Source organism: Podarcis muralis, chromosome 16, assembly GCF_964188315.1.
Source record: "Podarcis muralis chromosome 16, rPodMur119.hap1.1, whole genome shotgun sequence".
Classification (NCBI taxonomy): Eukaryota; Metazoa; Chordata; class Lepidosauria; order Squamata; family Lacertidae; genus Podarcis; species Podarcis muralis.
The window spans coordinates 23,412,301-23,553,292 of NC_135670.1; the positions used below are offsets into that span (position 1 = coordinate 23,412,301).

The 140,992-nt window shown below is 48.8% G+C and overlaps 4 protein-coding genes across 7 annotated transcripts in view; 3 read left to right on the plus strand and 1 right to left on the minus strand.

Moving 5' to 3' along the window:
* Positions 1–249: 249 nt before the first annotated feature.
* Positions 250–13,542, plus strand: LOC114586834 (phospholipase A2, minor isoenzyme-like). Of its 3 annotated transcripts, XM_028710659.2 has the most exons (6): positions 3,469–3,843; positions 4,508–4,635; positions 11,235–11,463; positions 12,513–12,624; positions 12,829–12,947; positions 13,056–13,542. In XM_028710659.2, exons 3-6 carry the CDS (start codon positions 11,239–11,241, stop codon positions 13,224–13,226), a joined length of 627 nt encoding a protein of 208 aa, XP_028566492.2. In that variant the 5' UTR covers positions 3,469–3,843; positions 4,508–4,635; positions 11,235–11,238; the 3' UTR covers positions 13,227–13,542. The 3 variants fall into 3 exon arrangements, with proteins under 3 accessions (XP_028566494.2, XP_028566492.2, XP_028566493.2); XM_028710660.2 differs by lacking the exons at positions 3,469–3,843; positions 4,508–4,635 and adding an exon at positions 7,505–7,750; XM_028710661.2 differs by lacking the exons at positions 3,469–3,843; positions 11,235–11,463; positions 12,513–12,624; positions 12,829–12,947; positions 13,056–13,542 and adding exons at positions 250–2,320; positions 2,985–3,159; positions 6,164–6,479.
* Positions 13,543–21,356: 7,814 nt separating this feature from the next.
* THOC5 (THO complex subunit 5) lies at positions 21,357–44,665 on the plus strand. Its single transcript, XM_028709961.2, has 20 exons — positions 21,357–21,458; positions 23,084–23,198; positions 24,068–24,211; positions 24,875–24,988; positions 26,241–26,338; positions 26,757–26,903; positions 28,216–28,330; positions 29,345–29,477; positions 29,787–29,864; positions 31,142–31,182; positions 32,464–32,563; positions 33,287–33,395; positions 37,050–37,151; positions 37,239–37,335; positions 38,602–38,716; positions 40,144–40,247; positions 41,572–41,659; positions 42,233–42,348; positions 42,560–42,750; positions 44,381–44,665. Exons 2-20 carry the CDS (start codon positions 23,103–23,105, stop codon positions 44,442–44,444), a joined length of 2,052 nt encoding a protein of 683 aa, XP_028565794.1. The 5' UTR covers positions 21,357–21,458; positions 23,084–23,102; the 3' UTR covers positions 44,445–44,665.
* Positions 44,666–53,771: 9,106 nt separating this feature from the next.
* NEFH (neurofilament heavy chain) lies at positions 53,772–74,754 on the minus strand. The gene is made up of 4 exons (XM_028710704.2): positions 73,800–74,754; positions 61,904–62,103; positions 57,913–58,037; positions 53,772–56,390 (listed from the first exon to the last, which is right to left on the minus strand). Exons 1-4 carry the CDS (start codon positions 74,683–74,685, stop codon positions 54,734–54,736), a joined length of 2,868 nt encoding a protein of 955 aa, XP_028566537.2. The 5' UTR covers positions 74,686–74,754; the 3' UTR covers positions 53,772–54,733.
* A 26,320-nt stretch (positions 74,755–101,074) lies between these two features.
* The window catches only part of AP1B1 (adaptor related protein complex 1 subunit beta 1), a 55,403-nt gene continuing 15,485 nt past the window's right edge, over positions 101,075–140,992 (plus strand). For both annotated transcript variants that reach the window (XM_028709426.2, XM_028709428.2), the window contains exons 1-14: positions 101,075–101,187; positions 113,843–113,904; positions 117,063–117,168; positions 121,469–121,604; positions 124,134–124,379; positions 126,137–126,327; positions 128,664–128,885; positions 131,094–131,214; positions 131,870–131,965; positions 132,959–133,074; positions 134,230–134,395; positions 135,518–135,616; positions 136,948–137,207; positions 140,132–140,333. In XM_028709426.2, coding sequence (XP_028565259.1) covers positions 113,868–113,904; positions 117,063–117,168; positions 121,469–121,604; positions 124,134–124,379; positions 126,137–126,327; positions 128,664–128,885; positions 131,094–131,214; positions 131,870–131,965; positions 132,959–133,074; positions 134,230–134,395; positions 135,518–135,616; positions 136,948–137,207; positions 140,132–140,333 — 1,998 coding nt within the window. In that variant the 5' untranslated portion in view covers positions 101,075–101,187; positions 113,843–113,867. The remainder of the gene's footprint in view (positions 101,188–113,842; positions 113,905–117,062; positions 117,169–121,468; positions 121,605–124,133; positions 124,380–126,136; positions 126,328–128,663; positions 128,886–131,093; positions 131,215–131,869; positions 131,966–132,958; positions 133,075–134,229; positions 134,396–135,517; positions 135,617–136,947; positions 137,208–140,131; positions 140,334–140,992) is intronic.

A 140,992-nucleotide genomic window follows, 5' to 3' on the forward strand; every position in this document is an offset into this window, starting at 1 on the left:
TGAGAACCTTGTTTTGGTTTTAATCCCTCTTAATGCTGTCTGTTAGGGACGCAGGTGGCGCAGTGGGTTAAACCACAGAGCCTAGGACTTGCTGATCAGAAGGTCGGCGGTTCGAATCCCCGTGACAGGGTGAGCTCCCGTTCCTCAGTCCCTGCTCCTGCCAACCTAGCAGTTTGAAAGCACGTCAAAGTGCAAGTAGATAAATAGGTACCGCTCCGGCGGGAAGGTGAACGGCGTTTGCTTGCACTGCTCTGGTTCGCCAGAAGTGGCTTAGTCATGCTGGCCACATGACCCGGAAGCTGTACACCGGCTCCCTTGGCCAGTAAAGCGAGATGAGCGCCGCAACCCCAGAGTCGGCCATGACTGGACCTAATGGTCAGGGGTACCTTTACCTTTAACGCTGTCTGTTATGTTCTGTGACTTTTTCTACCACTGCCAGCTGCCCTACCTTATTCCTTATTTATCATTTTTCTATTGTATTTCAACCCCACCTTTTCCTCCAAGGAGCTCATGTGATTCTCCCCTTCCCCCTTTAATCCCCACAACGACCCTGGAAGGAAGGTTTAGCTTGGGAGACAATGGCTGGCTCAAAGCCATGGCCAAGTGTGGAGATTTGAACCCTGGTCTCCTAGGTCCAAGTCTGACCCTTTTAACCGCTGTGCCACGTGGGCTGTATACATTTTAGGGGGCCGAGAGGAAAGCGATTGATTGACATGTGTGTTTGTGGCAGAGGTCTGTGCTAGGAGCAGTCGGTGTGGCCCCCAGAAGGTCACACAGGAGGAAACATGGCCCTCAAGCTGGGGAAAGGTTCCCTGCCATGGGCATAATTGGGACTTGTCCTTTGAGGCCTAGAAAGGCAGGAGTGTGGGGATCCGGCCACCTGCTCATTATGTAATTTGCCCCTCAGCTGCCTCCTTTGTTTGCAAAGCTGTTGGCAATTCAGTGGAAAGTAGCAGAGCCAGGGCAAAGCCTGCAGGAAGGTTAGCGAACATAAGATCAGGTCAAGTCAATGGCCCATCTAGTCTAGCATCCTATTCTCAGCGGCCAATCAGATGCCCCAGTGGGGAGCCCAAAAGCAGGCTCAGAGCACAGCAGCACTCTGCCTGCCTGTGATTCCTAACCCCTGTGTTGCAAAGAGAACGTCAGCAATGTCTAGGCAACACGATGACCATGTACGTATGCAACAGACAAACTTTATAGAATTCCTTCAAATCACAACACGTACAAATAGTCTCAAAGTCTCTGAAAATCTTTAAATGAAGTGAGGTACCAGACTTTGTAAGATGAAAGACAAGCTGTGAAGCTTTGTGTATTCGGCAAATATGATGTCCAACACTGAACAGTGATTCCGGATATTGACTACTATTTCTTAGAATTCTTCGTCAGCGTGGTGGGAGGATATAGAATTGGTTCATAAACCCATCTTATTTCAAATGAATGTATGTAAATGGAAATATCAAATGCTGTGGAACAGTGCTCATGTAATCGTGTAGTCACTGCTGACTACATTACAAAGTCTGGTAACAAGTACAAAATGAAATCTTTAGTCTCAAAGTCTCTGAAAATCTTTAAATGAAGTGAGGTACCAGACTATGTAATGTAGTCAGCTATTTACAATAAAACTGACCACCTGCTTTGTGTGCAGAAGGCCTGATTCAGTCCTTGGCATCACCAGGAAGGATAAGGAATATCATTTGTTGAACTCTGAGCGGCTGCTGCCAGTCAGTGTAGGTAATAAAGCGTTAGATGGACCAATGGTTCAGTGGTAGAACATCTGCTTTGCACACAGAAGTTCCCAGGTCCAATCCCCAGCAACTCTCAGGTTGAAAGGATCTCAAGTTTAGCAGTCCTTGGAAAACCAACTCCCAGGAGATGTAACCAACAGTATGAACAATTTTCTCTGCAGTTGTGGGTGGCCCCATATAGCAGGCATGGGGAACCTCCAGCCCATGGGGTAACTTAAGCCCAAAAGGAGTCCCATTTTGGTCTACAGAGCTGTTACCCACCAGCACCCGACCCACAGTGCCCCAAAAGTTTAAAATAAGAACATTCTTCTGTGGGAAAGCTGATAGCTAAGCGGAGTCCCGGAAAATAAGATGGCTGGCTTTCAGGTAGCCTTGGTTTAATCACAGATCACCTGGGCAACACTTACATAAAGGTAAACACGCACAAACCTCCAGGTATCTTATCTTGAATTTTGCTGGGGACCAAGGTGAAAGCGAAGGTATAAAGAGGCCGAACGCCCTACAGGAAAACCCTTCTTGCGAGGACTTAACAGCCGACAGGATGAACCTTGCTCAGTTCCAAATCTTGGCATCAAGTAAGTTGTGGCTCTTAAGGGATGAATGGGTGTTCCTAGTGAAACAGGAAGTGGATATGCTGTGTTGGGGGCAGGGGATACATTCCTTTATTAACTGGGTTCCCTCTGAAGGATGCTTCTTGGTTAACAATTCATGGTACCTTTGGCACACCACCTCTGTTGCCTGGTGTGCTCCCTTGACCAGCACTGTCATGTGGCTTGCCAGCACTCGGGGCAGGCAAATCGCCAACACTGCAAGAGCGACCCCCTACCAGAGCCAAGCAGGGTTGCACTGAATCACCTGCCCAGCTGTGCAGAGGGGAACACAGCCGGCTGATGGAGCCCTTGGCAGGCGAAACCCCCTGACACAGAGAGGAGCACTGGGGCAGGTTGTGCTGGGGTTGCCCCTTGCCCGCCTCCCCCATCCATGGGCCTGATCTGTTCCCACCGCCCAGGGAATGCGGCACACCAAGTGAGGAGCGAGCGAGTGCTGGCTGGGTGGTCATTCAGTGAGGGGCCTTGGCATGGTCCAGCTTGGAGACCGAAGGGCAGCCTGGCCTCAGGAATGCACCCTCAGGGTGGGGTTTTACTTTCCAGCTTGCGTTTAGCAGGCAGGATTATGCTTCAGCTCTCAGAAGCCTGGGAAATGCCAACCTAACCCTAACCGAACGCCTCTTGTGGGAAGTTTATGTCTCCTTTCTAGTAGGCTCTGACACGGCCTCCATCCCTAGGAACTTGTTGCAGTTCCATAACATGATCAAATGCACCATTCCCAGCAGTGACCCACTGAAGGATTATGCAGACTATGGTTGCTACTGTGGTTTGGGGGGCAGCGGGACACCGGTCGATGAGCTGGACAAGTAAGCCAATTTATCATCTTTGCCCTCTGCCCCCCTGTCCCCAACGTGTTCCAAGGCTTTGCACCTCCTAATTTTATTAGGGTACCTGCAGGTGGTCAGTATTTTGCAGGAGGGGTTTAAGAACATACCAGAACTTCAGTTTTCTACGCTTAAAGTAGACTCTACTGCAACAAATCTACCTTTAAAAATTTGCTCTATTTGGGGCTTACGTTGCACTTAAGTTGGGAGCTGCAACTACAGCAGAATGCTGAAGCATGGTTGCTGGCAGAAGAGAGGACTTGTCAGCATATAAAACTCTGCTCAGTACTGGTTGCTCATTTTCTACCAGGCCAAGTTCATGATGTTACTCTTGTGGGAAATGCAGCCTCATATAACTAGCATGTTTAGTTCGGGTTAATGCATTAAGGGGTTAAGACCACAGAATAAGCTGTTGTTGCTAGACTTGACCAGGTCACACCCTCTCACCTCCTGTGGGCAGTTAGGAAAGTTTTTTCCTTTGCCTTCTTTCTGTTGTTTGTTCACATCTACTATGTGAAGCCTATCAGAGAAGATGTCTGAGCTTGACTGCTCCCAGCTCAGAAAGTGTGTTCAGAAACATTTGCCATATTTTGTAAACTTAGCCTTTTTACCTGCGTTTTTCTGGCTGCTGCATGGAAAAGCACATGAATTTGACCTTTGAAGTTTGTAAGTAAACTATTCTTTTAAACTTATCAAATAGTGTGGTCTCTGTTGTTCTAAAGGGATAGAAAGGGCAAGCGCTGTATACAAGTGACTTAAAAATGGGATGTTTAAAAGGTCTAACAGTGTATATTCCCGCTCTTCACTTTGCTGTGTGTTTTTGTGTTTTAAAACCTCTGCTGTGGCTCTCTTATTGGAGGGTATTCTGCCCCACATTTGGATCTAGCGATCTATCTACATACAGCAACAACTATTAGTATATAAAGCCTTTAACCTCTTGGAACCAGTTTACCTGCGAGATCATCTTACCCTGATACTGGTATGTGCCCACTTGACTGCTTCGATCTGTGGAAGTGCCACTGTTAGAGATGCCACATAATACCTGTTCTGCAGTTGTATTAACTTAATCTTTTAGTGTGGCATAGAATGTTGACATGTGTTTCAATATGGCCTTTTACCTTATCCTTGATTTGAATTGGTTTTGAATATTTGTTTTTAACTATACTTACTGATTGTTGCATTGTTTTCTTCTGGTTAAAGTGGATTGGTGTGCTTTAAATGGGTGCTGTGACATTGTCTAGAGAAATCAACAAAATCAACTAAACAAGGCAGCTCCTAAGTGTCTCCCAAGCTCATTAAATCAACTCGAATGTTTCTAATTTTCAAACAGGTGCTGCCAGATCCACGACCAATGCTATGGTGAGGCCAAGAAGCATTCCGAATGCAAATTCCTCATAGACAACCCTTACACCAAGACCTACGCCTACAGCTGTTCAGGCAGTGATGTCACCTGCAGCGGTAAATGCAGCCTCCACCCTGCTTTGGCTATGTCAGAGGGCCTAGTTCAGCTTTCTCTCCACAAGCCTCCAAATTAAATCCCCAGTGTCTTAAATCAGGGATGGACACAGTTCCTGGCCATCTCGATAATGCTGGACTCCCAGCATCTCCCCCTCCCAGCCAGTGTGGCCAATGGTCAGCAGGTGTTGGGTTGACATCTGTATGTTTACAGGGCTTTATTTTTCAGCCAGAACTTCTGGCATCTCCCAGGTGGGCGCCTTAGCCATTATAAGAGAACAAGGGAGTCGTTCATAGTAAGTTCCAGTACCTCTTTTTCTAGAAAAATAGAACTGGTTGCAGGTACTCCATCCCAGAGTTAAACAGGTGGTTTTCAGAGAAGATTGGACAAATTCATGGAGAAGGCTATCAATGGCTACTAGCCAAAGTGACTATGCTCTGCCTCCATGGTCAGAGGCAGCAATGCTTCTGAATGCTAGTTGCTGGAAGCCACAGGAGGGAAAGGGCTCTTGTGCTTGGATCCTGCCACAAGCATCTGAATGGCCATTGTGAGAACTGGATGCTGGACTATTTGGGCCTTTGGTCTGGTCAAGCAGGGCTCTTGTTAATAATAATAATAAATAATAATAATAATAATAATAATAATAATTTATTTCTTATATCCTGCCCATCTGACTGGATTTCCCCAGCCGTTCTGGGCAGTTGCCGGCAAAATATAGCATCAAACATTAAAAACTTCCTGGAACAGGGCTTCTTCCAGATGTCTACAACTCTTGTTGCTCAACTCTTGACATCTGCCAGGAGGGCATTTCACAGGGTGGGTGCGAGTACTGAGAAGGCCTCTACCTGGTTCCCTGTAACTTCACTTCTCGCAGTGAGGGAACCACCAGAAGGCCCTCTGAGCTGGACCCTGGTGCCCAGGCTGAATGATGGGGGTGGAGACGCTCCTTCAGGTATACTGGGCCATTTAGGGCTTTATAGGCCAGCACCAACACTTTGAATTGTGCTCAGAAACGTACTGGGAGCCAACGTAGGTCTTTCAGGACCGGTGTTATATGGTCTCGGCGGCCACTCCCAGTCCCCAGTCTAGCTGCCGCATTCTGGATTAATTGTAGTTTCCGAGTAACCTTCAAAGGTAGCCCCGCGTTTATGTTCTTATCTTCAGTAGTGGAGCTTGTGCGAGATCTCACTCAAGGAGAGCAAAGCAGATGCTCTATAACAGAGCTACGAACCTTCCCCTAAAAACAAATTAGGATTCTAGAATTTAGGGTTCTTAAAAAGAAAGAATCTGAATTAAATAGGAAGCTGCCTAATACTGCGTGAGACCTTTGGTCCATGTAGTCCAGTGTTGTCTGCACTGACTGGCAGTGGCTCTCCAGGATTTTAGGCAGGGCGTCTCTTGCACCCCTACCTGGAGATGCCAGGAATTGAACCTGGGACCTTCTGCATGCAAGGCAGGTGCCCTTCCACTTGGCTAAGGCCCGTCTCCCAAGAAGTCACCCAGTTCATGCTTGGCCTTTTCCTGCTTCAGATGACAATGATGAGTGTGCGGCGTTCGTCTGCGAGTGCGACCGTAGTGCGGCCATCTGCTTTGCAGGGGCTCCATACCAAGAGGAATATAAACAGCTGGACACGAGCAAACACTGCAAGTGATGTTTGTGCTACAAGCCATCCAAGGCCCTCGCTGCCGCTTCTCACGCATGCTGATCCTTTGGGGGACAACTGGAGAGATTCAGACAAGGTCAATAAAGCCGTTGTGTGTTTTCTACAGCAAAGGGATTGCTTCCTGAGTCACGAATAAAATAAAAGCAGGCATCTAAAACTGTGTTTTATTATCCCCCGCCCCCTGCTGTATTTGCAAATATTCAGCTTGACACAGATGTCATGGTTTCAACACACTCCGCCTGGCATCCTTGGAAAGTGGCCACTTTATATCCTGGCAAATTGTGGACAATCAGGAGTTCATCTGATGGGGAAGAAATTTGATTCATTTCCCCAACATGCATAACGGTGAAACGATATGGGAGCCGAACACAGATGTCCTTTGGAAATTTGCCCTTCTCCAAATTTCGCAGTGCAGTTCACCAGCCCAGTAATTCGCAGAAATAAAATAAAAATTCAAGCATAAAAATGATAACCACATGCAATAAGGCATTATAGTCATACCTTGGTTTTCAAAGTGACCGTTCCGGTTAAGAACTATTTTTGGAAGCCGAACGTCCAATGGGGCTTCCACGGCTTCCAATTGGCTGCAGGAGATTCCTGTAGCTAATCAGAAGCTGCGTCTTGGTTTCCGAATGTTTTGGAAGTCGAACAGACTTCCAGAATGGATTCCGTTCGACTTCCAAGGTACAGTTGTATATTGTGGGAAATGGCTTTGCCAAAAATGTATATTAGGCAAAAATAGCATTAAAAATTAGAATATTAGGAGAAATTCCCTGTAAAATGCTGGCAAATTTTCATGAGGACTTTAAAAGCAATGCTAAGTTGACAGAGCATTTGCCTTGCATGTAGAAGGCCCTAGTTTCAATCTCCAGGCAGGACTAGGAGAGACACCTATCTAAAACCCTGGAGAGTTGCTGCCAGTCAGTGTAGACACTGCTGACCTAGATGGACCCAATGTTCTGGTTCAGTAGAAGGCAGTTGCCTTATAATATTTGCAAACCCCAGTAAGTTGGTCGGTGTGAGAACAGGATGCCGGACTAGATGGGTCAAAGTGCAACAGTGCTCTCCCGGCTTGTTATTCCAACAACTGGTACTCAAAAGCGTTTACAGTGAAGATAGAACATAACCATCAAGGCTAGCAGCCATTGATAGCTGGTGCTGGGAATGATGATTGGCTGCTTTTGATCTGTGATGCCACAATTGCACAGCTGGAGGCAACAATTGGGACACGTAAGGGATTGGCTCATCTGCCTCTGATGTCACAATTCCTCCTGAGGCTGGGAGCTATAGGGCATCAGAGCAGAATGTGTTGCCTTGCAAAGCTGCTCTCTACCAGCCACCTCAGAGTCAAAACTGCACCTCCTTTCCTGGCTAGCTGGCCCCAAGCATCAGCTACTTGGCTACTGCAGGTCTATAAAAGCCTTTGGGAATAAGTAACACCTGCCAAATAGAGGTACCACTTTAGTTAGTCGTTTGCCTTAGCGGAGTCACTGCATCCGCTGTAAGGTTTTGTCTGTAATCCTGCACACACTTTGTGGGGAGTAACTCCCATTGAACACAGAGGAAGTTACGACTGAGTCTTTGCCTCTTAAGAATATAAGAAGAGCCTGCTGGATTGGGCTAATGACCCACCTAATGTCCAACCAGTTGTTAGGAGGAGCCTCAGCCAATGAGAGGCATGGGCAACTAATTCTGGTTTTTCCCCTCACCTCCCTCCCTGCTGGGTTCTCAAAGGAGCAACACCAGGGGTCAGCAAACTTTTTCAGTCATGGGCCAGTCCACTGTCCCTCAGACCATTTGGTGGGCTGGACAATATTTTTTTTTGGGGGGGGGGGGAATAAACGAATTCCTGTGCCCCACAAATAACCCAGAGATGCATTTTAAATAAAAGGACACATTCTACTCATGTAAAAACACACTGATTCCCAGACCGTCCGCAGGTAGGATTTAGAAGGCAATTGGGCCGCATCTGGCCCCCGGGCCTTAGGTTGCCTACCCCTGAGCAACACTAACGCCACCTTCACACCATGCATTTAAAACGCTGTGATGACATTTTAAACAGTCATGGCTTCCCCCCAAAGAATTCTGGGAGCTGTAGTTTGCTAATGGTACTAAGAGTTGTTAGAAGTCCCCTTTTCCCTTCACAGAGCTACAGTTCTGTGGTTTAGCAACCAATCCCTCTTCACAGGGAACTCTGTGAATTGTAGATATGGTAGGGGAATGGGGGGGTCTCCTAATAACTCTCAGCACTCTTAACAAACTACAGCTCCCACAATTTTGGGGGGGAGGGGGGGAGCAGTTTTGCTAATTTAAAATGGCATCGTAATGTTTTAAATGCATGGTCTAAATGTGACCAGAGTTCTCTGCTATTACTAAGCAAACTTTTGCTAGCAAGAAACTTATCAACGTTTCTTACATAAGTTCTGTTGCATATTTTCAGCAGTATATAACAGACAGTAATACTAGCCTCAGTCCAATAGTTATAACTATAAAGCATTTTGCAATGACACCCATTTTCCTGAACTCGGCTGACCGAAAATTCCTACTTACCCTGCAACTCCACTGCATGTTATATAGAAAGAGCTTATTTCTTGCTATCCTTTCCAGCATGGCAAATTTGTAGTCGTATATTTCGCTCAATAACTAGGGACTTAGATAACATCGTAATATAATTTCCAGAGCATTTTCCCTGTATTTTTTGCTGGCGCTAACATTTTTAAACTAACTCTTCCACTTTCCCTTCCAGTCTTTCTTATCAATCTGTGCATTCGCCGTTTCACATTCGTTCTGATTGAGGTTGCAATCAAAAACCAGAAATGGGAAAAACGACCCCATGACAAATACGTGATTGCATTTAATGTGCCTAGACAGCTGTGAAAGGCCCTGTTCCAGTTTGCAACTGCTGCACACGCGGAGGGCCTTTTAATTCTTCCACGTAGGCCATAGTCGTGATGAACCCCCCGCCCCCACCCCTGCAAAACCTCAAAGCATAAGAATCCAAGAAGAGACTGATTACTGGATCAGCCCAATGGCCCATTTTGCCCAGCATGCCCCAATGTGAAATCCACAAGCAGAACCTACGCACGACAGCACTCTCCCCTCCAGTGGTTTCCAGGAACTGGCATTCAGAATCATACTGCCTCAATGGACAGAGACAGAGCCCCCTCCTCCGCCCAAAAAACCCCAAGAAGCTCCACTCCACCTGCCCCTCTACTGCTGTTATTTTTCTTCTAGATACGGTTGTCGTGGCATTCTACTCAATATTGATCCAGAGCAGATTCCAATGTCTAGTTAGCAGAGTAACAACTTAAACACATTGCAGGATTCCCCAAAAATAGATCAGAGGGGATTGTATTTCATCCAGCAGAGCTTTACTGCTACTGAAGGCAAATGAGCATAATGGTCACAAATCCAATGCGTTCAGGACTGGCACTGTCCATAAGAAATCCAGTTGCGGCAGACTTAAACTTACAAGAACTTATAATAAGTCTAAACCTTAATACTAAGCATACAGAACACCACACCAGAAGGAAAAGAGAGAAAGTTAAGACCCAGGGTCCTTCTGGCCTACTATTATAGTCAAACAATCCACTGGGTCTTCTGCTTTTTTCATTGAACTTTATGAGACTTCCATTGAAATCTACAATTTGACACAATGAATATTATACCTTATTTATTCAAAAGTACAGCCGGCTACATCTTGTGTGCTTATTGAATCTATTATTATTATAGTCAGCATGATCTTCACAGAAAGCGATAACAATCAGTTTAAACCAGCTGTACTCAGCTTCTCTGAAGGAATAACCCAGGCTTCCTCAACCTCGGCCCTCCAGATGTTTTTGGCCTACAACTCCCATGATCCTTAGCTAGCAGGACCAGTGGTCAGGGATGATGGGAACTGTAGTCTCAAAACATCTGGAGGGCCGAGGTTGAGGAAGCCTGGAATAACCCAAACATCACGAACCTTCTGCTTGCTGCTTTTCACACAGAGAAGCTTCCAGAACCCTCTTGAATTAATTAGAATAGGAAAGATCTCTACACATCAGACCCATACTTTCTGTACTAAGAAATGCAAACTGACAATGGTAGCCTGTGGGACACAGCTCACCGCTTAGAAATATACTTTGCCCCTTCTGTGACCCCTGCACACCCCACAAAATTCATTTCTGGTGCTGCCATTGACTGTCTCCAACCACAGAGGCAGAACATAGCCATGGGTTGCCTTCCCCTCCATTAATTTTTGTCTAATTTCCCCTTTAAAGCAATCCAAGTTGGTGACCGTCTCCACATCTTCAAGAATGCACACAAATAGGTATACAGTATATGTAAACAGCCTTGAGACTGGGAAATGATATATAATGAATTGAAAAATGTTTAAAATAACATTTGCAAAAAAACAAGCAAACCCAGAAGCTTTCCTTTTTGGAGATTATAGGAACAGAACTACACAAACTGTATAGAATGTTATTTGCCCAAAAATGGAAAGAAGAAGTCCCAGAGAAAGAGGAATGGATACAAAAACTTATGGAATATGTGGAGATGGCAAAACTTACCTGAAAAATAAGAACTCAAGATAACAAACTTTTTATAAAAGAATGGAAATGGTTTATTTAATATTTGCAAATAAAATGTAAACAGATCAGAACGTTGGATTATTGTAATAACCTGCAGTTACATAAGAGTATATATTTCAAGTACATGAGCAAATGAGTAAATTAAGTTAATTTGGAATATGCAGAAAATATATTTAAAAAATGAAGGAACCGCAGAAAGAGGGGGAAGGAACTCGACTTTTGAAACGTTAAAATGATTGTAAAATTATTGAAATGTATAAAACTGAAAATCATGAAAAAGAGACTGCGGAAGGCGATTACTAAAATAATAAATTACTAAATTACTAAAATAATTAAAATCAAGAACTTCTTTACCTTCTCCAGGGATATGATGGAGACCTTGGGTGAATTTGACAACGAATCCCCGCTCTACGTCTCTTTCTGCAAGCGGATTTCCCCAGAGGACTTTGAGAAGCAATCTCTGACGTACACCCAGAAATCCCTGCAGGACCTTTATGCCAAAATGGAGCAGAACCCAGGAATCTGCGAGTCGATTGTGCGCAAGAGGAAGCAGCTGGAGAGTGAGGAGGCGGGTATGGCGTCCTACTTGAAGGTAAAGCTGGGGGCACCTCGAGATGTCTGGAAAAGAGGGTCGAAAGAAAAAAAGAGGCAAGCCTCAAAATGGAAGTTTTCTGCATTTTGAGGCTTGCCTCTTTTGTGCCTCGTTTGTATTTAGAGCTTCTCTTTCTCTCTTCATAGTAAACCGGCTGCTTCCAGACATGGATGATTCAGCACAGTGGAGGCTAAACCCCAGTTTAGGGTCTTGAGATGCCTCACCTGAGCCCAACACATTGTGCCAGTCGAGTGTTTCACAGCAGCATTTTGCATCAAATGAAGTCTCTCTCAGAGTGCCACCCCATCCCAATAATCCACTTGAGGGGGTTGCTAATATATACAACAAAAATTGAGTATTCCGTTCTTAGCCCTGCATCTAATCCCCACACAAACCCACCAGGCTGGGCAACCCCCCCTGACAGCAGGTGATTGACAGGGGGGGTTGTCCAACTCACCTGTCCCGGCTGGCCTACGGAGGCGGCAGTATCCCAGTACGTTTCCGAGCACAATTCAAAGTGTTGGTGCTGACCTTTAAAGCCCTAAACGGCCTCTGTCCTGTATACCTGAAGGAGCGTCTCCATCCCCATCGTTCAGCCCGGACACTGAGGTCCAGCTCCAAGGGCCTTCCGGCAGTTCCCTCATTGCGAGAAGTGAGGTTACAGGGAACCAGGCAGAGGGCCTTCTCGGTAGTGGCACCCGCCCTGTGGAATGCCCTCCCTTCAGATGTCAAGGAAATAAGCAGCTACCTGTATCTTATCTGCAGCCCTGTTTAGGGAAGTTTTAAATATTTACTGCTGTATTGTTTTTAACACTCGATTGGGAGCTGCCCAGAGTGGCTGGGGATACTCAGCCAGATGGGCGGGGTATGTATGTATGTATGTATGTATGTATGTATGTATGAATGAATAAATGAATGAATGAATGAATGAATGAATAAATAAATAAATAAATAAATAAATAATTGTAGTGGTGACAGGTCAGGATAAGTTTCTCCAGCCCTGTCATGGTGCCCAGCCTCTCTTCTCCCAGCCAACCCTTCTCTTCCAGGCCAAGATCTCTTCACTATTCAAACACAGCAACTCAATGGAAATGGAGGAGATTCAAGAAGAGGTGGAACAGCTGAAACGGGAGATGCAGAAGGCCAGCAACTACGCTTTTGGTTGGTCCTGCCTTCCTCTAGGTAGAAGGGCTGGGAAGGGGCTACTTCTGGACTTTGCTCCAGCCAGGAGAGGCTGTAGACATGCCATGCCTCTGAAGACGTGGTTCCTTCCTTTCCGAGGAATCCTGGGTTCTGGAGCTTATCCGTCGCAGGACAACAACTCCCGGCACCCGTAACAAACTACTTTTTTTTACTCCTTTTCAGCGGCCAAGAGGGCATCACAGTTGGAGAGACGGGCAAGGAAGACCATGCCAGGCCAAGCCAGGCTTCCGGAGCAGGTTGTTGCAGCCATGCCCAAAGTCTTTGGTCCTTACCCAAAGCAGGTTTGTGCCAAGATGCTTTGCCTGCCCCCACCCCCAGTTGGAAATCAACAAATCTGTCCATTTTGGTGGACTGGGCGTAACAAGCCTTCCCTCTCCATACCCAAACAGGCAGAGAGATCGACGGGTTCTCTGAACACGGACTTGAAGCAGCCCCAGGTTGGCATATCACCAGTCAATCAAAAGAGGTGGGAGCTGATTGAAGGGCAAGGTGGACAGGGAGGGGGGGTCTCAAAGTGGCAAGTTCATCCCACAATGCATGGGTGGGATAGAGAATGTTAAGAAGGTAGTCAAGCCGTGTTTCCCAAAATTGGGTCTCCACCTGTTTTTGAACTACAATTCCCATCATCCCTGAAGGCTGGTCCTGCTAGCTAGGGATGATGGGAATTGTAGCCCAAAAAGACCCAAATGTAGGAAACATTGTGTAAAGTGGGTTTTGGGATTTTGTTTTATTATAGAAACTTTTACAGGCCTCATGCGGTAAAACATGAAGCATTCGTTGAGGCAGAGCATAGCCATTGTGGCTAGTAACCTCCTCCAGCCCTCTTTTAAAATCATCCAAGTTGGTGGCCATCACCAACTTTTTTTTAATGTTGTGAACCACCCTGTGATCCTCAGACGAAGATCTACAACTCAACAACAAGTGCAAATGAGACTGGTCTTTGACCGGCGCTTGGAGGCAGTGGTGGGCTGGATGCAGCGGTGGCTGATGTCAATGGGGACTGGTAGGGCAGAAAGCAGGGAGCCCAACAGTAGGTGGCGCCAGAGCCAATGAAAGGCAGAGCCAACTAGTTTGAGTTTTGTCCCCATCACCCACCCTGCTTAGTTATATGAGGGCAACACTGAGACTGAGGAGGAGGAGAAAGCTGAATGGACACTCCTAACACCTCCTGTGCTGGTCCCGGGGGAAAGGTTACTGTTACCGTAGTCAAAGTTCAGTCCTGAGTCACTAGCCTGGAGATAATCCACAAAGTGCGAGGTGAGGTCCGAAACAGGGAGCCGGGCGGGGACAGGAACACTCAAAGATCAGAAGCAGGAAGCCGGGCGGGGAACAGGAACACTGGAGGAACAGGACTGGATGCTGGCCGAAACAGCTCTTCAATGACGACGTTGCTCCCGCAACCTGGGACCGGGCTGACTGGCCTTTATCTTCTCTAAGGCCAGGGGCGGTCCCGGTCCCCAGGAGCCCCGCCTCTCCTGGCCTTAAGGCGAGCGCTCCTCCTGGGAGAAACCAGTTCCCTTCGCCTCTCTGCCCTAAGCCTCTGCAGTTCAGGAGAGGCTGAAGGGTTACTGGGCCCCGGGGGAGACTCACCTGTAGGCACTGAGTCCTCAACCACCTCTGGGGCCAGAATGGATTCACCTGGTGCCTGCTCTTGAGGAACTGGCACAGGTGCAGGCTCCTCAGAATCCAGGCCTTGCCCCAGTTCAGCCGGCCCTGGAGGCGGGGACTCCTGTGCCGGCTGGGATTCCTCCGGTTCACTCTCAGAATCGGAATCCCAGGCCATCACACCTCCCCTGGTAGTTAAGGAGGAAGGCAGGCAGGTGGGGGTTGGAAGAGAGTAGGCTGAGGTTGGAGGGGCAGCACCCTATTCACCCTACAAGTGGACAATGGAAGTATGAGAGGTAGTAAATGTGACAAAATTAAGCACAGTGGTACCTCAGGTTAAGTAATTCGTTCCAGAGGTCCATTCTTAACCTGAAACCGTTCTTGACCTGAAGCACCATTTTAGCTAATGGGGCCTCCTGCTGCCACCACGACACCGGAGCACAATTTCTGTTCTCATCCTGAAGCAAAGTTCTTAACCCGAGGTAATATTTCTGGGTTAGCGGAGTCTGTAACCTGAAGCATATGTAACCCGAGGTACCACTGTAATCTTAATCCAGTCAAGGGAGTAATGCAGGACTTTATTCATTGAAAAAAGAATGGAATTTATTTATTATGTTCTAGCTGCTATGCGCCCATGTTCCTTGGGAATTCGAAGAAACAAACAAACAAAAAATCTGTGCAGTTTTGATACCGGTGGTTAAAATCAGTGTAGTATTAAAAGGTTCAGTCCACCATCTTGATTCAAAACAGTGTCCAGTTGGATTCAAACAGGGATGAAAACCTTGATTTTAGGAATCACTATGCAAAATTTGATGATGATATTTTAAGATATCCAGATGAATAGCAAGCAAACGACTTCCTGGGTGTAGCAAAATGCAAGAAAATATCCAGCTGTATACACTGGGAGATCAAATGTTTTATTCAGACAGGCGTTTTGCCCCTAAAAGGGCTTGATCTGGCTGTTGTAAGTATGACGAAGTTTGTTCAGCCCCAACTATTTTACCTGCGTATGGCTCTGTATACACCATGCACAACACCCACAAGAACTGTGGGAACTGTAGTTTGTTTAGGAAACTTTGGGTTATTGTTCTATAACGGGGGAAAGACAGTTCACAGGATACTTTGGGGGTAATTAATATGTTTTAAATGTGCTTGTGTGGGTGATGGTCAGCCACCTTGAGCACCATTCGGTGGGAAAGGTGAGACATAACACAATAGCGAACCATTTCCTTTCTTCGTTTTTAGCAGTACAGTCGACCTGCATCCCATTTTGCTGAGCCCCGGGGGCTGCCGTTCCTCATTCCTGGTTAGCAACACCTTCAGCAGGGCGAAACCCTCCACTTTTCCAAGGTAGAGTTTCTCTTTCGAGGTTGTCCACACATTCCTGGTCCTCGCTCCGCCGGTGCAAGGAGGTGGGCAGAAAGAGCTGGCCTGTGTGGCGTCTCTGAGGAAAATCCCATGGCCTTGAGCCAGGCCCTAAATGTTCCCGTCTCAAGTTGAGCAACGGGAAAGACTTTTCCAGACCCAGTGAGAAGGGAAAAGAGGCATGGCATTTATTGTTTTTCTGGCGTGTCATGGCTCCCCCCTTTCCTTGCACGGGTCCTGGGAATTGTAGTCTTTCTGGGAGGGCTCCCAGTGATAAGTCACAAGATCCCTTTGCAATACTTGCAACTCCCATAATTGTATGTATGCTACAGTTTGTAAGGCCTCGTTTGCACTGTACATTTAAACTGGAATATTATTATATTACCATATTTTTCTGTCTACAAAATGCCCCCATGTACAAGACCCCCCCCCCTATTTTGGGGGAGTCAATTTTAAGAAAATGAGGGGAGGTGGCCCAAAGTGGTTGAGCTTCTCCCCCACGCAGCTGCGGGCAGGAAACACTCCCTAGATCGTTTCCCATGCACAGTGGCATTAGGGGAAGTTGCGCTCCCGCCAGCCGGCTGGCAGATTCTCTCCCTCCTGGTCTTTCGTTCAGGAACTTCAAAAGCTTTCTTCAGCCTGAACATCACAGCGACTGATGCCAACTGACACCGGCACACTTAGAGATCCACAGAGTCTTTGCAGCTCATGCATGACGGACCTCAGCAACTCAGCATTTTGGCTAATCTACTTTATTTACATATAAACACACACGGAACACTCAACATGGCTCCCTCTCTCTCTAGCATCAGACAGCAAAGAGAAAAAGAACAAAGGACAATAGTCCCACTTCACGGAACACAGTAACACAAACATCCTGTCTCCGTCACTTCCCACTCTGTGGAATCAAAACATACACTGTCATGTGTAAGACAAAAACCCCATGACTGCAATCACGGAGCAGGAATTCTAATGAGGCTCAGCAACCTGAACGGACAGCAGCTCCCATGATTCCTTGGGGGGAGCCATGACTGTGTGGTGTCAGTGGGGTCTACGATGGCAGCGCAGACGCGCCACCGTCATGAGATATTAGGGATTCCTCACAGGGGCGGTTTCTCTTTCTCTTCCAGGACTGTTGACAACGGTCCGACTGATTCTATCCAAAGCGCCAGCCCAGCCAGCACATCCTCAGTTCTGAACGCACCTTTGCTGGCCCAGCCGAGAGTCAGAAAAGAAGACACACAGGATAACGAAAACCCGGGCCCCGGTTCCCACCCTACGGGGGCCTAGATGTCTCTTGGTGTAGCAGAAGATGCTAAGCAAATGAAAGTTCAGTGCATGATCCTTACCCGTGTGGTGGTTCTGATGTTGTATCACCTCCGGAGGAGGGAGGGGGAGACAAAATGGCTAACCAAGGTTGCATCCCATTTAAAACACTGCTATACTACTTTGACAGGTACGCGGGTGGCGCTGTGGGTTAAACCACAGAGCCTAGGCCTTGCCGATCGGAAGGTTGGCAGTTCGAATCCCTGCGACGGGGTGAGCTCCCGTTGCTCGGTCCTTGCTCCTGCCAACCCAGCAGTTCGAAAGCATGCCAGTGCAAGTAGATAAATAGGTACCACTCCAGCGGGAAGGTAAACGAGGTTTCCGTGTGCTGCTCTGGTTCACCAGAAGCGGCTTAGTCATGCTGGCCACATAACCCGGAAGCTGTACACCGGCTCCCTCAGCCAATAAAGCGAGATGAGTGCCGCAACCCCAGAGTCGGTCACGACTGGACCTAATGGTCAGGGGTCCCTTTACCTTTACCTATACTACTTTGACAGCCATTGAAGATGTTGGGGACCATAATTTGTTAAGGGTGCGGGGAACTGTAGCGCTGTGTGGGGTGGATGGGCAGATCTGTCCATTTTGGCTCCTTTCTCACTTTCCCAGTCTTTGGTTGTCTCCAGCTTTCGGCATTCAGGCCACAATACCAAATGAACCACATAAACTGGATCAGGTTTTTTAAAGCCGTAACTCACCAGAACTCAGTTCCGGCACTTCTCAGGTGGGCTCTGTAGCCGTTATAAGAGAACAAGGGGGGTGTTCATGGTGAGTTCCAACACCTCTTTTTCTATAAAAAAGACTGTAATACTGAATGTGACCAACAGAAGGTGTTTATCTCCTTTTTCGTAAATACTTTTTTATTAATTTTTCAGTTTTATTTTCACAAATAAAAACAGTAATTTACTTACATTTCTACCAATCTAAATTTATAGAAACGCCTTTTCACAAACCTTCTCTTTAAGATTCTTAAATCTTAAATCTCTGGACTTCCCTCCGTACCCTCTTCTGGTTCCTTATTTTAACCAAGTTCTTCTACATTTCCATACTTATACTTTTCCAATTATTATTTCCCTCAATTTTATCTAATTTTCTGCTAGTTGCAAGCGTTTACTTAAAATCCTGCTAATGTTTCAACTTGTTTACAGTATTTTTGCACATAGACAATAAACGATTTGTATTTGTACAAACAGAAGGTGTTTCTGAAACATTATCCACCCCAACTCCTAATACGGCAAACTCTTTTTTTAATTTAGGAGTTTTTAAAAAGTAGTTTCTCATTGCTTTTGCAATAAGGATGAAACTTAAGCAGTCCTGCCTAGACCTGTGAAAATACACAGTTCTTTTCAACCTGGCCTTGTCTAATGGTACAGCTGGATCTGAATACAGTGGTACCTCGGGTTAAGAACTTAATTCGTTCTGGAGGTCTGTTCTTAACCTGAAGCACCGCTTTTGCTAATGGGGCCTCCTGCTGCCGCCGCGCCGCCAGAGCACGATTTCTGTTCTCATCCTGAAGCAAAGTCTTAACCTGAAGCACTATTTCTGGGTTAGTGGAGTGTGTAACCTGAAGCGTATGTAACCTGAAGCGTCTGTAACCTGAGGTACCACTGTAATGTGTGTGTTGTCTACATGAAATCTGTTAAATGGAACTGAATACAGCCTCCTGATTCTATCAGATTTCAGTTTAAAAACAAAAGCAGTACCCAAGTTTCTAGTCCTTATAGATCTGAAGGAGAAAATAAACTAAAAAAAAAAAAAAGTTTCTCAAGGGAGTGTATCATTTATCTGGGTTTGATAGAAACTTGTAACGCACCAAATCCCTCTCCTGAAGATTCCTTATCTATTATTATTATTTTGAGAAAACAACAACTACAGAATTGATTTGTCTACAGCGGAACATACCACTACAGCTGGAGTGGGGAACCTGTGGCCCTGCAGACTCCCATCTGACCATTGTCATACCTTCCAACATATCTCCGATGAAAATAGGGAAGTCCCATTCTGTAATGATAATTTTACTATTTATACCCCACACAGATTACTGGGTTGCCCCAGCCACTCTGGACAGCTTCCAGCATATATAAAAACATTAACCTTTTTTTTTAAAAAAACTTCCCAATACAGGATTGCCTTCAGATGGCTCAAGGGTCAGATAACTCCATACCCACCAACATTTCCGCAATGAAAATAGGCACATCCTAAGAAAAAGTGGGACATTCCGGGATTAAATCAGAAACCAGAACGCCTTCTCTAAATCAGGGAAGTCCCTGGAAAATAGGGACACTTGGGGGGTATGCATTCAGTGGCAGAGCATATGCCCGTGCTGCTGAGGGCGGGCGCACTCCCGAGGGGCACGGAGGGTGCCCTCCCACGTGCCACAGTTCAGCGTAGGTGTCAGGTGTGCGTGCAGGAGCCAGGCCCTGTGACCAATAGGACTTTGCAGGACTGGGGCCTTCCTAAGTTTGTTCTGAAGAGGCAAGGCGCAGCCTCACAGGTGAGGCCAACTCACAGCACCTGGTGGCAAGAGCCAGGAAGGGATATAAGGTCAGCATTTCCCTTTGGCTCTCTGCCGCAGCAACACGCTTCCTGCCTTGCTGTGTTTGGCTTCTTGCTTCCTGATCCTTGAACCTCAGCTTCTTGACTCCCTGCTTCTTGATCCTCTGACCCTTGACTTCTTGACTCTCTGCTTCTTGATCCTCGGACCCCTGACTTCGTGACTCCTTGCTTCCCGACCCTCGGACCCTCGGCTTCTTGACTCCCGGCTCTCTGACCCTCGGACTCTTGGATTCCCGACTCCTGGCTTCTGGACCCCGTTCCTGCTCCCACCCCGCCATCTTGCCCCCGCTCCTGACGTCCCCAGCCGGGACTTTGATCGCCCGTGAACCGGACCATGACAGTAGGAGAGGGACGGGGAAACTGCTCCTCATTCTCCTCCTGCTCTCCATAGCTGGGTCAGACGTGACCTGGTGATGGAGCTGCTGCGGCCAGGTGTGCCTCGCCATGGCTGAGGAGGGCTGCTCTCTGCCGCCCGGTCAGAAGAGCTGCTGCTGCTGCCGGGTGCAAGGTGTGCCACCCACTCGCCTGCCATTTTGTCACACACACCCCTCAGTCATGACACCCGGGTCCCACTCACTGCACCCCCCCTTCCTACGCCTCTGTCTGCATTTTCCACGATGACTGCTGAGGCTGATGGGTGCTGGGACTCCAGCAACATCTGCAGCGTCACAGGTTTCCCATCTGTTAAGTTGTGGGTGAGCATATCAGACAACACAGTGATTCTTCAAACAGCTCTTGTTTATTCACAGGCCAGAACAGAACTGAACTGAAGGGTTCAGCCAGCCTGCTTTTATAGAGCTCCACTACAACGCAACAGTAACCACTTTCTGTAACTATCCAATCACTGAACATCACTTTTGATCCCTTATTTGCCAGTCTGGGCCAGTGCACTGTGATATGAGCACACATACACACATGCCTGGTGCAGGGTGCTGGGGTGCCAACTTGAATAAAATATTGTGGGGGGCCCAGGTAATCCCCGCCCTGTGTAATCGATCACATGATGCAGTGCACACACACCATTTGAATGGGAATGCCCATCAACTTTGTGGGGGCCTGGTCCCCTCAAATATTTTATTGTGGGGGCCAAAGCTCCCACAGGAGTTGGTCTGAAATATACTCATCCAACTCAGTACATAACATGGTCCCTATCCAGCAGGGCTGGATTTAGGTTTGATGAGGCCCTAAGCTACTGAAGGTAATGGGGCTGTTTATATGCCCAGCTGTCCTTTGTCAACAACAAATTGTTGCTGATTTTTGTGTTGAATATATGCTATATGGTAATTTATGGATCTAATAGGTATCAAAAGTCATTTGCACATAACAGTCCATGCAGAATGTAGGCCCCCTATATATAGAAATGAGCAAACCAGTGATATTTTAGGGAGCAGGCTAGCAGGCGGGGCCCATTACTTACACCATAGGAGCCTACACAACACAAAACACTGGTGCTGTATGTAGCTTTCATTTTATTTGTTTTTTATCTTATATTTTGGAAATGTACATCCAGGTTTTATGTCCTTTAAATTTTGGGACGCCCTAAGCTATAGCTTGTTTAGCTTATAAGCAAATCCGGCACTGGGCAGCGGGGTGGTAAGATTGTTATATAAGGCAGAGAGACTTCAATCCATAACAGTAATGCTTATTATTAAATAATTATACAACAGGAAAAATATAAACGTGAAATAAAAAAATATTATTTTTCAAGAAGCGGGGGCAGGAGAGGAAAAGCGGGGATGGAGTAAAAACAGCAGAAGAAGCTGCTCCCTCCTTTACGGTAAGCATCCGCGAGGCGCCACTAGGGGGCGGAAGAGAGGGGGGGCGAAACAAACCTGTGCCGACGCTCTAGTCCTTTCGCCGGCGGCCGGCTTGCTTTGCCCGCGCTTCCGGTTCGGTGCTTCCGGTTGGGCTTTGAGGCTTTGTGGAAGAAGGAGGATCAATCGGTGAGAGCCGGATGGCGGGAGGGGGGAGGGGAGGGCGCGTGACCGTCGGTAAACGGCTCCCCTCTTTCTTCCCTTCTGCCCTCCGAGGGTGGGGTTGCCGCTGCTAATACCCCCCCCTCCAAAATCAGATCAGGAGGCGGGGAGGGCGAGGAGAACTCGGGGGTGGGGGTGGCTTTTAGCCCCGGGAGGTATTCGTTCTCTAGGCAAGGGGTCAGCCTCTTGGTACTTGTCGCTGCTGCAGGTGAGAGCCCCTCTGAGCATGTGCAGACATCTTTCCAAGGGCCTCTAAGCATTATTCTCTTATAGTGAACAAGAATGGGGAGGGAAGAGGGTCATTACAGTGGTACCTCGGGTTACAGACGCTTCAGGTTAAAGACGCTTCAGGTTACAGACTCCGCTAACCCAGAAATAGCACCTCAGGTTAAGAACTTTGCTTCAGGATGAGAACAGAAATCATGCAGTGGCAGCACGGCGGCAGCGGGAGGCCCCATTAGCTAAAGTGGTGCTTCAGGTTAAGAACAGTTTTAGGTTAAGAACAGACCTCCAGCATGAATTAAGTTCTTAACCTGAGGTACCACTGTATTATTGTTGTCAATTGCTGTTATTTAATGAATATAAGGGACGCGGGTGGCGCTGTGGGTTAAACCACAGAGCCTAGGACTTGCCGATCAGAAGGTCTGCGGTTTGAATTCCTGCGACGGGGTGAGCTCCTGTTGCTCGGTCCCAGCTCCTGCCCACTTAGCAGTTCGAAAGCATGAAGTACAAGTAGATAAGTAGGTACTGTTCCGGTGGGAAGGTAAATGGTGTTTCTGTGTGCTGCTCTGGTTCACCAGAAGCGGCTTAGTCATCCTGGCCACATGACCCGGAAGCTGCCAGTGAAGCGAGATGAGCGCCGCAACCCCAGATTCAATCACGACTGGACCTAATGGTCAGGGGTCCCTTTAACTTTACCTATTCTGCTTTTCTCCCTAGCTGTGGGGGTTCAAGCTGGCTAACAATTTTTTTTTTAACTTATTATGAAATACAAACTAATTGTATTTTAAAAGTTGCCATTGTGGTTGAAAGGTAATGAGGCCTGGGATCCCTCTTGACTTCCGGATTTTGTTTTATTGATCAAATTTCTTTATCGTCCTCCCTTCCTCCTAAAGGAGTCCAAAGAGTTAAGTGCAACAGAGGGTGTTTATTGTATACAAAAAAAAAAAGCTTTGAATTTGGTGCATGTAGCAACTGGGATAAAAAGCCCCACTTTAGATGGCTTGTTGGATGAGGAAATTCTTCAGTAGGTGCCAAAAAGAAAACAGGGGAGGCACCAGGGGTGGGAATTCGAAAGGATAGGGACCACCATGCTGAAGACCTGGTTCCTAGATTATATGGTGTTGATCTCCTGTTATGATGTTATATGCAGAATGACCTTTCTTGCAGTCACCTCTCTTTCAGCATATTTTTTATGCCCAGGGGTAAATCTGAATGGTTCTGGGTGATTTAAAATAATAAAGGAATCGTCCTTTGGTAGTCACAGGCACACTTTCCACATTGCCTTGGAGAATGATTGATATGAAAGTAGATTTTACTTGAGTCTGTGTGAGATTAACTGATCCCCCTGCCCCCTTTTCATGGGTTTTCAGATTCTCATGTTTTAAGAAAATGTCGTCAGACTCCAGTAAGAAACGGAAGCCGAAGGTCATCCGGACAGATGGAGGCCCATCGGAAGGCAAGAGGGGCCGGCCAGACACTGATCAGGTAGTTTCATTGTAACAGAGTTACTTGTGGGCTTCTTAGATGCTGTTTTGAAAACCAGAGCGGTTTGGAGGTATCTCTGTAAAAGATGCTCTAGACTAGCCCTTGGGGTTACTGTATTTTAACTGCCAGGTTTTGACTAGTAACTGATTATGTCCTGGTGAACTCAAAGTGTGGCCATTTACTGTAAAGTGTGTCAGGAATAAAAGGGGGAGGGAGTCTCAGAGCAAGCCTGCCCAATTTGTGACCCACAGAGCCTTAACACAGCCCACCAACCACGCATAGGAATCTGCCTGGGGTTCAGTCAAGCCCCCTGGTTTTGCTGCCTGCCAAAATGGGCAGACGTTTCCAGACATAGAGAATTATATCTTCAACAAATTCCATTCTCGGAGTGTAGCAGGCTTGTGTGCTGCAGGTTTGTGGGTATAATTTAACATTTTTAACTGCTTCAAAATTAATATAACTCCCAAGTACCATCTGAAGGAGCCTTTTAGTGACTAGGATGCTGTGATGCCCCTAGTGTAGCACTACCTCTCCTGTCTTTGAAAACAGATTCTCACAGGGGGTGCTGAGAAATGCTTAGCCAGTGTTCTCACCTGGAGCTTTTGCTCTTAGGCTGTGGAAGGCTGTACTCAAACTTAAACTTACTTTCTCCTTGAGCTTTAATGCGGCAAGGTCTCAGAAACAAGATAAACTGGAAGGGTGATGATGGAGTTTGCAGTGCCAGGATCATTTTTGCCTACCTTTATATTCTGCTTCCAAGAGTGACCAGAGATGCTACAGAGAGCCCTTTGTATAATATGCCATCCCTTCCCTTCTGAAGAGAAGAGAACTTCCAAGAGTCTAGCTTCCCTCTCTGTTTCCATTTGCAGGATGCCAAATATTACAGTGAAGAGGCTGAGATGGACCTGCGGGACCCCAACAAAGATTACGAACTTTACAAAGAGACCTGCCAGGACCTCCAGAGGCTTATGGCAGAAATCCAGGAGCTGAAGAGCAAAGGCAACAAAGACAGTGTAAGGCAGGGGTGGGGAACCATGTACCCCCCCGACCTATCTGTGTGGCCCTTAGGCTCTCCCCAACCATGCACACACTCCACTAGTCTTGTTTCAGGTGTTTTTGCCTGGCTGGGATGTCTCCTTCAACTCTGAAATTGACTTTTGCGTGCCTGCATGGCAGGTAGAGAGAGGAGTGTGTGGGTGTGAGCAGAAAAAGGCTTAATGTACAAGGGTAAAACTACATTAGCCACCCCACTCACATTTGCCTGTAACCCTGCCAACTATGGGCATGTGGCCCCGGGAAGGGAATCCAACCCTCTGGCTAAAAAATATTTTTCCCACCCCTGTCAAGGTATTCTATGTGACCGGGGGCTGGGGGGTGTAGATAAACCCTAGCAAAATTTAGATATTTGAAAGAGGAAAGAATAAGCCTGGCAGATTTAGGGGGCAAGGGAGTTAGGTACACAGTTGGGTCCTGGGCGGTGGTCTGAAGGCACATGAGACCCCCACCTTTCTGAAGCTAGTCAGGTCTGGGGCAGTGCCTAGATGGATGAAGACTGGGAAACCTCACAGAAACCACCTTGGGTTCCATGCTGGTGTAAGGAAGGCGGGATATAAAGGTAAGAAAATTAAGGACCGTCCTAATCAGTTTCCTCTTTCCCCCCCTTCTCTTCCTTTCAGGCTTCCGAGATTGAGGAGCGTCGCATCCAGAGCTGCGTCCACTTCATGACCCTGAAGAAACTCAACCGTTTGGCTCACATCCGGTTAAAGAAGGGAAGGGATCAAACCCACGAGGTACGGTTGAGTCCAGAGAACCAGGGAAGGGTTACAGGATCTTGGATGGTCGGATCATTAGGTTCAGCATCACCAAAGCTTCCTCCACATCTTGAAACTCTATCCCTCGTTGGACATGTACAGTGGTACCTTGGGTTAAGTACTTAATTCGTTCCAGAGGTCTGTTCTTAACCTGAAACTGTTCTTAACCTGAAGCACCACTTTAGCTAATGGGGCCTCCTTCTGCCGCCACGCCACCAGAGCACGATTTCTGTTCTTATCCTGAAGCAAAGTTCTTAACCTGAAGCACTATTTCTGGGTTAGCAGAGTCTGTAACCTGAAGCGTATGTAACCTGTAGTGTATGTAACCCGAGGTACCACTGTACTCTCATATATGGCAGTTCTAGGGAAGATTTTTCAGACCCACCTTATTTTTGTGATTGTCAGTTGTTTTAAACTGGTTTGAATATTGTGTTTTAATGTTGCAACCCACTCTTGGACCTGAGGGTGAATGGCAGGGAATTAATAATAATAATAATAATAATAATAATAATAGAACCTATATGTTACAAGATGGTAAGCCCAACCCTTTCACTCCTACTTGTGTGTTAGGCTGAACATTCAAATCCAAGTGAGGAGGACATAGATAGGAGAATACCCATTATTTTGGACTGATGGAGCTAACTTATTTTCTTTAAAAAGAAGTGAGATTGTACTGGTATTGATATGCAACACTGTTTTCCGACAACATGGCTTTCTGTGTTTTCTTAAAACACACTTCCCCATGGGGTAAAATGAAATTTGTTTTGTATGCTTTGCATATGTAAATCAGGGATGGGTGACATCAGACTCGGGGCCAAATGTAGCCCTTCAGGACTCTCCCCAGGCCACGTACCCTCCTGAGCTTTGCCTCTCCCAGACCTTACTTCCCTCCCCTGAGTGATGGGATGGAATGTGTCCTCAAGCTCTGATCATGCCTCTTGTATGCCTGGATGGAGGACAGAGAAAGGTGTGTTGAGTATGTGTGTAGAAACCAGCCTACTATACAAAATAAAATTTGCATTTGTTGCTCCGCCCACCTTTGCATCTGGCCCTGCCCACCACTGGCAGGTGGCCTCTGGAAGGTTGCCCACATGAGAATATGGACCTCTGTTCAGTTTCACTAACTTGCCACTTTTTTGAGATTGCATCATCAGCCGTGTGTCTCAGTCACACCAACTTGATTTTTCACTTCCTTGCCTTGTAATGATTTTGCTCTGTGCTCTGTTAACAGGCAAAGCAGAAAGTGGATGCTTATCACCTACAGCTCCAAAATCTGCTGTACGAAGTCATGCACCTGCAGAAGGAGATCACAAAATGCCTGGAATTTAAGTAAGCAGCTTAAATAATAGGATGTGACTGGAGGGTGGAGAGGCCCCCAAAAGTTAGCCAGTAGACTAATGAGGCTTCAAACCTTGTGCCAATTTTGTTTTGTCTGTACTTTTTTTCACCTCAAGTGCTGTTGGCCATCCTTTTTGTCAAAGATGCAGCCTCCAAGTTCTTCCAGCATCTCATTATTACAAGCCTGGCCATTTGCAAAAAAAAGCTGTTTAGAAGTTTGAACTGTAAGTTAGCCTTATCTAGTTGGTCTGCACAACTTTGATAAGCCCATTCCAAAGCCCAGCTTGAGAGCTGTCACTGAACTGCAGCTAGCTCAGTCTTGCGGTCCTTGGGCTACACGTGACCTTGGATATAGAGGAAGGTCCCTCCTCCCCCCTTATTTATCTTTCTCTTGGTCCCCTTCCTTCAGGTCCAAGCATGAGGAGATTGAGCTGGTGAGCGTGGAGGAGTTTTACAAGGAGGCCCCTGCAGAAATCAGCAAGCCGGAGATTACGCTTGCCGATCCCCACCAGCAGACGCTCTCCCGCCTCGACTGGGAGCTGGAGCAGCGCAAGCGGTGAGTAGCATAGCCCAGCAGCTGCTAGGTGGCTTTGAGCAAGCTTACGGTTCTCCGCCCTTTCCTTCCACTCTGCAGTATTGGTCCTTCTAATAGTGAACTCAGGCGGTGAGAGCCAACAGGGATTGCAGCCCGAACGGGGCTAATGAAAGCAAGAAGCAAATAATAATAATAATAATAATAATAATAATAATAATAATAATAATAACAACTTTTTATTTGTTTATACCCCTCCCATCTGGCCAGCAGAATAATAACAATAATAAAGTGATAAAACATCAAACATTAAAAACTTCCCTAAACAGGGCTGCCTTCAGATGTCTTCTAAAAGTCAGATAATTGTTTCTTTCCTTGACATCTGATGGGAGGGCGTTCCACAGGGCGGGCACCACTACTGAGAAGGCCCTCTGTCTGGTTCCCTGTAACCTCACTTCTCGGAGGGAGGGAACTGCCAGAAGGCCCTTGGAGCTGGACCTCAGTGTCCGGGCTGAACAATGGGGGTGGAGATGCTGCTTCAGGTATACTGGGCCGAGGCCGTTTAGGACTTAAAAAGTCAGCACCAACACTCTGAATTGTGCTCAAAAATGTACTGGGAGCCAGTGAAGATCCTTTAGGACCAGTGTTATATGGTCTTGGCAGCTGCTCCTGGTCACCAGTCTAGCTTCTGTATTCTGGATTAGTCGTAGTTTCCGGGTCCCCTTCAAAGGTCGCCCCATATAGAGCACATTGCAGTAGTCTAAGCGGGAGCTAACCAGAGCATGCACCGCTCTGGCAAGACAGTCTGCGATGTTGGCATGCTTGCAGGGGCAGGGGACCCTGCATTTTAAAGACTGCCAGAAAATGAACAGACCTGGAAATCTAGAAGAGTGGTCCCACAGTGTTCCAAGTTTATAAATATTACGAGAGGAGGACTTGAGGAAGAAGGGCTGAAATGTCAGTGGTAGAGCTTCTGCTCTGCATGCAGATGAGCCTAGGGTCAGTTCCCCAGCATCTCCAGGTAGGGCTGTGAGAGCCGTTTGCATGAAACCCTGGAGCGCCCCCTGCCAGATAGACAATTTCAGTTTCTGTTGATAGTTCAAGCACCCTGAATGCGGAACGCCCCAGGTTCAGTCCTCCAGGTAGAGATCCCATCCTGAAATTCTGGAAAGCCACTGCCAGTCAGTGTAGACAATACTGAACTAGATGAACCGTTGATCTGAGTCACTATAAGGCAGCTTCCTGTGTTCCCAGACTTTGTGTGTGTCCCCTTTCTCCCTCCTCTACTTTCTCTGGAAACATCGGTTGTTAGTAACTGTTAATCTCTTGCATGCAGGCTGGCAGAGAAGTACAAAGAAAGTCTGGCAAACAAAGAGAAGATCCTGAAAGAGATAGAAGTGAAGAAGGAATACCTCAGTAACCTCCAGCCTCGGCTCAACAGCATCATGCAGGTATGCTGTGGGTCAGGCTTTTAAAAAGAATTGCTTTAGGAGTTCTCAGCAGGAGAATAAGAAACCCGCAAACCCTTTGGTGCAGCATGGGAGATGGCCTTCAATACAGAACCAAACCATCAATTACAGGGCTGGTGCGGGATGTTGCTGGACTACATCTCCCATCATTCTCAACTATTGGCCATGCTTGGCTGGGGGGTTGGAGTCCTGCAGCCTCGGGAGGCCCACAGATTCCCATCCCTGCTGCGGAGAAAGAAAACCTGAATATATATGAGCAGTTTTCAGTAAGAAGAGATTCTAGGTGGGACTTTTATCACAAGCCCCATTGACTGTCAAAGACCGTTGCCTTTCGCTCTCCTTCAGTATGCTGGTTATTTTATTACTACTGCAATTACTATTATTATTTATAACAGGGTTGGCTAAGCTGCAGGCCTCCCGAGGTTGTTGGAGCCACCAGACATTTCACACGCCAGTGGTGGGTGGGGCCAAAGCAAAAATGGGTGGGGCAACGTGTATTTCCCTCCCTTTGTACAGAAGCTCAGTTTCTGCACATCCCGCTCTGTTCTCCACCCAGGCAAGAAAGAGGCGTGATCAGAGTTCAAGGACACTGCCCAGCCAGGCCAGAAATACTTGAGGAGGGTTCAAGACAAGGGCCCATGAGGGGTGCGGACTGGGGTAGAGTCCCAAGGCCCAGATAGAGTCCTGGAGGAAGGGCGCCCTGAACGTGCAGTTCCCCACTCCTAGGATAAAAGAACTAGAGCAGCTTCAAGAGGTGTCAGGGGCTACATCAAATGAGACAGGGGGCCACATGCGGCCCCTGGGTGACAGGTTCCTGCCCCCTGTGCATCAAAACATAATATACCTAACAATGAAAGGGCACATACTGACAACGTAGCGTAATAAAAACAGCATCTTTGGGGGCATTTTGGTGCCAACCTGTTCTCATGGGTCACTGCCCAAACCACAGAATTATAACCCCCCTTTTTCCCCCCTGTCGGTCCTCTTTCCTACCAGGCTTCACTCCCTGTCCAGGAGTACCTTTCCATGCCTTTTGACCAGGTTCACAAGCAGTATGAGACGGCCAGGCATCTCCCGCCACCCCTCTATGTGCTCTTTGTCCAAGCCAGTGCCTACGGCCAGGCCTGTGGTAAGTTATTATTTCAAGGTAGCTGAGCTTTGAAGGGGAGCAGAGGTGTCAAATTTCACAGCTCCTTGCAGAAAGCATGACATTATCTGAAGACTGTCACATTGGTGTGTCGTCTCCCCCCCCCCCCCTTAATCTGATCCCTGGCTCCCCTGAGTCTGCAGGGTTGGGGAAGAATGAGACACAGAGAGAGAGAGAGAGAGCAGAGCTGCTCAAAACCTGCATTTGATAACCTTGTTGCTTCCGAGCTTTACGGAGTTTGTGGGAGTCATTTTTGGGGAGGTGTGGCTAATGACATCATCTCCTTCACAGACAAGAAGCTGGCTGTGGCTATCGAAGGCAACGTGGAGGAAGCCAAAGCTCTCTGCAAACCTCCAGAGGACTCTCAGGGTGAGTGAGGGTCCATAAGCTGCCTTCACTTGCTGTGAATGGCTCTTCAGCTGAGCATGTCCTTTGCTTCCATAAGGTTCCAGCTTCAGGAGCTCCAGCGAAAGGATTCCCACTTACCTGGGCTGGGAAATGTCCTGGAGAGCAGCAGCCAGTTGGCATAGACCAGCCTTCTTTGGCTTGGCACACTCTAGGACTACAACTCCCTTCCCATTTGCCATGCTGGCTGGGTCTGACAGAAGTTGTTCTGCCCCAAACTGGTGCCCTCCGAAAGTTGCTAGCCTGCAACTCCCATCAACCCTCGCCAGCATCACCCGAGGATCAAGGCTGACGGGGAGTCATAGCCTGACAAGGGCTGCAAAATATGGGTGGCCCATTGGCAGCTTGCATGTTAAAACTGAGCTCAAAGCTAACCAAAACTGTTAAACTTGTAAAGAGGGAATTAGGAGATTCTGTCCTGCAGTGTTAACATGTCTATGCTGGATGTTGTATGGGGTGCCCTGGCTGCAGTTGGATAAGCATGCTCCATAACTGGGGAGGCATTGCTGCTTCGTTGTTGGAGCATAAGAGAAGCCCTGGTGGGTCAAAGGCCCACCAAGTCCAACATCCTATCTTCACAGTAGCCAAACAGCTGCCCCAGCGTGAAGCCCACAAAGTGGACCTATGTGCAGCAACGGTTATTCAGAGGCATACTTCCTCTGTTGGCAGAGGTGAAATATAGCCATCATGGTTTGTGGTTGTCGACAGCCTCTTTCTCCGTGCATTTATTATTCTTATTAAATTTCTATATCACCCTTGATCCGAAGGTCATGGTGGTCTACAATATAAAAAAGCAAAATTGCATGCTATAATAACAAACAAAGGACACAGGTTGTTTAATCAGCCAAAGGCCTGGGAGAATGTTTTGCCTGGTGCCTAAAGATATGTAACAAAAGTACCAGGCAAGCCGCCCTGGGGAGGGCATTCTATAAGCTGAGAGCCACCACAGAAAAGGCCCGTTCTCATGTGCTGCCCCCTGGGCCTCTCGTGGAGGAGGCACACGAAGGAGGACCTCGGGTGGTGATTACAGGGTCTGTGTTGGTTCATAAGGGGAGAGGCGGTCCTTTCTTTTAAAGCCATCCAAGTTGGACGCCATCACTAAAGGATCTGTTGCACTTGTGTCCTACTTGTTTGCTTTCCACAGGCATCTGGTTGGGCACTGTGAGAACAGAATGCTAGGTTAAATAGGTCTTTGTCCTGATGCAGCCAGGCTCTTAGCATTCATTTATTTGGATTCACAGATGATGAGAGTGACTCGGATGCCGAGGAGGAACAGACCACGGTAAGAGCTCCACCTTCCCACTGCGCTATGAAATTGCAGGGAGGGGAGGGATGTTGTGGGGCGATGTCTCCTTCTGCCTTGAAACCGGTATGCCTTGTGCCATTAGACCTGTTCTTTCACGTCTAATGTGCCTTGTCATTCACCCACCCCTCCCCCATTAAAAACAAGTGAAGGGCCTTTCCTGTGTGCATTCCCATGTAACGAAGTGAGGAGAAACAGACATACTGGGACTTGGTGATGCACTTACAAACAGACCATCTCCTTCGGTCACCTGCATTATCATTTCCTTTTGGCTCTCCCTGGCCTCCTCACTTGGGAGGGGCTGCAGGAAGAGGCATAGCTCAGTGGTAGAGCATCTACTTTGCCTGCAGAAGGTCTCACATTCTATCCCCAGCCTCTCCAGGTAAGGCTAGGAAAAGACTCCCTGTCTGAAAACCTGGAGAACCACAGATAATACTGAGCTTAATGGGCCGATGGTCTGACTTTGTATACTCAAGAGCTGCAGTTCAGTGGTGGAGCATCTGACTTGCATACAGAAGGTCGCTAGTTCAATTCCCGGAATCTCCAGGTAGGGGCGTGAGAGAGCCCTACCTAAAACCGCAGACAACCACTGCCAGTCCATGTAGATGATAATGAGCTAGATCAGAGGTCAGCAACCTTTTTCAGCCCTGGGCCGGTCCACCGTCCGTGGGGTGGGCCGGACTATTTTTTTTTTTTTTTTTGAGGGGGGGAATGAACGAATTCCTATGCCCCACAAATAACCCAGAGATGCATTTTAAATAAAAGCACACATTCTACTCATGTAAAAACACACTGATTCCCGGACCATCCGCGGGCCGGATTGGGAAGGCAATTGGACCGCATCCGGCCCCCGGGCCTTAGGTTGCCTACCCCTGAGCTAGATGGACCTGATGGTCTGACTCTGTATGAGGTGACTTCCTTTGTTCCTCGTGAGCACTTCCTTTCCTCCATGGTGTTGGATTTAGAATTTTGAAACAGGGCTTATTCAGAATGGGGCAACAGCCCCTTCGAAAGGAAAATGGAAAGATTGGGGTTTACCAATGACCACCCTAGTGGTGGGGATGGGTGGCTGGCTGCGCTTGTCCCTCCCTGCTGCCCATCTCACGCTTGCACTTCAGAGCACATGGGCAGGACAGGTAGCAGCAGCCCAGGGTGCAACAGGTGTGCAAAGCCCCAGCAAACGAAGTGTAGACTTGTGGTGGAAGCTTGTTGGGAGAGAGGAGGCAGGAATGTGTTGTGATTCTCCCTTCCCCACTCTAGAAGCGTCGCCGCCCAACCTTAGGGGTGCAGCTGGATGACAAGCGGAAGGAAATGCTCAAGAGGCACCCACTGTCCGTCACTGTCGACCTGAAATGCAAAGGTACGTGAGAGAGCAAAGCAGCTCATTTGTTGGTGCCCCTAAACTGGGGCTCTGTCCCTTCTCTGGAAGTTAGGGATGCATTAATATGTCAATTTCCATATCAGTTGGTTGCTCCTTTTTCCGGTCTTAGGGTAGTCCCCGACATCTCAGCAGCTTGTGATTTTTTTGATCACACACAACACACTTTCACCAAAAAATTGTAATCGTTTTCCTGCGCCTTTCTCCTAATATTCAAGCAACTTTGCCTTAGAGGAAGTTTTGCATGTTACTTTCACTAAAACATGGCTTTCTAATTCACGCTTTCCTCCCATGCATTTTTGTACACATTTCTTTGGTTGGAGAACGGCAAGCGAGAAGCGTTATCTGAGTTCAAGGACATATTGACAGCCAGGCAAAAGAACGCTCAAGGAGGGTATGAAGTAGGGCCAGGGAGGGGCATTGCATGTGGAGAAGGGGTGTGGCTTAGGAGAGGGAGACCCCGAGGGCCAGACAGGTAGAGAGTCCTGGTGGGCCATATTCAGCCCACAAGCCTGAGGTTCTCCATGTATTATAGCTAGTGAGTTCCAACAGGTAAGGGAGCAGTTCACTGACCCCCAATCTCTCCCAGTGGTTTAAACACAACGGGAAGTTGTTGCTCTCTCCTTTCTCTCTCTCTGCACCTTCCCTGCTCGACAAATTGCCTTCTCCCTTCCTAAACCCCTGGCATTGGCCGTGTCATTGCAGATGGCAGCCTCCTCCTCCTCACCTTCTACTATCTGATGAACCTCAACGTCATGACGACGAAAGCCAAGGTGACGGCAGCTGCGGAGATGTCCATGCCCATCAGTGCCGGGTGAGCTTCGCAGGGGTTGGCGAAGGGACAGGCTGTCGCTGATGGATCCCAGGTGCCAAGGGTAGCATCAGCTGGGAAATTATTTCATGGGGTGTTGGCAAGCTGTTGTGGCTGCTGTTGTGGCTTCTGGCAGAATTCTACTTTGCCCGGTGGGGGGTTGTTGTTTTTTAACCCCCAAAGAAAAAGGAGAGATTCCAGTGCTGTCTTTCTGAGACGTGGAAAGTTTGTGAGTGTTTTCTGCATACCCTTTTCCTGCAGCACCTGGCAAAGAGGTACCTCATTTGGGGACTTGAGAAGCAATGTTAACCTGACTTAGGTTGTTGGTCCATCTTGCTCACGGGTGGGCAGACAGTCGGCAATTTGGATCTACTAGAACCCCAAGATCTGCCAACCAGAGCCAGGTAGAAAAGGTGGCTGTGTTCTCCCTTCACTGTTGGGGGCAGTATGCTGGGGATCACTACGCAGCTCCTACCTGCGGGGTTCCCAGAAGAGGCATCTGGTTGGCCACTGTGAGAACAGGAGCCCCTTTGGCCTGATCAAGCAGCCAGTCACTTCCTGTGTTCTTTGCAGGACAGAGAACTTCTGAGCCTAGGGATTTGTTTTCCTTATGAGAATTGAATTAAGCCAACACGAAGGAAGACTTGCAAATCTCTCCCTCACTTTACTTTTAAGTCCCCAGACCTTAAAGGGAGAGAGGGGCAAAAGCTTTTGCAAGCCTCCTTCCCCTTCCTGCCCCCCTTTTTTACATGCACACACACAGATTTCCCCTTCCAGATTGGGCCGAAACCATGGAACTCGCTGCTAGAGGAGGCAGCGATGACCACAAACCTAGATGTCTTTAAAACAGGATTAGGCAAATTCATGGAGGAGAGGGCTATCCATGGCAACCAATCACATTGGCCGTGTTCTGCCTCCTCCCTTGAAGGCATAATTGCTTCTGTTAGAAACCACAGGAGGAGAGAGTGCTCTTGTGCTTCGAATCCTGTTTGCAGGTTTCCCACAGGTATCTGGTGGGCCACTGTGAGAACAGCAGACTCTTATGTACTTATGGGATTTTGACATGGTGTGGGCTGCTCCCACCTGTCACATTTGGCCCCGCGTGGCAGATACAGCTTTGGCCTGTGGAGTGAAAAGGGTTCTGCATCCCTGTTCTGTGCTCACTATATAGGTTACAATGCAGAAGCATCAACAGACTCACATCTCTTGCTCTACGCAGGCAAAACCATTTGTTAACCTTGGGTCTTGTTAAATGGTCAACTATATAGAAGGCAGCACCTTGAAACAAGCAGGCACAGTTGCTGTCCTGCATTTGGAGTCGGTTAGCATACACAAGTGTGAATTTTAATAGTGCTACAATTTGAAGAATTATTATGGAGTAACAGAGAACAGGATTTGTCAGCTGCTGTTCTCAAATACTGAAGATCTGAGTCTTCTGATCTGTGTAACGGAGCGGTGAGCCTCCCATTAAACCACAATCAGCCAGAACCCCAGGCCTAAAAATTCCCCAACCTGAACTTTCCCATCTAACTGGGCTTTCTCCTTACACTGCAATATGTTGTTTGGGGCAGTGCAAAAGATGGGCACTGCCATCGAGTTGCACCAGGGGGCGCTGTGGGCACACAAGTTTGCAGAGTCACTTGCATGTCGCTTGTAGTCGTTGCAGTTATACATCCCCTCTCGGGCCTCGTTTGCCCCTAAAGAGCGGAGAGACTTTAGCAGAAAAGACAAGATCTGTCTCTGATCTCTTAATTTATCTTGGCAGCGAGACAGGGAGGAGCCTGATGAGAGAGAAGCATTCCTATGGGTCAGATAGCAAGGAAAAAACCAACAAACGGACCTATGTGTCTCTGGTGCTCTATTGAGTTGGTGAGGATAAATTAGGGGCTGATCGCATCTCGTCTCCCTGTCTCATTTAATTACTCTCTAGCAGACTAATCGCTTCCTCTCCCTGTGCATGGTCGCTGAGTCTCTCTCTCTACTGAGACTGCTCCCTCCTATTCCTCTCTCTTCCCTCTTCTGTTCTGTGAGTTGCCTTGCCTCAGGGAGTGGAGCTTTTATTCCCTTTGGAGTTGTGTGTGTGTTGGGGTGTGCGTGGAAATCTGGCTTGGAAGCACAGCTGTCAAAATAGGCTTGGGAGAAGCAGCTTGCTCTTTCCCTGCTTCACACGTGTCTAACATTGTTGATGTCGTTTAGTCGTGTCCGATTCTTCGTGACCCCATGGACCAGAGCAAGCCAGGCACCCCTGTCTTCCACTGCCTCCTGCAGTTTGGTCAAACTCATGTTGGTAGCTTCAAGAACACTGTCCAACCATCTCGTCCTCTGTCGTCCCCTTCTCCTTGTGCCCTCAATCTTTTCCCAACATCAGGGTCTTTTCCAGGGAGTCTTCTCTTCTCAAGAGGTGGCCAAAGTATTGGTGCCTCAGCTTCACGATCTGTCCTTCCAGTGAGCGCTCAGGGCTGATTTCCTTAAGAATTTATAGGTTTGATCTTCTTGCTGTCCATGGGACTCTCAAAAGTCTCCTCCAGCACCATAATTCAAAAGCATCAATTCGTTAAAGCTGAGACGTTTGGCAGAGCATCACTTAAACCTTTGTTTATTGCACGCACACGCACACTCCCAATTAAGGCAGTTTTAACAGTGGGAAAAGAGGAGGTGGTGTTGGGGGGTATATATGCGCCAGTGCAATTATTCATCCTTGGGCGCTTCTGCTGTTCATGCCCGGTGGCAGCCTTCAGTAACCTGACTTCCTGCTTGGCTAACTACCCTAATTCTTAAAGTCACTGATAACCACGAATGCTGTGATCCGATTGTGCTCCTGCCTAAAAACGAGGTTCTCGGTCGCCCTCATCATCTGTGTTTAATGTGACTTTTAAGTCTAATCTGCTGCTGATCAGAGAACCTGTTTACTTCTGTCGGCAGCATTTGAGAGAAAGGGTGGGAGCTGTGGGGACTGCCTGCATTCAACTCTAAACAGGGAGGGGGAAGATTTATATGATCTGAAGAGAATCCAGAGTATGCCTGCATACAACTCTAGAGTCATCACTGCGAGATGACAGTCTGTGGCCCATTTAGAAAGGGGGACAGCGCAGACGACGGGAATGGATGCAAAATGGAGTTTCAAAAGATCTGAGTGACATCAGAATGTTCCAGTGGGTGAGGGGAGGAGAACACAGACACACACAACAGAGGTCCCTGCAGATCTCCTGCGGAATTCCCATGGCAACGGAGCAGAAGTAAACTTGCACAGAATCTTAGAGTCGTTCATACAGGGAGATTTTTCTTTGGCAGATCTGACTTAGATAGAAATGAAACACAGTCGCACAAAAGCCCATCTAGTCCAGCATCCTGTTCTCACAGTGGCCTCCCCCTCCTGTGGTTCCCGGAACCTGGTATTCAGAAGTATTGCTGCCTCTGACCATGGAGGCAGAGCCTACTCATAGTGGTTAGTAGTGATCAATCGCCTTGCCCCTCCTCCTTGAATTTGCCCAATCCTCTTTTAACACCACCTAAGGTTGGCGGCTGTTGCTTCCTCCTGCGGGAGCGAGTTCCGTAGTTCAACTCTGCTGTGTGAAGAATGACTTTTTCCTATCTTTGCTGGATCTTCCGACAAAGAAGATCCTGAATTTCACATTGCTTGTTCCTATTTCTTTCTAGAGACTTGCTGTGCCCCGACACCCTCCTGAGCTGCCTGTATCCTGGAGATCACGGAAAGAGGACTCCAAACCCCGCCAACCAGTTCCAGTTTGATAAAGTCGGGTAAGCTGGTAATGGACAGAGGTGCTTGCCTTGTAGGCCTCTCCTTCATGGCTTCTCACCTGCGCCTTCCCTCCTTGTGTCTTCCAGGATCGTGTCCCTGAGCGACTACGTTGCAGAACTGGGACACCCTTACCTGTGGGTGCAGAAGTTGGGGGGCCTCCATTTCCCCAAGGATCAGCCCCAGGTAGGTGCAGAGCTGCCTTTGAACAACGGGGAAGACGTTAGGCAGTCTCGATAGGCAGCCTTTACCGGCGCTGCTGGACCTGGCTCTCCAAATTGCAAATGGAGCGAGCGTTTGCTTGCGGGCAGGTGAATGAAGATGCACTGAGGGGTTTACGGGGGACATGGCTACTAGCTGCGATGGCTGCACTCTGCCTCTACAGCTGGAGGCAGTAATGTTTCCAGTTGCTGGAAACAGCAAGGAGGGGAGAGGGCTCTTTTGCCCGGATCCTGCTTACGGGCTTCCTATTGGGGCATCTGTTTGGCCACGGTGAGAGCAGGACGCATGGGCGGAGCCAGGATTTATTTTAGGTGGATCAGGTTTTATGTTGGGGGGCAAAACTGAGTTATCTGAGACGCAATTGGTCAGTTAAGTATTTTTATTTATTTACTTGTTTTAGGGGGAGCAGCTGCACCCCCCTGCCTATGCCCATGGCAGGGTGCCTGACTAGATGGGCCATTGGTCTGATCCAGCATGGCTCCTCTTACGGAAGTGTGTGTTGTGTGGGTATAGATAGTCGGTGTGGGTGTGTAGATGTGAAAGTTTGTGCATGTTTAGGTGGTTCCAAACCATGAGAGCAGAGTCCCAGGGCAGTGGAAGGAGGACTCAGCAAGTATCCTTAGGATAGCTCAGCTGATTAGAGCATGGTGCTGATGACACCAAGGTTGCAGGTTTGATCCCCATATGGGACAGCTGCATATTCATTCCTGCATTTCCAGGGACTGGGCTAGATCATGGGTAGGCAAACTAAGGCCCAAGGGCCGGATCTGGCCCAATCGCCCTCTAAATCCGGCCTGCAGACGGTCCGGGAATCAGCATGTTTTTACATGAGTAGAATGTGTCCTTTTATTTAAAATGCATCTTGGTTATTTGTGGGGCGTAGGAATCCATTCCTTCCCCCCCCCTTCAAAATATAGTCCAGCCCCCCACAAGGTCTGAGGGACAGTGGACTGGCCCCCTGCTGGAAAAGTTTGCTGACCCCTGGGCTAGATGATTGCTTCTATGACTTTATCCAGCATTCTCTTGTCTGTCAGCATAAGGATGAGTTTTAATGTTGTGCACAGAGGAATCTGGATAATTATCGGGGCCTCGGCTTTTTTATCTCTGATGAGGCTGTGCAAGGAAACAGGTTGCAACTGCGAGAGAATCCAATCTGGTCAAGCCACCCCAGTTTCCTGGCTCTTCAGTGTTGTGGAGGTAACACCACTTTTGCCTTTATCCCATTTGCAGAATCCTGTGATTGCCGATAACTCACTGAGCGCTAGCCACATGGAGAGGACGATGAAATTGCTCAAGATGAGGCTGGAGTCCCGCCTTGCTCTACACAAGCAGTTTGCTTCCCTTGGTAAATCCCAGCTGCCCTGCTGCTTCCCCCAGTAGTGACACTCTGGATTCCACCAATCACACACACTCTGAGCATCAGATGCCCCCCACCCTCAGGCCTGGGAATCATTTCAGCCCCAACTTACAAAGTGAGGTGGAATGGTCCTTCATACTACAAACAAATAATCCCTGCACAAGAAAATCCTAGCATGTCAGGAAGATGTAGCTAGAGTCCCATTTCCTCTGACACTGCTAGTTTTCTAGGTGCAGGGATTTTTATTTTGTATGGAGAATCACATCATGGGAGCCCCCTACCTGTAATCTGAGGTGGCAGCCTCCCAGATGCAAATCTGCCACCTCTAGGCCTAACTACATCTAACTTAAAAAGCATTTTTGCTTGCTTAGAAGCAGCTAAATTGCTTCATTTAGGAACAGGCAGCTGTGGGAGCCCCATGGCAGTGGTATGGGCAGTGGGGGAATTTTAAGTAATTATTCTCCCCATGCCTGTTTCCTTGACAAAAATCACCCCCTGGAAGCTTTGGGGGGAAACATTAACAAAAGCTTTGAGAGGCAATTTTTGGCAGGGAGATGGTTCATCCAGATTGCACCCCCTCCACACACATTCTCCCCGCTGACTTTCTCAAAAATTGTAAAGTTTTGAAGCTACAATAGAAGGGGAAAGGAAACACAATCAACTTCATAGACAGTTAAAATATCCCACTGATCTTGACTTGAACATATAAATTAATATACACAGTCCATGTGTCCAAATAGGTGTCCCAGGTGTGATTGACAATTATCAGCTATACATTGAAACGTAGCCAGGACAATGGAATCTTCAGAGCACTGAGTAGTATGGGGCGAACACTGAACCTCTCTAAAGAAAAAGGTCTAAAAGTGGGTGGCTAGCCCAAGGTCCAGATCGGGCTCACCAAGCTACAGGAATTGACTGGCCAGTTCCCACAGTCCTATCTCCTTTGTGGGATCAGACCACGTTCTCCCTAACCCAGCATTCTTGGCAAGAGTCCTAGCAACCAACAGATATTCAGTGGCTCACTGGGAATTGGCCGAGGGATCCTTGGGTCCACTGCAGTACATCTTCACTGATTGGGACAATCTCGGCCAAACACTGCCTTTGCAGCTTCCAAGCACCTCTCTGTTTTTTCCACTTCCATCTCCAATGGAGCAAGCTTTGTGCTAATTTATCACTCATCAGCATGTTGGTCCTATCACCAGCTGTTACCTGTCAGAACTCTTTTGAGCCTTCAGAGGTTTAGAACCTTTTTTGCTTAACCATATATGACAGGAACCTAAAGCCACAATTGTTCAGCGGCCAGATTTGCCCTTTGAGCTGCCACTTCTGAACATAACACGTTGACCTTGCTAGGGAAAGGGGACTCTCTTTGATCATATTTATGTTGCCCTTTTCCCCCCTGTCTTGGGCTTCAGAGCATGGCATTCTGCCGGTCTCCAGCGAGTGCCAGCATCTCTTTCCGGCAAAGATTGTGTCGCGGTTGGTGAAGTGGACAGCGCTCACGTACGAGGATTACCTGGTAAGTGGAGTCTTGTGAGAAAGAACTGGCCTGCTAAACCAGCCTTCCCCAATCTGGTGCCCACCAGCTGTTCTGGACTATCTGGGACTTGATTGGGAGCTGAGGCCAAGCACAGCTGTGCTGGCTGGGGTGTAGTCCAAAACCACTGGGCGGGGAAAGGCTGCCCTGAAATACTTGATTTGAGGTGGGAGGGAGGGGATCAAAAAAGCCCATTTAATGTTGTTTGAATGTTACATCTGAAATTGCTTCCTGCTTTGCTTGAAAATCATATATGTGTGCATGCTGCTTAAGAATAGCCATGTAGAGGAAGAGCCAATTACAGCTTTGCTCAGTTTGGTTGGTATTGTATCTATTACAGTGGTACCTCGGGTTATATACGCTTCAGGTTACAGACGCTTTAGGTTACAGACTCCACTAACCCAGAAATAGTACCTCGGGTTAAGAAGTTTGCTTCAGGATGAGAACAGAAATTGTGCTCTGGTGGTGTGGTGGCAGCAGGAGGCCCCATTAGCTAAAGTGGTGCTTCAGGTTAAGAACAGTTTCAGGTTAAGAACGGACCTCTGGAACGAATTAAGTACGTAACTAGAGGTACCACTGTATTGTTATCATTATGTCAGGGACTGGACTGAGAGTAATGGGGGAGACCGCCTCCTCCTCCTGCAATTCCCAGAGAAGAGGGAGACAGTATAGGTTTACAACAGTGGTTTGCAGAAGGTCACAGATCAGAGGCTGTAGAGAGGAGAAGCAGGGAATATTGGAAGAGGAGCAGGAAGAAGAAGCAGCACCAGAAGAGAGACAGCTGACAGACTCGGTGTCTTTAGAAAGCATTCCAGACCACCACCCCTCTCCCCGAACCTGGCAGGCATTGAGAGTAGGAGAACAGAAAGCTCAGAGGCACAGATCAGCCAGTGTAGGGATGGCATATAATAGCAGAGACGGTGGGGGTGGGACTTTACTCGGAGCAACGCCATTATCCGAGAGACGGCATTTGTGCATCTCTCTCTGAATATTGAATAAAATACCTTGGTAAGAGCTTCTTGTCTTTCCATTACTGGCAGCCTGACATGAGGGAGGGGGATCGGATTCCCTGAAGCCTGACAGATTATTACTATTTTAATGAAGCAATAAGTTTTTGGAAGTGGAATGCTTAGTCTTGCTTTTCCATCGCACACCGCTCGCCTAAGCTGCCCGTTTTCTGCACTTTGTGTCGATCTGAGTGTGTCTGATCTGCGCTTGTGTTATAAAGAGACTCTGTTGTGTGTTGACAGTGTCCCTATCTCTGTAGACCCAGCTCATCGCCCGCTTCTCGCTCTTCCCACTGCAGGAGCTGTCCTACACAAAAGATGTCGTCGAGGCCGGTTTGGCCGAGGACACACACCTGTACTACATGGCCCTGATTGAAAGAGGAACAGGTGGGTGATTCTCTTTCTCCTGTGTTTCCCCACCGCAAGCAGGCTTGAGAAGAAGGCATGGCTGTCATGCAGAGGTGGGGACCATAAGAGTCACAAGAGCCCTACTGGGTCAGGGCAGCAGCTCATCTAGTTCACCATCATCCTGTTCTCAATAGCAGCCAACCAGATTGCCTGCGGGAAACCCACAAGCAGGATTTGAGCACGAGACCCCTATCCCCTCCTGTGGTTTCTTGTAGCTGGTATTCAGAAACGTAATTGCCTCCAGCCGCAGGGGCAGAGCATATCCACAATGGCTGTGCTCTGTCTCCATGGTTGGAGGCAGTAATACTTCAGATTAACAGTTGGTGGAAGCCACTGTTTTCATTCTGGGGGCCGCATTCCCTTGTGTGCAGTTTTCCAGGGGCCGCTTGGTGATCGAGGCCAAGAGAACGACGAGTAAAGCTGTGGGTTACCTTCGTTCAGTGGCCAGGTTCATTGTGCATGCCTTCATTTTTTGTGTGTTTACTCATAAACCAAGAGGGGCTAGAAATTTTGACCATTCCATGATGACATTCCCTTCCCTTCTGTGATTAGCTAAGCTGCAGGCAGCGGTGGTGCTGAACCCAGGCTACTCCTCCATGCCTCCCATCTTCAGCCTGTGCCTGAACTGGAAAGGGGAGAAGACCAACAGCAACGACGACAACATCCGGGTACGGTGCTTGGCCCAAACCCAGGGAAGAGGACTCTCAACCAGGCCCACCAATTCCCATCAGCCCCAGCTTGCGTGGTCAATGATCAGGGATGATGGGAGTTCCATCTGGGGAGTCACAGGTTCCCTGTCCCTCATACAGGATATGGCTGGGCAATCTCCGAGGGACCCCTTTTCAACTCCTTCTCTCTCCCTTCTCTGGTTCCCTGCAGGCCATGGAGAGCGAGGTCTCTGTTTACTACAAAGAGCTGTACGGTCCCAAGCCAGGCTACCAGCTTCTGACCAACCAGCTGCAGCGCTTGTGTGTCGTCCTGGATGTCTACCTTGAGACGGAGACCCACGACAACAGTGTGGAGGGGCCCAAGGAGTTTCCGCAGGAGAAAATGTGTCTGCGCCTCGTCAGGTAAGGAGCAGGGCATGTGGGTGTCTCATTGTCCAACTTGGGGGAATCTGCTTCCTCCCCCATGGCAGTAAATAAGAAGATCAAATGAAAGGAAGTCTTACCAGTTAGATGTTTTAATAATCACAGTGAGAGAGAAAAGAACATGTCTCCTAGAAATGACGGTGCTCCCAATTAAGGCTCACTCCCCCCCCCTTCTGTCCCTATTAATCTACGTGACTCCTATGTCTTGTAATCTGAGCTTGTACCCTCTGTGCTTTGTGTTCTAACACTTTCTAAGCTCTCCATGTCTTTGGACAAGGGGGGTGCATGCTGTCCAGAGACTGAGAATCTGTTAATTCTCTCTCTCCCAGTGTTTCTTCTCCTAGCTGTTCCTCATCCAGTATTTCCAAGCTTCTGCCTTCTGAACTATGCCCCTCTGCAAACCCATGTCCCAAATCTATATTGTCCTCCTGCTCCTGGGGAGATTCAGGGGAACGGGGTGACTCCCACCATTCTTCCTCAGTGCAGCCCTCCTCAGCACAGTCCCTGACACTCGTACTGTGGCACATCTAAAGCAGAGTAGCCAGACCCGGGGGGCAGGTTGTGCACTTTCAGAAGATGCCCAGGTTTTGGCCAGTCTCCAGGTGAAAGAACCTCTGTAGCTGCGAGTGAGCAACTTAATGCCTGAAACACTGAAGAGCTGCTGCCAGTCAGTGTAGACACTATTGAGGTAGATTGGCAGCTTCCATACAAGATGGCTTCATTGTGCACCTTGTGCAGAAAGCTGTGGTTTTCTTTTAACTGGCTGTGACCTACATGGGGCTTTGTTTTTCTCTCTATCCCCTCCCCACCAATCAAAAATTTTGGCACACCTTGTTCCTGCTGTCTCTTCCTTCCCTCACCGCCCTTTATCTTTTCCCGCCTTGTACAGCTATGAGCCTTGCTTGGCACTTCTACTCATGCTTCTAGAGGGCTCATTCTTGCCTCTTCCTATTCCAGCGGGGAGGAAGAGTGAGCGCTATCTCTAGCAGGAAGCTGTTCATTCCCCTGGATTTTGGCGCTTTCATCTCGTCTCCAGTGCCTTCTGGGAGCTGTCTCCCGTTTTTCATCTCCTGCCATGGCGCTTTCTGATTTTTGCACCCACAACATTTGGTGGCATTGCGACTGGGGTTCTGCCCGCCTCCTCTCAAGCTCCTCTGTGCTTTAACAAAGGCAGTCGAAAGGAGCGAGGAAGGGCATGCTGTGAGACAGCCAGAGGCCGCAGTATTTTTGTTTCTTTTCACAAAGGCAGAAGTGTGCATAAATCTGCTCAAATAAAAAGGAGAATGTGGAGGTCAGGTATCTGTGGGCAGCCGGTGTGATCAATGAATGCTGCACAGTTTCCTGGTTCTGTACTGGTTGTCTGAAAGGAGACTTTCATGAGGGTTCAGGCAATCCCTAAGGTACCCTGGACCTAAGTTGTTCAGTTAAAATTCTCGATTATCTTCCTCTGTTACATCCAGCAGATCTCTACAAAGGTACTAGCGTGACTTTCTAAAAGGCCCTTTCATCACGATCCTGATATGGGATCCACAGATTTTTTGAAAGCATTTGATGAGAAGAGCTGTCCTGCAATAGCTGTTGATATTCAGGAATCTCTCTTCTTTCTTAGGGGCCCCAGTCGGATGAAGCCCTTCAAGTTCAACCATCCTCAGGGCTTCTTCAGCCATCGCTGACTCCTCTGCAGCTGGGATCCTTCCTCCAGGCAGCTCGATGCAAGGAGAAAGAGAGAAGAGAATTGTTGCTCTCTGGGATTCTTGGTTGGCACAGTTCCAGCTTCATCCTGCCGACAACTTTCACCAGAGATTTCTGCCCACCTCTGGTTTTATCCATTCCATTCTATCTGTAGCGGGGATCGTTTTAAAATATTAAATTGAGTGTGTGCTTTTACAAGTTCCATTTTGTCATACATGTGTCTCTCCTGTTGTGCAGAGAACCAAAGGTAGCTAACTGAAACAGAGGGTAAGGAATCTGTTTGACCCTGGCAACATCAGCACAGACTTTCTGGCTACACACAGAAGCAGTACCAATCAGTGGCAAAGCCCCATAAGTGGTTTAAGTACCATGTAACCTCTGCGCGGGCAAATGGGGTGTCTTGTTTTGCTACAACCGCATTATTATTATTATTATTATTATTATTATTATTATTATTATTAGAATTTATATAATGCCCTATACCCAGAGGTCTCAGGGCGGTTCACAGAAAAGATCAACATAAAAACCACAATATATATAATCAAAATAAAAACAACAACCCAATAACCACCCCGAAAAAGAGCCACATTTTTAAAAGGGCATAGGATGTCAATCAGATCAACCAAAGGCCTGGTTAAAAATGAATGTTTTTGCCTGGTGCCTAAAGGTGAATAATCAAGGCACCAGGCAAACTTCCCTGGGGAGAGCGTTCCACAGATGGGGAGCCACTGCAGAGATGGCCTGTTCTCGTGTTGCCGCCCGCTGCACCTCTCAGGGTCCGGGCAGGTTCATATGGAAAGAGGCGGTCCTTGAGGTATTGTGGTCCTGAGCAGTTTAAGACTTTATAGGTCAAAACCAGCACTTTTAATTGGGTCCGGAACCTAATTGGTAGCCAATGCAGTCGGACCAGGATTGGTGTAATGCTCAAACTGTCTTGCTCCAGTGAGCAGCCTGGCCGCCAAATTCTGTACTAGCTGAAGTTTCTGAACCGTCTTCAGAGGCAGCCCTCCGTATAATGCATTGCAGTAATCTTAACTTGAGGTTAAGGGACATGGACAACAGTAGTTAGGCTATCCTTGTCCACATTGGGGTGTAGCTGGGCCACCAGCCGAAGCTGATGGAAGGCACTCCGGGCCACTTAGGCCACCTGAGCCTCAAGCCACAGCAAGGGATCCAGGAGTAGCCCCAAGCTACGAACCTGCTCCTTCAGAGGAAGGGTAACCCCATCAAGAGCAGGCAACCTCCCACCCATCTGCTCTAGGGAACCATCCACGAACAGTGCCCCAGTTTTATCTGGATTGAGCTTCAGTTTGTTGGCTCTCATCCGGTCCATTACCCAGGCATCTGTCTTGGAAGCTGAAGCTGTCGCTTTCCTCACACCTGCATAGGAAAGGTGTCTTGTACAAAACGACTCTTGGCCCCCCATGATGCTCGGATTCTCGAAAATGGAACACAGAGCTTTGAAGCTGCCAGGATCCATGCCAGAGACTGGCTTGCACCAAGTTGCAGTTGCAACCGAGACTCAGAGCAGATAGCCTGGCTTGATTGGGGCTGAAAAGCTGGGTCCCTCCTGCAGGGAGAGATGTAATTCGGTTCGCTGAGGCCAAAACTACTGTTGGCAAGCGCAAGAAGTTCAAATCTTCCCCGGCTTCCTTTGGGTAAGCTGACGGGGCCTGGGGCAGGTTGGTCTCCGTTTCCACCTTCAGAAAACTGCCTTCCTGGCTTCATCTTTCTGCCAAGTCAGCTGGCTCCCTGCCGCCTGAACGCAAGGATGCCGAGAAGAGAGGACTGCATTGCAGCTTCCATTAGGTGCCTATTTTTAGCCTCGGCGTCTGACTTGCTTCTTTACCCGCAGAAAAGGGAGCGCTGGAGGATGGGATGTGGGCACATAGCTAGGAAGGAGGAGCTGCAGGAAATCATAAGGGGGAGAGAGCTATGGGGAAGGGCTCTGGGAGAGTGCCAGAGCCAGGCCTCCATCCACGGTCCAGATGCTGTGAAAAGGCGGGCATGTTTGCTACATTGCTGTGCTCACTTTCACTGGAAAATAAAAACAGGAATTCACCTACAGTGTCTCTCTCTTCAGCGGGGTCCTGCAGCAGTCAATATATTCCATAACTACATTCAGTATTAGTAGAGTGTTTTCTCTCTCAAAGTGCTTTTTTACAACAATCCTGCAAGGTGGGCAAATAACAGTTTCAGCAAAGGTTTTCCAGGGAGACACAAATCCCATTTCTGTCTCTCTTCCTGGTTCCCCCCATCCCGGCCCGTATCAAAGGACCTGGGAGAGAACCAGCCCTCCCTAAGCTGGTGCCCACCTGACATTTTGGATTGCAGCTCCAAAAGCCCACCCTAGACATGCTCAGATTTTTCCAGGTTGCTTCACCTTCCTGTTTGTTGACCACCTTGAAGCTGCTTGTGGTAGCCATCTTCTGTGGGTCAATGGGGACTTCTTACTCTCTGTAAGAGAGTTTAGTGATTGAGCGTGCCCTCACGAGCCAATCATCTGGCTAGGCATATGGGCCCCATAAGTTGGCATTCAACCCAACATGCCTTGGATACCCTGAACTGTCTAAACTAGATGTGGGGAACCTTTGGTTCTCCAGATGTTGCTGGAACTACAGATGTTGCCATTGGGCATGCATGCTGGGGCTAATGGAATTCATAGTTCATCAACATCTGGAAGGCCAAAGGTTCCCTGCACCTGATATAAGAGGAACTAAAGACCAAGAGGAACTAAAGAAGGGATGCAGGTGGCGCTGTGGGTTAAAGCCTCAGCACCTAGGACTTGCTGATCGAAAGGTCGGCGGTTCGAATCCCTGCGGCGGGGTGCGCTCCTGTCGTTCGGTCCCAGCGCCTGCCAACCTAGCAGTTTGAAAGCACCCCCGGGTGCAAGTAGATAAATAGGGACCGCTTACTAGTGGGAAGGTAAACGGTGTTTCCGTGTGCGGCTCTGGCTCACCAGAGCAGCGATGTCACGCTGGTCACGTGACCCGGAAGTGTCTGCGGACAGCACCGGCTCCCGGCCTATAGAGTGAGATGAGCGCACAACCCTAGAGTCTGGCAAGACTGGCCCGTACGGGCAGGGGTACCTTTACCTTTACCTTAAAGACCATGCTTACTTTGGTGCAGACTTCAGCCCCCAAGGGGTCACTGTTGGGCAAGCACACCTGTGTCAGATATGCCCTCTGGGGGTCTGGCTGTTAACAGTGGAGGATTTGCCTAAAGCTTGGAAGCAAGTAGGGCTCCTGTACACCCAAAGCATTCTCTGCTGAGGTTTCCACTGCCGCAAGGGTAGCGGTCTATTACACAGGTACAATAATTCATTTTTAGCTCAGTTTTCTCTTTGGCTCAGGGTGGTCCAGCTGTTTATACCATGTAGGCTGCAAACGTACTTCACATAGAACTCTGCACACTGCCTTAACATGCGGAGTGCAGGGAGCGAGACCAAAATCTGATACCTCCCACAGCCCTCGGACTGTCTTCCCAAAGCCAGGTTTTGAGAAGGTGGCACAAAGCTCTGGCAGGGTTCTGGAGCCTTCCCACCTCCTTCCTAAAGCTGAGAAAGTGCTAACTAGGCTTTGAGAAGGAGATAGGCCGACTCTAGGACAGGAGTCAGCAAGGTTTATCTTGTCTGGGCTGGATTGGTCCCATAGAGATCCCTCTATGGGCCAGATTGCACGCGCGCCTGCAATTTTCGGTGTCTGCGCAGACATGATTTTCAGTGTCTGCGCGTGTTCAGACGCGATTTTTGGCACCGTGGAAGTGAGTCTCCACACCACGCTGCGCCAGTTTAGCGCAGCACGCAAGTGGGCGGCTCGTGGGCTGGTCAAGCAACCTCTGAAGGCCGCTTCTGGTCCATGGGCCTTAGATTGCTGACCCCTGCTCTAGGACCCTATCAGAGCCCTCATGCCTCTTTCCATATAAACCTACATAGACTCAGGTCATCTTTCTGAGGCCCTTCTTCGTGTGCTGCCTCCAGGCCTTTTCTGCAGTGGCTCCCCATTTGGGGAACATTCTCCTCAGGAAGATTCGGCTGGCACCTTCATTATACGCCTTTAGTTGCCAGGATAAAAAGGTTCCTCTTTAACCAGGCCTTTGGCTGATTGACATCCAATGCCTTTTTTAAAAGTGGCCGGGGTGGGTGGGTTATTGTGTTGTTTTTATTTGTATTTGTATTATGTATCTTGTGTTTTTATATTGTGATTTTATGTTGTAACTGCCCGGAGACCTGCGGGTATAGGGTGGTATACAAACAACAACAACCCCCCATTCAAGAACCCTACTGAGTGACCTTGGGCTTGTCACAATCTCCCGGCCTAACCCACCTCACAGGGTTGTTGTGAGGTTTAAATGGGGAAGGGGAGGACCACAAGTCACCTTGAATTCCCTGGAGGTAAGATGGGCTAGAAATGGAAGCACTGCAGCAATCTGGCCCAAGCTACCTGTCTCCAGGCAGGCAGAGGGTGGGGCTGCCTATCATTGGCTCTGGCTGTGCCTATTTTGATCTTTCTGCTTTCTGACAGGCAGTGGCTCTCCAGGGTCTTGGGCAGAGGCTGGTCTCTCCCCATCGCCTGATCCTTTTAGCTGGAGGCTTGGACCAGGGGCCCTTCTGCACGCAAACCACCAGAGCCACTCAGTGTGATATGTTGTGTTATGAAATGACATTGGCAGAGGGCACTCAGGAACAAGGAGAACGCTTTGCATCTCTCTCTCCTGATGACTCCTATGTATATCCAATTAGCTTTCCTTTTTGATGTTTGGTCTTCAGACGCCTTTCCAATTCCTGCCGCCGCCAAGAATTGTTTTGAATTGGCCCTTGCTAATTAATGTAAAGCAACTGTGCAGATATCTTCTCTTTTTTTCCCCCTGCTGGGATTTCGTCACAAAAGTGTCATAGTCTTTTTCACCTTGGAATGGGTCTTCCATCTAGAGCAACTGAGCTCTTTTTCTCCAGGAATAAAGGGAAGGGAAATCCTTCCACTAAACCAGGGGTAAGCAATGTGGTGAGAGCCAGTGTGGTGTAGTGGTTAAGAGTGGCAGTCTCGTAATCTGGTGAACTGGGTTCGCTTCCCCGCTCCTCCACATGCAGCTGCTGGGTGACCTTGGGCTAGTCACACTTCTTTGAAGTCTCTCAGCCCCACTCACCACACAGAGTGTTTGTTGTGGGGGAGGAAGGGAAAGAAGAATGTTAGCCGCTTTGAGACTCCTTAGGGTAGTGATAAAACGGGATATCAAATCCAAACTCTTCTTCAATGTGGTGCCCACAAGATACAGCTCCTATCATCCGAGACTGAGAAGCCAAGCTGCTGTGAAGTGGTGTACACAGGAATAGATTGAATCTGGAACAGCCACCCAAAAATCTGGTGTCCACCAGAAGCTTTGAACTACATTTCCATCAGCCTCAGCCAGGCCCAGTTCTCTGTCTGCTGGGATGAGTCTGGATCTCTCTGCTTCAGAAACCCACGTTCTGCGGGCAATAAGACCTGCCTGGAAGACTTGGTGAGCAGGGCTGGTTCTAGGTAAAGGAACCCCTGACCATTAGGTCCAGTCGTGACCGACTCTGGGGTTGCGGCGCTCATCTCACTTTACTGGCCAAGGGAGCCAGCGTACATCTTCCGGGTCATGTGGCCAGCATGACTAAGCCACTTCTGGCGAACCAGAGCAGCGCACGGAAACGCCGTTTACCTTCCCGCCGGAGCGGTACCTATTTATCTACTTGCACTTTGACGTGCTTTCGAACTGCTAGGTTGGCAGGAGCTGGGACCGAGCAACGGGAGCTCACACCATCGCGGGGATTCGAACTGCCAACCTTCTGATCAGCAAGTCCTAGGCTCTGTGGTTTAACCCACAGCGCCACCCGCGTCCCTAGGGCTGAGGGCTGGCTCTACCATTAGCCAAAATGAGGCAGGTGCCTAAGGCGGCAGGTGCTGTGTTGGCTGAGTGGCCTGCTCTGACCCAATAACCTATCCTGCTGACTTCAGGAGGACACTGTCCTATTGCAATGAGATTCATCTGATCAGCCTCTGTAGGTGGAATAGGGAAACCATCTTGGCCTCCGCCTCAGATGGCCAATGTCTTGGGCCGGCATGTTTATCTGCATCCATACTGGCTACCAATTTGTTTCCAACCAATTTCAAAATGCTAGTTTTGACCATTAAAGCCCAGGGCCCCTGCCCCTAAAATGAACCTTTCTGGACACTGAAATTATCACCTGAGCTCCTTCTCAGAGGACCACCACCAAGGGGGGTCTGGAGGATGGCGACAAGAGAGAAGGGCCTTTTTCATAGGAGCTCTCTGTCCTTAGAATGCTCTTCCCAGGGAGGCCCGCCTGGCCCCAAATTTGTCATTGTTTGGATGCCAGGCAAAGACGTTTTGGTTTCCCAGTGCGGCACCGATAATAATTTGATGTTCTTTGTCCTGTGTTTTTAATATGTTTATATATAGCTATTGCTGTGCTTCACTCTCATTGTAATTCACTTCTTTTGTAATTCACTCGTTGTAATTCACTTCCCAACTTTTTGTAGTTGGGAAGCAATACAGAAATCCAAGAAACCTAATGTATGGGTGGAAAAAGGTCTATCAGCATGCAGAGCCAAAGGGGCAGGCAGGCAACCGGACAAAGACCTGTGCAAAGTCTCGCCCCTCCACGTAGACACTTGTCTGGCTTTTATTACTGCACTGGTAAATACAGCTTGAATTCTGCAATCTGAGGTGCATCTCATAACTGCTTTTGGAAACCCCCAGCAAAGCTGATTCAAGTACACGAAGGATCAGTGTAACATACACACCCCACCCCTTGTGTGATTATCCCTGTATTTGGGGCTGGGAGGAGAATGAAACAAACAAAAGCTTTGCTGTTTTGTGAATGGGATTTAATCACATACCAGCAAATTCACAGTACGCAATTGTTATGTAATGAGTTGAATAGGATTCAGAATGCAGCAGTCTGATTGGTCCTAGAACAATAGGATTCAGAATGCAGCAGTCCGATTGGTCCTAGAACAATAGGATCCAGAATTCAGCAGTCTGATTGGTCCACAGGAGCCACCCAATCCAGCTCCAGTTGGAAGTGAATCCGCAGCCTGATTGGCCTACAGGAGAATCCCAGAATTAGCCAATCACGTGGGGCCCATTGTTTAAATAATGTATATAAAGCAGACATTCTGGGGGAACTTCCATTCCTCCTCACCACTATGGGCTGAATAAAGAGCATGAAATCCACTCTCGACTCTGAGTATATTTAAGCAATTAAGTGGGCTTGATGCTCTTGTACAACAAGATCTCTCCCTCCCCTCCCAAAGAAGCCGGACTTTTCGCAGCATAGAAAGTTGACGGGAATATGCACTGGGAAGTGTGTGCTCGACGTCATGTCCCTGCAGACAAATAGGAACAAAGGCTCAATTGTCTGCAGGTGTCATATAACTCTGCAAGCTGCAGATCAGGACAATTACTCAATCAGTGAGACGTCTTAGAGTGAACGCAGGCAGCTTGCATGCTTGTAGGATCTAGGACAGCCCTGAGCTAGGTGCAAAAGAAGGGTGCGGGTTGCAGTGCCAAATCGAAAATACTGCTGCAAAGTGGGAAAGCCACTTGGGTATAGGCTGGACTTGTAGCAGAAGCACAGCTGGGGCCAAACCAAAGGCGGAAAGGAAGATCCATTAAGAAGGGCAGTGGATCCATTGGTTTTAAGTAGTACAGGCTACTTATGAGGACAGTAGGATGCTCATATATATTACATGAGTAAGCTTGGAAACCAGGGCACATTAGGCAGGAAGCCGATAGACGGTGAGTTCATGCCAAGGGATACAGAGGATGCTGCTTTATGCAAACTGCTGGTCCACCCAGCTTAGTTTTGTCTACTCTGACCAGCAGCAGCTCTTCAGGGTTTCAGGCAGGGGGCATTTTCTGTCCTGCCAGGAGATGCTGGGGAATGAACCTGGGACCTTCTGCATGCACAGGTGTTCTACATTGCTGGTTGAGAATAAATGTATTTTTTTAGCACATAGAATTCAGCGCCATAGGGCAGGGTTGTGGCCAGTAGCCTTCTGCATGAAAAGCAGATGCTCTGCCATTGAATTTCAGGCCTTCCCTTAAGACGCAGGAACACAGGAAGCGGCTTTATACAGCATCTGGTCCTTCTAGCTAAATCTAACTGGCAGCAGCTGCCTTGGGACCTTCTGCATGCAAGCCAGTTGCTCTGAGTTACGGCCCAACCCATCCTGGAAGCCTTAGACTGGGATGAGCTGCCTAGGCAAGTGCATCTCAGTCCCTAATGCTCAGGGTTTCTAACAGCCTAGGTAAAGGAGCAGAGGAAGCTGAGGTCAGAGCATTCGGTTCTGTACACCTGAAGGAGTGTCTCCACCCCCATCGTTCAGCCCGGACACCGAGGTCCAGCTCCAAGGGCCTTCTGGCGGTTCCCTCCCTGCGAGAAGTGAGGCTACAGGGAACCAGGCAGAGGGCCTTCTCGATAGTGGCGCCTGCCCTGTGGAAAGCCCTCCCATCAGGTGTCAAGGAAATAAACAACTATCTGATGTTTAAAAGACATCTGAAGTCAGCCCTGTTTAGGGAAGTTTTTTATGTTTGAAGTTTTATTCTGTTTTTAGTGTTCTGTTGGGAGCTACCCAGAGTGGCTGGGGAAACCCAGCCAGATGGGCAGGGTATAAATTATTATTATTATTATTATTATTATTATTATTATTATTATTATTATTATTATTGAAATTTGAAATACCGGGTACTTATTGCCACTTGTACAACTTGTATACAGTGAGATTACACGAGCTCACCCCACTCAGCTCTCTTAGTCTTAATTCCCCTTGTTTATTGACGTACACCCACCAAACCCGAAAGTCAGTTGCCCTGTTGTTATCTTTTCATTCAGCAGCCTAACAGCCCACGGATAGAAGCTGTTCTTTACCCTGTTGGTGCGACTAATCATGCTTCTATATCTTCTGCCTGAGGGCAGGAGATCAAGAAAGTGCCGGCCAGGGTGTGAATCATCCCTGAGAATTTTCCTCACTCTCCTGAAGCAACGTTCTTCTGCTATTTCATCCAGCGGATTCACAGGACAGCCCATAATATATTGTGCTGTATTCACCACCCTCTGTAGGCACTTCCTATCAGACGATGTCAAACCAGTGTACCACTAATAATAATAATAATAATAATAATAATAATAATAATAATAATAATTGCTCATTGAGCCCAGGATTTCACTCCAGCAATGACTCCCCAGGATCTCCACCTGCCAAACCTTCCCTCTTGACATCCCAGAAAGGAGACCACAACACAGAGGAGAGAGTCAGCTCTTTGTAAGCATTTTCGTTTGCTTTTATTGCACAGAAGCAACTGGAAGTGAACGTTTGACTTGCTGTAGTGCACTTTTTTTTCCAGTGAGTGAGTGTGTGCATGTGTGTGCATGGTTTTTTGTTTTTTAACGACAGAGGGCACATCTATACGTCAAACCTAAGCCAGGTTTTCAACCGGTTTTGACCGGCCTGGCTCCCTCCCAGAAAACATCGGGAACTGCTGTTCCCCTGCAAAGGGATTCTGCTGAGAAATCCCTTTTCGGTATCCATGCTAAACTTGTATTTCCCAGGGTCCCTTAAGAATGGAAGCGAGGAACCGAAGCTATGGAACCAGATTTGAAACCCGTTTAGGTTTCCGGTATAAAACGCGCCCTGAATGACCTTCCTCCTGAGACCAGCTACGGATGAAGCTCTCGACAGTGTGAAAATGTAGACAAGGCATTTTTTTCTAGATCGTTTTGGAATTCTCTAGCCTACTATACATCTCCCAAAGCATAAATCCCAGCTCTAACGGCATACATTCATTTATTGCATTCGACCCATCATTGCCCGTACTTGGAAATAAATGCACTTATTTGAAAAGGGCAGTCAAGTTTTGCTCTGGATATTCCCCTCCCCTCCTCCCTCTCCCGTCCCTTAAATAAATTCAAGTGTTTAAATGTGGCATTCTGCGTATATCACATTCTGCTACGGAAGCTATCATAACATTATTGAACCACCTTTTCCGGGGTGGCGGCGGTGGCTCGGTTCATTGCTTATTTGGGGTGTCTTGTTTATTTTTCTTTCACATAAACATATTGCTAACATGAGCTCCATGCCTCGGCGGGTGAGCGAGAGTCACCACTCGCCTAAGCAGAAAAGGTCCAGCCTTCGAAAGGGCAAAAAAAGGAGCCCGTCCTGAGGCAGCGAAGGCCTTTGAACAGCTCCTCCGACATCCGCCGGTGCCTCCAGCTTCCTCCCTCTCACTTCTCGCTCTTCTTCGCTTTCTCCTCTGCCGGGGACGCCTTCTCTGCAGCTTTGCTGTCTTTGGGGTCTGTGCTGGACGACTTCTCCACTTTCTCAGCCTTGGGTTTTGTGGCTTTGGCCGGCTCCTTTGCTGGCTCGGCCTTGGGGGTCTCCTTGACCTCCGCCTTGGCTGGTTCTTTGGGCTTGGCTTCGGCTTTGGGCTTCTCCTCCGGCTCCTTCTTGGGCTCCACTTTCTCCTTCTTGGGTTCCTCTTTCTTCTCTTCCACCTTGGGTTTCTCGGCCTCCTTCTCAGCCGGTTTGCTCGGCTCCTTGGCCTTCGCTTCTTTGGCCGGAGCCTTTGGCTCGGGCTCCTTCTTGCTGGCTTTCTCCGCTTCCTTCTCTGCCTCCGGCTTGGCCTTCGCTGCCGCTTTGGTGGGCTCCTTTTCCTTCACCTTATCCTCTGCCTTGGAAGGTGCCTCCTCCTTCTTCTCTGGCTTGGTGGCTTTCTTCTGGTCTTCCTCCTTCCCCTTCTTCTCCTCCACCTTGGCTTCCTGTTTTGGCACATCCTTGGCCGGGCTCTCCTTCTTGGGCTCCTCTTCTTTCTTGCTCTCTTTCTTCTCCTCTGCTTTTGGCTTCACCTGGGCTTTCTCCTCCTCTTTTGCAGGGGCCTTGGCCTCCTTCGCAGGTGGCTTGGCTGGTTCCTTCGGTGGGGGCTTCTCCTTCTCAGGTGACTTGACCTTCGGCGGGGTCTTGGCTTTCTCTGGGGACTTCACCTCCTCCTTTGTGGGGGATTTGACCTTCCCTGGAGATTTGGACTCCTCCTTTGTCGGGGTTGCCCCTTTCTCCGGAGATTTTGCTGCCGGAGACTTTGCCGGAGACTTGACCTTATCTGGAGACTTGCTCTCCTCCTTGGTGGGAGATGGAGCTTTTGCCGGAGACTTGGAGTCTTCTTTGGTAGGGGATGCGGGCTTTTCGGGAGATTTTGTTGCCTGAGCCTTGGCCTCTTCCTTTGTTGGAGACTTCGCTTTGGCCGGGGATTTGGTTTCCTCTTGCGTCGGGGAGGCAACCGCCGGAGACTTGGAAGCTGGAGATTTAGGAGCTGGAGACTTGGGAGCTGGAGATTTGGGAGCTGGAGACTTGGGAGCTGGAGATTTGGGAGCTGGAGACTTAGGAGCTGGAGATTTGGCATCATCCTTCACTGGCAACTGAATCTTGTCTGGAGATTTGACCTCTTTTTCTGGAGGTGTTGGTGCTTTTTCTGGAGCGTCTTCTGCTGATGGAGATTCCTTCTCTTTTGCCTCTCCCTCTTCTTCTTCTTCTTCACCACCCTCTCCTCCTTCAGATTCTCCCTGTTCTTCTTCCTCTTTTGCGTCTCCTTCTTCTTCCTCTCCTCCCTCCTCTGCTTCATCTTCTCCTTCTCCCTCTCCCTCCTCCTCCTCCTCTTCCTTTTTCTCACCTCCCTCTTCCTCCGTGACTTCTTCAGTCACTTGAACTTCCTCGGTCTGCTCCTCCACAATCACCGTCTCCTTCTCGGACTTCTCCACCACTTTGATCTTCTCCTCGCTCTTGAACTTGATGTGGGTGGAAATGCTGGGGCCTTTGGGAATGGATTCAGGGAAAGGAAAGAGGCCCAGCCCAGCTCCCATGCGGCATTCCTCGCCTTCCAGGAGCTTCCTGTTTCCAAAAAAAGGTGGGTGGGAGAAATCAAAGGTAGTCAGAGTCTGCTAAACCAATTGGCTGTGAGTACCAATCACCATATGGGATGCAGGTGGCGCTGTGGGTTAAACCACAGAGCCTAGGACCTGCCGAACAGAAGGTCGGTGGTTCGAATCACTGCAACGGAGTGAGCTCCCGTTGCTCGGTCCCAGCTCCTGCCAACCTAGCAGTTTGAAAGCACGTCAAAGTGCAAGTAGATAAATAGGTAACACTCCGGCGGGAAGGTAAACGGTGTTTCCGTGCACTGCTCTGGTTCGCCAGAAGTGGCTTAGTCACGCTGGCCACATGACCCAGAAGCTGTACGCCGTCTCCCTCGGCCAATAAAGCGAGATGAGCGCCGCAACCCCAGAGTCGGTCACAACTGGATCTAATGGCCAGGGGTCCCTTTACCTTTACCTTTACCAATCACCATGCAGAAAACCAGGAGGGCGTTCAGCAATGGCCACATCCACACTGTACATTTATAGCGCTATGATATCACTTTAAATAGTCATGGCTTCCCCCAAAGGATTCTGGGAGCAGTAGTTCAGTAAGGGTGCTGAGAGTTGTCAGGAGACCCTTATTTCCCTTCCCAGAGCTACAATTCCCAGAGTTCCCTGTCAAGAGGGATTGATTGTTAAACCACTCTGAGAATTGTAGCTCTGGGAAGGGGAATAAGGGTCTCCTAACAAATCTCAGCACCCTTACTGAGCTACTGCTCCCAGAATACCTTGGGGGAAGCCATGTTTAAAGTGGTACCATAGCGCTTTGAATGTATGGTGTGAAGTTGGCCAGTATCTATTTGTTTTACTTTGGCTGGTGCATAATGTTTATTCCCTTGGCCTCATTGCCAGGAAAGTGCCTGGAAAATAATGGCTAGATCTATGTCTAAATAGACACTCCACAGTTTTAATTAAAAACTCACCCAGGGAAGCAATGTTAATGATCTCCCAGGGACCAGAAGATTGACTCATCTCAACACAAAGCTGCACCTTCAGTTGTGTGGGCCCAACTCTGTGGAACTCCCTCCCACTAGAAGTCAGGCATAGGAAATCTCCCTGCTGAGTTTCAGGTGCCTGATTAAAACCATTTTATTCCAGGAGGCATTTGTGTCCCGAGTGTTCCTCCAATGTTTTAAAATATTTCAGGTGTTCTTTGTTTACATTTCTGAGACTTTATAAATTTCTGAAGTTTTTACATGTTGGAGATTTCATTTGTTTTAAATCTTGTACATTAAAAAAAATATCCTTGTATGCTAAATGGTGAAAAGCAGGGTATACATTTTAAAATGAAATATATATATTTTAATAAATAAATAAACCCAAGGAAAGAACGGGTTGTGGAGGAGTGGAATTGAAGGACCGAGGTGAAGAAGACAAGGCTGGACATGCAAAGGGATGAGCCTGTGTACGACAGCATGAAAGGAAATGATGCCGTGTCTGGAGGAGGAAGGGCTTACGCCTGTGAGCCTGTCAGAGTAGGGAAATGAAGCGACACCTACCTGTAAGCTGCAATCTCTATATCCAGAGCCATCTTGACATTCAGCAAGTCTTGGTATTCCCTCAGCTGGGCGGCCATCTCCCACTTGGTATTCCTCAGCTCATTGTCCAGCTGGGCGATGCTCTCCTATGAAAGAGAGGCAGGGAAGAGTGTGGATAATCTTCAGGTGGTCAATGAGTGAACAGCAGGGTCGAAACTGGCCCTAGCACTAGGCAGAGTGTGAGGTGACTGATGCCAAAGGGCCACAGTGATGACCCAGTGTGGGGTAGTGGCCGGTCCAGGGTCATGGAGGAATCGAAGACCTACTGTAGCCACCGGCATCCTAGATCTGCCCAATCAGCATGAAGTTGTTTCACTCTTTCACAGTCAAAGTCTTTGACTGTGATAGAGAAGAAACGGGAAGGGAGGGCAAAAAGTAGAAGAGGCTACCATATGTAGTGGCAATGTAAAATTATTTAAAAGGCCTGGGAAAAGACATATAAAGATTTGAAGAGAATGTGGGAAATGATTGTTATTTAAAAAAAATAAATGCTGAGCCCATTTACTTATTGTTATTTTTGTTTGGATTTATTGCATTTGCATTCCAGGAACGGAAGGAGATGTACATATGGCTCTTCCCCCTACTCACAACAGTCCTGTGAGGTTGGTCAGGCTGAGAGGGCCACAAGCGAGATGTGACACAATAGTAAAGGGGTAAAGGGACCCCTGACCATTAGGTCCAGTCGTGGCCACCTCTGGGGTTACGGCGCTCATCTCGCTTTACTGGCTGAGGGAACCGGGTTACAGCTTCTGGGTCATGTAGCCAGCAGGACTAAGCCGCTTCTGGCAAACCAGAGCAGCGCACGGAAACGCCGTTTACCTTCCCGCCGGAGCGGTACCTATTTATCTACTTGCATTTTGACGTGGTTTTGAACTGCTAGGTTGGCAGGAGCAGGGACTGAGCCACGGGAGCTCACCCCGTCGCAGGGATTCGAACCGCCGACCTTCCGATCGGCAAGCCCTAGGCTCTGTGGTTTAACCCACAGCGCCATCCGCGTCCCACGATAGTAAGCAGGGTTTAATAGTGGCGCAGGACAGCTGTACCGAAACATCAGAGGTGTTTAATCTAGTGTGTCTATTATCAAGCGCACGTCTGGGACTGCAATGGTCCTCGTGGCTGGCAGCAAATCCTCAGGGATTTCCGCCCGCCTGCCAGAGTTAAGATCTGAGGCTCCGTGCTGCCGTTTCATCCTATTATTTGTTTTGTTTATTGATTGTGTTTAAATCCCACCTCCCCCCCCCATCAAGGAGCTCAAGGTGGTGTTTCTGGTTCACCCCTGTCCCCCATTTAATCCCCATGACAACCCTGTGAGGTAGGCTAGGCTCAGAAGCAGCCACTGGCCCAAGGACACCCAGTCAGTTTCCTCATGAACCCTGGTCTCCCAGGTCCTAGTCCAACACTCTAACCACTACACCACACTCCCAAAAAGTGGCAGGTGCCCACCCTTAATGAGTTTTTAGTACTATGGGCTGCCACAGGATATTGTGGCTGACATGTTGCTGTTAGTGCTTCTGGAGCAGTTTGTTTGTCTTATCTGCCCTTGGTTTTCTATTATTTGTAATTGGTGTTTGTGGTTTCAATCCTTTTACAGCGCTGGGATTACTTTTGTGGTGAAGGGTGGCTTAAAACTATCTTTAAATAATTAAATAATCAGAGAGAGAGAGAGAGAGAGAGAGAATATTTAAGAGTGAAATCTCTTTCTCCCCCTTACGACTTCAACATCTTTGACCTGGATGCAGTTCAAGCGGGACTGCACTGGTTTCGGTGCATGCTTAGCCCTCCCATTGAACTGAATGGGGCTTGAAAGTGCTTGGGTGTTGGCTAGATCAAATGCAGGCAGATTTCAGGCTTCTGGGATCTACTTTGCTAGTTACTGGAAGGCATCTGAGACTGGTCAGAGGTGTCACCAACCCACCACCAGCCTTCCTTCTTACGAGTCCAAGGAAGTGACCCCGGCTGCCAGCTTCCTCCTCTTTCATCTCATTGTTGCCCCTTGTAGAACTTGGCAGGGAGGAGGACAGAGACAAAACTAAGAATTAATTGGCTCTGCCTGCCATCAGCTCTGGCGCCCCCTAGTGTTGGGCTCCCTGCCTTCTGCCCAAGCAGCCCCAATGGCATTAACTGCCACTGGCACAGGCCTGAGACACACCAATTAGAGCTTAGTCGAAAAGGCACACACTCCAGTTGTAATATGACAATAACGATAACCAGTGGTTTTTTCCTGGGGAGACGCAGGGGGACGCATAGCCCTAAACATTTTGGTTAGGAACATCAACAAAACCCCACTACAGTGGTACCTCGGGTTACAAACACCTCAGGTTACAAACACTTCGGGTTACAGACTCCACTAACCTGGAAGTACATAGTACCTCAGGTTAAGAACTTTACCTCAGGATGAGAACAGAAATTGCGCCACAGCAGCGCGGCAGCATCAGGAGGCCCCATTAGCTAAAGCGGTAACCCCTCAGGTTAAGAACAGTTTCAGGTTAAGAATGGGCCTCCGGAACAAATTAAGTACGTAACCAGAGGTACCACTGTAATAATAAGGTTGCTTTGTGGAGCCTTTTTTGTTTGGTGTTTATCTGCATGTGTGTATAAGGGAGGGAGGTTGTCTTCAAGCCAACCAGACAAGGGACTCAGCTACATTGGTAAAAAAACAACAACCAACATTTTGAATGCGTTATAAACATGCAACACAGGATGGCGCCGGAGAGCCAAAAAAATTTAAAATTCTATACGATTTTTACATAGTGTTTTTTTCTTCTTTTATAATGATTTCATTTCTAACTTTTTTATAGTGTTTTTCCCCCCGTGTGTAGATCCACCTAAGGTTTGTTTTTTGTTTTTAATAGCTGTATGCCTTAGGTCTCATCTAGACACAGTATTTTACCACTTTATACAGTTATGGCTTCCCCCAAAGAATCTTGGGAAGTGTTGTTTTTTAAGAGTGCTGAGAGTTGCTGGGAGAGACCCCTATTCCACTCTCAGAGCAACAATTCCCAGAGTTCCCAGCGAAGAGGGATTCATTGTTAAATTGCTTGGGAAATTGTAGTTCTGAGAGGGAAACAGGGGACTCCTAAGGGTGCTAAGAGTTCTTAACAAACTACACCTAAGCCCTACTCAGAGTAGATCCATTGAAATTATCAAACCAAAGTTACCCATGCCAACTGGTTTGCTCTGAGGAGGACTGCCATTGACTATCACCCATTTTTCTGCATGGGGCAAAAGGCAAGATGGCACCTTCTTCAATCCAGAGGTTGATAAGGGTGGTAATTAGACCTTCCTTCAGTGCTGGCAGTGGGAGAAGCTTCAACACTTCTTTTCTTAAACATTCTTGTCTGTTTTCAGCCTAAGAGAGCTTGGCTTATCCTGGGCTACCCTTGGGTTATACAGCTAAGACTGGGGGATTTAAATCCAGGTGGTGAACCCAGATATCACTGGACTATGGCCCTGAAGAACTGATGCTTTGTGGATTATGGTGCTGGAGGAGACTCTTGAGAGTCCCATGGACTGCAAGAAGATCAAACCTCTCCATTCTGAAGGAAATCAGCGCTGAGTGCTCACTGGAAGGACAGATCCTGAAGCAGAGGCTCCAATACTTTGGCCACCTCATGAGAAGAGAAGACTCCCTGGAAAAGACCCTGATGTTGGGAAAGATGGAGGGCACAAGGAGAAGGGGACGACAGAGGACGAGATGGTTGGACAGTGTTCTCAAAGCTACCAGCATGAGTTTGACTAAACTGCGGGGGGCAGTGGAAGACAGAAGTGCCTGGCGTGCTCTGGTCCATGGGGCCACGAAGAGTCGGACACGTCTAAATGACTAAACAACAACATGGCCTCATCCTTCCTCCCCATTGGCTGTGCCACATGGGGGGCTGATGAGACCTGATATTTGAAGGGCACCTGGTTGGGGGAGTCTGTAGTAGGCAGCTGCCATTGGCCCACACATTACCTGATAGGAGAGGACATCCACATGATGGCGGTCTTCTATGTCGGCCCTCTGCCTCTCCAGGGATTCCTTCGTCCCCTTGAGAGCTTCAAGCTCGGTGGTTTTGGACTGGAGCTGATGGCGGTATTCGGAAATCTCCTCCTGTGCTGTACGGATGGCATCGGTATTCACCTTGGCCGCTTCTGACAGCTTGTCCAGCCTCACTGTAACGTGGGAAAGGGAAAGGAGAAAAAGCATATATCCAGTCATTGGCAGATGAAGATGATGGACTTTATGGAGCTGGCTGATTTCACTGGGAGAATCCACGACCAGAAAGAAGAGGAATATCAAGAAGACAGGAAGAAATTTAAAGACTATTTGAATAAATATTGTAATATTTAAAGTTTTGTAACTACTTGAAAGAACTAATTAGGCCTAGGATTAAATAAATAAATGAGAAACAGAACGATAAGAAAAGTTAGGAAATTTGATTATAACAGGAATATTGTTTTTTGGAATAATGATATTGGAAACTGCTACATTCAATTACATAATGGAAGAGATTAGAGGAAGTAAAGTAATATGTTTATGAAGTTGGAAGTTAAATTAATTAATTAAGTTTTATTGTATTTGTGTATGTGGTGTATTCTTGGGTATTATTTTGAGGTTTGTAATATTTTATTTCTTTCTCTTTTCATTTATTATTGTTTTTCTTATTTTTGTTTTATTGAAGTTTTGTGTTTGTATGAAATTCAATAAATATTATTGGGGGGGGGGGGAGAGAAAGAAAAAGCATCTATATCGTCAAGGAAAGATTGCAGACTACAGGCCATTCCTACTCCATCCACAATGGTCTAAAACAGGAGTGAACTCCAGTCCCAGGGGCCAAATGTGCCCCCGCCCCGGACTCTCAATATGGCCTTTGGGACTCTCCACATGCTGTGCCCCTTCCCATGTGACAGACCTCAGTGACAGGCTCTCTGCTATCCGCTTACTTAGTGATTTTGCCATACTGGAATGTGCCCCTGAAATGTGATTGGACGAATTCCTGGTCTGGACTAATTCATTGAGGACCAAGCTGTTCATTGAGGCTGCTAGACATGATGGCTGCGCTTTGCCTCTATGGTTGGAAGCAGGGCCAGATTTAGGTTTGATGAGGCCCTAAACTACTGAAGGTAATGGGGGTCCTTTATATGTCCAGCTGTCCTTCGTCAACAACAAATTGTCACTGTTTTTTGTGTTGAATATTTGCTATATGGTAATTTATGGACCTAATAGGTATCGAAAGCCATTTGCACATGTTACCATGCAACCAGTCCATGCAGAATGTAGGCACCCTATACAGTGGTACCTCAGGTTAAGTACGTACCGTATTTTTTGCACCATAACACTCACTTTCTTCCTCCTAGAAAGTAAGGGGAAATGTCTGTGCATGTTATGGAGGGAATGCCTACAGGTGGCGGGGGGGGGGGGATCTGCTGCAGTCGTGAGCAGAGGATCCATGGTTCCCCTTCCTTCCCTCCTCCGTGGCTTGCTTTGAAACAGCAAAGCGGGAGAAGAGCCGCTGAGTGGGGAGGAGAGAGGGACAGAGAGCCTGCTTGCTTTAAAGGAGCAAAGTGGGAGAGGAGCCGCTTACACGAGTGTAAGCAGCTCCTGTCCGGTTGGTTCCTTTAAAGCAAGCAGGCTCTCTGTCCCTCTCTCCTCCCCACTCAGCTCGCTAAATAGCAAAGTTTTTCAGCTCGCTAAGCCGGGGATGAGCGGGAAGGAGGGAGAAAAGCAGAGCCTGCTTGCTTTAAAGGAGCAAAGTGGGAGAGGAGAGGAGCCTTCTCCCCTTATACCCCTCTTCTTCATAATTAACAGCATCCTTCTCCACCCACCCCATGCATGCTTCTTCTCCCCTTAAACCCCTCTTCTGCATTATTAGCAGCATCCTTCTCCTTGTCCCTTGAGTGCTTTTCCTTCCCTCCCCACTTAAAACATGGTTACAAAGCACAGATCCACATGGATCCTCAGGATTTTTGCACTGGGTCACCCCAAATTCACCCTTAGATCATATAATATGTCCATGGCTACATCTTGCACCAAAAAAATCACGCACCCACTGTTGCCTGGGGCCGCAGTGGTGCAAAAACGTGGTTACAAAGCATGGATCCACATGGATCCTCAGGATTTTTGCATTGGGCTACTCCAAACTCACTGTCAGATCACATGTCTGTGGCCACAGCATGAACCACAAAAATCATACATCTGCTGTTTCATTTATAATATTTTTTTTCTTGTTTTCCTCCTCTAAAAACTACATGCGTGTTATGGTCGGGTGCGTGTTATAGAGCAAAAAATACGGTAATTCGTTCTGGAGGTCTGTTCTTAACCTGAAACTGTTCTTAACCTGAAGCACCACTTTAACTAATGGTGCCTCCCGTTGCTGCCGCGCCGCCGGAGCACGATTTCTGTTCTCATCCTGAAGCAAAGTTCTTAACCCGAGGGAGTATTTTTGGGTTAGCGGAGTCTCTAACCTGAAGCATATGTAACCCGAGGTACCACTGTATATAGAAATGAGCAAACCAGTGATATTTTAGAGAGCAGGCTAGCAGGTGGGGCCCGTTACTTACACAACACAAAACACTGTTGCTGTATGTAGGTTTTATTTTATTTGTTTTTTATCTTATATTTTGGAAGTGTACATCCAGTTTTCCCCCCTTTGATTTTGGGGGGGGGCCTCCAAGAGAGTAGGGCCCTAAGCTATAGCTTGTTTAGCTTGTATGTAAATCTGGCACTGGTTGGAGGGCAGTACTGCTACTGAACACCAGTTCCTGGAAACCACAAGAGGGGAGAAGGCTCTTGTTATGGGGTCCTGCTCCTGGGTTTCCCTTTGGAGCATGTGGGTGGCCACTGTGAGAATGCTGGATTAGATGGGCCACTTGTGTTCTTGTGATCGTGCCTCCGACTTCCCTGGCTAGAGAGAGATGCTCGTAGGCAGCTCTGAATTGTGCATGGCTTAAATGTTAGCCTATGGTACTCAGGCGGCGGTGAAGCCTGTTGCTCCGCCCACTTTTGCCACTGGCCACGCCCACCACTGCAATGCCGGCCCGCTTGCCCCAACCCCCTCCAGCTCTTTTGGACTACAGCTCCCAGCAGCCCTAGCTAGCACAGCTGAGGAGAGATGGGGGAAAGAGAGGAGGAAGGGTTAATAACGGGCTTGAGACAATTCAGCCGCTTTGGCCAGCCCCTGATGGGAACCTCCAAGCCTCCATCACTTCGCTTCCTGAGATGAAAGGGCAGCCCAGCCCCCTCTGCTGGGATCTGCAACATGATTCAGCAGCATCATCCGGAACTAGGCAAGTTCCGGGGGCGGGGGATGAACTGTGCATTATTAAAACATTCTGAACGGATTTTTAAAAAATACAATATACTGGTTTTGCACTCGTTTAAGGCTGTTCAGGTTTAAAAGTGGAATAGATCTTGCTCCCAAATGTATATAGTCTTGCCTCAATATGCCCTCTACAAAAAACAACTGGTTTTTATACTTCTTGTCTGTGTTTTGCATTATTTAAGCTGCTGGCTTGCTGTGTGTTGTTTGCAGCATCGTAAACTATAAGGTGGGATGCGGGTGGTGCTGTGGGTTAAACCACAGAGCCTAGGACTTGCTGATCAGAAAGTCGGTGGTTCGAATCCCCGCGACGGGTGAGCTCCCGTTTCTCGGTCCCTGCTCCTGCTAACCTAGTAGTTCAAAAGCACTTCAAAAGTGCAAGTGGATAAATAGGTACCACTCCGGCGGGAAGGTAAACGGTGTTTCCATGCGCTGCTCTGGTTCGCCAGAAGCGGCTTAGTCATGCTGGCCACATGACCCGAAAGCTGTACGCCGGCTCCCTCAGCCAATAAAGCGAGATGAGCGCCGCAACCCCAGAGTTGGTCACCACTGGACCTAATGGTCAGGGGTCCCTTTACCTTTAAACTATAAGGTATACAGCCTTGGATATAAAGGAGGGTTTGATCCTGATCACCCACTAGATCCAGCAGGGGTTTCATAGCTCCCAGATGCAAGGGGAAGGGGAGGGGAATTTGGATTTTCAGGTGGCATCCTGTGGAGGGAAAATACTTCGTGTTACTGCCTTGCCACATATGCAGGCAGATGGATGCAGAGAATGAATGTGAGCCCTTTCTCTCTCTCTCTGCTTTCCAGTCGCCTGCGCTGCGATGATGGTGAAAGGTTTTTCCTTTTAATTGGGTTCATTAATGATCTGCTAAAATTAAAAAAGAAAAAAACGCAACTTAAAAAACAAAACCCAAATTGGTTGAATGCTGTTGTTATGTAGCTGTGAGCTCTTCTGATCTCTGCTCATACATCATTTGTCCCTCGCGCAGCATTCACATATTGCTGACTGCAGCATCCTGAAAAACAAACCTTAATGTGTTTGTACTTCTGATTTTCCAGAGAGGATCAGCAGCAGTAAAGGTGGCAAATGGAATGGAGCCTAAATGAATGCTGTATTCTCCATGGTGCATAAATATGTATTTATTTTATTTTATTGCACTTTTTTACACTCAAAAGAGCTCAAGGTGGCGTGTATGGCATTCTCCCCCACTTCATTTAATCCTGGCAAGAACCCTGTGGGTAGGATAAGTTGAGAGGCAGTGATTGTCCCCCAAGTCCTGTCCCCCCCAGTGAGCTTCATGGCTGGGTGAGAATTTGAGCCCTGGCTTCCCAGGTCCTAAGCCTGACACTTTAACCACTGAACCACACTGCGTCTCTAGTGTGTAGTCAACATATGACACTCCTCTCCAGAAGGCAGGATAACAGCCTCTGATTTAGGAATATCCTTAAAGGGATTGAGATAAATGCAGGATGTCTCCACACACACACACACACACACACACACACACACACACACACACACCAGTGGCTGGGAAATGTCATGATTGCTCAGGGCAGCTCTGCATTCAAAGGCAGTTAACCTCCGAATACATAGAGGAACATAAGAAACAGCTTAATACTGAGCCCAATTGTTGGTCCATCTACTTCAGTATTGTCTGCACTGACCGGCAGCAGCTCTCCAGGGCTTCAGACAGGAGTCTTTTCTAAAATCACTTGGGGATGCCAGGGATTGAATCTGGGACCTTCTGCATGCAAAGAAGATGATCTGCAACTGAGCTAGGACTGTTCCCCACTGAGCTATGGCAGCCATAGAATAAGCTTTTCCCAGAAACATTTCCAGCTAGGGGGCCATAGAAAAATGATATGGGCAAGCAGTGGGCAGGAAAAGCAAAAAATAGATGAGGTAGGTCAGAAAAAGGCTGTTTGCTTTAAGTGATATCAGAAATGAAGGGTGGGGAGAAGGAAACACCTATGTCTTCATGGCCGTAAATGAACGGATCCTGAGCAATGGAAACTAACATAGACTAACAGATTTTCCTGCATCTTGAAAATAAGGCTGAGCTTTGTAGGGTTGCAAGAAGTTTTGTAAGGAGAACTATATGCATTATTGCAAAAAAAAGGACTAAGAAGGAGTTTATTTAGGATTTGGATTTTATAGCAATAACTATTAAAATAAAATGCAAAATCAGAAAGAAAGTTAGAAAACCATTAATCGAGGTTGACAGAAGTCCTAGGCTGTGACAGCCAAAGGTTTGTTATATTGTATAAGATGGGATGTTATGTTTAGAAAACATGTGCAAAAACCAATTTATAGAATGTGGGTGATGATGACCTACCTCGCAGGGTTAGTGTGCAGATGAACGCTAATATTGCAAAACACCTGGTCGTTTAAGAACTGCATAGGAATTATGATTTAAACAGTTGGTGCTGAGGAAGACACATTCTGGTTTGGAGGTGGTGGTGCTCAGTCTCTCCAAGCGAGGAGAAGGACCAGCCATCTACAGAGATTACTTTCTAGAGTGGCAGAATCAACTCCCTGCCCCACCTCCCTCTGACCCAGACCAAGGCCCATGCTGCTGCTTGAAACATCTGCATACAAAACTGAGCTCTTCATCGTGGGATCCGCAACAAAATTTTGCAGTGTCTCCCCACCCTTGGTTAAGAGTGCTCCTTTTCAGATTTCTAGCCTGCCCTACTCTAAAAGGCTCAAGCAAACCAGTTATTTTCTCCCCTGCCCCTCTTCCGTCGTTTTCTGCCTGTTCCATCACCAATTGACATTCATTATTCTGTAGTTCCTGGGGCTGCTGGTTTTGGCTGCTGGTTGTTGGGGTTTGGGGGGGGGCAGGGAGGAAGTCCCCTAATTTAATTTTCCTGTAAGTATTTTGTACTACTGTACTGCGGACTTCAGGATTCACCAAAGCATGGTTATATATATTTCTCATTGGCCAAATTTGAGCTCAAATCCTGTCGACACTCAACCACCTGAAGTCAGTATTAGAGGGAGCACAAAAAGCCTCAAAAGACAATGTTGATTCTGTGTGTGTGTGTGAGGGGGTGGGGGGGAGAGAGAGAGAGACAGAGACTTCAAATCTCCCCTTCTTGGTGGAGAGACTGTACTGTGTCTGAGGAGTGACAGCCTTCGAAGACACAGATTAGCTGACAGTTGCCCTGACTGATCTACACCTTCAAAGCTCACACAACCCCACTCCAGACCTCCAGATAGGAGGCGCCCCTCTCAGAAAGGGAGAGCTGGTCTCAGCAACCTCGACACACCCTTTACTGGATGGGCTGGCCTTGGTGATGTCTGGGCCTGCAGGCAGCCATTCTTGTTGGGGAAAGGCCTCTGCCACAGGGTTCTTTTGGAGAAGAGCATAGCAACTGTGGGATCAAGGACAGGAAGCCTAGGGCAGGGGGTAGGGAAATTAGTTTACCATCAGTCACTATTGCAGTTCTGCTGCCAAATTAGAACTTCTCTCAATCCCAGCGGCATCTGAATCACGGCAGGTGGTTATCCACAAGAGAGCCCCTTCTGTGGCTGCTCCCATACAGCAGCATTTCTTCCCAAGGAGAGGTTAAACTGGCTTCCTCTTTGTCATATTTCCGCTGACAGCCTAAGACCTTCTTATACAGAAACGCCTTTGAAAACTAAGGTGCAGACAATGCTGATCAATGGGCTACAGTCAGAGGGAAATGTATCTTGACTGCAGGTTCCAAATCTGTTCTGGTGTATTTTAATTATTGCTTTTAGCTGGTTTGTTCTTATTACTGTGTTTTTTAATAATGTTTTTAAAGGTTGCAATGTTTTTTGTAAAAAGGCAATATGAATAGATTAAATAAATATAGCCATAAAAACACCCCTCACAAACTCTGTCTGTACATGATCAAACAGTCATTCCCCTCCCACCTGCATTTGGGGGGACTTCATGACCCCTTTCCTTTCCCTTTTTTTATTCCTGCAAGCCTTATATCTCCCCCACATTTGCCATTAACCTGCCTCTTGTATGTGGGTGGTGACATTTTCGCTTAGTGACCATCACTAACTGCTCCACTGGGAAATTAAGGAAGTGGCAATACGTTATGATGTCTGGATGGTTTCATTCTAGAATAACTGCAGGAGTCAAAATCAGTAGTGAAAATGGACTCAAAAAGCCTCTACAAATGACCATACAATGGGGCATTGGGGAGAAGAACCGTCCTTTTAGCACCTCGTATTGTGAGCAGGGGGTGTGTGTGTTAAAACTGACCTGTCTGCATTAAGTGACCTTCAGCTGTGCATCTCAATTACGGTACTTTCTGTGGGTGGTTCTCTGTAGGCAGATCAAACTGCTTTTGCGGGGCCAACCTGGTGATCTCATCTGAAGCCGCCTCTCAGTACGGGTACCTGCCTGACAGGACTATAATAGAGCCTTTAGGTCACATCCCACTCACTCTTAAGCCTGTGCCATTTTCACAATGCAGGCATGCTGAAGAGCTGTCAAGCTACATACTTTAAAAGGGCTTGTGGGACAGATAATTCTAGAAGCTGGGGGTGGGGGGTGGGTTGCAGTTTGCACCCCCAAGGGAAAGAGATATGCTGCTTTTTGCACAATGAAAGTGCTATGTGAAACATTTAATTTAATAAATAATAATAACCTGGTGTCACCATAAGCCAGGCTTTTCATTTCCTCACAATAACATAAACAGAGTTTGGCTGTTGGAGCAGGCAAATGGCCCATCCAGTCCCCTATCTTGTTCTCACAGCTGCCACCCAGATGCCTGTGGGAAAACCAGCTTAGATATTTGGCTCACATTCCTGCAGCTGCCCTCCAGGCTTCTGCCAGCCTTTATGAAAGGAGGAGGGTATTGCTGGTGGCTACCAAACAGGAATGGCTAAGGAAAGACAAGAGAGCTGTTAAAGCTGGACTGCAACAACAGCCGGGATTTCCCAATCTGTAGGAAGTAAAAATATGTCCCTCCCGCTAACTTCCAACAACACGGATTCCCCTTACAATGCTAAGAAGGAGGAGGTAAATTTAGGGAGAAGTTATATGTGACTCCCCTCACCAATCCCAGGAATAAATTGCGGTATTGTGATCGGAGCCTCTCTCTCTCTCCACTAGTAACACTCCGCGCCAGTCTTCGTGAGGAACAGAGCAACTGAACCCCTACTGCACGGTCTAAAGTGGTGCAGACTAGGGCCTGGGAAACCAGGGTTCAAATCGCCATTCAGCCATAGAACTTAGTGGGTGACCTTGGGCCAGTCACTGCCTCTCAGCCTAACCTACCTCACAGGGTTGTTGCAGGGATTAAATGAAGAGGGGGAGCACCATGTACGGTGCCTTGAGCTCCTTGGGGGGAAACGGTGGGATATATATATGCAACCAATCAATCGAACAGCGGGATAAGGACCCCCGCCGACAACGGCACAAAGGAGGATCAGCACCGCGGACAGCGCCCGTGCCTGTCATAATGACAAAGCAAGCGTCCTGGAAAAAATTGCTGGTTCAGGACCCTGGACAGCGTCGTCCCTCCTCACCCCGGGGGCCCTGAATGCGGGTTAGCATGGCCAGGGGGCGCGTGGAGAGGAAAAGAGCGCCTAGGTGGTAGAGACCGTGACTCGAGCCGTCCAACTTTCCGGCTGGTTCTGAGAACTTGCTTTTGCTGCAGTCCCTGAAATCTGCCCGTGCTTGGGAGTCGAAAGGGCTCCGTTTAGGGGGAGGAGGTCGTAGCAAAAAGGTTAAGCACTTGCTTTGCATGCAGAAGGTCCCAGGTTCTATCCTCGGCGTCTCCAGGTAGGGCTAGGAATGTCCCCACCCAGGATCTCTGGGGTAGCCTCTGAGCTACACAGACAGACCAATGATCTGACTCGGTGTAAAACAGCTTAGGTTCCCTCCCACCTAACTCATTTTGGGAGGCGCTAGCGCTTGCACAGACCGCCCCAACTGCATCTGATCCCGACGTTACCAGTCTTTCCGGGGCGCCCCCGCCCCGCCCCCACTTCAGCGCGCCTCTCTCGCTTCAATAGGTAGGTGTGTGGGTGGATCCCATGGGAAATGGCCAGAGGAGGAGAAATGGGGCGGCGAGAGAGGATCGGGGCCCTGGGGAGGGGAGGGGCTGCAAGAAGAGAAGTCAGACACCCTGCGCCAGCCTGGCAGCCGCCTCCGCCCCACAACCCCCCCTCCCCGCGTGCAGCTGACTTTGGCTTCAAGTTACTGCAGGAGGCGAGGACTGACTCAGCAGAGACTGCGGAGCGGCGCCCAGACACAGCGCGCGTCGTCCCCCCCTCTCTCCAACCTCGTCCCACACATGGTTACCCCCACCATTTTCTCTCCCCACTCTCTGCAGCAAGGCGGATCGACCCCTTTTTCTTAGGTACCTCCGCAGTACGGATAGGACTGGTGACAGATTCAGTTCTCCCCCCCGGGGGGGGGGCGGGAAATGTAGCCGCCTTTTGCACCAAGGAGAGGCATAGATTCATCTTTTTTCCCCTGTAGAAACTGCACCTCCAGCAAATGAATGAAAGGACACCCTCCTCTGTCCCCCAAGAGTGACGGCGCAATACAGTGATACCTCGCATTAAGTACTTAATTCGTTCTGGAGGTCAGTTCTTAACCTAAAACTGTTCTTAACCTGAAGCACCACTTTAACTAATGGGGCCTGCTGCTGCTGCTTCTGCGCCGCCGGTGCACGATTTTTGTTCTCATCCTGAAGCAAAGTTCTTAACCCGAGGTACTATTTCTGGGTTAGCGGAGTCTGTAACCTGAAGCATATGTAACCCGAGGTACCACTGCACTTTCCTTCCACCGCTGTCCATAGTGCTGAATCAGTCTCCCTCCTCGTATTGGTGCAATGGAGCAACGCGCTCACAATCCAGGTATCCCCAAAGTTCACCACTACCCCCGAGCCCCTGAATGCATTCTCTCCCCGCCCGCCCCCGCCCCTTTTGGAGTCTTCCTTCTCTCGCTATAGACTCTGGAAAGAGAGTCTTTCCTCCACCTCCCAACTCCTTTAATAGGCAATCCACCTCCTTCTCCCAACATTTCTCCCCCTCCCAACGCATTTCCTAATCTTTTTCTATCTAGGCTAGCGTGCCAGCCCTCCATGGCAGGACATCTTCCCCCAACTCAGCAGTTGGGGTGGGGCGATGACCAGTATCCACGCCCCCCCACCGCCCCCGCAGAAGTATCCGGTCCACTGCATTGGCCTATGTTATACAAGCAATTCTACGCGGTTCGTCTGCTTCACTTGAGGAGGGGAGGGCGAGTTTCGCTTTACCTATAAGTGTTGCTATCATAGGTTTCCCAGTTGAAGCTATTTAGACGTACTGGGGGGGGGCACTGAGATAGGGACACGCCCCCATTGCAACGCCTTCCTTTGCGTGGAGACTTCCATGACAAGGTCTCCATTTTTGCAGAGTAATGGCTTGTCAAGGGATGCCACCCCGGCACGCAGAGAACAAACCCGCCCCCCCCCCCGAAAAAAATACATTTGGAAATCCCTCCGCTCCAGGCGACTTGTTCCCCTCTTGCCTTGAGGTAGGAGCGCGATTTCAGGGATGGGGAGGGAAGCGAATGTGAGAGGGGGGAGAGAAGAGAGAGGAAGAGAGGTTTCGCCCGGTATGTTTGTGTGTGAAGATTCACAGCGAGTTTTCGCAGCCTGCCCTTGAATATATCCAAGATGAAAGGGCTCTTTATCCAAAAAGAAGAAAAATCAACAGATAATTTTGCAAGCGCTCCTTTTCGCACCTAACAACGACCAATTATTTAATTTGCAATTATGATGACATATTATTATGTTTGACTATAAGGAGGCGGTACATTATTAAAATAATAGCCAGAAAAATATAGTCCTGGAGAGGAATGAATCATATCTAGTTCTTTGCGCCCTACTATCTGGGGGCGGGGGAGAAAGGGGACCTTTAATGAAACCCACCAGCCCCCATCCGCTGACCCTTCCCAACGAAGGCGCGCTTCCAGCTTTGAAACTTCCAAACAGTTGCGGGGGGCTGGGTCCACTCTAGTATTACGAAGCGAGGGGGACACCCCCTCCATTCCTCGCCGCTCCTTTGATGAAGCGGCTGCTAAGAGACAGCACTTTCTCCCTCTGCTGCCTCTGAGGTGGTTCTCCGGCACGCCTTCCTTCCTAACTGCAGGATGGTTCTCCGACCGACCCCCTTTAGACTAAAGTGCCTCCCCCCCCCGCAGCCCTACTTCCCTGCCGGCTCTCGGGTGGCTCCCCGGCGTCCCCTTCCTTCCTTCCTTCCTTCCTTCCTTCCTTCCTTCCTTCCTTCCTTCCTATTCTTGGGGCGGTTCCCGAGTGGCCGCCTCCTCATTCCTTTGGACAAAGCTGCTGCCCCCGCCCAGCCCAGCTACTGGGGGCACTCCATGGTTCCCCGACGGCCCTCTCTATGTCCTTGGAAGGGTTGCAGGTGGGGTGACCTCCCCCTCCCTCCTTTGGACAAAGCTGCCCCACCCCCGCGCGCGCAGCTCTCTTATCCCACCGTCGGGGGGCTCCCTGACGCCCCCTCCTCCTTTCCGGGATGGCCCGCCCCGTCTATAGTCTCACCTCGGAACCACTCCTCGGACTGGATGGAGCTCTTGACGGTGTGTCCCTCGAGCTGGGCGCGGATCTCCTTGAGCGCAGAGGTGACGTCGGAGCGGGCTGCGGCGTCGCGAGCCTCGACGGCCACCTGGAGGGCGCTGCTGCCTTGGATCTGGAGCAGCAGCTCGGCCACCTCGTCGTCGTGGCTGCGGCGCAGGAAAAGGCTCTCCTCGCGCAGCGCCTGCAGCTTCTTCTCCAGTTCGCCCTTGGCTAGCTGAGAGTCGTCGGCGAACCTGCCCAGCGCCCGGATGGCCGCCTCCACCTCCTCGCGCTGCCGGCTCTCGTCGTCCAGGCGCTGCTTGAGATGCGCCAGATCCTCTTCCAGGTGCTCCTGCTCCAGCTGCAGCTGCCCCTTCTCGGCGCTCAGCACCACCAGCGTGCCGCGCATGTCGCGGATCTCGCGCTCGTACAGCTCCCCGATGGCTGAGCGCCCGGCCTGCTGCTGCCGCAGCGCCGCCGCCTCGGCCTCCAGCTGCCGGTTCTGCTCCTCCAGCGCCCGCACCTTGTCGATGTAGCCGGCGAAGCGGTCGTTGAGCGCCTGCAGCACCTCCTTCTCGTTGCGCCCGCGCAGGTCGCCGTTCAGCGACGACTCCAGGCTCTCAGTCGACGAGCCCAGCTGGCTCAAGACGCCCGCGGCCCCGGACGCCGACGACGCCCCCAGGCGCCGGTAGCTGGAGACGGAGACCGCCGAGCCCCGCGACCAGGACTGCGAGTGGAAGCCGCTCGACGCCAACGAGCCGCTGCCGCCTGCGGAGCGCGCGGCTGCCGTCGAGTAGCGCCCGGCGCCGAAGCCGGACTCCTTGCGGTACGAAGGGCCGCTATAAAGCGTGTCCATGCCGTAGCTCATCATGGTGGTGGCGGGGAGGGCGCCGCTACCGTCGGAGCGACACGCCAGAGAGGCCACTGCGGCAGAAGGGAGCGCCGCGGTTCTTATATACCGCACGCCGGCGGCCGCCGAGCATCCCGGGGCCGCCCCTTCTGCGAGCAGGGAAGGAGGGAGGGAGGGAGAGAGAAAGAGACGGGGTGGTAGAGGAGGAGATGAAACGGCTTCTTCCCCCCCTCCCCCCTCTCTCACACATATACCTGTGCCCGCATCCCACCCCCTCCTGCCAAAGGAAAACTCTGCAGAGCTTTTCAGTAGGTACCGGGGCTCAAAGTAGTAACCCCCGCCTTCCTAACCTGAGACACGGAGAAGGGTTCCTCGTTTGAAAAGATGTTCCGGGACTCAAATTATGTGTCTTGCCCTTAACGCGATATACATTCTTTTGGGGGGTGGGGCGGAATTGTTTAAGAGGTCCCGGAGCTCACGTCTTTCCTCCACTTCCCGTCCTGAAATATGTGATGGTTTAATTGTTTGAAAGGATCTGGGACACGGGTTCGGGAGCCCCCAGCTTGAGGTACAGCATATGGTGGTTTAGTGTAATTGAAAAGGTCCTGGGGCTCATGTCTCCCCCTCCCCCAACTCAAGGCGTGTGATGGTTCTATTGATTTCTTTTTCTTTTTCCAGATTCTGACACTTAAAAAAAAATTCCCATACCAAACTGTGTTACAAAAGTAATATTGCTGAAAGTATAAATATAAAATAACCTACTAAACAATATTTCAGGATTCAGATTACATTTCTTTAAAGCACAATATATTACAAATAGGATTAACCATCTTCTGTTTAATATAATATTCGAGCTACTATATCATACTAATTTTTCCTTTACAGCATTCATTGTATTTTATAACCTGTAATAAGAACAAATGAACCAATTAATTACATCCACATTTCATTGTTAAGAGGTTCTGGGGCTCCTTCCGCTGGAAGTATGTGGTGGCTAATTTTACTTAAAGGGTCTCGGGGGCTCATGCCCACGAATTCCTTCACGAGCAACCTTCAAGGGCTGCATATCAATGTGGGGCGTGGCAAGAGGCAAAAATGGGCGGAGTAACAGATGCGACGGTATCGTAGGCTACAATTAAGCCAGGCACATTTCAGAAGTTTGTACTAAACATAGTCTCTCTCCATCCAAGGAAGCCAGAAGGGGCACATCCCAGAGGGGCAAAAGCGCAAGGGGAGGGGGATGGAGCAGAGTCAGCGAGGGGCGTGGCCTGAGGAAAGTCCCGAGGGCCAGATACAGTTATACCTCGGGTTACAGATGCTTTGGGTTGCACGATTTCGGGTTGCGCACAGCGCCAAACCGAGAAGTACCAGAACGGGTTACTTCCAGGTTTTGGCTCTTGCGCATGCGCAGAAGCACCAAATTGCAACCCGTGCGTGTGCAGATGCAGCGCTGTGGGTTGCGAATGTGCTTCCCGCACAGATCACATTCGCAACCCGAGCGTCCACTGTACTAGAGGCTTGGAGGGCTGCATTTGTCTCCCACACCTAAGACTGTGGTTCTTCTTTAAATTGAAGGCTGGAGAAGAGTGTTAGACTAGGACCTGGGAGATTGGGGTTCAAATCCCCACTTGGCCATGAAGCTCACTGGTTGACCTTGGTGGCCAGCCACTGTCTCTCAGCCTAACCTACCTCACAGGGTAGTTGTGGGGATTCAGTGAGGAGGGGGAGAACCATGGATAAAGCCTTCAGCTCCTAGAATAAAAAGGTGGGATATAAGAATTGTTGGCATCCCTCAAGAGACAATGGAGTGGGAGTGAAGGCGCTGGGATAGCAGCGTCAAAGTGACCTCCCTGGGGTGCAAACCTGGGCAGTGTGTATGGAGGTCCTTGGGTTGCTCAGACAACAAGACTCCCCTCTCGGCCTTGGCGGATGTGGTCCAAAGGAAAGCAGAGCAATACGTTTGGCACCAGGTTGGTTGCAGGAGTTGGCAGGAGGCATAGAAGAACTGTCTTAGGAACTCCATTCTGGATTTCTGTAGAGTTTACTCCAGGCCTAGGCAAACTCGGCCCTCCAGATGTTGGAACTACAACTCCCATCATCCCTAGCTAACAGGACCAGTGGTCAGGGATGATGGGAGTTGTAGTCCCAAAACACCCGGAGGGCCAAGTTTGCCTATGCCTGGTTTAGGTAAAGGTAAAGGGACCCCTGACCATTAGGTCCAGTCGTGGCTGACTCTGGGGTTGCGGCGCTCATCTCGCTTTATTGGCCGAGGGAGCCGGCGTACAGCTTCCGGGTCATGTGGCCAGCATGACTAAGCCACTTCTGGCGAACCAGAGCAGCGCACGGAAATGCCGTTTACCTTCCTGCCGGAGCAGTACCTATTTATCTACTTGCACTTTGACGTGCTTTCGAACTGCTAGGTTGGCAGGAGCAGGGACCAAGCAACGGGAGCTCACCCCGTCGTGGGGATTCGAACTGCCAGAGGACCACACTTTTCCTTCTCCTGGATAGGCTACCTTCCCAGGCTTAGGAGCCCCATCTGCCCCTTGACTGCCTTCTTGACTGATGGACCTACTATTGGTCTTGTCCACTCAATCTGCCAAGCCTCTCTTTGCATGCGGGAGAAGTCCCTAACCCACGGGGGGAGTCCCTAACCCACTGAGAGTTTGAGACCGATTGCCTACCCTCACCTGGTTTAGCCAGCCTGTCAAAGCCATTTCCCGGCCTGTGGTTGCTGCTGCATGCTGACAGCTTCTAAGAGCCACAGGCAAGAGCTGAGTGCAAGGTGAGGACCAAAACTGGACAAACTACCCCAGAAGGAGGAGGACATTTCCCCTCACCAGAGGTACTACCCCTCCCCTAGCACCCCATACACCCCAATGTAAGTGCAATAAAATAAATAAATATCCAGTCGGACCATCTGGCTCAGTATTATCTACACAGCCTGGTGGTGGCTCACCAAAATTTCAAACAAGGGTCTCTCCTAGCCTTACCTGAAGATGCTGGGGTTTGGACCTGGGATGTTCTGCATGCAAAGCAGGTGCCCTGCCACTGAGTTACAGCCCTTCCCCTAACAATAAGTTAAGATACGATTTCTTATGGTTCTAAAACGTAGAAGAAGAGCTGCAATACATAGGAAGCTACCTAATATCGAATCAGACCATTGCTCCATCTAGCTCAGAACCGTCTGCACTGACTGGCAGAGGGTTTACCAGGCTTCAGACAGGGAGTGTCTTTCCCATCCCTAAATAAATAAATGAGGCACAGAGGGTGGATTCAGTAGGTTACTGGAAATGGCAGGCAGGGGAGGTTGCCCGTTTTGATGAATGGGGTGCCAATCTCAGCAAGTCCCCTCCAGCCTGCTTACCTGGTTTCTAACCAGTCCAGGGGGTAGTGTTGCCTGTTAGTTTCCTTCTCCTTAATCTCTGTTTCTATAACTCAGTAGGGGTGGTGGGAAAGCTAGAAGTAGTTGGCTCTGCCTGTCCTTGAATCTGGCGCCACCTACTGTTGGGCTCCCTCCCTTCCATCCTATTCCATGTCTCAAGGGGCACCAGCCACCACTGGAGACTGCTCAGGTTGGAACTGAGTGTTCCAACGAAGTGGCATTACAAGTATTATTATTGCAATCTCAGAGCTGGGGTGGCCCTGCTAGATCAGGTCAATGTCTCCTCTAGTTCAGCATCCTGTTTCCAGCTAGCTTCTCCCAGGACTTGTGTTGAACCTTGTGGGGTTATCTCAAGAAGGAGCCCATAGCTCAGTGGTAGAACATCTGCTCTGCATTTACAAGGTCCCAGGTTCAATTCCCTGGCATCCCCAGGGAATCACCCCTGCCTGAAACCCTTGAGAGGTGCTGCCAGTCAGTGTAGGCAATACTGAACTAGGTGGGCGAATGAGTCTGACTCAGCATAAAGCAGCCAGGAGTGGTCAAATTCACTCCCTGCCTAGAAGACAAAAGGGACCTTGTATGTTCTTTGCAGAACTCTTACCAGCTTCCTCTGACGCTCTGCTCGCTCGTTTTCGTGACTCCTTCCTTCCTGTCCCCAAATCCGCCTCGATCCACCCACCTCTCCACGCCGCAGACGATCCCTTCCGCTCCCTTTCAGATGCTATTTGTGACACGTGGCTGGAGCAAGCAGCAGGGACTACCCCTGAGTGCGCAAGAGAGGGGTGGGCGCCTGCTGCTGCTGGGCTACTGGTATTGACACTCCCGGGGCTTCTGCCGCAATCCAGGTGCGGGAACAGGAGGGAGGGGCCGCCTCCGCTGCTGCAGAGGGCCAGGTCATGCCAGTCCGGTCCTATTTCTGGCCCAGTTCATACGTGCAGCTGGGCAGATCCGCATGTCGCGCCAGGGAAGGGGGCGGGTTGAGATAACTCCAAGTGGGAGAGTGTCGTTTCCGTCCAGGAGGGGGCGGAGGGAGAGCAGACAACCTTGATCTCTCCACTCATCCCCATCCATCCTTGTTTTCAAAGTTTCTTTTTTTTAAAAGCAACGTGTGTGTGTGTGTGTGTGTGCGCGCGCGCGCGCGCGGTTTAACAACAACAACAACAACAACAACAACAACAACAACAACAACAACAACAGCTGGGATGTAGTCACCAAAAGTTCCCCCCCCTTTTTTTCTCCCAGAAGCTCAAGGTGGTGTGTATTAAAGGGTTCTCCCACCCTCTATGGACAACAACCCTGTGAGGTAGGTTAGGCTGAGAGGTAGAGATTGGCCCAGGGTCACCCAGTGAACTTCAAGGCCCGGTGGCGGATTGAAACCCTGGTCTCCCAGGTCCTAGCCCTGCAATCTAACCAATGCACCACCCCTTGCTCTTCCTATGTTCCTTTGCAACAGAGGAGACCCATGCTGCAAAAAGGAGTGGACCCATTAAAAAGAATGAGTGTTAGTTAGTCATCATGGCCGTTTATTTCAGTGGGTGTACTGCTCCTGGCTACCCTGTAAACATTGGCTAGAAGGATGTTCCAAATTCAATTTATAGCCTTTTTTTAAACTTTAATCATATTACATTATAAGTGTTATAACAATCCTGCTAACGTTTTTATGTATCTGCAGTGGTCTTTAAGGTACTCTATAAATTTCCCCCACCCGTTACAAAATTTCTTATCATCTTGGTGTCTGATCTTCATGGTCATCTTCGCTATTTCAGCATAGTCTATCATCTTGGTTATCTATTTTTCCTTCGTTGGGACCTTCCCTTCCTTCCATTTCGGGGGGGGGGGGTTTGCTTCATTTTTAAATTGTGCACTGTTGTTTTTCTACAGGAATTGCAAAGGCTCACCTCTCCAAAAGGGAAAATGCAGTATTAACGTCCAATACCAAGGTGAATGTCTACCACACATGCATGGGCTGCTTGAGGTGGGCAACCGTCAGGAGCAACACCTCAATGCACTGCATCAGGGAGATCTTGCTTATCACGTGGCAGGACAGAGTTTCAAACAAAGATGTGCTCTCCCAAGCGCACCTTCCTAGCATGTTTGCACTCCTGTCTCAGCAACATCTAAGCTGGCTTGGTCAGGTCCTTCCTTGGAATGGAAGATGGCAGCGTCCCCAAGGATGTGTTCTATGGGGAGCTGGCTTCAGGCACCAGGCCCATTGGCAGACCACCTCTGCGTTACAAAGATGTGTGATGGCCTGGGATTCCGATTCTGAGAGTGAACCGGAGGAATCCCAGCCGGCACAGGAGTCCCCGCCTCCAGGGCCGGCTGAACTGGGGCAAGGCCTGGATTCTGAGGAGCCTGCACCTGTGCCAGATCCTCAGGAGCAGGCACCAGGTGAATCCATTCTGGCCCCAGAGGTGGTTGAGGACTCAGTGTCTACAGGTGAGTCTCCCCCGGGGCCCAGTAACCCTTCAGCCTCTCCTGAACTGCAGAGGCTTAGGGCAGAGAGGCGAAGGGAACTGGTTTCTCCCAGGAGGAGTGCTCGCCTTAAGGCCAGGAGAGGCGGGGCTCCTGGGGGCCGGGACCGCCCCTGTCCTTAGAGAAGATAAAGGCCAGTCAGCCCGGTCCCAGGTTGCGGGAGCAACGTCGTCATTGAAGAGCTGTTTCGGCCAGCATCCAGTCCTGTTCCTCCAGTGTTCCTGTTCCCCGCCCGGCTTCCTGCTTCTGATCTTCGAGTGTTCCTGTCCCCGCCCGGCTCCCTGTTTCGGACCTCACCTCGCACTTTGTGGATTATCTCCAGGCTAGTGACTCAGGACTGAACTTTGACTACGGTAACAGTAACCTTTCCCCCGGGACCAGCACAAGATGTCTGCAAATGTGACATGAAGGCTGATGGCATCAACCCTGCAGACGACCCCGGCCGCAGTGCCTGGAAACAGACAGTCAGGTTGTGTAGCCAGAGCAAGTGACCAGAGGAGCAATGGCTGCTGGGAGGAGTGCAGAGAGAAGTAATGTGGGAATGTTCAGGGAGGCAGGAGAGAATATATTGTTTATTAATATCCTTCCTAACTTGCACTAGCAAGTTCCTTTACTTAGCAGAGTTTTTAAAAGGTAAAGGACCCCTGACAGTTAAGTCCAGTCGCAGATGACTCTGGGGTTGCGTCGCTCATCTCGCTTTACAGGCCTAGGGAGCCAGCGTTTGTCCGCAGACAGTTTTTCCGGGTCATGTGGTCAGCATGACTGAGCTGCTTCTGGCGAAACCAGAGCAGCGTACAGAAACACCGTTTACCTTCCCACCAGAGCAGTCCCTATTTATCTACTTGCACTGGCGTACTTTTGAACTGCTAGGTTGGCAGGAGCTGGGACTGAGCAACGGGAGCTCACCCCGTCACGGGGATTCAAACCGCTGACCTTCTGATCGGCAAGCCCAAGAGGCTCAGTGGTTTAGACCACAGCACCACCCGCGTCCCTGTAGCTGAGTTTTACATTCCCCTTTGAAACTTCACAGCAGATAGCTGGTTGCAGGCTTGTTTAAGCCTCTCAATATTAGGTCCCTGGTAAGTTCCCTTATAGCCTTCTTAAAAGAATAAACATGTCACAATCTTGTGCAAAGTATATAAAATAAATTTACTCACATCATCAGTTCACAGTTGGATCCCTGAAGGCAGACTTAGTTACAAAGTATATACATGTGGATCTATCCCATATGGGGATAATCCCAGTGTCCTCTGTTGGCTGAGAGCATTTCTAGCTAAAAAGCTACTCCAACGACAGAGGAAGTCAAAGAGAGAGAGTGTGGCGGCATGCCTTGTCCTTTTGTTACCTGGGCAGGTAAGGTCATGCCCACCTCTAGTCACATGCAAAGGAAGGATGCCCCAGCCAGGAGGAAACAGGAAGTTTTCGACTGGCTGGACCAAACATTCCCCTGCATGTCTACTCTAGGAAAACAAGGAATGTTGTACTTGACTGCTACTTATGTATCACATCCCACAAGAAATGTCAGGGTGCATCTGCAGCAGCACAACCGGGCCTCTTCATCTGCCCCAGCAGCAACAAAACAGGACTCTCCCATATTGGTCTTGACAACCACAGCAGGCGCTGCAACCTTCCAACAGTTTGACTTCATCCCCAAAGGCACACTCCTCCATTGTCTCCCGAGACAGACGGGATGCCAACCAACAGGAAATGGGGAGATATGAAAAAAACGGAAGACTATCACAAAACGGAAGACTGCCACCAATTGCCTGCTGGAAAAGGAAATACTTAGTCACTGAATAATAGAACAGTAGAATTGGAAAATTGAAAGTGACCCCAAAGGTCATCTTGTCTAACTCCCTGCAATGCAGGAATCACAGCTAGCCATGTGCCTGAGGCTCAAGCAAGGAGGGTGTCCCATGTTCCTTTTTGGTATGGTGGCAGGTCAGCTGTGCCAACCTAATTCACTGAGGACCCGCATTGTAGCTTGCAACGGGTACCCCTCTCACCCAGGCTGGGAAAGACTCGGGAGACTGAGATTGCTGGACTGACAGATTTGGGACGTTATTCTAGAATACTGTTTTGGCGCTCCTCTTTCTGGAAGCTCATCCCGGCCTTTCATAGCAATCCCTCCCTGAAAGGATGCTCCCTGTCTATTTGCTCTGTCATCCAGAGGACATTTCTAAAAGGCGGAGGCTTCCTCTGACCTTCCAGGAGCAAGATGCTCAGAGAAATCTATTTCCCTGGGCAGCAGGAAGTCCATCAGCTGCTGAATATGATAGAGCATTTTCTCTCCTCCTCCTCCTTTAAAGACGCAGCCGCTTCCTGGCTCAGAGGCTGCTGTTTGTCAGCCAGGGTTAGATATATTCACACATCCCAAATGCTGAGCGTTCCAGCTTCAATGGAAGCCAAGGAGAGCTGGCCTGCCTCAGCACATCTGGGGAATCTGCTCCCCTTCCAGCGAATACGCAAAAGGGAGAAAATGCTGCCGTGTGCTTTGACCTCGTCAACAATCTCGGGGAAATGCTGGAGGAGGCAATACAGCTGAGCATCTTGGCAGGATGCGAGAGAGGGAAGAGAGATCAGTGTGACATTGAGAGGAGGGAGCGGGGGCGGGGTGGGGGGCCCTCCAGGAACCTTTAAAGACGGGGCACCAGAGAGAGAATCCCACTGAATAAGCTAAGCAGAGGAAGAGAGGTTGACCTCCTTTCAGCACACCCCCCTAAGGGGTATAGCTAAGGGACAGAGTGAGAGAGTACCGTCTTTTTTATGTACAGTGGTGCCTCGGGTTAAGTACTTAATTCGTTCTGGAAGTCCGTTCTTATCCTGAAACTGATCTTAACCTGAAGCACCACTTTAGCTAATGGGGCCTCCTGCTGCCCTTGCACTGCTGGCACACGATTTATGTTCTCATCCTGAAGCAAAATTCTTAACCCGAGGTATTATTTCTGGGTTAGCGGAGTCTGTAACCTGAAGCCTATGTAACTGGAGGTACCACTGTAGTTGCCTCCGCCCAATGCTGGCTCTGGCGCCACCTACTGTTGGGCTCCTTGCCTTCTGCCCTACCATTCACAATGGTTACAGCAGCCACTTCTGCCACTGGGACTTGCACCTTCATGACTCTCCTTATTTGCTGCTAAGGGCTTCGTACCCGATGGAATCAGACTTCCGCGAGGCATCCCTTGTTGAATGGAGAAGAGCCTCTCTGGGAACAGCTGCACTGTGTCTGCAGAGCTCTCTGTGGCAATGTCGGCATGATGGGAAGGATAAAGAGGAGCTAATCGAATCACACATCTCTTTGCATTAGCCATTTAATGGGGCTGCCAATTCCTTTTGCACCATCCAGATTCTGGATGCCCTTCACAGCGCTGCGAGGAGGCTGCTGAAAGCCAGTTGGATGCATTTCATTAGGCAATGGGCCTCATTTATTATCCCCACACTGAAAACTGCTCCTAAGTGAGATGTTAATGGACACAGGGAAATTAATAGGCAGCATGCTTTAAAAAAAAACTTAGCTCCGTTCTCTGTACAGAACATCTCTGCATAGGGACATAGGAAGAGCCAGTGGTGCGGTAGTGGTTAGAGTGCTGGACTAGGGCCTGGGAGACCTGAGTTCAAATTCTGCCTCAGTCATGAAATTCCCTGGATGACCTTGGGCCAGTCACAGTCTCTCAGCCTAACCACCCCACAGGGTTGTTGTGAGGGTAAAATGGGGAGTCAGTGAAACATGGACACCACCTTCAGCTCCTTGGAGGAAAATACGGGATAGAAATGTAATAAATAATAAATTCCCAGTCAGACCATCTTGCTCAGTATTGTCTACACTGACTGGCAGCAGCTCTTCAGGGTCTCCGATGGGGAATCTCTCTAACCAGCCCTACCCGAAATTGCCTGAGATTGAACCTGGGGCCTTCTGCATGGGCTCAGCCACCCCTTAAGCTGCCTTTAGGGACCCCTGACCATTAGGTCCAGTCATGACCGACTCTGGGGTTGCGGCGCTCATCTCACTTTATTGGCCGAGGGAGCCGCCGTACAGCTTCCGGGTCATGTGGCCAGCATAACTAAGCCGCTTCTGGCGAACCAGAGCAGCACACAGAAACGCCGTTTACCTTCCCGCCAGAGTGGTACCTATTTATCTACTTGCCCTTTGACATGCTTTTGAACTGCTAGGTTGGCAGGAGCAGGGACTGAGCGATGGGAGGTCACCCCGTTGCGGGGATTTGAACCACCGACCTTCTGATCAGCAAGTCCTAGGCTCTGTGGTTTAACCCACAGCGCCACCCACGTCCCTTAAGCTGCCTTATACTGAGTCAGAACCATTGGTCCATCTCGTTTGACACTGCCAAAGCTGTCTACACTGACAGAAGCTCTCTAGGAGTTCAGACAAGGAGCCTCTTCAAGTTGCTTGGAAATGCCATTGGGGACTGAACCTGGGACCTTCTACATGCAAAACAGATACCTTGCTGCTTGGCTATGGTCCATGAACTGCAACTGATCTCCATGCCTTCTGCTCCTCACCGACCCCAAGAGCCATGATGGCTATGTTCTCCCCCCCCCCCCTTGATGGACGCTGTAAGCCTCTGAGAACCAGGTGCTGGGGAAATCTCAAGTGGGGAGAGAGAGTGCTGCTTTTGCACTCAGGTCCTGCCTGAAGGCTTCCTAAAGAGGCATCTGGTTGGCCATTGTGTGAATGAGATGCTGGATTAGATTGGGCACCTTTGGCCAGATCCAGTGGGGCACTTACGTGCTTAAAGAAGCTGAAGACACTTAGCAGCAAAACCAGCCCAGGACAATTTGCAACAATACTGCGTGAGTGTGGGGTTCTATTCTAGACCGTCTATAAATCATTCCACTTTAATAGCCATTCTGCAATGCTTCCTGAATGATAACATATTGTTGCCATCTGGAGGGGCACTCATGCAGCAAATGCAAGTCCAAAAAACAGCAGCAACCCTGAGATATTTGTGGCATGAAAAACTACAGGCTTTCTGCAGGTAGTTACAGAACTTGCAAAGATGGGAAGTGAAGCAGTATGTTCGCCCATAAACTTTTCCAGGAACAAACAGCATTAAGTACTGGATCATGCCAATGACCCATCTAGTCCAGCATCCTGTTCTCATAGAAGCCACTCAGATGCCTGTGTGGAAAACTGCTGGCAGGACCCACACACAAGAGCAAAGTCCCCTTCTGTGATTTCCAGCAACTGTAACAACAGCAACAGCAGCAGCAGCAGCAGCAACAGCAACAGTTTATTACTTATAACCCGCCCATCTGGCTGGGCCTCTCCAGCCACTCTGGGCAGCTTCCAACAGGATATTAAAAACACAATAAAACATCAAACATTAAAAACTTCCCTAAACAAATGTCTTCTAAAATCAGATACAGTGGTACCTCAGGTTAAGAACTTAATTTATTCTTGAGGTCCGTTCTTAACCTGAAACTGTTCTTAACCTGAGTTACCACTTTAGCTAATGGGGCCTCCTGCTGCCGCCGTGCCACCACCGCTCAATTTCTGTTCTCATCCTGAAGCAAAGTTGTTAACCCAAGGTACTATTTCTGAGTTAGCGGAGTCTGTAACCTGAAGCGCCTGTAACCTGAAGTGCCTGTAACCCGAGGTACCGCTGTAGTTCTTTATTTCCTTGACATCTGATGGGAGGGCGTTCCACAGGGTGGGTGCCACTACCGAGAAGGCCCTTTGCCTGGTTCCCTGTAACCTCACTTCTTGCAGTGAGGGAACCGCCAGAAGATCCTCAGATTTGGACCTCAGCGTCCGGGCAGAACGATGGGGGTGGAGATGCTCCTTCAGGTTTACTGGGCCGAGGCCGTTTAGGGCTTTAAAGGTCAGCACCAACACAATATTCAGAAGCATTGCTACTGCTGACTTTGGAGGCAGAGCATAGCCATCCTAACTAATAGCCATCAAAAGCCTTCTCCTCCATAAATTTGTCCAGTCCTCTTTTAAAGCCATTGGTGGCCAGCAATGCCTCCTGCGGGAGCAAGTTCCATAGTTTGTGCTGTGTGAAAAGTTCTCTCTTTTTTTGAAAGCAGGATCACTCCAAGAGCATCCTCAGCACAGACCATCCTGAACGCAGAATAAAAAGGACCTCTGGAGGGGCGCTCAGTGGAAGCCATGCTTAAAGTGGAGAATGCTAACCCCAGATGCTAACTGCTAACTGCTACAGGAGAGCTGCTCTCTCGCAGTAAGAGTGTATCATAACACCTTTCTCCTAACAGGATCTCACATCCTCTTCCCTCCTTAGGCTCCTGCCGCCGTGGGACTGCCTATTCTCTCCTTTCTCCACTCCTGAGCAAAATCGGCTCCTCTTCTGCTCTCCTGGATCATCTCAGGACAAACGGCAATTGTGCATCTTGCAGGCTTCAGGCATCCCTTTTGTTGCTGCTGATGCAAAATGCCCCCCCCCCCGCCTTCCTCCCCTGCAGTGCCTTCTCTCAAGTTTGCTGTTGCCAGGCAGGATGGGAAAAAGATGAAGGGCTGCTTGGAGTCCCAAACCTGCAAGATGTCCCCAGTCAATTGGCACAGTGTCACAGGGAAGGGTTGTGCCAGGACTCCAAGATTGCATCACTCAGCCACTGAAAAAGGTGCCAGCCAGGGACAGGCAGCTCCTCTCCTTGGCTCCTAAGAGTCCATGTGTCTAAGGTATGTCAAGTCCTGTGAGTCTCTTGCTGAGGCTGGTGCAGCAGTGCCCCATTCACACTGATGGACCAGCCTCCAAGGGCTAGTCACCATTGGTAGTAGTAGTAGTAGCAGTAATAATAATAATAATAATAATAATAATAATAATAATAATAATAATACAGTGGTACCTCGGGTAAGTACTTAATTAATTCCAGAGGTCCGTTCTTAACCTGAACCTGTTCTTAACCTGAAGCACCACTTTAGCTAATGGGGCCTCCCGCTGCTGCTGCGCCGCTGTAGCACAATTTCTGTTCTCATCCTGAAGCAAAGTTCTTAAGCCAAGGTACTATTTCTGGGTTAGCGGAGTCTGTAACCTGAAGCGTATGTAACCCGAGGTACCACTGGAAGAAGAAGAAGAAGAAGAAGAAGAAGAAGAAGAAGAAGAAGAAGAAGAAGAAGAAGAAGAAGAAGAAATTATTTATACCCCGCCCATCTGGTTGGGCTTCCCCAGCCACTCTGGGCAGCCTCCAACCTAATATCAAAAACACAATACAGCATCAAACATTAAAAACTTCCCTAAACAGGGCCGCCTTCAGTTGTCTTTTAAAAGTAAAATAGTTGCTTATTGCCTTGACATCTGGTGGAAGGGTGTTCCACAGGGCGTGTGCCACTACCGAGAAGGCCCTCTGCCTGGTTCCCTGTAACTTGACTTCCCACAGCGAGGGAACCACCAGAAGGCCCTCGGCGCTGGACCTCAGTGTTCAGGCTGGATGATGGAGGTGGAGACGCTCCTTCAGGTATACAGGACCGAGGCCGTTTAGGGTAGGATTCTCCTGTGAATTTGTCTAATGCCTCCTTTTTGTCTGCCTTCCATCTGCAGCCTAAAATAGCTAAGACACTCTGCTGTGAAAAGTGACGCTGGCTTTGGACTCAGGTGCAAATTGAATTGTGTCCTGAGAGAGCTGCCGTCTGTGCCCCTGCAAATGCCAGGGCTGGAGATTCCACAAATCCATATTTCTGCAAATTGCATCAGGGGGCAGTTTTCCGGGTGAAGGCTGATTGGCGTGACTTAAAACCAGCTGGGGCTACAGTAAATTGCTCTGTGTCCAGATAAGCTAATCTCCCTCTGCAAAGTCATTGGGGTCTGAATAAGCTTTTCAAATGGGATAACCAGTAAGGATTTTTAAATGGCAAACTTCCCCCACTGACTCGTCCAAGACTGCAATGAAATTGCAGCAACTTAAATGTGGCTACGATGATGAATCAATAAAACAACAATAATTAAGCTCAATGCAATGATTAAAATAATGGCTAAATAAAACCCAAAGTGTACTAAGCAGCAAAGAAACAGGAACATAGGAAGCTGCCTTATACCGAATCAGAACATTGGTCCATACAGGTCAGTATTGTCTACACTGACTGGCAGCAGCTCTCCAGGATTTCCAGGCATCTCCTAGTCCTACTGGAGATGTAAAGGATTGAACCAGGCCATTCTGCATGCAAAGCAGATACTCTGCTACTGAGCTATGACCCTTCTTCACATTCCCCATTATTTTCAAATGTCTGGCTGAAAGTAATAATAATAATAATAATAATAATAATAATCCAGTTTATCAACCCACACATCTCTATAATATGTCCAATACAAATTCATTTAAAAACATAATATGACAATCTAAATAAAGAAAACTCATATTGATGAGGCTAACATTATACCATTTTAAATCAATTACGAGTTAGGCAATGCCAGTGATCTAAAGACATATTGATGGATATTATGTGTTTGAAATATATAAACCAGAGTCAGGTGTGATCAAATGTTCCAGGGCAGTCAGGCAGAAGGGGAAGGGTTGTAGCTCAGTGGTTAGAACATCTGTTTTGCATGCAGAAGGTCGCAGGTTCTATCCCTGGCTTCTCCAGGAAGATCTGGGAAAGACTCCGTCTTGAAACCCTGGAAGTCAGTGCAGACAGTACTGACCTAAATGGACCAGTGGGCCTAGAATCAGTATAGAGAAGAGCTGCAGCTCAGTGGTAGAGCATCTTCTTTGCATGCAGAATGCCCTGGGTTCAATCCACAGCATCTCCAGGTGGGGCTGCGAAAGGCCTGGGGAGATGCAGCCAGTCAGGACAGAGGCAGCTTCCTATCTCCCCATTAACTAATAATATAACCCACAGCCAGTTCCTCGAAGGTGAGGGATGTGACCTTCCAGATAGAGAGGGCTGGGGAGGCCATTGGCCCACCGGCCAGAGGTTCCCCACACCTGCTCTCTGTGGTACCAAAGGTGAGTCCAGCTGAAGGTCTCACCTTGCCTTCCATATGTCATGTCAGTCGTGTGCCTTAATTTGACCCCCAGCTCAGCTTTTCAGTGTCAGGACTCAGCTTTAGAAGGCAGGAAGTAAAATTAAAAATAGTGTTACTAAAAATATGCAGAGTGTCTTTACCGTGCCTCTCAGTAATTGTAGCCATGTCCTCCTCCCATACCAGGCTGCAGACACAAGAGGAAGGCAGGGCAATTCCGTCACCTCTGCTGAAAAGCTAGCTGCTTTTGTATCTCCCCAACTGTCACCTAACAGCAGACCTTCCTCAAGGCCTCCTGAACGGTTTCCATCCCAGCTGGTTGCTGCAAAAAGCTGCACATTGAAGGACCAGTGCCTGAGCTTGCTTTTCTCCTCTGCCCTCCTCATGCCTTTTTCCTTGTGTGTCAGGTCTTTCCAGTTTTAAGCCTGGGGGCAAAAGGCTATTGCTCCCAGCTGTTGGCTGGATGGGGCTGATGGGAATTGTAGTCCACAGCATAGGTAGAACATCGAGCGAGCCCTGCTGGATCAGACCAGTGGATCATCTAGTCCATGATCCTGTTCTCACAGCAGCCAACCAGACGTCTGTGGGAAGCCCGCAAGCATGAACTGAGCACAACAGCTACTCCCTCCCTCCTTTTGGTTTGCAGCAGCCGGAGAACACCAAATTGTCTACCTGTGATATGTAGTCTAGCCAAGCTGCTGCTGAAAGCACTGCTCTGGTCACAGCATCCAGCTCAAACAGCATCTTTAAGGAGCGTCTCAGCACACTGAGCATAACTAATGAATAGTAGCACTGCAGCAAAACATCTCTCTATCCGACACACAGCCATTTTCACCCCAGGACGCTCTGCAAACCAGGAACTTTCCAACACAGTGCAGAAATGTCTCCTCCGACCTAGCACAACATTTCCTCCTGGGGTTTCTCTCTCTCTCTCTCTCTCCCTGCCAACCCCCCGCGCCCCCCTCCCGCCCCTCCCCACCTCACCTTCTGACCTCAAACCTACCCGCCAGCTCCTTCGCTCTTTCCTGCCTCCCACCATCCATGCAAAACCGCTCTGTGGCTTTTAACAGCCTGGGCGTCTGGAACTGCTCCTGAGGAAAGGTGATCTTAGAGGTCCATCAAGCCTCTCTCTCTCTCCCCCCTCCCCCCTCCAGCCCTGCCGATACCCCCAGCCTCATCTGCATCTGGAGGGCTTGGGTGTTTGGGCTGCAGGAGTGGCACACACACACACACACACACACACACACACACACACACACACACACACACCCTGCATTGCTCTCTGCATCTCCTTCAAGAGCCAGAGTGCTGAATCATTAGCACTGAGCAGGAATAGGTAGCACCCTGGCTTGAAGATGCCTTTTGGGCCACCCACTTTGCTTGCAGAGACTTTAGAGGCAGGACTGGCAAGCTAAGGGCTTGGGCGAGCAGCTACCTGCATGAGAAGCAATTTTAGCCTATCAGGACTATAAGGGGAACAGCCACATCTCAGAGGCATACAGCATCTGCTTAGCAGGCAGGTTCAATCCTAGGTACTGTAGTGTTGGGGGAAAACTGCCTCAAGCTCCAGAGAGCCATACTGCCAGTCAGTGTAGACAATAATGAGCTAGATGGCTCAACAGACTGGCTTGGTATAAGGCAGCTCCCTAGACTCCTGTTGAATCCAGCCCTTCATAGAGAACAATGAGGACTAGGATTTTAACGTTATAAGGGGAGAGGCTATAGCTCAGAGACAGAGTATCTGCTTTCTGTGCAGAAAGTCCCAGGTTGAACCCAGAGTCGTGTGCACAGAAGCCTCTGGCCTTTGCATGGCTACTAAGACAGTCTCCCTTCCAGGCGCAGTTCAGGTTCAGCAGTGGTACAACACCGACTTCTCTCAGCCCATTGAATCTAACCTAGCAGACCCACTTCCCATGTCTGCAACTAATAATAATAATAATAATAATAATAATAATAATAATAATATCTTTATTGTCATTGCCCCCTCTCAGGGACAACGAAATTACTTGGCTGCTCCATCCACCCAGGTAGGGCACTCCACACAAAATCAAAACAACTATAAAAACACTAATTAAAACAATACAGTATAATACAGCAAGGAAGATTAGATGACTTTCAAAGTCCAGGCTTCCCATTCAGGGCCGAGATCGCTCTGGAGAAGAAGCTGTTCTTAAGGCGGCTCGTTCTTGTCTTCATCGTCCTGTATCTCCGTCCCGACGGCAGGAGCTCGAAGAGACAGTGACCAGGATGCGATGGATCTTTTACTATGTCCAGTGCCTTCCTATGGCACCTTGTGGCATAAATCTGCTCTAAGGTGGAGAGTGGGCAGCCAACAATGCTCTCTGCTGCCTTAACAACTCTGCACAACCCCAACCTGTCCTGAGTAGTACAGCTTCCGTACCACACACATAAGCCATAAGTGAGCACGCTCTCAATGGCACAGTGATAGAAGGCAAGCAGCAGTTTCTGCGGAAGATGGTTTTTCCTTAGAATTCTCAAAAAGTACAGTCTCTGCTGCGCCTTCTTCACAAGCCCCCTTGTGTTGACACTCCAGGACAGATCCTCTTGTAATTCAATGCCCAAAGATCTGAACGTTGTTACCCTCTCCACACAGACCCCATCAATCAAAAGTGGCTGGACATTGCTCTTCTGTCTCCTGAAGTCCACCACAAGCTCCTTTGTCTTCCTTGTATTTATGAGCAAGAGTCGCCATGCAATTCTGATAACTGGATTGGAATGCAGTGACTTACGTTTGTCATCTAATTGCAGCATTTGCATCCTTGGTTCCCTAACTCAAGCCTCTCAGACAAGATCAGGTTATAATCATCCATACTTATGCAAACCCCCACCCCACCCCCCTCACACAAAGGCAGCCTCATCCTTCATCTTCCATCTCTCCCTATCCCGGACAGGTTTGTCATTGAGGGAAAGGAGCACCATCTGCTGGTCCAAAGATGCAACAGCATCACATCTCTGTATCCTCAGGGCTTTTCCCTGAAGGCTCCTGCAGCTGACTGGCCTGGCTTGAACCTGCTTAGCTGATGTAACCAGATCACACCTAGGCATAGTATTGCAGTAGACACATCCCAGCCTTCTCCAACTGGGTGCCCCTCCCGATGCTTTGGGCTACAGCTCCCAACAGTCTCCGATTTGTCCTGCCAGGTTTTCAGACAAGAAACCTTGCCCTGACAGACCTAGAGATGCCAGGGATTCGAACCTGGAACCTGCTGTGTGCAAACTAGAAGCTACAGCACTGGGATACAGCTCTTCCCCAACACCATCTAAACGCTGGCAGGATGTGGCTTAACTTTGGCACTGAGATCCCACAACCGTCTTGGATGTTAACTGGGGCACAATTTTGTGGTTAAGAATGGAGGAGATTCAGCCCCATCCATGTGCATTTTTTTATTTTTTCTTTATAAAAATAACTTCTAGGCCAGTCCTAAATTCCTCTCCCTCTCCTCATTTTACTACATATTGCACGTTGACTGCAGCTGCCTTTGGATCAGGATCCTTGTACACTTACAACAAGGTGCTCTTATGTCAACCAGAATCCTTTGGAAAGTGTCCTTTGGAAACAGCCCTAGTGGCTCTTTCTGGCTGCTGAGTGGGTAGCTTTGGGGAATAGATCTCTACTTCCTTTTTTTGCCTGCTTGCGCTTCTTCTTTGATACATGCATCAAGCTGCACTGGGGGTGGCATGACGATAAACAGAGTAGCAGTCCTTGCAGGCTTCCCCTAGGCTGGCCACTGCGAGGAAAGGATGTTGGAATAGGTGTGTGGTCCAGGTGTAAAGGTAAAGATAAAGGGGCCCCTGACCATAAGGTCCAGTCGTGGCCGACTCTGGGGTTGTGGCACTCATCTCACTTTATTGGCCGAGGGAGCCGGCGTACAGCTTCCGGGTCATGTGGCCAGCTCTGGCGAACCAGAGCAGCTTCCGGGTCATGTGGCCAGCTCTGGCGAACCAGAGCAGCGCATGGAAACTCCATTTACCTTCCCACCGGAGTGGTACCTATTTATCTACTTGCACTTTGATGTGCTTTTAAACTGCTAGGTTGGCAGGAGCAGGGACTGAGCAACAGGAGCTCACCCCATCACAGGGATTCGAACCGCCGACCTTCTGATTGGCTAGCCCTAGGCTCTGTGGTTTAACTCACAGCGCCACCCGCGTCCCTGTGGTTCAGTTGAGCAAACTGGAGCAAGTCTCTCTCTCTCTCAGCTTTATACACACACACATGTGCGCAGACCACTAGTTTTTGTTCTTTGTTCCAGGTGACATGCAGAATTCCTTTTGTGAAGATTGAAGGCACCATCAGACGAACAGCAAAGCACAGTTAAACTATTGAACTCGTTCCTACAAGATGTTTTGACAGCCACCAATTTTGGTGGCTTTAAAAGAGGATTTGACAAAGTCATGGAGGAGAAGGAGGTTAATGGGAGGGATGATAGCAGTCAATAGATATTGAAAGGGTCTGTCATGCAGACAGGACCCACACATTGTTGGCAGGGGGCATTAAAAACTTATAGCACGGGCCTCCTCCCACACCCATGCCGTAATCCTGTCTCAACTCATACAGCCTCATGAACTAAAAGTTCTCTCTGACATTACATTTTCTATGTTGCATAGAAGCTCAGTGACAGAGTGTCTACTCCGCATGCAAAAGCCCCCAGCCTCAATGCTTATCATCTCCAGGTGGGCCTGGGAGATACCCCTGCCTGAAACCCCAGAGAGCCGCTGCCAGTCAGTGTTGACAATGCTGAGCTAGATGGACCAGTGTTCTGACTCAATACAAGGCAGTCCAGTGTGTCTATTTCATTCAGTCCCTTCTTTAGAACCATAAGGACTAGAATCTTAATGTTTTTAAAAAGGGGATCATAGTCCAGATGCTGTGCATCTGCTTTGCATGTGGTAGGTGGACTAATGGTCTGACTCTTTATAAGGCACATTGCTATGCTCACATTTCCTTCAGGGAAAAGCCATAAATCAGTGTTTCAATCACCAGCATCTCCAGGTGGGTCTGGGAATGCCCCCTATCTTGAAACCCTGGCTAGCCATTGCCAGTCAGTGTATACAATACTGGGCTCAGAATAAGACTATGTACATTTCTGGAAATTATGCTGAAGAACATAAGATGATTCCTGCAGTTGATGCGTCTAGCACTGAACAGGGAACGGTGTCTGCTTCCTTTTCCAAACAACAGCAGAGGCAGTCGCTAGGCAGAGTTTTTAATGGCCTTGTAAAATCCAGCTCTGCAGTCTTCACAAGCTGCTGCCTAGAACCACCAGGAAACTATTTTATGCTTGCAGAAAGGCTTATCTACTGTATATGCTTGGTGATGAGGCACCCTCCTATTACCAGCACTCTTCCAAGGATCTCAGGAGACAAAAAAGAAAAGGTCTACTGCCCCCCCTTTCCCCCTGGAAACCTGCCACACACTAAGGGGGATTGCTGCATTTGCAAAAAATTGTTGCATAGCTCTTGGGATCTCGCCAGCAATTGTCTGCAGCTTCCTGTCTCAGCAGGCTGGAGAGCTTATTGCAGACAATTCAACAGCGAGTTAGCCTACCTTACTTTTATGAGTGAATTGTGCATGGATATTGACACAGCAGTACGTTTGTAGGAAGCTTGGCCTATGGAGGAAGCCCCCCATTCCAAGCAAGAAAGTAAAATCTGGGTTCAGCTACTTCAGAGGAGTTTGCAAACCATTAATGGGGGGGGGGGGGGCGTACTGTTTTTCTGTAGAATTTGCTGAAATTTCAAGAGAGCCAATGTGGGCTGAGGTATCATAAGGCAGATCCACATTGTAAGAAGAGTTTGCTGGATCAGACCACCATCTAGTCCAGCAGTCTGCTGTCACAGTGGCCAACCAGATGTCCCCAAAGGGAAACCCTCAAGCAGAACTAGGGAGCAAGAGCCCTCTTCCCTCCTGTGGCTTCCAGCAACTGGTATTCAGAAGCATTGCTGCCTCCAACTGAGGATAGCTCTCATGGCCAGTAACCATTGACAGCCCTCCCCTCCATGAATTTGTTTCATCCTCTTTTAAAGCCATCCAGGTTGGTGGCCATCACTGCTTCCTGTGGCAGAGAGTTCCAAAGTCTAACCAACATTCAGTTTAATCAGATGTCCACGAGTTCTTCCAGCTATTCGTGTTTACTATCCTGATTTTATGGTACGGAGCTCTGAGTGACCAGGGGGTCCAGTTTTTTCCAGAGGACAGCCTACTTTTTGAATGGATGTCTTGTCCAAGAACATCAGAATAGCTTTTCCGGATCAGGCCAGAGGCCCACCAAGCATAGCTGCCAACCGTCCCTTATTTGGCGGGAAACTCCCTTGTCCCAGTGCCGTGTCCCTCTGCTGTCCCGGATTGATGATGTCCCTTAAATTTCCCGCGTTTCATGCTTGCCTGGCTCGGGAGGGAAGCAGCGGCTCGGGGTCCTCCGCCGTGAGAGAGAGCACACGCATCAGCTGCCACATCTCCGTCTCTCCCTTTTCCCCCTCAGGGGCGCGTTGTGAGGATTCGGGTGGCGGCGGGTGGGCAGGCAGCCCCTCTCTTGTGAGACTTCCACCGTGCTGCCAGAGGAAGCCGGAGGTGGCAGCGGCGTCGGCTGAGGAGGTGGCCTGAGGGAGGAGGAAGAGGAGGAGATGGGGAGGGACGTAGAAGGGCGGCACTTCAGGGCCGCTGCAACGCCGCAACTGCCTCATGCCGGGCTTGCGGGTGGTGTGGGCGAGAGTCTCTCTCCCTCCCTCCCTCTTGGGCGGGAAAGGGCCGATGGAACTCCTCGTGCCAGGACGATGGCAGCCCCAACGTGGTGCTTAGCATACCCTCCAACCAGTGCAGCATCTTAATGTAGTGATTTCCCCCTCTGCATCCCTTTCATAACTCTATTTTTATAAATCATTTGTCCATCCATAGTTCAAATTTTTACTACAAGTTTTCTGTCAATCCTACCAATGTATGTAACTCTTGGCAATAGCTTTTCAAATAAATTATAAACTTTCCCCATTCTTTATTAAAGAGGTCCTCTTCCTGGTTTCTAATTCTGCCTGTAAGCTTTGCCATCTGGACGTCGTTCATCAGTTTTGTCTGCCACTCTTCTTTGATCGGAGTTGGAGACCCTTAGGATCATCTAGTCCAACCCCCTGCAAAACACAGTCGCAGCAAAAGCAGCATGGCTCCATCAGTTCCGGATTTCTGTATAAGCTAAGCAAAATCCCTTATTTTGGCTGCTGATCCCTTATTTTCGAGGCTGCTGGTCCCTTATTTTCAAATCTGTAAGTTGACAGCTATGCCACCAAGTCCAGCATCCTGTTCTTATAATGTCCAATCCCAGCAGAAAAAGTGCAGTTAGGAGAAGCATCGAGGGAGTTTGGAGAACCGCCTCCTAAAGGGCAGACCCCGCCCTCCCGTTTCCTCTTTTCCTCCCACTCGCGTTTTTGTTCCGCCGAGGGATAGGCTTTTTCTGTCGCCTTTGGCGCCGCGCCTTCGTTGATTGACTGGACGCTCTCGTTGCTGCGCTTTCATTCATTCGTTCCTTCGGCGCTGGCTGCTGGCTCTGCGTTCATTGATGCGTTCTTCCATTCATTCATGGAGCGGGCGGCCGCGTGGTCGGAGCGGCCCGGCTCCCCCAGTTAGCAGCAGCAAAAGCGAGGCAGCCCCAGGGTAGGCAGCGGAGGTTTGGGCTGGCCGTCGGAAGTAAAGGTCTCCGATCAGTACGGTGTTTCCCGTCGCCAAATATTTTGGGGCCGCGTAGGAATTCCTCCTCCCCCGCTTAAAAGGTCCATATCGGTCTGGGGCCAGAGAGTGTTTTCTTTCCGGCTGGGGCCAGAGAGATTCATAAAATTAAATGAACGGTAGAGGCAGGTGGGGGGGGGTGGAATTAAGAAGAACACAGTGGATGCCTTCAAAGTTCTGCCCATCATGGTTGTGAGGTTTGGGGTTTGGGATAATAGAGTGGACAAGAGTTTCTCTTTTTTAAATATACTGTGTATATATATATTACAATCATTTCAACATTTCAAAACTCAACTTCCTTCCCCCTCTTTCTGTGGTTTCCTTAAATTTATTTTTTATATTTTCTACATATTCCAAATTAACTTAAGTGTGTATTCATCTACTTTAAATGTATACTTTTATAAAACTGCAGGTTATTGCAATAATCCTACCAATGTTTTTACCTGTTTACAGTTTGTTTGCAGATATTCAATAAATCATTTCCATTCTTTTATTAAAAGTTTGTTCTCTTGATTTCCAGGAAGTTTCGTCATTTCTGCAAAGTTTTTGTATCCATTCTTCTTTCGGCGGAACTTCTTCTTCTTTCTGTTTTTGGACAAATAACATTCTTGCCACTGTAGTCGCATACATGAATAAATTTCTATACAGTTTGGGTAGCTCTGCCCCTGTAATTCCCAAAAGGAAAGCTTCTGGGTTGTTGTTTTTTTCAAATGTTATTTTAAACATCCTTTTTAATTCCTAATATATCATTTCCCAGTAAACTTTAACCTTACTACAACACCACATGTGATAAAAAGAACCTTCTTTCTCAAGTTTCTCTTGAGGCCTGTCTGACTTTCCCCTCCAAAACTGTGTGGCTGAAAGGTTGCTGAGGTGGGCAGGTATCCTTTGCACACTCTAAGGTATAGCTAGGAGTAGGAGACCCCCCTGCTTCCTTTTGCTAAGGGCAAAGGTAAAGGGGACCCCTGACCATTAGGTCCAGTTGTGGCCGACTCTGGGGTTGCGGCGCTCATCTCGCTTTTCTGGCCGAGGGAGCTGGCATACATCTTCTGGGTCATGTGGCCAGCATGACTGAGCCACTTCTGGCGAACCAGAGCAGCGCACGGAAACAGTACCTATTTATCTACTTGCACTTTGAGGTGCTTTCGAACTGCTAGGTTGGGCAGGAGCAGGGACTGAGCAATGGGAGCTCACCCCGTTGCGGGGATTCGAACCGCCAACCTTCTGATCAGCAAGTCCTACGCTCTGTGGTTTAACCCACAGCGCCACCCCCGTCCCCTGCTAAGGGAGCAGGCCCAAAAGAGCTGAGAAAATGCTCCAATGTCATTTCAGATTAATACCCCCAACATCCCTATTTCAGTGGGAGGAGGTTTAGTAGTTACTGGTTTTAGTCAGCTGCAGATCTTTTAAGAATTCATCAATAAAGGTTTTATCTATTTGAAACCCAAACCAGTATCTTGTCGTCGTCGTCGTCGTCGTCTTCTTCTTCTTCTTCTTCTTCTTCTTCTTCTTCTTCTTCTTCTTCTTCTTCAATTTGTATACTACCCTTCATCCGAAGGTCGCAGGAAAGTTTACAATACTAAAAATACAAAAATACATACCACCCGTGCTTTTTCTTCTAGGTACAGTGAATGCTCGGGTTGCGAACATGATCCGTGCGGGAGGCACGTTCGCAACCCGCAGCGTTCACAACCTGCAACCCGCGCGTCTGTGCAATTTGGCGCTTCTGCGCATGTGGAAAACGCGATTTAGCACTTCTGCGCAACAGCCAAAACTCGGAAGTAACCCTTTCCGGTACTTCCGGGTTTCAGCGCATCCGTAACCTGAAAAAACGCAATCTGAAGCATCTGTAACTCGAGGTATGACTGTATAGAAATACTCTTGTCACTAGAGGGAGCTAAATCCAAACATTGTTGCTGTATCATTTCAAAGGGCTCATTGTCCTGGCTCCGAAACAGTCTGAAGGGTTCAAAATGTGCACTTGGAAGGACACATGTGGCTACGACACACACGTCCATCTGCGAATAGCCACAGAAATTGCTCGCTTTGGCTCTTTATCTCATAATTGCTTCCATGGCGACGAAGCTGCCAATCGCATTATGTCCAGAATTGGCTTATGAAAAGCCTGCTGCGGTCTGTTGCCAGCTTGCTAGCCGGGTGAGAGTTTTCACAGGTTCAACATTCATTACAGTAGGTGCAAGACCTTTCGCAAAAGATATATTCAGGATATGTCCTAGAAGGGTGCACTGTGTATGTTGCATTTGGGGGTGGCTGGTGCCATTTAGGACTGGTGGACCAGAAATTGGGGGGACAGACGAACAGTAGGTGGTAGTCAGAGCCAATGATGTGCATATAGTGAGGCGGTACACATAATTAGACTGCGAACCTTGCTCCCACAGGAGGCCATGATCCACCAACTTGGATGGCTTTAAAAGAGAATCGGACAAATTCAGGAAGGAGCGGGCCATTGCTACTCTTGGGAAGACAGGCAAACTAATGCCAGTGTACTGGAAGAAGCAAAGATCACCAGTGTTGAAGCGATGATTCTTCAACATCAACTTTGTTGGACTGGTCATGTTGTGCGGATGCCTGATTATCGTCTTCCAAAGCAACTACTCTATTCCAAATTAAAAAAGGAAAGCGTAATGCCGGCGGTCAACAAAAGAGGTTTAAAGACTCTCTCAAGGCAAGTCTTTAAAAATGTAGTATAAACACCGACAACTGGGAAACACTGAACTGCAAGCGCTCTAATTGGAGAACAGCCTTTACCAAAGATGCCATGGGCTTTGAAGATGCTCAAACTTAGGATGAAAGGGAGAAATGCGCTAAGAGGAAGGCAAACCCTCACCGTGGTCAATTCCCCTCCAGAAACTTATGTCCCCACTGTAGAAGAACGCGTGGATCTAGAATTGGCCTCCACAGTCACTTATGGACTCACTGTTAAAACAGTACCGATGCTGAGTTGCCCGCCATCTTGAGTTTTCTATCCCAAATGGGAAATGGGAAACAGAGCAGAGCAAGAAACAGCTACACAAAGTGGACAGTCCTCTCCACTGCTAAGCCTCCTCTTCTTTAGGGGCATTCACAAAAATGAAGGAGCAGCTGCAGACACATTCATTCATCCATCACATTTTTATGCTACTTAATCATTAGCAGATCTAAGCAGTTTGCATAAAGATAAACCACACAGAGAATAAAACAATAAAAATTAACCACAAAACCAGAAACCTGAACATTAACTTAAAATGCCTGATGGAATAAAGTTTAGGCACCCCTGTAAGGGAATTAAGAGGTTGTTTTTCTTATAACACTACTGCAGTGGTACCTCGGGTTAAGTACTTAATTCGTTCTGGAGGTCTGTTCTTAACCTGAAACTGTTCTTAACCTGAAGCACCACTTTAGCTAATGGGGCCTCTCGCTGCCGCTGCGCCACCGGAACACGATTTCTGTTCTCATCCTGAAGCAAAGTTCTTAACCCGAGGTAATATTTCTGGGTTAGCGTATGTAACCTGAGGTACCACTGTAGTCCTCTGGAAGGACAGTGTGGGCTGGCAGCCAGGTGTGAAACCTTTATTATTATTATTATTATTATTATTATTATTATTATTATTATTATTATCTTAATAACCATTATTGCAGGCTCTTCGGGGCAGGGCCCTGCCCTTGCCCGGCAGCCTGCCGCCTTGTGCGGGGAAGGAAGGAAAGAGGGAGAGAAAGAACCTCTCGCTAACCAAAGGAACCCTTAGCAGGGCAAAATCCGATAGGCCGGGCGGATGAAGCCGACGCCTCTCTTTTTCTCTTCCCCCGCCCTCCTTCCGGTCCGTCCCTCCTCCCGCCCGGCAGTGTTTCTGCGTGGCGTTTTCTTGCCCCCCCCCCCGGCCATCCTCGGCTGCTCCTCCCGCTCCTCCTCCTCCCGCCGTCACTTCCGCTGGGGCCGGAGCCAAGAGAGGGCGAAGCGGCTGCAGCCGGAGAGGAGCTCAGCGCCAGCGGCCCCGGAGGTAGGCAGGGAGGGCCCGCCGGGGCTGCCTGCTCGACGAGCCCCCGAGCGACCCCACTTCCCCTGAAGGGTTAAATGCTTGCGTGCTCTAGGGGAGGGGGTGTCAGAGCCCCTTTGCCCCCACTGCTTGTGGGGAGGAGGGTCATGGGAGACCCTGCCAGCTTGCTTACCTTACTTATGGGGCAGGGAGGGCTATAGGGAGCTCGCTTTGCCCGCCCCTTGGGGAGGGGAGTCTATGAAAGACCCCCCCCCCCACCTCCTTGCCTGGCTGTACTTGGAGGTTGGAGGGCAGATATCTCTACCCCACCCGCTTATGGGGAGGAGGGTCGTGTAGGAGACCCGGCCGGCTTGCTCAGCTATGGGGTGGGCAGGTTGTAAGAAGCTCTCTCTCTCTGCCCTCCCTTGAGGACCCGTGACAGACTGCCTGCCTGGGGGGCAATAGGGGGTATCCACTCCCCACCCATCGGCCTGTCTGCTTACGGGGGGTGGGATAGTGCAGTAGGAGACCTGTCCATCTGCTCTTGAGGAGGGGGGTCCGTCTGCCTGCCTGTCTTACCTATCCGTACATAATCTTCAGGCTAGAGGAGATTGCTCCCCCCCCCCACGTCTGCCTGCTTATGGGGAGAGGGGCTATTAGGAGACCTTCCTCCACGCTTGTTGTCTACCCCTTGGAGGGGTCTGTAAGAAACACCTCCCTCCCCGCCGCCGCCACCCTCTCAGTCTGTTCTTGGAGATTAAGGAATATAGGAGATTACTCCCCTGCTGCCACCTGCCTGATGGCCTGCCTGCTTATGGGGAGGGGGGCAATAGGAGACCCTGCCTGTCCATCTGCCCTTGAGGAGAGGACTGTAAGAGACCCCCCCCCCCCAAAAAATGCTTGTCTCTATGCATTGGGGGCAACAGGGATAGAGCTTTACAGTGGTACCTCGGGTTAAGCACTTAATTTGTTCTGGAGGTCCGTTCTTAACCTGAAACTGTTCTTAACCTGAAGCACCACTTTAGCTAATGGGGCCTCCCGCTGCCGCTGCACTATTTCTGTTCACATCCTGAAGAAAAGTTCTTAACCCGAGGTAATATTTCTGGGTTAGCGAAGTCTGTAACCTGAAGCGTATGTAACCTGAGGTACCACTGTACTTGCCTGCCTATATTATATCTATGGGGAGGAGGCAGTAGGAAGCCTGCCCCTCAATGGGGAAGGGGCTGTAAAAGACGCTGTGCCCGTGTTTGTGCATGGAGGTGGGGAGCCGACCTCCTTATGGGAAAGGAGGAGAATAGGAGGCTGGCTGCCCTGCCGAGGGGATCCCCACTTCCTAAGTGATGTCTGGGGAGCCCCATTGCACCAGCTCTTTGCCCCCCCCCATGCCCTCACAGTCCAGGTCAGGTCTTAAACTCAGCCCAGACAGCTGTGAAAGCCTTTTAATAGTCATGGGTCAATTGTCCTACCTCTTGTTTGTGTGTATGTTTCTGTGAGCTTTACAATATTAAGTTTTTTGGGTGGTGGGGAGTGTGATTTGGGCTCTGGTCCAACCATTGCATCTGTTTCTAATCACTGACATCCTTCTTTTCAAAAAAGACTACAAGCCAGTGATCCCTGAGCATGCACAAAGTGTATTTGATTAAGAGAAAAATGGGTGTTATGATTTTGGAAGATATTACCAGTCTCCAGTCAAGGCTTGAGTCTTGTTTTCTTTTCCCTAGAAATACCTTAGTTGCTGGGAATGGTCTAGCTTGGTCAGTTGGGCAACAAATGACCAACAAGCTAGTGTGTTTTTCTGGTCTTACAGCGCAAAGGTCAATAGGCTCCCTCCTCAACCTCTGACATGTTACTGGGTGAGGGGCTCTGCTTCTTTTTAAAACATGGAAGGTTGTGTAATGTGCATTTGCGCTGTGGCAGCATTTTGTGTGTGTGGGATGAGGAATCTAGGCCCTATAGATTTCACTGGGTTACAGCTCCCATGGTCCCTGGCCATTGACTATTCTGGCCTAGGCTGATAGGAGTCCAGTAAAGGTAAAGGGACCCCTGACCATTAGCTCCAGTCGTGACCGACTCTGGGATTGCGGCGCTCATCTTGCTTTATTGGCTGAGGGAGCCGGTGTACAGCTTCCGGGTCATGTGGCTAGCATGACTAAGCCGCTTCTGGCGAACCAGAGCAGCACACGGAAATGCCGTTTACCTTCCCACCAGAGTGGTACCTATTTATCTACTTGCACTTAGACATGCTTTCAAACTGCTAGGTGGGCAGGAGCTGGGACGGAGCAACGGGAGCTCACCCCATCACGGGGATTCGAACCTCTGACCTTCTGAACAGCAAGTCCTAGGCTCTGTGGTTTAACCCACAGCGCCACCCGCATCCCAGGAGTCCAGTAGTACCTGGCAATTTACTACCCCTTTAAAGGGGTAACTGCACACATAGTGTATGTGTGTGTTTTAGGGGGGAAACACTATTGACTATTAAGTGCACACGTAGAATTGCAGAGTTGAGAAGGGACTCCAAGGGTCATCCAACCCCCTGCAATGCAGGGATCACAGCACGTAAGATACAATCCATGAATTGGAACATAAGGATGTCCTTTTTCTTTTTTCTTTTTGTACACTCAGCTGCGCTATGATTGGTGCCATGCAGTTGTCTATCAAACGCACCCTTGGTGGTATAGGAAAATAGGAAGCTGCCTTATTGGTCAGACCTTTGGACCAACTAGCTCAATATTGCCAACACTGACCGGCAGTGGCTGTCCAGAGTTTTAGGTGGGGTCTTTCCCCCAGCCCTACCTGCCAGGGATTGAACCTGCCTGCAAAGCAGTTGCTCTTCCCAGTCCTGGCCTGTTATGATGTAATGTGTTCAGTGGTGTAAAGAATATAGAGGCAGGGAAGTTCCTGGTGCAAATCTCACCTCTGTCGTTTGCTAGAGATTGTAGCTCTGTGGGAGCTCTCGGCAACCTTAACAAACTACAGTTCCCAGGATTCTTTCGGGGGGGGGGGGGAGGAAGCCATGACTTTTAAAGTGGCGTCGGAGCGCTTTAGGTCATTGTCACGGTACTTCCAAGTGGTCACTAGATCTTCCTGCTGCTGCCTTTAATTGGATGTGTGTGGATGGACACTCACTTGGTTCGGTTGCTGCAATAAGTAAGAATCACATTGAAATGAACAGGCAGCTACGTTTTCCTGGATTCCCCCCCCCCCCAACCATTTCCCCTTAAGCCACAAGTAACTAACTTGAGAATATATAGGTGAGCAGGCAAACAAGGTAAAGAGTTGTGGACTAAATTTACAGCGCTGTTTTCTCCCTGAGATCTGGTTTTCTCTCTCTCTCTCTTTTGTTTGAACCATTGTGCTTGATTTTCTGGTTCTTTCATCCCAGTCCTTTTATAGGTGTGAGGGTAATAATGCATGCCTGTTAGGCAAATTCTTCACCTTAACACTCTAAATAGTCATTCCCCCAACCTGAAGCCCTCTGGATGTTTTTAGACTACAGCTTCCATCATCCACAGCCAAAATGTGCTTGCTGTGGATGATGGGTGTGGTAAAGGGACCCCTAACCATTATGTCCAGTTGCGGATGACTCTGGGGTTGCGGTGCTCATCTCGCTTTATTGGCCGAGGGAGCCGGTGTACAGTTTCTGGGTCATGTGGCCAGCATGAGTAAGCCACTTCTGACGAACCAGAGCAGCGCACGGAAACGCCGTTTACCTTCCCGCCAGAGCGGTACCTATTTATCTACTTGCACTTTGATGTGCTTTCGAACTGCTAGGTTGGCAGGAGCAGGGACTGAGCAATGGGAGCTCACCCCGTTGCAGGGATTCAAACCGCTGACCTTCTGATTGGCAAGCCCAGGGCTCAGTGGTTTAGACCACAGCACCACCCGCATCCCTGATGGGTGTTGTAGTCCCAAACAATTGAAGGGCCTCAGGTTGGGAGAAGGTTGTTTTAAACCTTGTCGAGGCACTCGCGTTGCAGTCCTTTGTGTGTCTGCTCAAAGTTACTCAAAGGGAATCATTGAGCTATATATTATGGGGCTGTTCATCTTAGCCTTGTGTTTGCAAAAAGCAGTTCTGTGGAAGAAATGCCTCTGCTTCGTATCGCATGTTTAATGTCAATTCTTGCCTGTTTTGGGGATTGTTGGTCTCTAAGCCTGTAGTTTTAGCTCGTGGACTTTCAACTCCCTCACACAGGTAGGGGGGGAGTTGTTTAAGAATTTGCTGCAAAGGCAACTGACCTGTAGGGTGAACTCTGCTTATTTATGTTTTTAGGAATTGCAAGCCACTGATAACTCTCTGCCCCTCTTCATCTTTGTAACAGCCCAGTTGTGTGAGATCTGCTTAACAAATTATTTGGTTATCTCCCTCTGTTTCTGAACTTTCCTGGTCCGTGCTGTTGTTCACATAACCCAAATGGCGCTTTCCTTGTTGAAGAGGGAAGTATTGGCAGGCTTGAATCCCAAGGTTTGAAAAAGCAAATGACTTTTTAAAAAAGAAAACAGGGGATAGGAGAAGCCCCCCAAAGGGGGTAAATGCAGGCTGTTATATAGACTCTCCCTTGTAAACAAACAAAAAATCAGCCTGCAGGTGGAAAACTATTCTCCTGTGCTAGATTTCTACTTGCAAGGAATTCCTCCTCCACATAGCAAGAACTTCAAAAAATGTGATACTCCACCTCCAGTTTGGGAAGTGGCATAGTCTGCTGTGGCATCTTGGGCCTCTACCACCTGATGTTTCTGCTTGCCTAGGCCAGCTCTGAAGAACGTCGAGGGAAAGCTACTTTTTGGTTTCCCAACACCCTGAGTTGCTGCTTTGCAGCTGGGCTTGCAGATGACTCAAGGGAGATGCTTGCCTATTTTCAGGCTTCGAGGAAAGCTGCTTCCTCTGGAGGTTCTCCTTTCTCTGACTTCTCTGTTCCCTTCCTCGTAATTACAAAACAACCTCCGCCTCGTGACTCGCTGCTCTCCCAGCACTAAACTTAGATAAAAGCGTCAAGCCAGCCCTTGCCAATCTGACACCCTCCAGATGTTTTTGGGCTGCGATGCCCATCAAACCCAGCCAGCATGGGGCCGATGAGAGTTGCAGTCCCAAACTTCTGGAGCCTACCATTTTGTGAATTCTCATGTTGTTGTTTAGTCGTTTCGTGTCCAACTCTTTGTGACCCCATGGACCAGAGCACGCCAGGCACTCCTGTTTTCCACTGCCTCCCGCAGTTTGGTGAAACTCATGCTGGTGGCTTCGAGAACACTATCCAACCATCTCGTCCTCTGTCGTCCCCTTCTCCTTGGGCCCTCCATCTTTCCCAACATCAAGTTCCTTTCCAGGGAGTCTTCTCTTCTCATGAGGTGGCCAAAGTATCGGGGCCTCAGCTTCACGATCTGTCCTTCCAGTGAGCACTCAGGGCTGATTTCCTTCAGAATGGAGAGGTTTGATCTTCTTGCAGTCCATGGGACTCTCAAGAGTCTCCTCCAGCACCAGAATTCAAAAGCATCAGTTCTTCGGCGATCTGCCTTCTTTATGGTCCAGCTCTCACTTCCATACATCACTACTGGGAAAACCATAGCTTTAACCATACGGACCTTTGTTGGCAATGCCAACTTCCCTTTTGAGTGAAAACGAGTAGCAAAGAGAGTCTGGCATCCCCAACTTGGTGCCTTCCAGATGTTTTGGGTTGTAGCTGCCCTTCGAGCCAACCAATGTGTCATAGGCTGAAGAACTCTGATCTCAAGGGCACCAGAAGAAGAGTTTGGATTTGATATCCCGCTTTATCACTACCTAAAGGAGTCTCAAAGCGGCTAACAATCTCCTTTCCCTTCCTCCCCCACAACAAACACTCTGTGAGGTGAGTGAGGCTGAGAGACTTCAAAGAAGTGTGACTAGCCCAAGGTCACCCAGCAGCTGCATGTGGAGGAGCAGGGAAGCGAACCCAGTTCACCAGATTACGAGTCTACCGCTCTTAACCACTACACCACACTGGCTCTCAGGTTGCAGAAGCTCTCGTGGACCATTTGCCCCTTGAGCCCAGAAGGCCTGAGAGGGAGATTTATTTTCCCCCAGACCTGCTGTTGAAGAACCTGTGAATGGCACCTGCAGCCAGAAGTGGCTAACCTTGTAACTCTCCAGAGGTGGTGGACTCCCATTAGCCACAGCAGCCAGCTTGACCAGGGGCACGGGGCCGTCAAGAGTTTTAGTACGGCATCTGCAGCAAGGATAGCCAACGTTGTGCCCTCCAGGCATCATCAGTCCGAGTTGGGGTAATAGGAGTTATAGTCCAACAACATCTGGCTGCCCCTACAGGTCTTCTGAACACCTGCCTTAAGTCAAGGGCTCTATCACTTTTAGAAGATAAGAAGTGCTGGATGGATCAGGCCCATCTGGTTTAGCATCCTGTTGTCACAGTGGACAATTAGGTGCCTCTCTGCACAAGAGCATTCTCCTCCCCTGTGACCATAATAATAATAATAATAATTTTATTTATACCCCGCCCTTCCCGGCCAGAGCCAGGCTCAGGGCGGCTAACACCAATAAAATCACAGTAAAAACATAATAGGGGAAAAACAGGGGGGGAGGGGAATCCAATTTAAAATACAGGTTAAAATGCAATTTAAAATGCAGCCTCATTTTAAAGTACCTAATAAATCAAGGCCATAAGGGGAGGGAAACATAAGAGTCAGACCTAGTCCAAACCAAAGGCCAGGCAGAACAGCTCTGTCTTGCAGGCCCTGCGGAAAGATGTCAAGTCCCCCAGGGCCCTAGTCTCTTGTGACAGAGCATTCCACCACGTCGGGGCCAGTGCTGAAAAGGCCCTGGCCCTAGTTTAAACCTATCTAACCTCCTTGATTCTCGGGACCTCCAAAGTGTTGTTATTTGTGGACCTTAAGGTCTTCCGTGGGGCATATTAGGAGAGGCCGTCCCGTAAGTACGTGGGTCCTAGGCCGCATAGGGCAGAGCATAGCCATCAGGACTAGTAACCACTGAGAGCCTTACTTCTCCGTGAATTTAACTTTTAAACAAACTCTTCTAAAGCCACCCAAGTTGGTGGCCATCGCTGCCTCCTGTGGCAGTGAGTTCCACAGTTCTTGAATCTTCCCACATTCAGCTCCCTTGGATGTCTCCAACTTCCAGTGTTATGAGAGAGAGAGGGAGAAAAAAATTCCTCTGTCTACTTTCTCTGTGCCGTGCATCATTTTCCTATCGTGTCTCTTCTTAACTCACATTTTTCCCAAACTGAAAAGTCCCAAAGACGGCAGCATTTCCTTAGTGATCCCCTTGATCACTTTTATCACTTCGCTAGCCGTTTTCTGAACCTTTTCCAACTCTTAAAATATCCTTTTTGCGGTGTAGCAACCAGAACTGTACTCGCGGTGTTCCAAATGCGGCCGCACCATAGATTTCTTAGAAGAGTGTTATGACATTGGCCTCCTTATGATCTCCTTTAGTCCTCGAAGACACAGAAAAGGGGACTAGCAAGTGTGCTGCTGGCTATATTCTGACACAATTGATCCATGTTCCCCATCCCACCCCACGCACACTCCGCTTGTGAATCATCTATTCATCCTGGAGACTAGAAGATGTTATTTGCAGACCTGCTGTTAACAGAACATGTTTTTAAAACTGGGAAAGCGAGAGATAAATTGTATTTATTTATAAAATGAAATGAAATACCACATTTTCCCACTCCATAGTAAGTACCTGACCATAAGACGCACCTAGTTTTTAGAGGAGGAAAACAAGAAAAAAAATATTCTGAACGAAACAGTGGATGTATGATTTTTGTGGTTCATGCTGTGGCCACAGACATGTGATTTGACGGTCAGTTTGGGGTAGCCCAATGCAAAAATCCTGAGGATCCATGTGGATCTGTGCTTTGTAATCACATTTTTGTGCCATTGCGGCCCCACAAAACAGTGGATGCGTGATTTTTTTGGAGCAGGCTGTAGCCATGGACATGCTGTGTGATCTTAATTAAATAATCGAAACATTTATATACCACTATGTCACGTGGACTGCAAGAAGATCAAACCTATCCATTCTTAAGGAACCCAGCCCTGAGTGCTCACTGGAAGGACAAATCCTGAAGCTGAGGCTCCAATACTTTGGCCACCTCACGAGAAGAGAAGACTCCCTGGAAAAGACCCTGATGTTGGGAAAGATGGAGGGCACAAGGAGAAGGGGACGACAGAGGGCGAGATGGTTGGACAGTGTTCTCAAAGCTACGAACATGTGTTTGACCAAACTGTGGGAGGAGTGGAAGACAGGAGTGCCTGGCGTGCTCTGGTCCATGGGGTCATGAAGAGTCGGACACGACTAAACGGCAACATGACACACACACACACACATACACAAAATCAAAGCTGGTTTGCAGCAATACCTATACACAATAAAAACCGCTTAAGAAATCTAAAAAGCAGAGATCGTCAACTAGCTGCTACAGAAAGACTTTGGCTGGGACATGGCAGTTTCCTGGAAGGGGTTTCTCCAGTGAGGTCATTGATTCTAAGGCTTTCCCATTGGAGCGATGTGGATTTCACCCACCCCTACGCAGGAGTGAAAGTCGCTGAACAAATCCGAGCTTCCTTCTCGTAGCTCCCCTTTTGGATTTGGTGATTGATTTGGTCTTCTGAGATTGCAGCGACCAGCTGCGTCCTTCTAAGTTGCAACAGTGAGGACTCGGAGTACCAGTAATTAAGGAGGGTGGCTTTGGGTCAGGCTGGACATCTGTGCAGGGACAGGGTTGGCTCTGCGCTGTGAAAACTCACTCCAGAGACCTTGAACTTACTTGATTACCACATTGTTTCCTAAAGACAGTGGAAAGGGAATAGCAGATAAACAAGTGATGTAATGTGATGCCTCCTGAATTTCAAGTCCTCCCGGAAAGTGGTGGTTTCTGTAGCGCCGTGGTGTATCCAGCGTGGGGTAGCGGTTAGAGCAGCGGTTCTCAACCTGTGGGTCCCCAGATGTTGTTGGACTACAACTCCCATCATCCCTGAGCTCTGGCCTTGCTAGCTAGGGATGATGGGAGTTGTAGTCCAACAACATCTGGGGACCCACGGGTTGAGAACCACTGGGTTAGAGTGTCAGGCTAGGACCTGAGTGACCAGGGTTCGAATCCCCACTTGGCCATGGGTTGGGTGACCTTGGGCCAGTCGCTGCCTCTCAGCCTAACCTGCCTCGCAGGGTTGTTGTGACGATTTATTGAGGAGAGGAGCAGAACTGCACGCACACACCACCTTGAACTCCTTGGTGGGATCTAAATGCAATCAACCCATGAGTGAGACAGGTCTTTGCCCCAAGCAGCTTACAGTCTGGCCCTCCCTGCTGCTGGGTGAGGAGAAACAGGCGAAAACAGTGTGAGTGTAGTTTTATTACCGTATTTTTCGCTCCATAGGGCTCACCGGACCATAGGGCACACCTAGTTTTTAGGGGGGGGAATAAAGAAAAAAAATTTTGCTCCCCCCCCCAGCCGTGGGGCTGGGGTTGGGGGAAGCTCGGGTCCAGGAACAGGTCCAGATTGCGTGCAACCTCGCCGCTGCTCCCAGAGCTTGTGGGGCTGGGGATGGGGGAAGCCCGAGCTTCCCCGGCCCCCAGAACAGGCTGCTATCTGCAAGCCTTCGAAGCCCGAAGGCTTGCGGATAGCTACCTGAAGCCCGGGGAGCTCAGCTGGAACTCCCGCCGCACTTAGAAGGCTTGCGGATAGCTGCCTAAAGCCTGGAGAGCGAGAGGAGTCGGTGTGCACCGACCCCTCTCGCTCTCCAGGCTTCAGCGAAAGCCTGCATTTGCCCCATAGGACGCACACACATTTCCCCTTCATTTTTGGAGGGGGGAAAGTGCGTCCTATAGAGCGGAAAATACGGTAAATTTGCAAATCACTTCTCGTAGCAACGTTCCGAAGCAATTTACAACACAATAAAATGCAATAATGAAAATACACGAACATGATGGCTATATTCTGTGTCCGTATATGCTGGGGCAATAACACTTCTGAATACCAGTTGCTGGAAACTTCAGGAGGGGACAATGCTGGGGTTGTGTTCAGCTCCTGCTTGCAGGTCTTCCACAGGCATCTGAGTGGCCAGTGTGAGAGCAGGATGTTGGAATAGATGGGCCATTGGCCTGATCCAGCAAGGCTGCTCTTCTTTTCTTAGGTTTCAAAGTGTGGTTTCCAAAAACCTGAGGCTGGCTCACATGTCACAGCCAGCCACATTTTGGTGAAACATGAGCAAGCCTTGAATATCACTTTGGGGTTTCTTTGACATCATATCGTAATTCCCTCCTCCCTCTTTCTGCTGGTTTTGGTCTGCACGAGCGGAATATTTTTTGCTTGCTTGCAGACCCAGGACTGGAAACCAGTTGCATGCAGTGCAGATTTGCAAGAAAATGCAAAGCATGTTTTCCCCCTGCATTCAGATGATTTCTCAAAAGCTGTGGTTTGCCTCATAAACCAGGAAAGGGAAAACGGCAGTGAGTGAGCCGTTTGGCTGTAGCTCGGTGGTAGAGCAGCCACCTTGCATGCAGGTGGTCCTGGGTTCAATGCCAAGGGTCTCCAGTTAGGGCTGGGAAAAGCCCTTTCCCCAAGCCATCAAGAGCTGCTGCCCGTCAGTGCAGACAGTGCTGTGCCAGATGGACTAAGGACTTCAGGCAGCTTCCTATGATGAACAAAGTACCAAACTGTAAATCAGCCTCAATGTCTGAACTAGTCCTTAAGTGCCAGGAAAAGCAGCTCAACAGTGCTTAGTCCGGCTCAGACAGTGGCTTCAAAGAACCAGCTCTGTACTGTGCTCCTTCTTCAGGGATCCAATTGCTCCCAGATTTCTTTTGCTGAAGCTTCTGCCTTTTCTGCTCTGGAGCTCAGAATTCTCCTGGAGGCTGGTTTTGAAGGAAGGCACTGACTGTCTTTAACAGTCCCTCTTTGAATGCAGTGTCTCTCTGTAAGTTGATGGTGGTGTTTATATAACGCGGGAACAATCCTAAGCTTCCAGGAACAGGCCTGCGGGGACCCAGGTTTATGGAGAGCAATAGACCCACGGTGCTATTAGCTGGTCTCCTTCATTCTGTAGAGAATCCCCGCGACGGGGTGAGCTCCCGTTGCTCTGTCCCAGCTCCTGCCAACCTAGCAGTTCGAAAACACGCCAGTGCAAGTACTGCGGCGGCGGGAAGGTAAACGCCGTTTCCGTGCGCTCTGGTTTCCGTCACGGTGTTCCATTGAGCCAGAAGCAATTTAGTTATGCTGGCCGCATGACCTGGAAAGCTGTCTGTGGACAAACGCCGGCTCCCTCGTCCTGAAAGCGAGATGAGCGCCAAAACCCCATAGTCGTCTTTCACTGGACTTAACCATCCAGGGGTCATTTACTTTTTACCTTATCTTTTCTTATAATGAGAATTCTGGGAAAGCAAATTGCAAACTTGATGATCCGGCTCGGTTTATTATTTTACTGCATTTATAACCCATGTAGTGTAAATGGTCCTCCTACCTTTTCTCAATCCCTACAACAAGCATGCGAGGTTGAGTAGGCTGAGAGGCAGCGACTGACCCAAGGCTGCCCAGTGTGTGCTTCATGGCCCAATGGCGATTTGAACCCTTGTCTCCTGGGTCCTAGCTCAGTGTTGCAACCACTGCACCACACTGCCTCTCATAGGTCCATATAGCTCAGCATTGTTACTTGCACTGGCAGTGGCTTTCCGGGGTTTCAGGCAGGGGAGATTCCCAACCCTACTTCGAAATGCCAGGAATTGAACCTGGGACCTTCTGCATGCAGGGCAGGTGCTTATATCGCTGAACCATGCTCCTTCTCCTAATTCAGGTACCCCCCCCAAACTCGGCCCTCCAGCTGTTTTGGGACTACAGCTCCCATCCCTAGCTAAAAGGACCAGTGGTTGGGGATGGTGGGAATTGTAGTCCCAAAAGAGCTGGAGGGCCGAGTTTGGGGATGCCTGCCCTAACTGAAACCCTCTTTCAAAGGCCATGTGCTTCGTGCATGCAAGGTCCTAGGTCCAATCCTGGACATCTCCAGGTCTGGTTGGGGAAAGACTCGCGGCTGAAACCCTGGAGAGACCTGCTTCCAGCCAGTGTAGGTAGGTCGACTAATGATTTGACTCAGTAAAAGGCACCTTTCTCTGTTCTCCTTGAAAGCCACTTAGCCTGAAACCCACTAAGAGCATCCCATTATGACAGTGGATTCCTGATGTGAACTGGGTGTTTGCAGTTTGTGCGTGTGTGGCCCTTCTCTTGCTGATCCTTTCATTGGCACTGAATATGCTGGTTGTTTCTTCGTTCCTGGCATCTCCCCAGCTGGTTGGGGTTTTTTTTTTTTGGGGGGGGGGTTATCCAGCAAACCTGGTGGTGTCTCTCTGCGCGTAGTGTTTTTAAAACCTGATCTGTGGGTCTGACCACCCACCCTTGCTCTTCTGAGAATTCCCCTTCCACGCCCTGCCAAAGGCTCCTTCCTGGGGCTTAGCAGCCTCTGGCAAACCTTGTTAAGGCATCTCTGAAAGTCCCAGATAAGAGCCTCTTCTCCAAATGCTGGTTTCTCTTCCCCTCTCCTTTTTAAATTTCTGAATTTGTCCTTTCTCTCCCTTTGTGTCCTTCCTTCCTCTCTGTTTATCCTTCAGGGTTCGTTGGACGTTAAAACCTCTTCTTCTGCTGCCTGCTATATTTTTATTCTTCTTTTTCCCCTCTTTCAGAAGCAGCAACAAACCAGGAAACAAGATGTCAGACTCCAAGTATTTCACCACCACCAAGAAAGGTAATATGGGTTGCTTTTAGATCGTGTGTGTGTGTGTGTGTGTGTGTGTGTGTGTGAGAGAGAGAGAGAGAGAGAGAGAGAGAGAGAGAGAGAGAGAAAGAAGTGTGGCTAGAGCCTGATTTCTACAAACGGCAATCCAATCAAGGCTATAAAATTGTTCCAGGACTCTTTCCATGTCAGAGCGGCAGGTTAGACTCTCCCTAATCATAGGAGGAGAAGCCATTCCTTGCACATAGAAAACATATCAGGGAGGCGTGTTTGATGTGTTTCTTAATATTTTAATATATGCTTCAAGCCACCCAGAGTAATATACATTTTAATATATGCTGTAAGCTGCCCAGAATGGTGGTACTATTGTTATCATCATCGTCATCATTCTTTTCTTTTTTTATTGTTTGTTTCTTTATTAGTTTTAACAAGAATAATTACAATCAACCAAAAAGAACCAAAGAATACTACGATTCACAAAGGATAAATTAAATCCTTACAACATAACTTCCGTTGTGACTTCCAGCCACCCCCTCGAGGGTCCCAGTCATCATTATTTTCTATGCCTGCCTCCTTCCTGAAATGCTATTTTTCAATATGCAGAAATCTCTTTCTCTCCCCCTCCCCCTTCGAAAAAAGGGAGAAAACTCTCAACCATGCGGGAGAGCTTAAAGAAACATGATTTTTAGTTAGTTATTTTATATTTTTGGTAATGTATAAAAAAAGCTATAAAGACAGATGAAAAATTATAATTTGAAGAACAAAACAATAAAATAGGCACGCAGAATAAGGACAGTTGCAGATGGGTTAAAATAGCAAAGGTGAAAGAAGAAAGTGAGAATAAATGTTTCCTTCACATGAATAATATTAGTGTTACTTGGTTGTCAAGTCTAGTTCGGTTCTGTTGTGCATGTAATTAAAAGAATGGCAAAACATATAACAAGTTTCTGGAAGTTCTAATATTTTTATTTATGAATTTATATGAATTGCCTTTTGCATATATCTCAAGGCAACTTATAGGCTCCCCCCCCCCCATTTATTTTAATAACTTGCATACCATCAAGCATTGGTATCTCTAAGCAGCTCATATAAGTTAACAGCCATGAAACCACAAGCAAAATTTAAGCACGCAGCATCAAAATACCAGAAGTAAAATGTTAAAAGTGAAGTGATGCCTATGGGCTTGTTGCAGTGCCTTCAGAGACAGGGCATAGTTCCCCCATGACCCAGGCTGAAACCCTAAACCAGGGGTCAGCAACCTTTTTCAGCTGTGGGCCAGACCACCGTCCCTCAGACCATGTGGGGGGCCGGACTATTTTGTGGTGTGTGTGGAATGAACAAATTCCTATGTCCCACAAATAACCCAGAGATGCATTTTAAATAAAAGCACACATTCTACTCATGTAAAAACACGCTGATTCCCAGACCATCCACAGGCCGGATTGAGAAGGTGATTGGGCCGGATCCGGCCCCTGGGCCTTAGGTTGCCTGCTCCTGCCCTAAACTGTGGTTAATCTTAACTGCTGCCTCTTGAAACAAGCCAACTTCACAACTGTGCAAAGCAACTCAAAATAGTTTTTAAAGGGTATACAAAAAGCAACTGAAGGTAGCTGTTCCTTTTGCATTGTTTTTAAACCTAAGGCAGAAACCGTTTTTCCAGCTTGAAAAGCCGGCCAAAACAGAAAAAAACATTGTTTCCGCAGGATGGGAGCATGCCATATGTCAACAGGGATGCTGTTCCATGAAACCGGGGCAGCTGCGCCGAAGGATGATTATTATTATTATTTTAGTTTTTCGTTGTTCTTAATCTTTTTTTTTAAATTGAAGGATTATTACATCCTGCATTTTGTCTGCTGCCGCTGGGATTTGTTCGGATGAGCGGCAATTCAGAAACCTGCAAAATAATTCATAAGCTGGTTGGAGAGCATAGGAAGCAGAATATTGATTCATTTCCCACGTCGCTTTGCCCGCCCCCCCTTGCCAAAGCAGACTCTGAAAACCTGAATCATGGAGGCAGAACGCATGAGCAAGTGGTGTCTCCATGGTAGAGCCATCTGCCCAGCATCTCCTGGCACAGCTGGGAGAGCCTGAAACCTGGGAGAGCAGCTGCCTGTCAGTGTAGACAATAATAATGATAATAGTAATAATAATAATATTTATTTATACCCCGCCCTCCCCAGCCAAGGCCGGGCTCAGGGCGGCTAACAAGCAATAATAAAAACAAGTTGAATGAATACAACTTAAAAACAAGATTAACATGAAACAATTAAAATATTGAAACATTAAAATATTAAAATGCAGCCTCATCACAGGAGGAGAAAGGAAAAAGAAAGAGGGGGAGGGAATCAAATTGGCTCCAAGCCAAAGGCCAGGCGGAACAACTCTGCCTTACAGGCCCTGCGGAAAGAAATCAGATCCTGCAGGGCCCTGGTCTCATGAGGCAGAGCATTCCACCAGGCCGGAGCCAGTGTTGAAAAGGCCCTGGCTCTGGTTGAAGCTAATCTAACTTCCTTAGGGCCCGGGACCACAAGGGTGTTGCTATTTATGGACCTTGAGGCACTCCGTGGGGCATACCGGGAGAGGCGGTCCCGTAGGTATGAGGGTCCTAAGCCGCGAAGGGCTTTAAAGGTCAAAACCAGCACCTTAAATCTGACCCTGTACTCCACCGGGAGCCAGTGCAGCTGGAAAAGCACTGGGTGAATATGCTCCCATGGCAGAGACCCCGTGAGGAGCCTCGCTGCAGCATTCTGCACCCGCTGGAGTTTCTGGGACAGCTTCAAGGGCAGCCCCGCGTAGAGCGAATTACAGTAGTCAAGCCTGGAGGTGACCATTGCATGGATCACTGTGGGTGATACTGGGTTAGATGTGCCATTGGCCACCTGGCATTATCTAATTTTTGGGGTGTTCATAGCTTAAAGGTAGAGCACCTGCCTTGTCTGCGGAAGGTCCCAGATTCAACCCCCAGGGGCATCTCCAGGGGCTGGGAAAGACTGGCACCTTAGAGAGCTGCTGCCAGTCTGTGTTAGCAGTACTGAGCTAGACTGGGCTTCCTGTGTAAGCTGCTGCTCCTGAGTGCTGTCGTTCTGCCTGTTGGGGTACTTTCTCTAGGTGCTGAGCAGGACCTCCTGCCACCTTGATTTAAACTTCCACTGTTTTTCCCTCCTCTCCAGGGGAGATATTTGAGCTGAAGGCTGAGCTCAACAGCGACAAAAAGGAGAAGAAAAAGGAAGCTGTGAAAAAGGTGATTGCGTCCATGACGGTGGGGAAAGATGTCAGGTACGTTGCCATTCTGGAGATGCGTTGGGCCAACCTGGGGGCCTCCAAATATGTTGCTGAGCTACAGCTCCCATCAGCCCCAGTCAGCGCAACTGGGGCTCAGTGGCTGTGCTGGCTGATGCTCTGCCCCATTGCTGGTGCCCTCCCACTGAGCCTATTTCCTTCCCCATGGATTACATGGTAGATTATGCTTCACAGTGAAGCCCCAGCAACTGTTTCTCTTCCCCAGGCAGTCTTGACTGCCTGCAGACTGTCTTGCTTGCCAGAGTGGTGCATGCTCTGGTTATCTCCCGCTTGGACCACTGCAATGTGCCCTATGTGAGGCTACCTTTGAAGGTGACCCGGAAACTACAACTTATCCAGAATGCGGCAGCTAGACTGGTGACTGGGGGCAGTCGGAATCCCGCAAGCAGGACCCGAACACAAGAGCGCACTCTTGATTCCTGGCCCTTGGCTTGCCGACGCCGTTCCTAGAATGATCATTTTGGAAATAAGAGAGAGGTGGAACAAGTGGTGGTTCTCTCAAGGCCCTCTGCCTGGTTTCCTTGACTTGGTCTCTGGCCTTCTGCGCATAGCTGTCAACCATCCCTTATTTGGCGGGAAACTCCCTTATCCCAGTGCCGTGTCCCGCTGCTGCCCCTTATTGATGATGTCCCTTAAATTTCCTGGGTTTCAAAGGAAGCAGCTCCCCTCCCTCCCTCACTGCCGTCCAGGGAGGAGGGAGGCTCCAACTGTGTTGCTTGGCTGCGTTGCTCACCGAATAAGGAGTCTAAGAACGACTGGGGGGTGGAGCTTGCATGCCTTGTGCCGATCAAATCGGCCGCGTTGCCTGGGGACTCGCCTTTGCTCAGCGCTTCCCAGCGGAGAGGTGACGGTGGTTTTCCTTTCTGCATCCCCTTTGCTGGGTTGCTGCGCTGTGGGAACCACCGCTTGAGACTTCGTTTGGCTGCTGGCTGTGCTTTTTGCCTTTGGCTCGGAGGGCCTCAGAAGTTTGAACATACCTATGCTTGGAAAATCCCTTATTTTGGCTGCTGATCCCTTATTTTTGAGGCGGCTGGCCCCTTATTTTCAAATCTGTAAGTTGACAGCTATGCTTCTGCGCACCAGAGCTTCAAGCCATCAGCCTCGCTTCTAGTTAAAGATGTGTGGCGTAGGAATAATCTGGATTCCAGGCTTCTCTGTTCGGATTAAGGAGGTCGGCTGCGTCCTTGACCTTCAGGGAGCAGGACTCTTCGCACGTGCCGAGCATTTTGCGGCTTTGAAATTGGACCAGGGCGCAATTCCGTTCATTTTTATTTATTTGACAAGGCCTGTATACCACTTGGTCATGGCAAAACCTCGAAGCGATTTAGAAATAGAACACTGAAACAGTTGAAAGCAACTATTTATAGAGCCCTCCTGCGGTGCCATGGGGTCAGCGCGTCTGGCTGTTAACCAGAAGGTTGGTGGTTTGATCCCACTCAGGGATGGTTGTGGGCAGAATTCCTGCACTACAGGGGGTTGGACTAGATGACCCTCGGGGTCCCTTCCAACTCTACAATACTACATTCAAAAATTAATTAAACTCTGGGATAAGGAGGGCTGGGTGGGAAGCCCTCACCGAAATTAAAACACATGTCAACATGCCTGGATTGGCTTGCCTGAGCAGAAATGTTTTTAGCAGGCACTGGAAAGTGCACAGCAAAGGCGTCTGTCTGATATCAATCGGCAGGGAGTTCCAAAGTGTCAGCATTGCTGCACTAAATACCGTATTTTTTGCTCTATAGGACGCACCCGACCACAGGACGCACCTTGTTTTAGAGGGGGAGAACAAGAAAAAAAAATTTCCCCCCCCTCTGCTCAGCGCCCCTTGAGCGAAGCAGCAGGAGAAACGGAGCCCCTTCCATTTCTCCTCCCACTTCGCTGAAGGGACGCTGCACAGCTCTCCCTCTCTGCTGAAGCCAGGAGAGTCTTGCTCTCCCGGCTTCAGCAAAAAGAACCCAAAGCCTTTGGAGTGCAGTGAAGCCTGGAGAGGCTTCAGCGAAAGCAACACATCTCCAGGCTTCAGCGAAAGCAACGCATAGCCTCCGGAGCGCGGAGAGAGTGCTCCCTCTGTGCTTTGGAGGTTTCGTGTTGCTTTCGCTGAAACCAAGGAGCCTGCATTCGCTCCATAGGACGCACAAACATTTCCCCTTAATTTTTGGAGGGGAAAAAGTGTGTCCTATAGAGCAAAAAATACGGTATATCATTTTCTTACAAGTTCTTACAATTTTCTTACATGTGTATTTTGTGGCACGTGTAACTTTGCCAGTTCTGTAGATCTAGTGGGGCATCAATGGGGTAAGACGACCTCACAGGTAAACTTGGTCCCAAGCTTTCATATACTAAAAGTCACAACCTTGAACTTGCCCGGGAGCAGATGAGCAACCAGCGCAGCTCTCTTGAGCAGAGGTGCTGTTTGCTGACAAGGTCCTGCTCCTTCCAGCAGTTGCCTAAGGGAAGCCCCACGTAGAGCATATTGCAGCAATCCCACCTTGAAGGAGCCAATGCACAATAACAAGAAGGGAGGGAAAACATAGTAGCCGGGGCCAGGAGGAGAGGCATCTGAATGGTGAAGCCAGAGCAGTGAATCTCAACACAGGTTCTGATTTAAAAAATGAGGATGAAAAAATAACATTTAACTCTGCTTTCTCCAGCCTACAGACCTCCATCTGTTCTGGGCTAGAAATCCTATCAGCCTCTGTTAGCACAGCTCTCTGGCTGGATTTCTTTGTGCAGGGAATTTTGGTTATGAACGTCAGGAGTGCAGTAGGAAGCATTCAGCGGTGTGATTGTCCAGTGGTAGTTCTGTGCAGGAATATTGTAACCAAGCAACAAGCTGTCTGGACAGACTTAAGTTAGCTAACAGTTGCGAAGCCTTCAGGCAGATAGTCCAAATCTGGCATGGCAACAAGGGAAAAGTTAAGATACCGCATTTTTCGCTCTATAAGACGCACCAGACCATAAGACGCACCTAGTTTTTGGAGGAGGTAAACAAGAAGAAAAATATTCTGAATCTCAGAAGCCAGAACAACAAGAGAGATCGCTGTGCAGTGAAAGCAGTGATCCCTCTTGCTGTTCTGGCTTCTGGGATAGCTGCGCAGCCTGCATTCGTTCCATAAGACACACACACATTTCCCCTTACTTTTTAGGAGGGAAAAAGTGAGTCTTATAGAGCAAAAAATACGATATTTTTCTAGCTGGCCTGGTAGATTTAGGGATTCCTTGTCTTTCTCCGGTGGGGCGATGGGAGGAGAAATCTCTTTTAAGTTTGGTCTGGGGAGCAGCAGGTCCGCACTGTATTGGTTTTTGCTTTGCTTTTAAACCAAGAGGGCAATCTGGTGTCATAGTTAGCTGCCCGGTTCTTAAGAAGGCGGGAAGGGTCCCTCTGGATGGGACCACAGACCCAGCTGGCCCACATCCTGTTCTTGCAGTGGCCAACCAGGTAGGGACACAGGGCACTGCTTTATGCAGAGCCAGGCTGTTGGTCCATCTAGCTTCGACTTCAAGTTAAGATTCTAGTCCTCAAGGTTCTAAATAGAAAGCTGAATGAAACACAGTGTGGGAGACTGCCTTACACTGTCAGGCCATTGGTCCATCTCTCTCAGTACGGTCTATACCAGGGCTTCCCAAACATGGGTCTCCAGCTGTTGTTGGACTACAACTCCCATCATCCCTAGCTAGCATGATGGGAACTGTAGTCCAAAGACAGCTGGAGACCCAAGGGAAACCACACTGTCCAGCAGCTTTCTAGGTGTTCCCAGCCCTTACTGGATATGCCACTGGGGATTGAACCTTAGGACCTTCTGCATGAAAAGCATATGGTCTGCCACCAAGCCACAGCACTTGACACCCCTGGAAAGTCCAGAAGCAGGACCTGGGTGCGAAAGCAGCCCCCTCTCTACTCCCAACAGCTGGAATTCAGAGACACGCTGCCACCAACGCGGTTGCCTGTTGTCTTCCTGCTATAGACATCTGAAGGCTGCCCTGTATCGGGAAGTTTTTTTAAAAAATGTTTGACATTTTATTATGTTTTTATATGTGTTTTGGAAGCCTCCCAGAGTGGCCGAGGCAACTGAGCCAGATGGGCAGGGTATAAATAATGAAATCATCATCGTTATTACTATTATTTCCAAGGCTTACGTTTTTCCTGGCCCGTTGACCAGCTGCTCTAAAACAGCACAAGTGTGTGTGTGTGTGTGTGTGTGTGTATGTGTGTGTGTGTGTGTGTCCCCATCTGTATCCTGGTTCCTCACGCCGCCTGCCTGTTCTCCGTTTCCAGCGCTCTCTTCCCCGACGTCGTGAACTGCATGCAGACGGACAATCTGGAACTCAAGAAGCTGGTTTACCTGTACCTGATGAACTATGCCAAGAGCCAGCCAGACATGGCCATCATGGCTGTCAACACCTTTGTCAAGGTGAGTTATAGGAGCAGGAGCAGCACCTGCTCTCTAAATTATAGGTAGGCAAACTAAGGCCCGGGGGCCAGATCCAGCCAAATTGCCTTCTCAATCCGGCCCACGGATGGTCCGGGAATCGGTGTGTTTTTACATGAGTAGAATGTGTCCTTTTATTTAAAATGCATTGCTGGGTTGTTTGTGGGGCATAGGAATTCATTCATTTCCCCCCAAAAAAATATAGTCCGGCCCCCACAAGGTCTGAGGGACAGTGGATCGGCCCCCTGCTGAAAAAGTTTGCTGACCCCTGCTCTAAAGTTTTAAAAATGGAAGTGCCCATTTTCCCCAGTGGAAGAGCATTTCGATCTTTCTTTGAGTGTGTGGGCGTGGGCGTTTCATAAGCATTATTTATTTATTTCACAAAATTTGAAAGCTGCCTGATTGCAAAACAACAACAACCTCAAAGCGGTTTACAAAAAGAATAGAACAATGAACTGAGTCAACTATTTTAAAACATTTGAAAGTGAATTAAAATCAACGAGAAGCTAAAAAGCAAACAAAATCCCCCAGCTTTGATTGCAGGTCAGTATTCTGCCATGTTCGTATATATGAAAATATTTTTCAGTAGGCGCCAGAAAGAGTCCAGCGGAGTTGCCTATATGATGCCAATAGGCAAGGAGTTCCAAAGAGGGGGGTGTCGCTGCCACACTAAAAAAATAAGTCAATTTCTTACAAATGTGTATTATGTGGGACCTGTAATCACGCCAGTTCTGCTGATCAAAACGGCCAGCTTGGGCATAGAGTGGAGTAATGCTATTTCTCTATGGCTATCCCATACAAAATCTCAGCTTTAAGGCAAAGCTAAAGAGTGATCAGGACGTGGGTGGCGCTGTGGTCTATAAACCACAGAGCCTAGGACTTGCCGATCAGAAGGTCGGCGGTTCGAATCCCCGCGACGGGGTGAGCTCCCGTTGCTCGGTCCCCGCTCCTGCCAACCTAGCAGTTCGAAAGCACGTCAAAGTACAAGTAGATAAACAGGTACCGCTCCGGCGGGAAGGTAAGCGGCGTTTCCGTGCACTGCTCTGGTTCGCCAGAAGCGGCTTAGTCATGCTGGCCACATGACCTGGAAGCTGTCTGTGGGCAAACGCCGGCTCCCTCAGCCAATAAAGCAAGATGAGCACGCAACCCCAGAGTGGTCCACGACTTGACCTAATGGTCAGGGGTACCTTTACCTTTTTTTAAAGAGTGATGATGCAGCCCGTTCTCTCAGTCGTCAGCCGGGAAAACCGCAAGCAGGACCTGAGCGCGTCAGGACTCTTCCCACTTGCAATTCCCAGCAACTGGGATTCAGAGGCATTGCTGTGCCCCCCCACCCCCGCGTGGAGGCCGGGCAGAGCCATCATGGCTAGCGGCCGTCAATAGCCCTCTCCTCCTCTTACGAATTTGTCCAATCCTCTTTCAAAGCCATCCGGATTGGTGGCCACCGTTGGCTCCTGTAGCGGTGAGTTCCACAGTTCTATCTGCCCTGAAATTTCCCACAATTGGCTTTGAGTTCAAGTGGACATCGCTGTCTCCTGTGGAAGAGAGTTCCATAGTTTAACTACAAACTGTCCTTTCTTTTACCTGTATGTCCTGAATGTTCTAGCATTCAGCTTCATTGGACGTCCAGAAGTTTCTGGTGTTACGAGAGAGGGAGAACAACTTTTCTCTATGTGCGCCATGCATAATTTTATAAGCTTCTGTCACGTCCCCCTTTCCTCATCTTTTCTCTGAACCAAGAAGTCCCAAACGCATATGTGGTGGCCTTGTCGTAAGGTTAAAAGCTTACTGGGAAATGATGTACAATGAATTGAAAAGGATGTTCAAAATAACTTTTGTAAAATAAAACAACAACAAGCAGAAGCTTTTCTTTTGGAAATTATAGGGACAGAACTACCTAAATTGTATAGAAATTTACTTATGTATGCTACTACAGCGGCAAGAATGCTGCTTGCCCCAAAGTGGAAAGAAGCAGAAGTCCCAGTAAAGGAAGAATGGATACAGAAACATATGGAATAAGCAGAAATGGCAAAACTTTCCTGAAGAATAAGAAATCAAGATAACAACCTTTGGCAGGATTATTGTAATAACCTGCAGTTTCATAAGAGTATATATTTAAAATAGATGACTAAATGAGTAAATGAATTTGGATATGCAGAAGATACTAAAAAATAAATTTAAGGAACTGCAGAAAGAGTGGGAAGGAAGTCAGATTTGTTAAATTGATTGTATAACTAATGAAATGTATAAATTTGAAAAGTATAAATAAAAACTTTTTTATGGTAGCTAAAAAGGTGAAATACCTGGGAATTTGGCTGACATCGAAAAATATAAACCTGTTTAAAGACAATTATGAGAATGTATGGAAAGAAATCAAGAACTATTGTATGGAATGTATGGAAAGAAATCAAGACTATTCCTCATAGGCGAGTCTCTCCACACCTTGACCGTTTGGGTTGCCCTATTCTTAACCTTTTCCCAACTCTGCGATGCCTTTTCCATACCCTACAGGACTGCGAAGATCCCAACCCCCTCATCCGGGCCCTGGCGGTGCGCACGATGGGCTGTATCCGGGTCGATAAGATCACCGAGTACCTCTGTGAGCCGCTGAGGAAGTGTCTGAAGGATGAGGACCCTTACGTGCGCAAGACGGCAGCTGTTTGCGTGGCGAAGCTTCATGACATCAACGCGCAGCTGGTGGAGGACCAGGGCTTCCTGGACACCTTGAAGGACCTCATCTCGGACTCCAATCCTATGGTGATGGACCCCTTCTTGCCTGGGGGCGGGGAGGGAGGGGGGCTTGTCCAGGCTGCTACTCCCCTGCCCCAGCTGAACCAAGCTCTGCTAAAGGCTTTGGGTCCGGAGGGATTCCCAGGTAGTCAAAGGGAGGAGCTACTATTCCCAGCCTTCGCTAAGTTTGTAGTAAAGGAACCAGCTGCAAAGAGTTCTTCTCTTCCGTTCCCTTGCATGGTTTTGTTTTTTTTTAATACCCCGCCCGTCTGGCTGGGCTTCCCCAGCCACTCTGGGCGGCTTCCCAAAAAATATTAAAATACTGTAATACATCAAACATTAAAAGCTTCCCTAAACAGGGCTGCCTTCAGATGTCTTCCAAAAGTCTGGAAGTTGTTGTTCCCTTTGTCATCTGGTGGGAAGGAGTTCCACAGGGCGGGTGCCACTACCGAGAAGGCCCTCTGCCTGGTTCCCTGTAACTTGGCTTCTCGCAGTGAGGGAACCGCCAGAAGGCCCTCAGTGCTGGACCTCAGTGTCTGGGTAGAATGATGGGGGTGGAGATGCTCCTTCAGATATACTGGACCGAGGTCGTTTAGGGCTTTAAAGGTCAGCACCAACACTTTGAATTGTGCTCGGAAACATACTGGTTAGCTCAAATGGCTAGGGACCATTGGGAATTGCTAGCGTCCGTGATGATTGCCCAAAACAAGGAAAGATAGCAGGTCAGGAATGCGTCCCCCTGATCGGCTGTCTTTCTGTCTGCAGCGTCTGGCCTGGAGCCAATCTTGCATCTTTGAAATGGAAGCAGTTGAGCGGCAAAGGGCTGCCTGCTGTCTTGCACGTTTAACCAGTGTTGAAGAAAGGCCCAACCCGAGCGCTGCTCCTTCCCCCCCCCCCCCCCGCTCCACGCTTCCTACATTTTTAAAAGGAATGTAATGAGAGAACTATCGGCCGCCTCTGCAAACCAAGTTCCAAATGAATTTTTAATTTAGGCCAAATGGCCTCGAATGCTCCTTGGGCCTGTGGGTTGCTGAGAGAAATAGCGGTCTTGCTAGGAAGCCTTGCTTCATGCAACAATAACATTCGGTTTAATTTTCTTTCTTTTTGGGTGGGGGTGTGTTCTTTTCCACACATCTCTGTACCCCCGGCGCCCCCAGGAGCATTTTCTGTGGAGATTTTTTTTTTTTTTAAGAGGCCAGAGCTGCCGAGAACTATTTGCCTGGTGAGGCCTACAAGACTTAGGCCACATTCACACCCTACATTTAAAGCACTATGGTACCACTTTAAACAGCCATGGCTTCCTGCAAAGGATTCTGGGAACTCTGGTTTGTTATAGAGCAGGCATGGCCAAACTTGGCCCTCATCCCTGACCACTGGTCCTGTTAGCTAGGGATGATGGGAGTTGTAGTCCCAAAGCAGCTGGAGGGCCAGGTTTGGCCATGCCTGATATAGAGGAAGCCTCCATTCCCCTCATGGAGCTACAATTCCCAGAGTTCCCTGGGAAAGAGAGATTGACTGTTGGAGCACTCTGGGAATTATACTGAGCTAGACAGACCTGCAGCTGTAGCTCAGGTGGCAGAACATTTCCTTGGTATGCAGAAGGTCCCAGTTCAGCCCTCAGCATCTCAGTGGGCTCGGCAGGACTGCCACCTGAAACCCTGGAGAGCTGCTGCCAGTCAGAGTAGGCAGTACTGAGCTAGATGGACTAACGATTTGACTCAGGATAAGGCAGCTTCCCATGTTCCTATTTTCACAGACGATTACTCTCTTTTGTTTTCCCCCAGGTGGTAGCTAATGCTGTAGCAGCCCTCTCAGAGATAGCGGAATCTCACCCCAGCAGCAACCTGTTGGATTTGAACCCACAGTCCATCAACAAGCTGCTGACTGCCCTGAACGAGTGTACGGAATGGGGCCAGATCTTCATCCTCGACTGCTTGGCCAACTACATGCCCAAGGATGACCGCGAGGCCCAGAGGTGAGAGCTGCGAGTTGGCTCACTTACTTGAGCTCCGTGTCGACCATGCTGCTTTGCAGGCACTGTTGTGCGAGATGCCCTTCCTTGTTCAGAGACAGCCCAGTCTGTGTGCGATTTGTGTCTGTCTCTCTGTCTGTCCGTCCCATGCCTCTGTTTTTGTTATCAACGGAGCCAAATTCTTTACTGTAGCACTCTGCGCTTCAGAAGACTCCGTACATTTTTTGGAGAAAGGGCATCATGTTTAGAGGAAAAGCAAGTAAGAGGAGATATGGAGAAAGTGTTTTTATCCTTCTCTAGAACTCCTGGAAAGGGACGCGGGTGGCGCTGTGGGTTAAACCACAGAGCCTAGGACTTGCCGATCAGAAGGTCAGCGGTTCGAATCCCCGTGACGGGGTGAGCTCCCATTGCTCGGTCCCTGCTCCTGCCAACCTAGAAGTTCGAAAGCACGTCAAAGTGCAAGTAGATAAATAGGTACCGCTTGGGCGGGAAGGTAAACTGCATTTCCGTGCGCTGCTCCGGTTCACCAGAAGCGGCTTAGTCATGCTGGCCACATGACCCAGAAGCTGTACGCCGGCTCCCTCGGCCAGTAAAGCGAGATGAGCGCTGCAACCCCAGAGTCGGTCATGACTGGACCTAATGGTCAGGGGTCCCTTTACCTTTACTAGAACTCCTGGACATTGGAACGTCAGGGAAGATGAAAGAGAAGATTTATTTTAAACCATGGAATTTACTGCCCCAGGAGGCAGTGATGGCTACAGACTCGAATGATGTTAAAAGAGGATGAGAGAAAGTCAGGGAGGGCAAGTCTATCAATAGCTCCTACCCACAATGGCTATTCTTGGCTTCCCCAGTCGGAAGCTGCATGCTTCTGAATACCAATAACTGATGGAAGCTTTGCATTTTTCTTCCTCCTCTTTCTCTTTTTTATTGTTTTCGTTTCCTTTTTGTATTTTATTTTTATTGTATTGTGTTTTTAATTTTTTTATACTATTATTAATTTAAACATTTTTATTGAAAGTTCAAAAAGTACATAATTATATGTGCACTAAACATAAAGGTAAAGGTACCCCTGCCCGTACGGGCCAGTCTTGCCAGACTCTAGGGTTGTGCGCTCATCTCACTCTATAGGCCGGGAGCCAGCGCTGTCCGAAGACACTTCCGGGTCACGTGGCCAGCGTGACAAGCTGCATCTGGCGAGCCAGCGCAGCACACGGAAACGCCGTTTACCTTCCCGCTAGTAAGCGGTCCCTATTGATCTACTTGCACCCGAGGGTGCTTTCGAACTGCTAGGTTGGCAGGCGCTGGGACTGAGCAACGGGAGCGCACCCCGCCGCGGGGATTCGAACCGCCGACCATGCGATCGGCAAGTCCTAGGCGCTGAGGTTTTACCCACAGCGCCACCCGCGTCCCCTAAACATGGAGAGACATAAACAAAAGAGAGAAAAAGAGAAACAGCACCCGTGTATAAGCGAAAATAAAGGGGGGAGGGAGGAAACCCAAAACTGTATACCGTATTTTTCGTTCTATAAGACGCACCAGACCACAAGACGCACCTAGTTTTTGGAGGACGAAGATAAGAAAAAAAATATTCTGAATCTCAGAAGCCAGAACAGCAAGAGGGATCACTACACAGTGAAAGCAGCAATCCCTCTTGCTGTTCTGGCTTCTGGGATAGCTGTGCAGCCTGCATTCGCTCCATAAGACGCACACACATTTCCCCTTACTTTTTAGGAGGGGAAAAGTGAGTCTTATAGAGCAAAAAATACAGTGCTTTACAAGGTTGTTATTGTACTTCACCAGATCTTAACCTACTACAGTATTTGTAAGAATGGATTCCAAATATCATTGAATTTATCCATGGCAAGCCTGTGTTTATATGCAAGTTGTTCATATGTTGTGAGTTTGTATAATCATAGAAGGGAGACGCATTTTTATTTCTCCAATCCATCAGTATCAGTCTTTTTGCTGTGGTAAGGTCACAGAGAGTGTTTTAATTGTTTTTATTTGGATTAGTTTGTTTTTTATTGTATTGTATGTTAAACAATTTTGTTTTGTTTTGTTTAGTTTTATTTTGTTTTAAATGAAAAGAAATAGCTGGAAAATGCAGGCCCTGCTTGCTGGTTTCCTGAGCAGGGCTAGCACAGAGCACAACTCTTCCTTTTCTTCCATTTTCCCAGATTGCCCAATGGCTGCCGTGCAGGACCACAGAAACAGGGTTTTGTTGGTTGCACCTAGGAGGCTGGGCTGCTGAGTCAGTGGCTCTGCGCACTTGTGAAAAATCTCCTCTGGCATTTGTCTTCTGCATCTTCCTTTTCCTTCTCTTCCCCCCACTGCAGCATCTGTGAGCGAGTGACACCCCGGCTGTCCCACGCTAACTCCGCCGTGGTCCTCTCGGCTGTGAAAGTGCTGATGAAGTTCATGGAGATGCTGTCGAAGGACCTGGATTATTACGGCACTTTGCTGAAGAAGCTGGCTCCCCCGCTCGTCACCCTGCTGTCTGCTGAGCCGGAGCTGCAATACGTGGCTCTCCGAAACATCAACCTCATTGTGCAGAAAAGGTGATGATGGATGCTGTGTTGGCTACAGGTGGGCAGGGTGGTTGGCAGGTAGCACTGCTTCCAGGGATACAGCGAGATGCTCTCAGGAATGTAACTGGGTTTGTTGGGGGTTTTGCTAAAGAGATTTCCTTTTATAACAAATATAAAACAGAGAAGCTGTTGTAGCAAACCAGAAGATGAGAAGGAAAACTATAAAACAGGCACGTGGGTTAAAATACCAAAGTCCATGGGAAATGATCCACAATGAATTGAAAAAAATGTTTAAAAGTACTTTCCTAAAAAACCCAGTCCTTTCTGTTGGGGATAATTCAGACTGAAATTCCCAGGTGTCAAAAAAGGTAAATTTATGTGTGCCACTACTTGTGGCCCGTGTTTTGTTAGCCCAAAATGGAAAACGAGCGAGGTCCTAACCAAAGAAGAATGGCAACTTAAGTTGACAGAATATGCGCAGCTTGCAGACTTAACATATTGAATAAGAGAACAAGAAGAACATACGTTTAGAGAAGATTGGAAGACTTTTATTGAATATACTGGAAATAACTGTGTACAGCTGAAAACACTGGCAGCATTAAATTCAACAGTGTAAATAAGTTATGATGGATGTAATAATGGAATACTGAATGGTATAGTTTCTGTAAAATATGCAGGGATTTATGATATGTAAAATGAACCATGGAAAGAGAAGAAGGGAAGTCATTGATATCTTAAGGATGTAAAAATGTCAAGTATAGTTTGAGATTTGCCAGGCTTGTAACAAGGGCTGACTTGAAAATGATGGTTCCATTACAAAACGTAATTAAAGGAATGCCAGATCAAATGAAAAGTGTCTGGAGGTTCTAGACCTTGTCGAAATCTCAAATTATGCATACAGTGGTACCTCGAGTTAAGTACTTAATTCGTTCCGGAGGTCCATTCTTAACCCGAAACTGTTCTTAACCTGAAGCACCACTTTAGCCAATGGGGCTTCCTGCTGCCGCCGCGCCACCGGGGCATGATTTCTGTTCTCATCCTGAAGCAAAGTTCTTAACCTGAAGCACTATTTCTGGGTTAGCGAAGTCTGTAACCTGAAGTGTATGTAACCTGAAGCGTATGTAACCTGAGGTACCACTGTAGTTTTCTCCATTATAGCTGTATTTCAGAGTGAGTGTATCAAGCACCCAGTGTAAGATTTGGGGGCTGTTTTCCATTGAGTTGCAATTGCTATGCGAGCTGCCAAGATCATATATAAGACCTATGGGCATGTAAATATGTTTGTATAGAGGTAGATCTTTCAACGGTCCAGAACTGACTCCCAACCTGCAACATGGGACCTACTTTTACAGTTTCACTTTTGATTGCCGATCAGAAGGTCGGCGGTTCGAATCCCCGTGACGGGGTGAGCTCCCGTTGCTCAGTCCCTTCTCCTGCCAACCTAGAAGTTCGAAAGCATGTCAAAGTGCAAGTAGATAAATAGGTACCGCTCTGGCGGGAAGGTAAATGGCGTTTCTGTGCACTGCTCTGGTTCGCCAGAAGCGGCTTAGTCATGCTGGCCACATGACCCGGAAGCTGTACGCCTGCTCCCTTGGCCAGTAAAGCGAGATGAGCGCCACAACCCCAGAGTCGGCCACAACTGGACCTAAGGGACAGGGTCCTTTACCTTATAATTACTGTGCCGGTGCTAACGAGGCACACAATTCATCGTAACATAACACTTCCGAGAGCAGTGTTGCCTAATAGCTCAGTCAGTAGAGCACGAGACTCTTAATCTCAAGGTTGTGGGTTTGAGCCCCACGTTGGACAAAAGATTCCTGCATTGCAGGGGGTTGGCCTAGATGACCGCCATGGTCCCTTCCAACTCTACCATTCTATGATACAGTTGTACCTCGGGTTAAGTACTTAATTCGTTCCGGAGGTCCGTTCTTAACCTGAAACTGTTCCTAACCTGAAACACCACTTTAGCTAATGGGGCCTCCTGCTGCCTCCGTGCCGCCGGAGCACGATTTCTGTTCTCATCCTGAAGCAAAGTTCTTAACCTGAAGCACTATTTCTGGGTTAGTGGAGTCTGTAACCTGAAGCGTATGCAACCTGAAGCGTATGTAACCTGAGATGCCACTGTATTACTAAATGAAAGCATCTGATTTATTTATTTTACTTTGCAATCTATAAGTTGCACAGCTGGGTATGTTTCTTCTCCGGATCTCTTGATCGCATCTTTTCCTCTTCTCCCAGACCTGAAATCCTCAAGCACGAGATGAAAGTCTTCTTTGTGAAGTACAACGACCCGATCTACGTCAAACTGGAGAAGCTGGATATCATGATCCGCCTGGCCTCGCAGGCCAACATTGCACAGGTAAATCCTCCTCTTTTCTCTCTTCCTCCCCACCCCCCAAATTTGCTTCGGAGTCTCCACTGCCCTGCAGGGATTAGGACTGAAAGGAATTGCAATCCCGCAAGATCTGGAAGGCACCCACTGTTGGGGAAGGCTGAAGCCAGCTGTTGCCTCTAAAGAACACATTCCACTCTTCTCCTTCCTGCCCCAATTTTTCAGCATGTGCATTTTCTAGCTGCCACTCAGCATTCCAAAGTTACTGAGCATGCTCTGTCCTGGGCTTGCTTTTTGCCCCATGTCTTCTGATAAAATGGCCTCGGTCCTGTATACCTGAAGGAGCGTCTCCACCCCCATCATCTAGCCTGGACACTGAGATTCAGCACCGAGGGCCTTCTGGCGGTTCCCTCCCTGCGAGAAGTGAGGAACCAGGCAGAGGGCCTTCTCGGTAGTGGCGGCCGCCCTGTGGAATGCCCTCCCAGCAGATGTCAAGGCAGTAAACAACTATTTTACTTTTAGAAGACACCTGAAGGCAGGTTTAGGGAAGTTTTTAATGTCTGATGCTGTATTGTTTTTGATATTTGATTGGAAGCCGCCCAGAGTGGCTGGGGAGAACTAATCAGATGGGTGGGGTATAAATACTAAATTATTATTATTATTGTTATTGTTATTGTTATAGGTGCTTGCCGAGTTAAAGGAGTACGCAACGGAAGTCGATGTGGACTTCGTGCGGAAAGCCGTCCGGGCAATTGGCCGGTGTGCCATTAAGGTTGAGGTGAGCTAAGGTGTGGTGCAGAACATCTGGCGGGCACCAGTTTGGGGGAGGCTGGCATCTATCCAGGAGAGTGGCCTGATTCTGCAAAAGGCTTCACTTCAAACATACTTGGCTTTCCAAGCATTTAGAGGCTGCAAGTAGCAGAGCACAAATGAATTTTGCATTATGTGTTGTGAAGCTCCCCTCCCCCCCCCTTTCTATTTTTGGGGAGGGTGGGGGCTGAAGACATTAGGGAGAGGAACAGAGAGTGCTCTTGCACTCGAACCGTCTGTGCAGACTTCGCTTTGGGGCACCTGGTAGGCCCCTATGAAAACAGGATGCTGGATTCACTGGCCTGATCCAGCACATTTTTCTGACATCCGGTCGATCTTGGCTCTTTGGGAAAGGGGGTTTGACCTTTACAGACAGAGCCTTCCAACATTGACATTCGTTTTTCGAGGCAAGCGGTGTCCGTAGTGCTGGAGATCAACACGTCTTTGCGCAGGGAGCCAGGTTTTTTAAAATGCAGTGGATGCTCTGGTTGCTAACGTGATCCGTGCGGGAGGCACGTTCGCAACCCGCAGTGCTGCATCTGCGCACGCACGGGTTGCGATTTGACGCTTCTGCGCATGCGCGACTGCCGAAACCCAGAAGTAACCCATTCCGGTACTTCCAGGTTTTGGCGCATCCGTAACCCGAAAAAACGCAACCTGAAGCGTCTGTAACCCGAGGTATGACTGTAACAGCATTGGAGGCATCCCTCATAGCATGGGGATCCTGCCTCCCCCTTCCCATTTGGCCTTCTCTAGTGTGCAGAAGGCTGCATGTGACTCTTGTTTTGTTACAGCCAGGAAATTCCTGGCTTTCCTGCTGCTGACATCCCACCCTTGCTGGGAGATAACCTAGGTGTCCTTTAACTTCCCTGTTTAAAAGCAAGCATCCGTAGTTTCTCCTGGCTAAACCCCAGTTCCTCTCCACACAGCCCCAACCCCCTTTCTCTTTCTTCCTGCCCAGCAATCGGCAGAGCGTTGTGTAAGCACCTTGCTTGACCTCATCCAGACCAAGGTCAACTATGTGGTCCAGGAAGCCATTGTCGTCATCAAGGACATCTTCCGCAAGTACCCCAACAAGTAAGAAGCCCTCCTCGAAAAGTTACCATTTTGATATAACACGTGGGAACATTTTATTATTTGTTACACTTATTCGTTGCTGTTTTTTAAAACTGGTGGTTTGGGATAGCTCAGGTCGGTAGAGCACGAGGCTCTTAATCTCAAGGTTGCGGGTTTGAGCCCCACATTGGGCAAAAGATTCCCGCGATGCAGGGGGGTTGGACTAGATGACCCTTGGGTGTCCCTTCCATGATTCTGTGAGAAGACAATAATAATAATAATAATAATAATAATAATAATAATAATAATAATAATTTTTATTTATACCCCGCCCTCCCCAGCCAAGGCCAGGCTCAGGGCGGCTAACAAGCAATAATAAAAACAAGTTGAATGAATGCAACTTAAAAACAAGATTAAAATACAACATTAAAATATTGAAACGTTAAAATGCAGCCTCATCACAGGAAGAGAAAGGAAAACAAAAAAGGGGGAGGGAATCAAATTGACTCCAAGCCAAAGGCCAGGTGGAACAACTCTGTCTTACAGGCCCTGCAGAAAGAAATCAGATCCCGCAGGGCCCTGGTCTCATGAGCGTTCCACCAGGCCGGAGCCAGAGTTGAAAAGGCCCTGGCTCTGGTTGAAGCTAATCTAACTTCCTTGGGGCCCGGGACCACTAGGGTGTTGCTATTTATGGACCTTAAGGTCCTCCGTGGGGCATACCAGGAGAGGCGGTCCCGTAGGTACGAGGGTCCTAAGCCGTGATACATGAGCAATGATAATGCTACAATGAAAGCTATCCAGAAATATAGAGCCTTCGATTTTTCTTTTATTTATTTTTTGCATTAGAACTGGCTCTTGATGACATGGGATACCCAGCGCATGCAGAGCTAGTTCGTGGCCTTTGAAAGGATCTATCCTGTTGTGCAGAGGCATTCCTATCCTACTTTTCCACCAAGGACCCTTACATGGTTCTTTCTCCCCCTCTCTCCTTATTTAATCCCCCAGCACAGCCCTTTGAGGTAGGTCAGGCTGAGGAGGGGCAGTTGGCCAAATGGTAGGATTTGAACCTTGGTCCTCTCCCGGGTCGTAATCTGATGCTTCTCTAACCGCTGCGCCGCACTTGGTTCTCCGCTGTCTCTTAGCTCCTCCCACCCCTCCTGTCCTCCCAACACGCAGGTACGAGAGCGTGATCGCCACCCTGTGCGAGAACCTGGACTCCCTCGACGAACCCGAGGCTCGGGCGGCCATGATCTGGATTGTGGGCGAATACGCAGAGCGCATAGACAACGCGGACGAGCTTCTGGAGAGCTTCCTCGAAGGCTTCCACGACGAAAGCACCCAGGTGAGATGGGGCAGAGTCTCCCAGGTGGGGGGGCTGAGGATTAGGCAGCAAAGGCTGCAACGATTCCCTCCAGATTTCCCCCCACGGTGCCTTGCCTCCCCCAAGCAGCCAACCCGTGAAGATCTTGCACCCCTCCAGGAACCCTAGAGGTTGTGTCTTGGGCAATGCACCTCTCAGGTTGCATGGTAACTTCATTGGCACTCCTGTAGATGCCCGTCAACAGTTCTGATAATCAAGATGTTTCTCTTCCCTTAATTTATAACAAGTATCTTGTAAACTTTGACTCAACCTTGCATTTGGCACTGCCTAGCCAACCTTGGCTCAACCTTGCATTTGGCACTTTGATCACCCAAGAATGGATGTTTTTGAATTATGGTGCTGGAGGAGACTCTTGAGAGTCCCATGGACTGCAAGAAGATCAAACACATCCATTCTGAAGGAAATCAGCCCTGAGTTCTCACTGGAAGGACAGGTCCTGAAGCTGAGGCTCCAATACTTTGGCCACCTCATGAGAAGAGAAGGCTCCCTGGAAAAGACCCTGATGTTGGGAAAGATGGAGGGCACAAGGAGAAGGGGACGAAAGAGGACGAGATGGTTGGACAGTGTTCTCGAAGCTACCAGCATGAGTTTGACCAAACTGTGGGAGGCAGTGGAAGACAGGAGTTCCTGGTGTGCTCTGGTCCATGGGGTCACGAAGAGTCGGACACGACAAAACGACTAAACAACAACAACAACAAAGCAAAGTGCTCTGCCCAGCCCAGCCCAGCTTAATGCTGCCTCCCAGTTTAGGGGAGTTAGAATAATAAAACAATGAGATAAAACAATAAATGAAAACAACAAAACGAAGTACTAAAAGGAGTTAAGAAATAAAATGGAGGATAAAAACAAATGCTAAGGGTTGGTTATAGAGCAGAAACTTGCCTTAGAGTTGGCCTTAGAGCTCAAAACCCTGCTTCAAGCGTTCGGCAGCCATCTTCCTCCTAGATGCCCCCTTTCCCTCCTGCAGCTTCCCGTTCGAACTGCTTGTGCCAATTTCTTCCAGGATGGTAGCAGTAGAATGCCAGCTGTTGCATGCAGAAGATCCCAGGTTCAGTCCACCTTTTTTCCTTTTGTCCGCCGTAGGTGCAGCTGCAGCTGCTGACGGCCATTGTGAAGCTCTTCCTGAAGAAGCCCACCGAGACCCAGGAGCTGGTCCAGCAGGTCCTCAGCCTGGCTACACAGGTAGGGGAAGAAGAGATGGCCTTGCCTTGCCTTTATAAACCTGGAGGCCCCCTTTATGTCCTTGCAGGGGTTCTGCAAGGTAGCCAGGGGTGCGGAAGCTTTGTCAGTCTGGACGACCTCCTGAGGACCACATGCCAGGGGTGGGAGGGGCCAGAAGCAGAAGTGGGCGGAGCTACGGATGCAGATTTTACCCTCTGTACACAAGAGGGACGCGGGTGGCGCTGTGGGTTAAGCCTAGGACTTGCCGATCAGAAGGTCGGTGGTTCGAATCCCCGCGATGGGGTGAGCTCCCGTTGCTCGGTCCCTGCTCCTGCCAACCTAGCAGTTCGAAAGCACCTCAAAGTGCAAGTAGATAAATAGGTACCACTCCGGTGGGAAGGTAAACGACATTTCCGTGTGCTGCTCTGGTTCGCCAGAAGCGGCTTAGTCCTGCTGGCCACATGACCCGGAAGCTGTACACCGGCTCCCTTGGCCAATAAAGCAAGATGAGCGCCGCAACCCCAGAGTCGGCCACGACTGGACCTAATGGTCAGGGGTCCCTTTACATTATACAAGAGGCTAGTTTCTACGTAACACTTGCGCGCTCCTTTCCCCCCTTCATCCAGGGCAAGCAAGAGGCACGACTGGAGGTCAGGGACACTTCCAAGCCAGGAGGAAACACTCCAAGGAAGGGGGTGGTGACCTGAGGAGAGGCTTAAGATCCAGAATTATTTATTTATTACATTTATATACCAAGGGCGATTCACAGAATGAAATACAGCCCTACCTTGGAAGTCAAACGGAATCCGTTCCGGAAGTCCGTTCGACGTCCAAAACCAAAAGGCGGCTTCCGATTGGCTGCAGGAAGTTCCTGCAGCCAATCAGAAGCCGCGCTGGATGTTTGGCTTCCAAAAACCATTCGAAAATTGGAACAATCACTTCCGGGTTTTGATCGTTCGAGAGCTGATTTGTTTGGGAGCCAAAGCGTTTGAGATCCAAGGTACGACTACACAAGATAAAACACAAGCAAATGATTAAACCGTTTTCAACTTGCCCTGGATTTATGTTCATTGCTTTAAATGCTTTCAGGCCTTTTTTTTTTTTTTTTTTTTGGCAGTCACAAGGACTAGAAACTTTGCTTTCTTTTTAAACGAGAAGTGTCAGCACTCTGCCATCTGGCCTCTGCAAAGGATGAGAAAGAGTGAGGCAGAGTGGCCTGCATCTATTAAGACATCCAGTGTGTTAACTGACCTCTGAGCAGGTTTGGAGAGCCCCTGGTGTGAAAACACACAAACACACTCACAGGCTCCTTTCCTTGTCTCCCCCCCTGCCCCCCGGCTCCCACCACTTAGGATTCGGATAACCCCGACTTGAGGGACCGTGGCTACATCTATTGGCGCCTGCTCTCTACCGATCCTGTGGCAGCCAAGGAGGTGGTTCTGGCAGAGAAGCCACTCATCTCTGAAGAGACGGACCTGATTGAGCCAACTCTGCTGGACGAGCTGATCTGCTACATCGGCACACTGGCCTCCGTCTACCACAAGCCCCCCACCGCCTTCGTGGAGGGGAGCAGAGGCATCGTCCATAAGAGCCTCCCTCCACGGACAGGATCGTGAGTACCCTTTAGTGGCAGTGGTGGTACTGCAGGGAGAGGTGGTTCTGTTGTTCCTCTATACAGTCCACTTGGTCTTTGGCTCTCTTTTTTTTATTCTACAGTGGTGCCCCGCAAGACGAATGCCTCGCAAGACGGAACACCCGCTAGACGAAAGGGTTTTCCGTTTTGGAGGTGCTTTGCAAAACGAATTTCCTATGGGCTTGCTTCCCAAGATGAAAATGTCTTGCGAGTTCCTGCAGGGTTTTTTTCCTCCCCCCCCCCCCTTTTTCCCAAGCCGCTAAGCCGCTTATCAGCTGATCCGCTAAGCCGCTAATAGCGCTAATCCGCTAAGCCGCTAATGGGCTTGCTTCGCAAGACAAAAAAACCGCAAGACGAAGAGACTCGCGGAACGGATTCTTTTCATCTTGCGAGGCACCACTGTATTTATAAAAATGCCGTATTTTTCACTCCATAAGACGCACCTAGTTTTTAGAGGAGGAAAACAAGAAAAAAAAATATTCTGAACGAAACAGTGGACGTATGATTTTTGTGGTTCATGCTGTGGCCACAGACATGTGATCTGATGGTGAATTTGGGGTGACCCGATGCAAAAATCCTGGGGATCCATATGGATCCGTGCTTTGTAACCACATTTTTGCACCATTGCAGCCCCAGGAAACAGTGGATGCGTGATTGTTTTAGTGCAGGCTGTAGCCATGGACATGTTTACATACCGCCATGCATTAAAAAAAAAAAAAACCTACAGTGGTTTGCAATGATTATACATAACGCCATACAAGAGAAAGCATGTAAAAAAAGAAACCAGCACAGTGTTAGGGAAAGGCGCGTTCAGCATTCCCTGCAGAATAGGAAGGGTTTTCGGCAGGTGTTGGCACAGATGGCGCCTGCTGGATTTCTAGTGGCAGAGAGTTCTACAGGGCCGGGCCAACGACACAGAAAAGGCTCAGTTTCCCGCTGTTGTCTTGCCAACTCGAGGAATGGCCAGATAATCCCACTGATCAAGCTTGGGATACAAGGGTTCTGGTGGTCCCGGAGGCACCCTGGACCTAAGTCGTTCGGGACTTTACAAATGAATGCCTTGAGTAGTAGAGGGGCAACTGGTGCAGGTGCTTTAAGAGCCGTGTCTTGTGTTGCTTGCCAGATGCCCCCATCAGCAGCAGTCTGGCCTCCGGATTCTGCATCAGCTGGAGGATCCAAACCAGGCCCAAGGGCAGCCCCGCATAGAGCATGTTGCAGTGATTAGCCTCAAGGTTACCAATACAGTGGTGCCTCGCAAGACGAAAAGAATCCGTTCCGCGATTCTCTTTGTCTAGCGGTTTTTTCGTCTTGCGAAGCAACCCTATTAGCGGCTAAGCGGATTAGCGCTATTAGCGGTTTAGCGGCTTAGCGGCTATTAAAGGATTAGCGGCTAAGCTGCTAAAAGGCTATTAGCGGCTTAGAAAAGGGGGGGGGGCGGGGAAAAAATTGCAAGACTAGCAAGACGTTTCGTCTTGCGAAGCAAGCCCATAGGGAAAATCGTCTTGCGAAGCAACTCAGAAACGGAAAACCCTTTCATCTAGCGGGTTTTCCGTCTTGCGAGGCATTCGTCTTGTGGGGCACCACTGTACATTGACTACCGTGGTTGTAGCCAATGTAGCACAAAGCTGAAATCACTTAGCAGTCCACATGTTCCACTGGCGCAATGTGCTGTGCCAGCAAAACATCACTGTGCCAGATTGCTGGAAACTTCGCTGCACAGTAGATTTCACAATCTGTTGCATAACCGGTTTCCGCTAGCCACAACTTCTGCATTGGATTCCACCCGTCTGCTGGTGCAAGGGACCCTGGGGTAGGGTGGCTGGGTGGCAGAAATAGACACACACTTTTTCTTGGGGGGGGGAGGGTAAATAATTTTTAATTAATTTTTCAAGCTACATTTTCACAAATGAAAACAGTAATTGACTCACATTTCTACCAAATCTAAATTTATACAAGTATCTTTTCACAGAAGGGACACGGGTGGCACTGTGGGTTAAACCACAGAGCCTAGGGCTTGCCGATCAGAAGGTCGGCGGTTCAAATCCCCACGATGGGGTGATCTCCCGTTGCTCAGTCCCTGCTCCTGCCAACCTAGAAGTTCGAAAGCACGTCAAAGTGCATGTAGATAAATAAGTACCGCTCCAGCGGGAAGGTAAACGGCGTTTCCGTGCGCTGTTCTGGTTTGCCAGAAGCGGCATAGTCATGCTGGCTACATGACCCGGAAGCTGTACGCCGGCTCCCTCGGCCAATAAAGCGAGATGAGCACCGCAACGCCAGAGTCGGCCATGACTGGACCTAATGGTCAGGGGTCCCTTTACCTTTTCACAAACCTTCTCTTTGAGTCCAGAGATCCAGAGAAAGACACACTCTTGAGTCAGTGATTCCCAAACTCCCCTCCGCTCCCCACCCCAGGCCACTTGGAAATTGCTGATGGTCTCCACAGACTGCAGTTGCTACAGCAGGCAGAATAATCATTAAGCCATGTGCTGGACGAGATCCTGTATGGTACATAATTGGGTTTTTATTGCTGATTTTTATTTTTATTCCATTGAATTCGGATCGGGATACAATAAAATGCATCATGAGAAATGAAAGAAGCGATAAAAATGCAATTAACCATCACGCAGCATCTCGCCCAGTGTATTATAATCACTACGGCAGACAGAAAATTCACTGATTATATATGAATATTTTATGCAGGTATGCAATGAAACACACACACACACACACACACACACACACACACACACACAAATGAAGCATGCAAACCGCTGGTGGAACATGTGCCAGAGTTTGGGTACTCCTGATCTATGTCTCTTTTTGGGGGAAGGAAGGAAGCAGGCCATTTTTAAATTGTCTTCTTCGTCTCTTCCTCCCCACCCCACCCTACACTACAAACACAGGAGCGAAAGCGCAGAGAGCCCTGATGTTGCTCCAGCGGGCGCCCCCCAGGCTGAGCAGCCAGCGGTCATCCCGACACAAGGAGACCTTCTGGGTGACTTGCTGAACCTTGACCTGGGACCCCCCGTGAGTGGCCCTCCTGTTGCCACCTCGTCGGTGCAGATGGGTGCTGTTGACCTTCTCGGCGGTGGCTTGGACAGCCTGGTAAGCCCTAATCCTGCCCTCCCGAGGATTTGCAACACAAGAGGGCACGGAGTTTTCATTGGAGGACTTTGAATCCTTGAAAACAGCAGCGTTAAGTGTGGCCGCTGACGTTATGCTCTGTTGCTGTTGGTTCCCTGTCTGCACATGTTTCACGCTGCCTGTGTGTTTTAAGACTGTGTGTAGATACACAGCCGTGTCCAGCTTAAGTCATACTGAGTAGGCCCACTGAAATTAATGGACCCAAGTTGGGCCGCGTTCATACATTTAAAGCTTTGGGATACCACTTTAAACAGCCATGGCTTCCCCGCAAAGGATTCTGGGAATTTTCCTTGAGAGTTATTACTAAGCCCTTCTATTCCCCTCCCGTAGCCACAGTTTCCAGGGTGGTTTAGCAGTCAATCTTTCTTCCCTGGAAACTCTGGGAATTGTAGCTCTGTGTGAGGAACGGAGGAGTCTCTCCTAAAAACGCCATTAACGAACGGCAGTTCCCAGAATTCTTTGGGGGAAGCCATGACTGTTTAAAGTGGCACCGAAGGGCTGAAGACATAACCTCTTTGCTCATGCCTTTTCGGCACGATGTGTATGTTTCAGGAGCCGCCTTGTTTTTTGTTATTGTCCGTTGTTTCAAATCGTGTTTTAATTCAGTAACCTGCTCTGGG

Coding starts and splice junctions, on each gene's coding strand:
- NEFH (XM_028710704.2), bottom strand. CDS start 74,685: ATGATGAGCTACGGCATGGACACGCTTTATAGCGGCCCTTCGTACCGC. Junction 62,104..73,799: donor GTCCGAGGAGTGGTTCCGAG/GTGAGACTATAG, acceptor CCCACGTTACAG/TGAGGCTGGACAAGCTGTCA. Junction 56,391..57,912: donor ATAGAGATTGCAGCTTACAG/GTAGGTGTCGCT, acceptor TTTTGGAAACAG/GAAGCTCCTGGAAGGCGAGG.
- LOC114586834 (XM_028710659.2), top strand. CDS start 11,239: ATGATGGAGACCTTGGGTGAATTTGACAACGAATCCCCGCTCTACGTC. Junction 12,625..12,828: donor GGCCAGCAACTACGCTTTTG/GTTGGTCCTGCC, acceptor ACTCCTTTTCAG/CGGCCAAGAGGGCATCACAG. Junction 12,948..13,055: donor TTGGTCCTTACCCAAAGCAG/GTTTGTGCCAAG, acceptor ATACCCAAACAG/GCAGAGAGATCGACGGGTTC.
- THOC5 (XM_028709961.2), top strand. CDS start 23,103: ATGTCGTCAGACTCCAGTAAGAAACGGAAGCCGAAGGTCATCCGGACA. Junction 29,478..29,786: donor TGCCTACGGCCAGGCCTGTG/GTAAGTTATTAT, acceptor TCTCCTTCACAG/ACAAGAAGCTGGCTGTGGCT. Junction 31,183..32,463: donor CCGAGGAGGAACAGACCACG/GTAAGAGCTCCA, acceptor TCCCCACTCTAG/AAGCGTCGCCGCCCAACCTT.